At 42.8% G+C, this 144,179-nt stretch overlaps 1 protein-coding gene across 1 annotated transcript; it reads left to right on the forward strand.

Annotated features, from left to right (window-relative positions):
• The first annotated feature begins 10,709 nt into the window (after positions 1–10,709).
• On the forward strand, positions 10,710–121,384 carry PDE6A (phosphodiesterase 6A). The gene is made up of 22 exons (XM_075600942.1): positions 10,710–11,440; positions 50,647–50,799; positions 54,615–54,704; positions 58,768–58,908; positions 65,603–65,677; positions 66,541–66,605; positions 66,826–66,892; positions 67,793–67,840; positions 68,788–68,937; positions 69,327–69,470; positions 70,778–70,843; positions 78,558–78,704; positions 92,604–92,711; positions 93,589–93,698; positions 94,598–94,685; positions 95,317–95,417; positions 103,660–103,767; positions 107,994–108,057; positions 108,745–108,819; positions 119,043–119,126; positions 119,700–119,856; positions 120,706–121,384. Exons 1-22 carry the CDS (start codon positions 10,967–10,969, stop codon positions 120,789–120,791), a joined length of 2,601 nt encoding a protein of 866 aa, XP_075457057.1. The 5' UTR covers positions 10,710–10,966; the 3' UTR covers positions 120,792–121,384.
• The last annotated feature ends 22,795 nt before the right edge of the window (positions 121,385–144,179 follow it).

Raw genomic sequence — 144,179 nt, forward strand, 5'->3', positions numbered from 1 at the left:
TAACTAAGAACTGAACTGGGCTAGGCTGACCCAAGATGAGCACCCTTATTTACAGTACATCCCTTTTCTAGAAGGTTTCCAGAAAATGCCAGAAACCTTCTGCTATTCTGGGGACATCTAGGGTTATAACACAAAGCTGTTACAATCTTGGAAGGTCATCAAATCTTGCAACACTTGTTCTCATAGCAACACTAACTACGTTAAGAAAATATTTTAGCTTCTTAAAGCTGCAGTTCAGTTTTTATTGATCGGCGAAATTTGGCGACATTTTTAGTGATGGCATATGTTTTTAATCTGCTTCTGTCAGTCAGTGGAAGCTCATGAATATTCATGAGTCTCCCAGTGACGTGTGCTCGCTCCCGAACTGCCGCTGTGTGGTGTCCCCCTTCTGCCCCGATCCCTGTGCCTGCCTGCCCGTGCAGGAGATGGAGGGGGTTGCGCTGCCCCCGGGGGGGGGAGCGCGGGAGATGTGTGTCCCTTCTGCCCCGATCACCGTGGCTGCCTCCCGGCCCGTGCGGGAGATGGAGGGGGGTTGCGCTGCCCCGGGGGAGGGGGGAGAAGGGGGGAGCGGGTGATGTGTCCCCTTCTGCCCCGATCACCGTGGCTGCCTCCCTGCCCGCGCGGGAGATGGAGGGGGGTTGCGCGGCTGCCAGGAGGGGGGCGGGGGTTGCAGCAAGGTGGTGTGTGTGTGTGTGTGTGTGTGTGTGTGTGTGTGTGTGTGTGTGTGTGTGTGTGTGTGTGTGTGTGTGTGTGTGTGTGTGTGTGTGTGTGTGTGTGTGTGTGGTGTGTGTGTGTTGTGTGTGTTGTGTGTGTTGTGTGTGTGTGTGTGTGTGTGTGTGTGTGTGTGTGTGTGTGTGTGTGTGTGTGTGTGTGTGTGTGTGTGTGTGTGTGTGTGTGTGTGTGTGTGTGTGTGATATGTAGTGTGTGCGTGTGTGTTATATAAAGTGTGTGTGTGATATATATATATATAGATATAGATATATATATAGTGTGTGTGTGATATATATATATATAGTGTTTGTGTGTGTTATATATAGTGTGTGTGTGTGCACACACACACACACACGTATGTGCGCACCCCAGCGGTCTAACAGAAGTATTCTCTGACTTCCGGTGTCTGCCGCTGCCACAGCGTAACCCCTCCCTACTGCCCTCCTGTCCCGCTCCTGCTCCATTCACATGGTCCTCTGCCGCGCTTCGCTGTAGGATGCCGTCCTTCTCTCCCTCCGCCGCCGGCTGCTGTCCTCTGTCGCTTCCGAGCTTCGCTGCAGGATGCCGTCCTTCTCTCCCACCGCCGCTGGCTGCTGTCCTCTGTCGCTGCCGGCTGCTGACCTTCGCTATATATCCATACATACATATATATACATATATACACACACACACATACATATATATATATATATATATATATATATATATACATACATATATACATACATACATACATACATACATACACACACACACCAGAATATATGAATTCTTCCGTATTTGTTGATACCTTTTTTATTTGGACCAAGAATTTGTGTCATGGGACAAGCTTTCAAGAGTTTTCCTCTCTTCCTCAGGTCAAGCAATACCATAAATATATACACACATATACAAACACACTGTCTGTGCATGTCTATGTATGTGTGCGCATGTTTATGTGTGCGTGTGCGCATGTTTATGTGTACGTGTATATGTGTGCGTGTGCGCATGTATACGTGTGCGTGTGCGCATGTTTGTGCGTGTATATGTGCGTGTGCGCATGTATGTGTGCGTGTGCGCATGTTCATGTGCGCATATGCGTGTGCGCATGTATATGTGTGCGTGTGTGTGCATGTATGTGTGCGCATGTGTATGTGTGCATGTATATGCGTGAGTGTGCATATATATCTATATCATACACACACATACATACATACCTAAGCTCCGCAGGGCCCTGTGCCTGCAAAATGTCTCTGTAAAGTGCTATGTAAAACTAGCAGCGCTATACAAGAACAAGCCATTACTAATTTTAATAACACACACATTGAATTGTACACATTCACATTCACACAAAATTAAATATACATATTGTTTACAGTATGATATATACAGATTTGATTTTAAATGAGTTAATATTTAACATTAACTTCACACGTGCAATGGAATAAGGTTTAATTAATTCATTCTGAGCTACTCTCCTTTTCTGCTGCTGCTGGCTGCTGCTGTTGCTCTGTCAGTTCTGTGGGGAAGATCATGTGATCAGACAATGACTGATACATTTGTGCTCATGCACGTGCATGGCTGTGGAGGGGGCAGGGCTCACTATGGGGTGTGCCAGAGCCTGTTACAGAAAAGGAAGGGGTTGTGCCTTTCTAAAGGGTTGCTATAGAAACAAAAATGCTCGTTGCATTAGAATACATTAAAAATTGTCTTTCAAGGTTGTTTTAAAAAAAAAAAGAAAATGCTACAAGTATTTTCTCACAGTACAGAACTGATTTATTAAAAAAAACACACATGCAGGATATTGACTGAACTGCAGCTTTAAATCCCAAAAGATTCCAAGAGTTACAAGCTACTTTTCTAACCATCAATAAAGGTCCTTCAGGTCAGGTGTTTGTATCACATATTCTAAGTTGGTTAGTCTTATTGTGCCAATGTGTATAGCATATCCTCCAGCTGTACTTGTGTAGCAGGTACTGTACCTCTTTTTTATGTCCTGTACTTATTAAGTTTACCGGTAGCTATTCTACATATTTCTGCCAGTGGCTGCTGAATCTTCAGCTAAAAACACTATCTAGGAGATTGACGATTTATCTGGTTAGGGGAGATTTAATACCACTGTTATTGTGTGTGCATATACAAATAAATTCATAAATACACATATTTTATTAATACAATCAATTGCTTAACAGCTCCTCTATCCCACGTTGACATACTGCAGCAAATAAAGTCTATATAAAAATATAGCGCGAGGTGATGATGCATACAGTACACTATATTTTTATATACCGGTTTTCAAACGGTTCCAGAGTCCATAGCAGCTCGGAGTGAAGGCCACAAAAGGCTGAAATTCAGCTGAACACTTGCACATGGGATCACAGTTTAATAAGTGTTTGTTTGGTTTGCGCTGTTTTGTTTTCATTGGTACAAGAAAATAAAGAGTACCTATTTTCATGTGCCAAATATTGGAGGGCTCGCTACAGTGGCAAATATAAACATACGATAAAAACTGCAGTTATTTTTTGGCGGGCGCCCAATCTCTCCATTTATCGGAGTTTAGTAAATAACATGTTAATCAATACATTGCGTTAATAACTAATTTCCGTTAAATTTAACTCACAAATATTGCGTCAGTAACAATTGTGTTCTTTTATGTTACCACATGTTAGAGAAATATCCGATTATAATAATATAACAGATTGTTTTTAAATAACACATTTGCTGGAGCTGGGTGACTCTAGGCCTGTTTGCCAATTTATTAAATAACGTTTCAGCATACCACTTCTCTGACATTGCATTTTTGCTTAAATCTGAGTCAAATGTAAGAAGCATTCTAATCAAATGTCTCCTATGTGACACAGATCGTTAGCCAGAGGGGCTGGCTGTGCTTTTACATAGGTCAGTTTACTACCCGTGAAATGACATTTCATTCAAATCCAGATTTAAAATATTTTAGACTTTTTCAATCACAAATGGTATTAGGTTAAAAATTGCCACTTTGGTGATATGGTATGATGGGTAAATATAATTGAATGAACAGTCAGGGCAGAATCTTAATTGCTGTCTCATACAGGAAACATGGATAAATATTCTTTCCAAAGTGATATTAACTTCTTGTGGGCCACAGGGACCTGCAACGCATTGCAAACATAAGTGCCATCTACAAAAACTACATTCTAACCTTTGCGATATTTAGACCCCTATTCAATATACTGAAAAGCAAGATAATTCATAATGTGCAATCACCCAAGGGAATGGATGCTGATGCTTAATTAACTTTGCGTTACCGTACTTGTCACTATATTTAATAGATCAGATTGACAGACTATTACATTTTACGCATGGGGTTTCTGACACTTCTGGTGGCATTTTGAGTAAAGGCAAAAACCATAAATGTGTCTATCGCAACTCCATGTCCATAGTGTATAATACGACGCACGTCTTTGCACTGAACTGGGGGAGATGTTTTAGCATGTACAGTATTCAATGTGTTCTTTACCATAGAACATAATAATAAGGCTTACCAAATTGTACATAAACCTCTCTGGAGAGGCAATCAGCTATGGTGTTCTACAGTAGTTAACTGCTGATTGCAAAGGGGTTTAAAGGCAGTAAGTAAGCTGCCAGAGCTGAGATACTATCCCCAACCAGGAAGGATGCCGATTGGTATGGTTCATCAGGGATGCAGGACCTTGGACCCGGCTGGGACCCCCACCCAGCAATTGAACCTCCACACCCTGCTGAGGGAGCAGAGCTGTCCTTTATGAAGGTGTTACAGTTCCAGAGAGATTTCCTGAAGACTCCTGGGATGGATTCCCAGCACCACTGTTAAGGACGTTATATTTTGACATTCTATATGGTTTGTTTAGACTGGAACTAGCCTAGCTAGCCAGTCACTTAGGTAGACTCTGGTATGTCTAGTAAGCCCCCCTAATGTGGAGTAGGCTTTAGTTTTATGATTTGGTTTTGCCTTAATGGAACAGTGTGCCTATATTTTCTACTGTTGAAGTGGATAAATAAACCACATAAGAGTTTGTTAAAGCCTAAAAATGCACTATATGGAATCTTTCTGACCCTCCTGCAAGGCCGTCCTGACATAATGCATAAATATCTGGGATTAGGGTACAAGTTAAGATCCTGCTTCAAACAGCATGTTGGTGACATAATGTGTTAGTTAATGATACACACAAACTAATAAAAATATTAAGAGCCAGCTAACTTTTAATATGTGGGGGCGGGGAGAGAATTACAACATTATTTTAACAGTTTTACATTGAATTAACCTTTTTTTATTTTTGTATAGGGCTAACCACAAGTTTTAAATGCAAGGCCATAGAACATATAAATTAATATAAATGAGAGGCAGCAGCTCCAGCATGGGTCCGTCGCCCCCATAAGAGCTATAGGTGACCTGAACAGGTAATTCCATCAGTCAGCCCCTCTCCAGTGGGGAAAAAACAATGGAGGCTATGTGAGGAGGGGCAGGTAACACCTGGGCTCCCCTCACATTGTCAAGAGACAGGCTTAAGACATCTCCATGAAGCTAGCGACAAAGATTTAGAAATTTCTCTCCCACCCATCCCAAAATTTTGTTATGCATGTCTAACATATGTTGTCTTAAGCAGAAGCAATCTTTTTCTCCTGGTCACAGCAACAGCAGAACTGGCATACCAGCCAGCTCAGTGATGCAATTAATATACAAAGGAAGGTATGGTCAGACCTGGATAGAGTCCCAAGAAGAGTTTGGCAGGCTGGAGCTGCCAACTGTGCGGTTGGACCGGCTCTGTTACCAGATCAACATGTGGGAAAGCTGGGTGCCAGCTATGCAGTTTGGCCTAAGCATTCTGTGTTGGGGCCGGTGGAAGGAGGTTAACGGAAATATGACTGGTGAGGATCCCTCCCATAGTTGTTTCAGAGCGGAGGCGCGGGAAGGAGTGCAGCCAAAGGATGGCTGATGAGGATCTCCCCCATGGCAATAGTTTTATGGGAATTCTCTGAATCTGTATTGCTGGGGATGGCCAGCAGATCATGTGTTAACATATTCTGTATAGGGTTAGAAGAGAACTCACAGCGCTACAATGGTGCAGATTAATTTATTCACACAGCTAAGAGTTAAAAAGGGGAAAAGTTCTCACTCACAAGCTACTGTAGGTGCTATCACCCAGCACATAGTATAGCGTGGTAGATCACACAAGGACCTCTCCTTGTCTGCTGCCTCTGTAGCCTCTGTTTTCCTTCGTCGGTCTCCTATGATTTAACATATCTTGTGTGACCTTTTTCTTCAACGTGACAAATGTGTGGTCTCATTTAAATTCTTGCGAGAAAGATCGGTGTATTAAGCCTTTAATAAAGAAAGGATTATACTTAAATATAGAGATACAAACAGCTTTCCCAAGATTACAAGATGCTACATGCGTTGAAACTTGTACCTTCTAATGCAACCCAGTCCCGTAAATGCAAGGCCAATTCTTGCAAACAGAACTTCAGGGAAATGTTTGCTTTTAGATAAATAAGATCAAGCTTAGACTGAGATCAAAATGATACCAACAGTTCTTCAAAAGGATTGCTCCTACTCATTGCACTACAGCCTGTACCTCAGGAATCAGGGGGTCCCTGGAACTGAAATGAATGTGATTCAGCTCTGGAGACCCTCTGCTTCAGTCCTATGTACTACAAATAATTAAAACAGCGCAATCTGCTGTAAGAGCTGTGTTTGGAAATACAGAGAGGGACAGCTTCTCTCTGCTCTTTGCCCAGCTTTTCCAGATTGGTGGCGGCCCAGTAGGATTAACGCAAGGACCCCTGCTCTGTTAATCCCTTCAGGACAGCCAGCGTACTGGCCTTTTGGGCGTGGGAAAGCTGTGATTGGGCCGCAGTCAGGCTCCATTTAGTTGCAGTTTCCTTGGGCCCAAAACGAACTTAGCATCTCTACCTCATGCGTTTTCAGTACAAAGGAGACAGAGGCCCCACCATGGAGCCATATCCACCATAAGGGCTACAGATGGATGAAGTAGTAAAATAAGCTATCGCCCCCAAATGCCCTGCAAGGAGGAAGTGAGCAAATGGGACTCTTGTTGGGGGAGGGCAGCGACATCAATGTGGGCTACATAAGGGGGGGAGGTAGCAGACCAGCCTCCACCTGACTTATCCAAGGGGGTAAGGATAGGATTAAGTGGACCCCAAGGCATTTTGTACACACTCATTCAGGACTGGGACTTCAATGGCTGCAGCAGAGGAGGGTCCTAAAGCAGTGCAGATAAAGAAATTAGGAGGGGGAGGGGGGAATCCAATGCCTATAGAATGTACATCAAGTCCAGGGAACTGTACAACGTAAATGTATAAGATGCTGCTAACATGCCTTTCTGTCTCTCTACCAGGAAAATCCTCCCAGGAAAAAGGAAGGCAAACAGCAGCACAGCAATAGACGAAGAGAGGCTGATGGTGTGGATAAAAATAGACTTTAATGAAACAACGTGCTGACAGGTCCTCTGACGCGTTTCTGCCCGTGGGGCCTTTGTCAAAGAGTGACCTGTCAGCGAATCAGACCTCCTTAAATAGTGAGTGCAAAACCGGTACACCTGTAGACCAACCCAATCAAGTGGGTAACAGGTTGCCCGGATCACAAAATCACCATTTTGGAGTATACAAGGTTAAAAACAAAAATACAGGAATAGGCATAGTAGATCTTTGATATGTATAAAATAGTACAATATAAATATAAATATAAATATAAATGTAGATATAAATATAGACATACCCTACATACTCTAAACAATGAAATCTAGTAGCCAAATCCTACTTAAAAAACACAATAAAATAAGGTCATGTGCACGCTGGTAGTATAAATCTTTAACATAGTCTAGTTAGATATTGATACACCTTAACATAAGAAAAAAACAAAAAAATGACAGATAAACAATGATGTCACTATCATAATTATATAAAAGGAAACGGGGGATGTAGAAACCAAAAGGGGGGGGGGAGAGGAGAGGGGGAGGGGGGCGGGGAGGGGAGAGGGGGAAGGGGAGGGAAGGAAAAAGGGGGGGGAGGGAGGAGGAGGGGGGGACACGAGGGGAGGGGAGAGGGGGAAGGGGAGGGAAGGAAAGGGGGGGGAAAGGGGGCGGGGAAGGGGAGGGGGCGGGGAAGGGGAGGGGGGCGGGAAGGGAAGAAAGGGGAGGGAGGGGAGGGGGGGGGAAGGAAGGGGGGGGAAAGGAGGGGGTGGAGGTGGGGGGGAGGGGAAGGGGAAAGGAGGAAGGGGGCGGGAAGGGGAGAAAGAGAGGAGAGGGGAGGGGGAGGGAGGGAAAGGGGGTGCAGGACACGGAAAAGGGGAGGGAAGACAAGAAACAGTCCTCATTCATCTAAGAAATGTTTTAATTCCCATTCTATATTTAAACCATGGGGTTGTAGTGTATTGAGGGAAAAAATCCATGACATTCCTTTTTTGTTGAGGTTATTTAACCTATCGCCTCCTCTGATGTGAATAGGAATATGTTCCACTCCATAAAATTTAAAATTCTTTAGACCACCAAGTGGACATTGTGAAAAATGTTTTGCTACAGGATGGAATAAATCCTTTTTATTAATTAATCTCAAATGCTCTGAAATTCTTATATGCAAGGGTCTGATTGTCCTGCCAACGTATTTGATGTTACAACCACAAATGATAACGTAAATGTCTCTCTACCAGGTGAGAGTGTGAGAACACAGGAAGTTTGTCTCTTAGGCTATTCCTTCATATATTGGGCCCAGAACATGGTGAAAGACCTAGAGTGCGGCATTCAAACCGGTTTTGAAAAGTAGATGATGAACCGAGCAATGACTGGGACGCAAAGGTTTGGTCTGGGAGGAATTGCTACCAGCACTGGCTAATGCCCTACCGAGCTATAAATACAAGCCCGATTTGTTATCCTCCTGCATCTGGGCAGGAACGACCTGGCCAATCACAAATCTTTAGAGTTAATCTTCCAAATTCAAGCAGATTGTGCCAGGTTGAGAGTATTATGGAATAACATCTCGCTAATTGCATTCGAGATAATTCCACATTTAACATGGAAGGGGGCAAAAAAGTGGCAGGGATTGAAAAATCTAAAAGAAAGATCAACAAGCCATGGGTGAGTTCATCCTCTCTTGAGGGGGAAAGGTAATGAAGCATCAGGACATGAATCTGAATTAGAGCAACAGGCACAGGAGGGATGGCATGCACCGTCGGACAAGGAATTGGATATATTCATAAACTACTATAAGGAGAGTCCCAGAAGCGTAGAAAAATGCAAGGTCATAGCTAAGGGTGGGCGCATCGGCCGTAGGGTTTCCGAGGTCCCCCTAATGGGTCCTCCGGGTTGCAGAACTGCTGTTCCAGCCAGTTCAGTGATGCAGAGTATGGGCAAAGAGCAGGGCTTCGACTGTTCAGTCAGGCCCTGGCAAAGTCCCAAGAATAGATCAACTGTGCGGTTCTGTCCAAATCAGCATGTGAGAAAGCTGGGTGCCCAAGCTGCCACTGGTGGGGACGTTAGTAAAAGCATCCCTGGGGGGAGGGAGACCAGCATAGGTCTTGTCTAGGATCCCCCCATAGTGATTTTTGAGCGGGGGACAGGGATGTAGTGCAGCCGAGCTATGGCTGGTGAGAATTACCCCCTGGAAAGACCGGTGCATTGAGCCTTTACGCTTGTTATCATTTTACCAGTGCACAACATTCTTGACCTACCTCTTTTCATGTTTGCACTCAGCTGTCAAGCAGGTTTACTAATGCACCTGATCCACAAAGCCTTTGGAAGGTCAGAGTTGTGTGACCCTGTTTGCTGTGAAGCAATGTGTTGCTGTCACTTTTGGTACTAGCCTGATAGCCAACTCTGCCAATGAGACTCTCATAACTTGCTGAACATGTTATATTGTTTCTACTTGCTTTGCAATGCGTTACAAACCTTTCAGGTGCTGGAGGAGTTACTTATTACTTTAAATGTGCTGACCTTCCCCAGTCTCTAATTGAAAACATGCTATAATATTAACCAGTTTTAGGTATGAGTATTTCTAATTAACCCTTTTGTATTATAAGGGGCTTCGTGAATTTGGTTTTAGGAATATTAACCCCTTGAGTGCCAGAGGGGCCAGCACAATGCACTCGAGGGGTTAACAAAATCATGCTCTTATTAAAAGGGATTGACTCCCATTGCCACTACCAATGTCCTTTCACCCCCACTGAACTTTAATAAAGAATCCCATACTATGGAGGAGGCCTCTTCTATTTATTATTAGCATCGGTTGAAAGATATGGTAGAACTGTCAAAGGGGCCCACTATACGATCAATTTTCTCTATAAAAGAATGAGAGGAATATATAGCTATACTCAGTAGCATTATCAGGCACATCATTTAAAATGACACTGCATGATGCTGCTTTATAAATTATATCATTTTCTGTAGCACATCTCAGCTGCTAATCCCTGCAGGAGTCAACACATTGAAAAACAGTGCATTGGCTACCCCATCAGCAACTATAGAGTTAATAATATGCGGACACAGAGGCCCGGACTCGAGAGACAATAAGGTACCAAAGGTATAGCACACGCATAAACCCTTTACTGACATAAAGGTCTGTTACACAAATACGATAACAAGCAAAAAGTAATGCTTATTATCTCCTTGTAACGCAAGAACTAGTGGCAGTGCAGGGCTGCTGATAACTACACAGAAAGAGACTGTTGCTGCACAGAAATCATTTTAAATGGTATTTACAGATAAAAAAAAAGTTGGTGTAGGAGCCCACATCAGCAGCAAACAATGTATCATGAGAATAGGAAACCTGGTAATGATAACTCATTTCAGTTATCTATTTTCCTTTTACAAATGTGATGTTGTCTTCCTTTGCTCTTCTTTAATCTGTCATCTGAAGTGGCCTCAGTAATGTTGGCATTGGCAATGGTCTGCAGCCCTTAACGCGATTGGTTAGTGGATTACCGGGTTGTCATGTGACCATTTAAAATGATCAGGGTAATCCTCATTTCACCTTCACTATTAGTGGAATAATGCTAGCCTTGCTAAGAATCATCTTACACGTATTCTCCCAAATCAGGCTTACAGCTCAGAGCAAGACGATGGCATGAGCCCGAGATCTCCTTCTGTCCCGTGAAGGAGAAACGCCCAGGGGATACTTGGATTTTTCTGTATTTATAACATCTTATATTTGTTGTTATTGTTTCAAATCTGTATCAATTGGATTCAGGGGCTATCCTGGGAAGGTGCAGTCTGATTTCACCTAGTTTGCAGGTACTGGTCTCACCATGAGCGCGGTGACAGAGGAGGCAGTGGAGAAGTTTCTGGACTCCAACCCTACCTTTGCAAAGGAGTACTACGACCTTAAATTCAGACCCGGGATAATAAGCGATCTACTCAGCTCCCAAAAGACCAATGTGGATTTCTCCAATTTTCACCCCCTGAGCAGTGTGGAGGAAAGCGAGATCGTTTTTGACCTCATTAGGGGCTTCCAGGAGAACCTCCAGTGTGAAAGATGTGTATTCAATGTGCTCAAGAGGATATCCTTCATCATTCAGGCAGACAAAATGAGTCTGTTCATGTACCGCATGAGGAATGGCACTGCTGAGCTTGCCACCAGGCTCTTTAATGTTAACAACGATGCCACCTTGGATGACTGCTTAGTGGTGCCAGACTCTGAGATTGTTTTTCCATTGGATACTGGAGTGCTGGGGTTTGTGGCGCAGTCCAAAAAAATAGTGAATGTCGGAGATGTGACACAGGTGAGTCAAACTATGGAAAATATCATGGAAAGCAAAAATTCCGTGGCCAATTGTCACATTATAAAGACAAAATGTGTTTAAAGCTCTGAATAAGGATTCTAAATCCACATATAAATGAATGTTGATTTTATTGTTTTCTTGCTTCAAATAGACTGCCCACCATAAGCAGTAATAATCATGTGCATCAATTCAAACAGGGCATGAACTGTACACACCAATCTCTAATCCGGGATTAAAATCCTTCTTTTCAAAAGCAATAGCAACTCCAGAAGATAAACTGCCATGCAGGGTGTTTTGTGCATCATTTACAGAAACCCAAGCCTTGCTGTGCCTCATCTGCTTCTTTGTGTATAGTATCATATCCATGTTCCCTCAGAGCTAGATGTATTGTGTTTAAATCCTGGATATGGTAAAATGTCGTTCTGAATAGTTTGAAACCCCGGCGGCGCTGAATATTTTAGCACATACTGTACTCAACATTATGAGGATAATCCCATGTAAGCTTATAGTGTTAAATGATGCCTTGCAGATGATGATCCCAGAAAGATTATAGGGGCAGAGGAGATGTCCAGAAAGGAAATGTTTGTTAAATAAGGCCTACTATAAAATGTCATATTTTAGATTTAAGATTGCAATCACATACACCAAGCCCTACTATAAACTACTGTATATGACTGTGTATAACAATACAAAAGTTATTTACTGTGTAATGCTGACAGTATATACAATGTTGCATATAGAGTAGTACAATTCATTCCTATACTTTCCTGAGGTTTCTATTCAACACGTTGTGACACGGTCTTATAATGTAAGGGTAGATTTTTAGCTCCTTTTGTTTGACTTCCATTCGATGCATTTGAATGGACCTTCAATCTTCCCGGACAAGGTAACTTCACAGTGTATTCAACAGGGGCCACAGGTAGATAAAATAGGGAAACCAAGATCAGATGGTCCTACCGCTTCCACCATTCCTTTGCCACTATGTCATTTCGTCTCCTAATAATGTCGATAAGGGCAAAGGGGCATTTACTTTTGCCTGATTTTTTGGTGTTGTTGATTTAATAAATGCAGCAGTTCCTCACCTTCACAGCAATGGAATTATCCCTTGTGATCCACAGTACGGGTGAAGATTCTGCCCTCCAGGGCAAGCAATATGGCTGCCTATTTGGAAGTGGAGCAGCTTCGGAAATAGTTTCTGTAGCAATCCAAGAAAGCTTAATAACATTACAAATCATTTAAAAGGGCATAAAGAGCGGAACATTTTTTTTTCCGATGCAGTATTATCTTATACTACACAACTGATTTATTTTTAGAAAACACGTAGGATTTTTTTTAATGAAATGCTGCTTTAATGTATCTTTAAATTTCCATCACATTCGAACCTAGAATATTCTGTGTAACAAATCCTTGTATTCCCCCAAACCTCATGAACTTTCTGGTGACACCACAGGCCTTCCTAACAACATGTTTTCTTTCCATTTCAATACGTTGTTCGTTAAAAAGGTGCATTTCCAAGGGCAATGACTTTGACTTCAATAGTTTACAACCATTGGTGAACTGATCATGAATGGCTTTGCTACAGTGATGTTAATGTGCAAGAATATTGCAATCTGAAACACTGTATCCTACACCTACAGTACCTAAAGTCCATACAGGTCCTATACATAATACCTATTCTTTACAGGACAGCAGTTGACACACATCCATTATGCAAAATAAAATAAATAAGAAAATTGTTTAGAAAAATGAATGAATAATTAGATACATTGATCAAGAAGCAGGGGAGTGAACAATAGTTCTGGTTTAATACCTGCCTTGTGTGAAATTGAGAAGCCAATATTGCTCTGCAATCTTATCATAACATTAGCTTGGAATCTCATAAGCGCATGAATGATATGTTGGTAAACACAGACTTCATCTGTTCTGTATCCGCTTTTCTCATATTGTCCAAGGCTTGCTTCAAAAACATTAGACATGGTGGAATAATGAAGATTCATTATTGAATTGGCATCTGATATGCTGTCACCCACGGCGAAGCAAAGCAATGTCATCTACCTCACTTGCATGCATTTATAAGCAGTGGATGAGAAGCCATGGGAATATAGTGGGACTGCATTTAAATGCAGAAGGGTACAGCTCTATTGAAGAAGTGAGCAACCTTCGGAAAAGTTTTATGGTATATTAATATTATTTGCACTGAAATGGAGAAGTTGTTTCTACAGTATATCCCATATTTTTGAATAAAGAGAAGTAGTAGTCTAGGTTTGTAAAAACAAAAAAAATTGTGATTCTCTGCACATCTTTGTGCTACACTGAGACCATTATATCTAGCAGTAATACAGTTTGTGAAGAGCATGTCTTGTGGTAGCAACTTTCATAGCGATACCTGTCTATTAAGAAGAAACTGACTCTCATTGCCTGGCTCAGGTCTATTCCAGTCATTCCTCCCAATTTATTTCTAGTTACTCTACTGAGCTTTTCTGTGCTATAGGAGGCCATGATGTCCTCAAGCATTCCCTGGGTGAACCTCTTGTCTTAATCTCTCAAGTGTGGGGTACTAATTTCCAGAGAGGGCCTGAGCAAAAATGTATTAGTGTCTAAATTTATCAAAATGATACTGATGGGAGTGATTGCTTGAAGCAATGATGTGGGAATGCATGCTTAAAAATATCATATTAATGTCCAAGATTAATGAGATTTAATGAGACAAGATTTTTGTTGGCAACTTGGTCAACAATATCAACATGATGCACTTTAATATACCACATGTACACAAGAGGGCATCATTCTGAGCTGAATTCACTTTGGTACAGGTCACTAGGCGCTACAGTATCTCTACGATTATTTTGAAGGGTCTACTAAGAGAGAACCCTCTAAGCTCAATATCTCAACTGAGTGACATATGTTCTAAAGATTAATAAATACTAGTCTATAACCAAATTCACTCTGAACACTCCGATATATGTAGATTTACACTTATTGTGCTGTACCTGTGCTGGTCAAATGAGTTTTCTGTAAGGACGACTATAGTAAGTCCTATTTAAGGTGTCCATACAGAGTCCTGTCCATGGAAAAACAACACTTTGTATGAACTGGGAAATTTTAATTCATCGACCAATGATGACATGGAATGCATTGCTACAGCATGGCTTCATTTACATCTTATTCAATAACACACCGTTGTTCCCATATGGCTCCAGGCACTTCTGAATCATATAAATAAACCTTGCTGCATCTACAGCAGCAGCTCAGTGAGTAAAGACACTGAGTGGCACTGAGAGTTTGAAGCAGGAGAACCTCGTTCAATTCCCGATGTCAGCTCCTTGTGACCTTGGGCAAGTCACTTTATCTCCCTGTGCCTCAAGCATCAAGAAACATAGATTGTAAGCACTACGAGGCAGGGACTGTGTCTGCAAAATATTTGTAAAGTGCTACGTAAAACTAGCAGCAATATACAAGGTCAAAGAATTATTATTATTATTACACAATACATTATTGGCAACATTATTAAGTCCAATTGATGGAGTGGTATCCTATTCATGTTCTTCCAGTATAATGACATACTTAATAAATAGTGGCAAAACCCTGCCTCAAATGGAGTTGTCTGACCATGTGACCTGGTACAGTGTGTGAAGTCTCAAACCACCAGAGTTACTAAAGATAACCACCAGAGTTACTAAAGATAATGCATGTAATTTAGCCACCTCTTTTATAAACTCATTGGCATAGTTATTCTGCCTCATTTCAAAGCCATACCACTCTATCTTGCCAATGACAAACTACTACATTGTATTAAGAAGTTCTGTATAACCCCAATAAAGGAGAAAATCAGTTCCTTCTGGGTTTAAAGGTTAAAGGCCATATTTCAGTGTTGCTCCAAAAGACACCATTCAGCACTGCTTACTATTATACGTTAACCGGGAAGGTATTAAAGTACCATGCTTATTTGTAAAAAAAAATCTTGATATTAATAGTCGGTAATGCCCAGAAATGAAGGCAACTTGCCCATCAGGTGCAGCAATCAATAATGCCCTCCTGACCTGCCGGATTACCAATTCTCCAGCTCAGGGGGCTGCCAGACCCACTGGGTCTCCCCCTCCCCTTTCACTGGGACGGCTGCATCGGTTTCACCTCCGGCAGCCAAACGCCTTCTCACTGTCCATCGGGGATACTTAAATATAGCACCCTACAGCTCATTCAAATGAATGGGCTGTGAGGTGTCTTCTACAGTAGCATGAAAGGTGCCTTAGAAAGTAACACCGTTTAGTAAATATGACCCAGTCAACTGAACGATTAGGTGCCTTGTGGCGCACCGCTTTGTAGTAAAATCTTGGTAACAGCATTTTTTTCTTAAATCTAGATTAGTATACTGTAAGTATTATTATTTTTTCAGCTCAGCTTCCAATGATAGTAAGTACTGTGATCTAAAGCTTTTAAGGAATTTCAGTGGATGTATAAAGTCTTTACGTTCCTCATCACCCAGCCCTGTAACATCTTCTATGACATATTTTTATGTTAAATAAGTTAATTGAACATAGGTGATTTTACTTTGTGAATAACATTTTATTAAATGATAATAAATATACAGTTACACCATTAAAGAATATATACTCTACAATATCCATGGAGGATACACACGGGCATATTACTGTGTCCTATTCCTGTTACAAAAACAATTAAAATTTGCCCATTTGCCCACCACTTTAAAAACATTTTAAAGGATGGGAATCAGTGTCCCGAAGCAGAACGCGCTATTTTCAGCTGCAGAGACCCCCTTTCCCCCAGTTACCAAGATACTTATCGGTAAAGTTGCTGGTATGATTTTGTTTTTCAATCCCTCGCATCACGCGGGCCAACACGAAGCCATAACAGGTGGCCTGCAATGGCACTTCCTATTGGCCCTTGTGATGTGGGAGATGTAAACCACCATTGCTTTTCCCCTTGGAGGGGACTGACCTCCGATATCTTTGCCAGTAAGTATCTCAGTAATTGTGGCGTCCTGATATGGGGTAAAAAAAAAAAAACCAGGCAGAATTGCTGCTTTTAACTTCAACAATTGAGAAACATTAACAGAACAACCTTTAACATATTTAGCATTACATTATTTGGTTATTAATTATGAATATCAATTTTGTTGCGTGCGTTGTACATTAAATCCATCAATCCACCATAGGTTTCACTATTCACTTTACTGTTAGGTGGGGTTACTAATTATAAAGGCTTATGTTATTATTATTAATATGTTTTATTAGTGGGGTGACAACTTATTCCGCAGTGCAGTGCAATGCGGGAGGGCAATAAGAAACAAAAATAGTACAAATAAAGTAAGTTGACACAATATGAGACAACAGGAATGGAGAACACTGTCTTGAACAACGTAGAATCTTAAAAAAGGGGGTGTTATAACACGAGGAATAGGGAGGTTGCTCAACATGGGTTATAATTTACAGTGCAATGGCATGGGCTGCAGAAAACATCAGCCAAATGGCAGCAAACAGCCCTCAGCTGCTGCCTTGTGCAGGTCCGTGGTACGGAGAGAGAGTCCCTTAGGTGGAATGAGGTGCAGGTGGCTTGGAGTCCCACTCTGGCAGCACAGAGCATTAAACGTTTGTAGCTGGGAAATCCAAGCAGAGGGGAAGGTAATAATTTACATGCTGCTAAGCTGGTCCTGTGCAGAAGTTTGGAGACCCTCTCAGGACTGCTGCCTTGTACAGGTCCATGATGTGTTAAGGAGAGTGAGGCCCTTAGGTGGCAATGTATGAGGTGGTTTGTTTACAGTTATTTAGTGAATGTGGATTTAATACAAAATCTAGTTCAATGCGTTTCTAATCATATAAGATTTGAAATCATGTCATCTGCTTACTATCACTAACATAGTATTTAATTTGCAGCCAAGCCACTTCAAACTTTAGGCAAACTACCTCATTTGTACCGTAGCACTCACCACTAGGTGATTTGCCACTTTTCGCCGCAAGTAACCTCCTCTTAAGAGTTCCATTACATTTTGTTTAGCAGAGGCCCAATCAAATGCTGAAACTGCAGTCCGCTTAATAAATACTTACACCGATCTGTATTTAACAGAACAAGAAGTGCAGTCATTTCAGTTACCCAGAATTCTATGCAATCATTTCACTAATCCCAGCACATGCTTATGAGGGTTTCAGTGGAGGGTCATGCGCTGCATATTGATGCCGACATACTGTATAGTATTCCATGTAGAAAGTCTCAAGGTACAAATTGCCTCATTCATGAAACCAAGGTGGTTTAGTAAAGGGGGTCATAAAATAATATGTGTTATCATCCTAGTGATTTAGACAATTCCCATATTGCATCCCTATGGCAACTTGGGTAGAACATTATTAGTTTGTCTTCTCTTCATTTGCATGCTCCATACTTTACAAACAGGTCCCACAAAAAAATCTCATGACAAGAATGCCATTTATATTTTCTTTTGTTAGTGTACTCTTTACCACTAACATTGTATCTCTCAATTGTAGGTTAAATGTATTGCGTTTTTTTTTTTTTTTTTTGCTATCACTCATATTATACCATGGCCTTCCAAACATACAGTACAGAAAAGTATTATCTAAGTATTTTGTTGCATGATCACAATATCGCTTTCCCACCCATATTGGCATAGTTCAGATAAAACTGCCCAGCATGCAGCAACAGCAATTCCAAGCCCAACAAAGCAGCCGCTGCTTTGAGCAGTTCTATGAGCAAGTAATACAAAGGTCACTGACTTTAAAGGGAACCAGGAAATGTGTAATTTGAGATACAGTTGAACACTTTTAGGAAACCAGTTGTCGTGTCATATACGTTATAGTCTGTAAATGTGGTAAACGTTCTCCTATTACCCAGGTGTCATATCCAATTTATTCCTAATTCCCAGATCCCACTGTTGTTCCCAGGCCTAATAAAATCTGTCCCAGATAAAATAGTTCAGCTATTGTAAATTTCTCTTCTCAATCTGAGACAGGACTTTCCAAAAGCAGAGATCTCGCTCAAAAGAAGAAAGCTAAACCAGCCGGTTTAAGTAAGCAAAATAATATTTTCCCTACAGAGGGAAATTACTTTACAGTAGCTCTATGTTTAACTTTAGCGAGAATCTCATTAAATAATTTCCCCCTCATACTGCACCTGTAATCAACAATTGAATGCATTAATCCAGAACATTTCAACAACTTCCTTGGTAACAATTGTTCCCTAATCCCTTCCTCTTGATACTTGTTAAAATACAAATGATTAGCAAAAGCCTCAGCAAGCAGCATCCTGATCCGAATATTTGTTTTTTTCCTTTACATTATTTTAAGACACGTAAAGAATTTGATGAGATAATGTTATGCAGTTATTATTCGAGTTTCATATTTATATTTTCAATGGTCCCTTCACTCAGAATAATAAACTTAAGGTTTATAGTGACAGCATAATTCATTTACACAAAACAAAAACAAAAAAAGAAACTGTGGTCTATACATTTGCTTGTACAGAACATGTAATATTTTAAAATACAGTACTTACAGTATATCCATCTGTTTTTTTTTTTGTTTTTTTTATTGTGTAAATCACCTATATTTAACCCATTAAATATGCCACTGGCTCTAATATACCTTGGTCCTAGAAATAACTGCACTTTCCACAATGTATATAAAGAAAAAGTCGTTTTTATATATGGATACATCTTTTGATTACAAAACAAGAACAACCTACCTAATGTTTAATCATAATAAAGTATCATTTCAAAACTGCTCCCTCTTCTTATCCTTCATAATTGACAGTATTAAGCTCATTCTCACTCATAATTTTTTTAGTTTTAATCACTATTATTATTTGCAGATATGTGGCACGGCGATGGGACCAGGTTCGCATCGATTTATGCCAATTTATTTATGGGTGTATGGGAGGAAGTCCAGATAATAGAGAGGAGTGCTGCACACCTCAAAAGAAAAAAATGATACAATTTCCGGTGCTCCAAAATAAGAACGACAGCCTGCAGTCAGTCCTGGGTACATGGAAGAAGGAACAGAGGGCATAACGGATTTGTATGGGAGGAAGAACATAGTTGGCCAACTGTCCCCTCAGTGCAAACCTGGTGCTATAGCATCGCTATATTGATTAAAGAAATACTGTGAAAAAGCGCTAAAGTGTCTACAAATAGTTATGTGTTTAAACAGTGATAAACTCTTACATAAGAAATAGGCTGCCTGGTACCCACTGCCCTGTACAGACAGAATCAGACAAAGACACAATGCATACAGATAAGGCCCTATTGATGCACTCAAAGTCTGAGGGGTAGGTCACCCTAATAAAAAAGCAACAACACAGGAATAATCTGAACCAAACCTATAAATGGTATAAAGTGAATGCTTTATTAAGGTAAGTAAAAAATGAGAACTCCTATCCCTCTCTTGAAGAAGCTATCGCGAAACGTGCGTCAGAGGACGTGATGATGTCACACGTCACACTTTCCAGCATGGACGCCTGCAGCTTCTAGCAGACCTCACCGTGCCTACGTCAGAGTTCTCTTCAGCTGGCAACTCCACGAGGCATCTCTACAGGTTGACCGGCAGGATCGTGTACCCAGGGCCAGCACAGATAAGTTTACAGGGCCATCTTTCCCTCTTTTCTGTCCTCCAACCCCCCCCCTCTCCCCCCGTGTGCTGTAGGGGTATGTTATTGAGGGTCAGAGCTAGTAGGTTACACGATCCTGCAGTATTGTTCTCTCCTCACAGGGTTTACTTATATTGGTGTGGAGGGTACCCCTTTCCCTCATCTCTATCCCTATGTGTAGTTAGTAACTAGCAGGGACAGGTTTTGTGGGGCTCACACCATCATTGTTTTATCGGTCATTGCATGTCAGCTGTATCAATATTTATGTGTGCCAATAATGATTACCACTGCTACTGTTGTACCTTCCATCATATCACTGGTGAATGGTTCACAGGGAGATAGAGCTCACCCACATTTAATTGCCTCTAGTGGATGTATATACTATATACAGTGCTCCAGTGACGTCATCCATTTCAGTTAGCCTTCACTGCCTCATACCACAGGCATTGACTGTGGGCTATCTGATACTTATAGTGCTTATGTGTAGTTTTCCAATTGTTTTGGATTAACTATTTGGTTACTTACCCCACTAGCACATACTGTATTTAGTTCATTCTGTTCACCATTTATTCTGGTACCATTTTTTACTTACCTTAATAAAGCATTCACTTTATACCATTTATAGGTTTGGTTCAGATTATTCCTGTGTTGTTGCTTTTTTATTAGGGTGACCTACCCCTCAGACTTTGAGTGCATCAATAGGGCCTTATCTGTATGCATTGTGTCTTTGCATCATACAGTGTCCTCTGTATTTTGATTAGTCTCCTTGCCCTATTGCACCAGTCTGATTAAGTGACCCTAGCGGTCACACTAGGTTGAGCGAGTGCAACCCCTCTTTTGTTCTCCAGAATCAGACAAACAACAAAAAAACCTGGCGCCAAATAATGTCCAATGATGATAGGTTCTGGGATCTTCAGTGGATAAGCACCACGGCTTACAAATCATGAAACGAGAAAAACAGAGAAGGAACCAAACATAGCGTAACACTGCTGGGTAACGTCAGCCTACACTAAAGACAAACAAACACTTAGTGACTGACTATAAAAGAATTGAATAAAAATAATGAACTATGTCATAAAAACAAGGACCACAGAACTGACAATGGAGGACAGCTGATCATCCGGAGATGGTAAAATCGTGTAATCAAATGTAAGTAAGGTTTTGATTTTACTATCTCCGGATGATCAGCTCTCCTCCATTGTCAGTTCTGTGGTCCTTGTTTTTATGACATAGTTCATTATTTTTATTAAATTCTTTTATAGTCAGTCACTAAGTGTTTGTTTGTCTTTAGTGTAGGCTGACGTTACCCAGCAGTGTTACGCTATGTTTTGTTCCTTCTCTGTTTTTCTCGTTTCATGATTTGTGAGCCATGGTGCTTATCCACTGAAGATCCCAGAACCTATCATCATTGGACATTATTTGGCGCCAGGTTTTTTTTTTGTTGTTGGTTGATAGCTACATTGATGACATTCTGTTTATTTGGAAAGGTTGTTTAGAGGTTTGAATTTATTTATTTCTTATATCAATCACAATAATTATAATTTGAAATTCAACTGTAAAATAAGTTCGGACAGAATGGAGTTCTTAGATTTAGAGTTATGTACTGTACACAATCAAACTCATATCAAGACATATTATAAGGAGGTACAAGCAAAGCATTACTTATTGGCCAGCAGTCACCATAATCCAGTGTGGATTAAAAACATGCCTAAGGGTCAGTTCGTCCATTTAAAATGTAATAACACAAACAATGAGAATTACATCACTTAAGCAATGGACTTAAAGTCAACATTTTTGGACAGATAATATAAAGGTGAACTCTTGGATGAGGGTATAGCACAAGTGCAACAGATGGACAGAAAGGATTTACTAACATACAAAAAGAAAGAGGCCAACATTACAGAACATGTACCATTCATCGCTCAATATAATCATATGGCACCGGTAATACGCAACACTTTTACAAAACACTGGCCAATACACAAAAAAGATAGTGAAATGGCCAAAATTCTTCCTGAAATACCAAGGATCATTTTCACGAAAGCAATTTAAAAACGAAGCTATCTCCCAGTTGTCCAGTGACACAAAGCAGTCACAATAGACCTTCTACCTAAAAAGGTTACAGCTGTTGCACTCAGTGCACTGCTTGCAGATATAGCACTAGTAGATCACGTTTCCAATCGAATGTCACGTCCTTTCAATACAAAATATCTATGAACTGTCACAGTTCATATGTCATTTATTTGTTAGAGTGCCCCTGTGGTCTGCAGTATGTGGGGATGACCACCCGGCCCATAAAAGATGGCTATACGAACATGTATATAACATAAAAAGAGGCCTTGGTACTCATAACGTGTCCCATCATAATCAAAACCCACAAGGACTTAAATGTTTAGCAATAGAAGCCCCGGTATACAATTGGAGAGGGGGTGACAGAACTAAGCAGTTGGCCAAAAGAGAACTTTATTCAATATATGAGCTCAAAACGCTGGCCCCTCAGGGATTGAATGTTGATTTTAGCATGTGTTTTTCTGACAGAATGATGGTATTCACAATACCATTAACTGGTTACAATACATTTGATTTGTAGCTGGTTATTCCCTGTCTGGCTTTATGCACACCTTCTCTCTAGTAGCAGTTCCTGGTCACTTAGTTTTTTTTTTTTTCGTTTCAGTACAATTTTGAAGTTGTGTTTTTATTTTTATATATTTATGGCAAATTGTTTTTGCACCCATCACATTATTATTACTTTCAGCAGTTTGACATATGTTATATTGACAGAATTGATTTATTAGCAGTGTATTAATATGGGTAAGTTTAATTGCAGGGTTATGATCCACTAGCCCCATCTGTAATGGATCAGTTAATAGATTAAATATGTAAGTTTAAATAATCATTAGGTGTGAGGAGACACAGAAATCTTCTAATTAATTAACAACATGATCAGTATCAATATACAATTGCTATCAGGAAAAAAGTTTTTTCTTTGAAGATTTCTGTAAGAACAATATTGTAATCTTCTAATCTAAAAACATTGTGTGGCAAGGCGATGGGTTTATTATTCACTATCCATTTTGTGACAATTTTGAAGTATATAAGGCATTTACTCCCTGAACTAGTGTCCTACATTTGTAAAGTTTTTGTCATCAGCATAGGCTGAGTGTACATCTGTGAGAAAGATGGTATTATCAAAATACATGAAAACACAGAGTGATTTATAATGGATATAAAACAATGAGCTAAACTTGAATAGGCATATGGAATTTTCTATGTAGATATCAGTATTTTGACATATTATATGAAGAATGGTGTAAATTACAGAAAATTGATAATGTAAACAATTTTCTAGATATTGTGGATCAATATCTTTGATTCATCATGTTCTTTTTGAATAAGAAGTTGTTATATGTATCTTTTTCTTATATTAATCAAATTTGAACAGTCAGAGGTTTAGGAAATACAGGGAATTTAGGCTAATATGGGCACTGATTTTTAATTGATTCACATGATTTCCCCAACGGACAAATTGATGGGACTATTTATAAGAGATAATGGACTCAACTCTCATACAGCATACCCCTAACGAAGCAAAGCAATTCGTGAAACGCGTAGGGTGTAGTTACCACATCCCCACGCCATTGCAAATCACTGTGCATAGGAGTGCACAGCATCCTCTGGAGGACGTCTTGAATTGACTGAGTCACAATCTGAACCGGCTCCTTCCATCTGCTCTCGCGAGAGCACAAGCATAATTCCAGGCAGCCAGTCATTCAGACACCGGTAGGAGGGAAGAGAAGCTGAGCCACCAATCCGGCGGTCATAGGAGAACCTGTGCGCACCAGCGGGTCTGAATAAGGCCGGGGCCATAGAGGCTTGATCAGAGCGGAGGCGCGCTGACGCTGAGGCTCGCCTGCTGAAGTCTGCGCGATTGCATGGACTTGCAGGCGAGCCAGCGTGCGCGAAGGGAGCCGGGGGGAGGTGGTTGGAGGCGGGGCAGTGACGTCGCTGGGCCAATCGCCCGCGACGCACTGACGTCAACGTCACGGCGCCGACGTCACGGCGCAGTGACGTTGACGCTGCTTCAGGCTGATTGGATGTTTTCAGCCGACAGCGCGCTGAAAAACAGCTTGGCTGTCGGCTGAAAATTCCAAAGCCTGCGGACGCTCGCGTGAGCCCCCTCTCAAGGCATCCTCATTGAGGATGCAGGGGCGGAGCGTCCGCACGGCTCAGCGCGGCCTGTCCTTCTATGGACTCGGCCTAAGATGCACCCAGGACTCCAGAGGCTCTCGCCAGGGAAGCGAGGCAGCTACTTCCTATAAAGACCATTATTCAATGCGCAAGACCTACTTATCTCCTGTAAGTAGGACTCCAAATTTTCCTGGCATATGGAGTGGATTCAATTGTGAATGTTCTACATGTGATTGTTTTTAATGTTTATTAAATGCACCTTTTTTTTATCTCACTTTCTTGAGTATTTCCTACCTGTGAGGAATTCACCATTCTTTAACCATTAGGTTTAATATTGACTTTTACATACAATATCCCACTATATTTGGTATGCTCTTTTCTTTTCATATGCCTAGTTCAACCTTAATCCCTTCATCAGCAATGGAGTGATTCGACATTTTAAAAGGACGTTGTTTACGGTTGTATTAATTAGATATACTGTTTAACATTTTTCGGAGTATCCAATGATGTTTTTATATTTGCATCCATTTGTGCAAGCACTTTATTATTCACACTAGGTGCCGCACGGTATCTTTTCCTTCACTATTCACATCTGACCAGGGTGGTCAGATTCACTGATTGGCAGCCACATGAGCATACTCTAACATTTAAGTTTAAGGGGCCTATGCAGTAAGCGTTCATTTAGAATAAGCAGATACACCGTGTAACAACCTAAAGGAGCAACCCCACAGAGTGGGCAAACATTTATTTTATTATATAATAATAATAATAATAATGTTTTTAAGCCAATGTAGTCGACTTACTTGTAAAGATTCAATCACTTTACACCTAAAGTAGTTTCTTTCAGTTCAATATAATTATAATCTTATCTTGTGATCTTATTGTACTGAAGGTTTATGGTGACAGCATAATACAGAACATGTAACAGTTTTACCACAACATAGATTAGATAAAGATCACAAAAATACCCCAAATCATTTAGTTTCCATAGAGACATCCACATTTTGAAAAAATATTTTCAAATACTTACAGTATACTGTCTGTTTTTTTTTAGTTTTTTTTTTATTGTGTAAATCACCTATATTTAACCCATTAAACGTGCCACTGGCTTTAATATATCTTGGTCCTAGAAGTGACTGCACTTTCCGCAATGTATATAAAGAAAAAGTAATTTTTATATATGGATACATATTTTGATTACAAACTAAGAACAACCTACTTAATGTTTAATCATAATAAAGTATCATTTCAAAACAGCTCCCTCTTTTTGGCAACATGGCTCCATCGTACAGTACAGATGCAGCTGCCATTATTTTTTAGAACTCACTGCGCCGTTTTCGTGTGCGCTGCTGTACTCCACGTGGCAGAACGCGGCCAATCGCCCCAGGCACACGTGTTTATCGCGGTTGCTTTGTTTGAATTTCATGGATTGTGTGCAATTATATGCAATGAAATGAATGAATTGCAATGTGTACAGTACTGTGCTACTGTGTCAATTTCAGGTGTTTTTAAGCCAGAACACTAAAATGCCATTTTCTGCACTCGCGTCTAAAGGCGGTACGGTTGGAAGTAATCCCGCGCCATCACATGGGTATTCCGAGGTATACACCGCGTGATTTGTTAAAATGACTGCGGTACTGTACGATGGAGCCATGTTACAAAAAAGCCGCATAGAGTACAGCAGCACACACGAAAACGGCACTGTGATTTGTTAAAAGAATGGCCGCTGCATCTGTACATTGCACTGAAAAGCATAAAAATACATTTTGTGACATTTCCTAACATGTTCAGTCAATCGAAACTCCAATCAATATGGCTGTGCTGCAGACTAGCATTAAGTAGGAATAAAAGAATGAACTGCATGATAGAAAGGGAAGATATCTTCTTCCAGCATAACCTCCCACAATATCACAGCAGCAGCACAGTACAGAGATATTGAAAAGCATGAAACTACCATACAATGCAGTGCTGGTGGTGACTTAACCTCTGCTGCCAAATGCCTTGCAGGCCACACTGGCAATGAGGAAATTAAAGTGAAGAAATGAACCAACAAGTATATATGATATCAACATTGCATGCCACTAAGTCTGTGTTACATATGTCTCATTCCAAATCAACCACTCAATGGATATTTTGTGATTTCAGGAATACCTTTGTGGCAGCACAGCGCAAAATAAATCTATATAGAAGCGTATTTTACCCACTGAAAGACTGGTTACACCTTGTACCACTGTGGTATTCATTACAAAGGGGCTTCATTAAGGGGCCTTGTTTGCCACTGCAAAAAGTGAAACAACTGCTGGACTCAAGTTTACTGTAATAGGTACAATAACCAGGATAGTTTGGCATACAACTAACATACAGCAGACTCGTACAAGTGCAACAGCATATACAGCATAAACCAAAGAAACGTGTTCCCCATGAAATACCAACAATCACCCCTTGTGCCATGACACTCCCCCAACTACAACAAACCTTAACCAGACAACAGCAAAACGAGTGCAATCTGTTGGCCATAATAAAGTACTTTAACAAGGGCATACATTAAACATAGCTACTCTATATTCCTAATCTAAACTATGGCTCTTTTGCTTTACACCACTTTCCAGCACCGAACTACAATCTTTTTCTGACATTCGAATTCGCTGCGAATATGGCACTTCTTCGCAGCCGTGGATATCCACGGCTTGGGTTTAAAAAGTGATGCGTGCCAACCTTCGTGTGTATGCAATACCAATGGCTGGCACTGTACATTCGTTTGGAGATGTTGTGACATTCGATTCACCCAGCAGACCCTGAAATATGGGTTTTGCTCTCTCTCCATATTCCCGGGTCTGAAACTTCTGGGCGAATCGAATGTCACAGTATTTGTGCAAAGGGAAAATGATGGCAGTTTCAGGATCATTTTTCTGAATTTTTAACGTCCAAACGCCCGCCACATAAAAAACTGTGAATAAAGTGTCCAAATGTTGATACATCCGCCCATCTCTAGTAAAGATTACTCATTAAGAGTATTCCTCCCCAACGTGAGATGATCAATAAACTTAATTCATGGATACCTTGCAGCAATCCTGGGATCTGCCTCTTTTTTCAAAACAAATATATTTTCACCAAATGCTTTGTGTCCAAATCCTTTTTGTAAAGTACTAACAATGTAGTTCAGACTAATCCCATAATCCTGCTTTAATTAGATCAGTCCTAGGTTAACCTACATGTGCAATTTAACCTGGGAATACATTTTAACACATTTACAACCAATTATAGCAAAACATTAAGGTTTCAATTTGTAATATTTTCCAATCCTGTCTCACTTCTAACAGTTTTTAGCAATAGTAATTCTACAATTGTTCAAATACAGCATATGTATTTGTTTGTTTGCTTATGTATGTATGCATGGCTCACTAGAAGTTATACTGCAGGTATATTGGGTTCTCTGTAGCAAGTCAAAAGGGAAACATCTGGAGCAATTATACACCTCAGAATTGAACCAAAGAAAATAATAATGATTTCAATATGTTTCCATTAATACAGGGGTGTCCAATTCCAGTCCTAAAGGGCCACCAACAGCCCAGGTTTTCAGGATATCCCTGCTTCAGCACAAGTGGTGCAGTCTTCGACTCAGCAACTGATTAAGTCACCTGTGGTGAAGCAGGGATATCTGAAAACCTGACCTTTTGGTTGCACTTGAGGACTGGAGACCAGTCTTGAAGACACCACTGCTTTAATACATATGGTGCAGATATTTTGCCTCAGAATTGCACCACTTTTGCGCTGATACACAGACCCCCGATTTATAAAGCAGCAAAATCACTATTACCATTAGGAGGTTATAGCAGCCACTTTTTTCCCCATCCCCAAAATGGAAAAAAATGCAGGCGTATGTCTGAGGAGATCTATAGGATTACAAGGTTTGCTAAAAAGAGACATTGCAAAGAATATTATGAGTTTTCCCATTACTAGGACGGATACTGGTAATTATTTTACACAGTCAGATCACAATACAGCTCTGATACTGTATGATGTGACTCAAAAATACTGTAAGCTATCCAAAGTACAGTTCAACTCCCATAGTCCGCTATCATACAGTCCAGAACTCCGATAGTCCAGCATCTGATGGCTCACTCTTTCGCACTCACTCGCTTTGCATTCTGGTCTGCCTGAAACTTTGAGAACTCCCGGGCCCCTCACTCCGGCATCGGGCTGAGTACGTGCCTGTTGAACATCAAATTGTAGCGGGGTCAGCGCCCGGTGCCCAATAGACAAGCTATTTCATCAGGAAAGTACATGGTGGTGGTTGTAGTCTGCAGTTGTAGTCCGACCATCATATTTGTAGTTTTTCTAGAGTGGCAAAACTGGCACAGAATTTTTTTAAATACCTGGAGAACAGGGGGAGGGGTAACCCTGTATCATGCATCAGATGAGCACAGCTGGGACATCCGAGTACCCTGTATGAGCACAGCCGGGAAATTTGCGCTGCATCGGCTTTCGGGTTCAATCCCCGTCACAGACAGTTTCACCCGGAGTGGTAAAAGATATTATTTTAGTCCGCCCAATAATCCGGCACCACTCAAGTCCCAATGGTGCCGGACTATCGGAATTGCACTGTAATACTTTTGCATTCAATTTTTCGAGAGCAGATGTGGTCAACTCCAGTCCTCAAGGGCCTCCAACAGCTCAGGTTTTCAGGATATCCCTACTTCAGCACATTAGACTCAGTCATTGACTGAGCCATGTTTGCTTAAGCAGGTATATCCTGAAAACCTGACCTGTTGTGGCCCTTGAGTACTGGAGTTGGTCACTCCTGCTCTAGATAATACAAGATCTTTTCTGTGGCCATCTTGTACAACCACTTGCAAGAAATATTCTGGGTAGGTTATAAAATTAACCTGTGCCCATTCCTTTAGTATACTATGTCTAGGGGGCCTATTCTAGTAGCTTCGATAACTTTGGTGCTCTCTCGAACGACGTGGCAAGTTTCCACCAAACGGGTTGTCATTTGTGTTATCACGGTATTCAGAAAGAATTTGAAACCCTCTCAAACCGTGAGGCAGGAAAATGCCAAAACCGTTTGGCATAGCAGCAAAGTCATCTCATCTTTTTCTAAGTTCTCCCCCGTACGATATGACCGCAGAGCTGCACAGAGAGAGATGCCTCTCCCTGCACAGCCCTCACAGGCGATCCCACTGTTTTTATTGCATTTTTTATACTTGTGTGCGGGAGCAGGGGGTCTCCGGAGCAGAACCGCATTGATTTCACGTATGGGATGCCGGTATCCCCGTGCATTGTTTAAATATCCCGTGTCACGTAACTGGGAGATTTAAATGCATATGAGATTATGGCACCCCATACCGGGGCATGTATCTCGGGAAGCAGGGGGTCCCCAGACCTGAAATAATTGCGGTTCTGCTCCAGAGACCCCTTGCTCACGCACACTAGTATTCAAATTTGAATAAAAACAGCTTCATTACCTTATTAGCTAGCTGCTAAGGCAATTATGGGGTTAAACCTGAATAGCTTGTTTATTGGGGGCAGGGGAGGTGGAGGAAGGGGGTAGTTGCCCAAGAGTGGGTGGTTAGGCCTGCCGGGAAGGTTTGGGGAGTGGTTACCCCTTCACTATCATAGCGATGGGAACCACCCACCTTTGGGGCAACTAACCCCTTCACCCAATCCCTCTACCCCCACTAAACATTAAAAAAACACAAAAACCCTACTACATATCTCCTCTACCCCCAACAACCTCCCTGCCCCCTCCCCACCCCCCCAACACATACAGTACAGTAATGGGCAAAATTACTATTATCCAGATCTGGATAATAGCTCTTTGCCCATTCGAAATAAAACATTATCCAGACAGCATAGAGTAAATAAAACTTATATTTACCCCTGCCAGGATGAAGGCCGTCCTCATCACCATCCTCAATGTCCATGCCCTCCAAGGGCAGCAACAGTACAATCAAAAAACAAACTAATGGCCCTGAACCCTTTAATCACCTTAGCGATTAGTAACCGCTATAATAACCAAGGGGTTAAGCCCCTCCCCCCCTACCCAACCAGACGGCACCAAACAACAACAGTACCAAAAAAAATGCAACAATAAAAGCTACCCAAGCACCTTGTAAGAGATGTGTGCAGAGGTACATATAATAGAGACCGATTTGGGTGAAATTATATCTTGGCTTTATTGAGCCTGTTCCTTTATCCAGGCAAAATATACAAAACAAAATGTAAATAAAACCTATCCCTTTGTAAGGGCTAACTTACTTCCCCAGACCCTATCTGCAGGACTGGAGGGATATTCCCATTACCAGCCTATAACCCCAAAGTCTCAGGAGGTACCTTAAGCTGGTGACCCTCCAAGTCAGTCTCTGGCAGGTTCCTGGGTCCTCTGTGTCCAGGAAATATAGGTGTCTGGATGTCTTCATCTCAGCACAGCCTTTGTACTCAAGACAGTGTCTGTGTGCAGCCTTCTCTGTTCTCCTTTTGTCAGCCCAAATGTGAGAAAAGGAATCTTTTCACTATATCTCACATGAGGATTTTTACAGAGCTCTCATTAGTCCAGCTGGAGACTAGTTAATTGAGTGGCTGCAATTAACTATCTCTCTGCTGAATTCTCAGAGCTCTGTAGCTGCTTTATTTAAACAGGGATAAGTCCCTGTTACACACCTAAATACCAGAACAATAAAAGAAATCAAACCTCTAAACAACACAACATTAAAAGAAATCAAACATCTAAACAACCCAAAATTTAAAGAAATCAAACCTCTAAAAACATAACATTACAAGAAATCAAACCTCTAAGCAACATAACATTAAAAGAAAGCAAACGTCTAAAAAAGGGTGACGAAGTCCATAGTCCCAAGCCATTGCAATCTAAACGAGCACAGGAGTGCTCAGTCTCCACTTGGACAGCATCCAACTTACTGCAGGGAAACCTGAACCGGCTTTTTTCCATCACCCGGAACTCCACCAAGCCGGTCAATAGGACACCGGTAGGACAGAGAGAAGACAGAACTACCAATCTGGTGCAAGAGAAGACCCCAGGCGCACCAGCTGGTCTGGATAAGATGTACTGGGGACTCCAGGAGCATCAGCCGGAGAAGAAAGGCAGCCGCCTCCAACATAAGTTTGTGATCTATGAGCAATACCTACCTCCTGTAAGTAGGTTTTTAATTTTTGCCAGGCGTGAGGAGTGGATTCTATCGCAATGTTCTATATGTGACTATTTTTAATGTTTATTAAATGTACTTTTGTTCATCTTACTTTCTTGCTTTATTCCTACTTCTGAGGATTTCATTATTAGTTTATTATTTGTCTAACTACTGTATTATTTTTACAAACAGTATTACACTATGTTTGGCATGTTTTTCTCTTCACATGTGCTGATTCACCTGATCTAATCAACAAAATTGGAGCGACTGAACACTTCTATTAAAGACATTCTTCATGGTTGTATTACTTGGAGTTATTGTATGTATATTTGTCTAATGTTTTTTCTATTTCTAGTTTTGGGTTGCATTGGCAATATTCACTTTCATAATAAGTGAAAGGTCACATTGAATAATAGTTAGCATTAGGCGCCGCACAGTATCTTTTTTCTAACCTCTAAAAAACACAACATTAAAATAAATCAAACCTCTAAACAAAACATTAAAAGAAATCAAACCCCTAAACAATACAACATTAAAAGAAATCAAACACCAAAACAATCCAAAAATGAAATAAAAACAAGCCCTACAAATACATAACAATTAACTCAAAACAATAAACAGAAATACAAAACATAACAATGAATTAAAAACAACCATTAGCTAAGAAATGCATTGCCTGTCACTGTATTTATCTATACCCTAAAGGGGCACAGATAAATACATGGCAGTCAATGGGCAAGCAAAGAAATTTGACATTAAAAAATATAATTAAAAAACCTGAAAAACAAAAATGACATACATTCAATGTTTTTCTTACCTTTAGATGTCTTCACCCTCCGATTTCCGGTGTATCTAGAAACTCACCATCTGCGACACAATGATCTTCATCTTCAGGTAAATCCGGTTCTTCAATCTTCTTCTTTTCTTCAATCTTCTTTACATGTAGTCCATTGTAATCCACCAACGGATGTTGTCTCGTTGTCTTCTTAAAATAAAATTAGACAGAACAGAACTTATTTAAGGCCGGTGCATCACATTTTAGGGTCAGATGGTACAGCTCCAATCCGACTGGATGGTGTACCATGACAGGCTTTTTTTTCTCAAGGATGAGACATCATCTCCAAGGGAGGTACGTCACATCCTTAAACTAAAATGGCTGCCATAACATAGTACTACAGCCAATCGGATTGGGGAAAATCTGATTGGTTGAAGTACCATGTTACATTCTTTTTTAAAGGATGTGACATCATCTTTAAGAGTGATGTCACAAACTTAAAAAAAAAAAAAGGCTTCCATCACATAGTACAAGAACCAATGGGATTGTGAAATATACCACGTGGTACACTCACAATCTCATTGGTTCCTGTACCATGCGATGGCTGCCTTTTTTTAAAAGGATGTGACATCACCCTTAAAGATGATATCACATCCTTTAAAAAAATGGAACATGTCACATGGTACTTCAACCAATTGGATATGGGACAATACAATTAGCTGTAGTACCATGTGATTGCAGCCATTTTGGTTTAAGGATGTGATGTACCTCCCTTGGAGATGATGTCACAGCCTTAAAAAAAATAAATAAAAGCCTGTCAGATGGTACAGCATCCAATCGGATTGGAGCTGTACCATCTGACCCTAAAATGTGATGTCACAGGCCTTATATAAGGCCTGTTCCATCTCATTTTATCTTAAAAAGACGATGAGACCACATCCGTTGGTGGATTACAATGGAGTACAAGTAAAGAAGATTGAAAGAAGAAAATGGAAGAACCGGACTTACCTGAAGAAAGTTTCATTGCGTTGCGGATGGTGAGCTTCCAGATACACCGGGAATCGGAGGGTGAAGATATCTAGAGTATTTATCTGTGCCCCTTTAGGGTATAGATAAATACAGTGAGAAGCAATGCATTTTTTGGCAAATGGCTATTTTTAATTAATCGTTATGTTTTGTATTTCTGTTTATTGTTTTGAGTTAATTGTTATGTATTTAAAGGGCTTGTTTTTATTTAATTTTTGGGTTGTTTAGGTGTTTGATTTATTTTAATGTTGTGTTGTTTCGAGGTTTAATTTATTTTATTGTTCTGGTGTTTAGGTGCTTGGGTATTTTTTATTGTTGTGTCTTTTTGGTGCAGTTGTTTTATGTGGGTTGGTCATTGACTGTTATAGTGGCTAATCATGCCCAGAAAAAAATCGAGTTTGAGCTTTTTTGAAGCTCCCATGCAATGTGTTTGGTCAGGAGCCAGAAATCGTGAAAACAAATGCCTTCCCCATACGATTTGACCAACTCATCGAGGCTTTCTGAATAGCTGGGGATGATTCTCCGGGAAGCGCAGGAATATGTGGAAGCAAAAAAATATATAGATAGTGCAATATTGATGTTATAGATTCGGAGTAAATTGGCTGATCTATTGTAAATGTACTCACAAATGTGAGAGGGTTAAAGGCACGTAAAGGTATCTTTCAATAATATGGATATCACACGGTGGTCAGGAAATCAGTCTTAGCCCCATACAAACTCCAAGAGACCTTAAAGAAGAAGACTGGACATAGTGCAGACTGTATACAAAGGATTTATAAAAGGTAAGTGGAAGGTATTACACTCACATGATTTCAAAAGTTTAAAAGCATTTCGATCACACGTAGTGGATCCCAGCAGCTGGATAGATGGTGTCTCTGGTTCCCCTCCTTCTGTGGCATGCGTGTCACGGGTTGCGTTCCAACTGCACAGGAAGTGATGTCATCCGCTTCCAGGGGTTCCGGCCAATGGTAAAGACGTCACTCTACGCGTTTCACCTCTTCGGTTTCATCAGGAGTGACATTTTGATGGGTATTGGAGACATATATACTCCTAACTTAGTTTCCATTGGTGAATGGCGAACTAGATTTTAATTGGGTTTCGGTTGTACTGAGTGGGTACACATGGGGTTATAATGGGACATATAATTAATCCCTCTACATCGTACATATGCAGAGGTCAAAAAAGTTTATTAGTTAGTAGATGCAATCAATAGATATGAAAAATTAAAAAATGCTAATACATGGATATTAAAAATGTTATATAAACAATATAAAATGATATAAATATAAGAACAGGTATATAAGCAGTGTGTAAACATTTTAATTCAAAGTTGGGGAACTAGCATATTGTTAAGCTCATTTAATTCATAGAGATGAGAAATGGAATCTAATGTGGAGACAAAAAACAGGGCATGAGTATATAAACAGTTATGCATTATAGAAAAGGTTTCAAATCAAATTCCAAATTCAGACCAGCAGGAGACATAGTTTTTAATTCGAACATCCAATATGATTCTCTTTTTATCAGGGATGTGTGTCTATTACCCCCTCTCCAGTGTGGCATTACCTGTTCGATGGCTTTAAATGTTAACCCTTTCGGATCTGAATTGTGTGATATTAAAAAATGATTTGAAACACTGTGTGTGGTCAATTTTCTTTTTATATTTCCAATATGTTCCAATATACGGGTTTTTAAAGGTCTTATAGTTTTCCCAATATATTGTAGACCACACCCACATTCAAGTAAGTAGATTACAAAATTAGACTTACAGTTTAGATGTTGTTTTATTTTGTATGTTTTTTGGGTGGTATTAGAATGAAAACTATCTATATTCTTAGAGCTATATTTGCAGGCAGTACAATATTTACAATTGAAAAACCCTTTCGGGGGATCCAACCAAGAGGGATTGCTGTTTGCACCAACATTTCTCAGTGCACTTGGTGCTACCATATTTTTAACATTAGGTGCTTTTCTATATACCATTTGAACCTTATCGGGTAGAAGAGTTCCTATGATGGGGTCATTTTTTAGAATAGGCCAATGGGAGTTTAGTATTTTATTAATTTTATGTGCATCCCTATTGTATTGTGTAACAAAGGGTACTTTGATAGAATCACTAGTTGTGCCCTTTACTTTAGGGATCAACATAGATTCTCTTGGTGTGCATCTAGTTTTAGCCAAAGCTTTTTGGATGACATCATGTTTATACTTGCGCTCCACAAACTTTCTGGACAACATATTCGATTGCTCCTCAAAAACATTGTTATCAGTGCAATTACGTTTCAGTCTGCAATATTGGCCATATGAGATGTTATTGATCCATTTATTTAAATGATAGCTTGACTGTAGGATGTAGTTGTTGGCATCCACATCTTTAAAGAAATTTTTAGTTTTAATAACATTATTTTCCAAATATATAGTAAGGTCCAGGAAGTTTATGGTTGTTTTGCTAATGGTGGAAGTGAATCTAAGATTAAATTCATTGTTGTTAAGGTACAGGAGGAATGTATCTAAGTCCTCCAATGTACCCTTCTACACAAAAATAATATCATCAATAAATCTCCGCCAGGTTACCAAATTTGCGTCCAGACCTGCCTAAGACCATATATATAGATCTTCCCAAAGGGCCATTAGTAGGTTCGCATAACTGGGCGCGAATTTGGTCCCCATGGCGGTTCCACATAATTGCAGAAAAAACTCATCACAAAACCAAAAGAAATTCTTATTCAGAACAAATTGAATACATTTAATAAGGAACTCTATCTGTGTCTCTGGAATTCTCCCTTCTTTCTCCAGAAACATCTGGACGGCCCTGCACCCATCAATGTGTCTTATAGATGTATACAATGCTGTTACATCTGTGGTGACCAATACATAATTCTCCTGCCATTGGATGTCCCTAAGGAACATAATTACGTCGCTAGTGTCTTTGATATATGATTTTTGTTGTTTTACAATATCCTGTAGATAGCTGTCAATAAATTCAGACAGATTGGCAGTTAGTGACCCAATGCCGGAGATTATTGGTCTTCCCGGTGGGTGTGTAAGGTTCTTGTGTATTTTTGGTAGAAAATAGAAGACGGGGAATACTGGGTCCTCAACATTTAGGAACTGGAACTCATGTTCCTCCAGTATTCCCCGTCTTCTTCCATCCTCCAGCAGAGACTGCAGTTCTGTTTTGTATAAATTAGTGGGGTTAGATTTTAGTTTTAGATAGGTTGTTGTATCTCCCAAAAAAATTTTGGACTCTAGCATATAATAGCTATGGTCCATGATTACAACACCCCCTCCCTTATCTGCAGGTTTTATTACAATTGTTTTGTCTGCTGTGAGTTCATCAAGAGCCGTTCTCTCCTCCCTTGTTAGGTTATTGTATTGCCTGTCTTTTTTATTATTAACTAAAGTTTCTAGGTCTTTTGTAACTAACTGGAAAAACACCTCTAAATGATTCCCCTTGGCAAATTTGGGGAAAAACTGTGATTTGGGTTTAAATTTGGAATGTATATATTCAGAGGTGCTAGAATCTGAAACTTTTGAGTTATCTGTCCAGTTTCTGATTTCTACATCTTTATTAGCAAAAAATCTTTTTAATGTAAGTGATCTCAGAAACTTATGTGTGTCAACATAAAGACCAAATTTATTTGGTCCAATAGTGGGAGCAAAAATGAGTCCCTTACTGATAACTTTATTCTGGCATTCTGTGAAAGTTTTATTACTTAAATTAAAAATTTTTTTAGTTGTATTTAATGTAGTTTTCTTGTCTTTCCGTAGTCTTCCCCCTCGTCTCCCTCTGACATGCGTCTTTTGTTTCTTTGAGTAAGGCCTGGTTTTTGAGTTGTCAGGGGGTGAAATGGATTCCTGGTCTCCCAAGAACTCATACACCCCCTGGGCTCCAAAAAAGAGGAAGAGGGTTTCTCTAATTGTTGCCCCTGTTTTAAATTTTCCTTCCCTGATGTCTCAATGATATCTTTAATTTCAAGGTGTTTAGTTTTTTCTTTAACTTTACCTCCATTTGGAGGATTCTTTATTGTTTCACTTTTCTTTGCTAATACCTGTGGTAAAAAACCAGCATGGTTCTTAGGATAGTTATCAGCAAATCTCCCTCTGTATGAAGTATCCATAGTGGACGTTGATACAGGGATTTCCCCCGAGGGATCAGGGCTTGTTTGAGATTTTTTTCCATTTTTGGAACCTTTGTTCCATGTTCTCTCAATGCCTTTGGCATAGTCATCCTGATCCCTTCTAAATTTTTGTAATTTAATCTCGATAACTTCCTTTTTCATCGAGGCTTTCTGAATAGCTACCTAGCAAAATGTTATGATAGCTGCTCAAAATCCTTGATGAGTTGTTTTTCAGAGCTACTAGCATAGGCCCCTCTGCAAAACAGAAGGGGCAATGGACACCCCCGGATATAATTTACACAATTTATATGTATAAATCTAGGATAATATGTTCTTTTTACGTATACTACTATAATACTACTGTAATTGTTGGTGCTGGAATATTTTTGAACTTATTAAAAACAGAATTCATTATAAGCTTTATTAATTCAAAATCAAAATTCGAACAACATCCTATTTGCATAGCTTAACATCATGTTATTGTAGCGTAACATTGCTTTATCTTTAAAAAATGTGACGTTATACTAGTCTGAGCTTTAGTCTTATTCAGACTCCAAAAGAGATTTTGTGCTGAAGTGGAAAGAGAGAGAAGAATAGATATAAAAAATGCCAGGAAATAACATTATGCTATTTCAATTATACCTAACTGTGGTGTTACACCCATCCTTGCACTGCAAAAGCCATATTCCAGTGTCTGGATATGAGTAACTCCAAGTTTAGGTATGACGTAAACATTAAGTCTCTGCATTAACCTAAAGGGACATTTGTGGATATGCAATGATATGATAACACGATTTGACATGTAATTATGTCTAATGTCCATCTTAGTTAATGCCACTCTCTTTACACTCCACACGCTGGAATTCCCTGCTGCAATCATCAGATTCCCGTCATTTTAAAAGCTCTCTGAAAAGTTACCTCTTTAAGGGAGCCTAAAATGCGTTGGAGCCGATCAGGAATCGTATAACGCATGGAAACTCTCATTCAAGTCAAAGGGAATTTCTGTGCGTTAGTGCACAATGGGGTAGATCTACAGAAGTCCTTTAACTGGTTAACGAGACGTTAAGTGCTATCCGGGATCTTCAAAGCTCCGTAACTAGGCAACAAGTACCTTCTTAAAGTAATGGCGGCCTACCGTTAACTCTAACGGATTTTAGTACTAATGGTATGCTAAAGACGTGTGGACCACCTCAACGCATATCCTCATCAGCCCATTAAAATTAACACAGGAATTAAAATGTTTGGATCATGGTTATACCTGGTGTTAGGTGCTGGAAGCACTAGGAAGCCAGCTACAGTAGCAGAAAATTATTTGGCCTTGTCCAGGGTTCTACAATAGGCCACTTTGGCTTTCTATATTGCCTTAGCAATATTACTTCACGGGAATAATAGACACAACTAAATACTATGAAACATCATGGAAATTGGATAAAAGTAAACATTAGGAAAAAAAGAGTCCCTGCCCCCAAAAAGCTTACACTCTAAGTGGCAGGTAGGGAGAACTTGCAGAGACAGTAGAGGGTGTTGTGGTAACTATTACTGGAAAGGTACTTACCCTGCACTGCTGTTGTTCATTTTGAATCAGTTTCTTTCCGGTTATATTGAGGATTCCCAACCGCCACCAATATAGCCGCACTCTTCTTTCAGAAGATACTTAGATCATTTATTACAAATCGTCGAGACAAAAAGTAGTCCGACGTTTCGTGGACCAATGTTAATCCTTTTTTGGGTGCTGAGGAAGGCTAAACATTGGTCCCCAAAACATCATGCTACTTTTGTCTCACCAATTTGCAATAAATGATCTAAGGATCTTCTGAAAGAAGAGTGCGGCTATTTTTCTCCTTTGTTTCTATTGAAACTAGTACTGGGGCAAGTTCTTTTGAGCTTTATAGACCTGATCGTGGTATAAGTTGAAAAAAGACATGTCCTTTGTCATGATTAGTGTTGATCAGGCCACCAGGGATCATACAAGTACTAGATAGAGGTGACCAGCGCTTTCAAAAACAGAATCCTTTTCATAAGATATAAATCTTCGCTTGGACCATTCACTATATAGGATATAAATACAGCATCCCTGGCAGGGGATAGGGGACTAGTACCTAGTGCTTTCTAGCACACATGTATAGTACAAATAATGTCCCTACTAAAGCTGATAAGTATATAAATCCACAAGGGTAACTCACTGTTAGGTTCCCAGGTCCTCTGTGTTGTCCAATTGCGGTTCGAAACAGCGTGCAAATCCACCAAGAGCAATCAGGAGAAAAAAATGGAGAAGGGCAGTGCACTGCCAAAAAGACAGGAGGAGGCTCACAGTAAAATTAATCCTTTCATCTTGATCTGGATACAACATAACCCCTAAAGAGCTCAAAAAACACACATCTACGGGTTTCGGGCCATGTGCCCTTTATCAAGATGTATATTAGTGCATTAGACACCCAGTGTCTAAATACAGTCCCTGTTCGCGCCAAACCCGTGACGTCACGACCCGCTATCCAATCGGCTTACTGCTCCTTCGTGCAGAAGCTCTGATTGGTTATGCTGCGTGTCACAATAACAAAGCTTTATTGATATTGAACATGTCATTCCGAACCTGCTAAGAGGCTTACAATGGGCAGCAAATTATGCTATTAGTTAAGCCCAAGCGTAACAAGCCCAACTTTATTGACAAACACATGAACACCGTGTATTATGGCTGTGACCTCAGTGTTTGGTATGAAAACAATAAAACCATCATAACTATACCAAAAGAAATTACAATAAATACATAACAAAAATAAAAATTGTACAAAAATAATAATAAAGCACTTACAAATCAAAACTTCAGTAAAATATAATACACCCCTAGACAAATAACTTAACCACCTAAATCAAATATATGTACTACCCAGTCTGTCCTAAACTGGAGAGGATAGCCTGAATAAATTCTACATACATGAGATTAAAGGTGATAAATCTGCAATACACACATAATCCTATAATTTTATTAAAACAAAAAATAATATCTCCATGAGGAAGAGGAAAAGGAAAAGACAAGGGAAAAGGCAAAGAAAGGGGGGGAAGGAGGTGAAGGGGGTTTAAAAGAGTGAGAGAGAGGGGGAAGCGCTGAATGAAGACAGAGATCCGTCCTGTCCCACGCCGTCGCCATCAGCGATGGCATCCGCCTCCACATGGGGTGGTATCCAGCTGGAGGGTCCCACCATAATAGTCTCTCTCTGTGGGGTGATCTGGTCCCAAACCACCAGATGCCAGGTCGCCGCTGCGTCCTGCCTGTGTCCCTCACGCTTGGTACTACAGGGCCAGTGTATCTATCTACTGGGCTTGTTCCTGCAGCAGTCACAAGCTCAAAGAGGGAGTCAAGGCATAGCTGGGGCCCAGGTGGGTCTCTGGCCTAGTGCAGGGGTCACAGACACCCTGCACACTCACCCTTCCGTGTCCTAGCTCCGACTGACTCGTGGTACAGGTAGCACATTGTAAGTAGCAAGAAAACTGAAGTTTAAAAGGACGTTCAAAAGGAGTGAGCAAGTGGACAACACCTACTGGCCCTGATTTCTAGATTAGATCTACGCTGGAAAGAAGGATATTATCTACTCCAGACTGCACATCTCTGCAGTTTACTATTGCTGTGATGCCACCTCTGCTATTTATATTTGCTATGACCTCACTTCTTTTCAAATTATGCACTTCTATCTACCAGCCTCATTATGTCTCTAACTTTATTCATATATCTCCATCTCTCCTTCCTTCACCACTTCTCTGTTCACATGAACTACTTTCTTACCTGAGCCCTCTGACACTACACAGCTATATCCCCTGCACTAAATCACACCCTTACAAATCATCCTCACGCATTCTCTTTCTATCCATGCTTCTCCTCCTTGCTTCTGGGGATATCTCTCCCAATCCTGGTACTGCCTTATTTCTACATGCTCTTGTCCTCGCCTGCCAAATGCAAATTCTACTCCTGGTGTCAACCCTTCCCACCTCATACCCATCCCCTGCCACACTCCCTCCTCTCTCCCTTTCTCCTGTGCCCTTTGGAATGCTCGCTCCCTTTCTAACAAGTTCCTCTCTGTGCATGACTTCTTTCTCTCTCACTCTCTGCTCCTATTTGCTATAACTGAGACCTGGCTCACTCAGTCTGACTCTGCTCTGGAAGCTGCCCTTTCTTATGGTGGCCTTTCTTTCTCCCACACTCTGCGTCCTGATGGCAGGGGTGGAGGCGTGGGGCTACTCTCTCTGCCATTACCGTACCCTTCCAATTCTTCCCTCTCTTGCTTTTCCCTCCTTTGAGGCTCACACTGTCAAGATCTTCTCTTCTCTCCCTGTAAACATGGCATCCATCTATCGCCCACCTACCTCTACTCATCCCCCGTCTGCCTTTCTCTCTCACTTTGAATCCTGGCTCTCTTTCTTTCCTCAGGCTCTCCTGTTCTTCTCCTTGGGATATCAACTGCCACATTGATGACCGCTCTCTACCTTGGGCTTCCCGCTTTCTCTATCCAACCTCTTCTTTTGGCCTTCAACAGTGGACTGCAGCCAGCACCCACAAGGCCTAGGCCACTACCTAGACCTGGTTTTCACTCAAATCTTTTCTCTCTCCGATTTCTCAATTTCCCCCTTTCCTCTCTCTGACGTCCCCTCATCTCATTCTCTCGCTTCTCCCCTTCTTCACCTCCATCTACCCCTCGGTTCTGCAGAAACCTGTGCTCTATTAACCTACCAGCCTTTGATTCAACTTTACGCTCCTCCCTTTCCTCTCTCAGCTCTGCTACAGACCCTGACAACCTGGTCAGGAACTACAACTCTGCCTTATTCTGCTCTCTTGATCTACATGCACCACTTTCTCTCTGCCGTCTTCACCTTTCTAACCCCAGACCCTGACTAAATTTCCACACACGCATGCTGCATTCCTCAACTCGCTCCTCTGAACGCCTCTGGAGGAAATCTCACACTCTCGCAGACTTCCTTCACTACAAATTTATGCTGTCCTGTTTCAACTCTGCCCGCTCTCAAGCTAAACAAATCTACTTTTCTTAATTAATCAACATGACAAGTCTAACCCATGCCGACTCTTCTCTGTCTTTGACACTCTACTCAAACCACCCTCAGCTGCCTCTTCTTTTTTTATCCATCTCACCTAAGGACTTTGCTGAATATTTTATGGAAAAGGTGGTATCCATACGTCAGAACATTCTCTCTTGTCCTCCCATCCAACACCGCTTCCTAACTCTCCTCCTGCCTTCCTTGACTCTTTTTTCACTGTCTCAGAGGAGGATGTGTCACTGTTGATCTCCTCTTCTCCCTCTACCACTTGCCCTCTTGACCCCATTCCCTCCCATCTCCTAAAACCTCTTGCTCCTTCTATAATCCATGCGCTCACACACATTTTTAACTCCTCCCTCTACTCTGGTACAGTTCCATCCTCCTTCAAGAATGCAAAAGTTATACCATAACTCAAAAACAGCAAGCTTGACCCTACCTGTCTTTCTAACTATCGACCGGTCTCCCTCCTGCCTTTTGCCTTTAAACTCCTTGAACGTCTTGTATTCTTTCACTTGCTCCACTTTCTCAACACCCATTCTCTCCTAGACCCTCTACATTCTGGCTTCCACACTGCTCACTCGACTGAAACTAAACTAAATGTAAGGAATCCACTCCTGGCTTTGATTATAGCTTTTGCAGACTTCTGCAGTTGCAAAAGCTTCCTCTGGCAATCATTGGCACATGTGCTTCTTCTCATTGCAGCTTCTGCCCTGTGCTCCATCATTGGAGGAATGCTCACACACCCTCCTCCTGTGATTGGATCTCCGTCCTTTATACCCTGGGCGTTGGCACTGAAACAGTGCCGAGCATAATTTCCTACCCTGGACGTTACTGTGTCTGCCACTAGCCACCCTGGCTTGTATCCTGTGTATTATCCTTTCTGGTTCTTGTCCCTGTTTCCTGAGGCCGCCTGCTAGTTCCATGCAGGGGCCCGTTCCTGACTTCTCTGCTGAAGCGTTGTTTCCAGAGGCCGCCTGCTAGTTCCATGCAGGGGTCCGTTCCTGAGTTCACTGCTGAAGCGTTGGTTTCCCGACGCTGCCCTGCAGTGTTCTTCGGCCAGCCTGCTGTCTCCTCCTGCTGAGACCGGCGTCATGGGCCGAGACCGCTCCTCACGAAGAGGCCACGCCCGCGCTCACGCTCCTAAGCTGAAGCGGGGAACTCCTGACTACCTGTTGCCGAACTCCTGCTTGAATAACGATGATGCTGCCTTCTCCAATCCTGACCCTGCTACGTACGACTACGAAATGCGCACTCCGGATCAGTCTGCACGGACTAAGGTCGGTGATTCTATAACCCCACCTCAGCCCCGCGGTCCGGTCCCGGTTTGTGGCGAGCACAATCGTAACAGTATTCTCGGCCCCACAAAACCGGACCGCGCCGTGGCGGGGGTTGGTAAAATTTTTTACTGTACCTATGTCCCAGGATGCGGACCAGTCCCTGTTTGGAAGACTATACAGAGGCGGCACATTTTATTTGAGTGCGGCTAGCTCCGCAAGCCTGGGGATGCCCCGGCATGCTAGCCGCACTCCCTCGGCGGATGACGCGTGGTCACGCGTCATTGGTTGCCTGCGCCCCCTGCACGCGCGTCCAGGGCTCCCCGAGGGAACCCTGGTGTCCCGCGATGTGGGGGACGGCGGCAGGGGGTTCCGGGGGACCCGGAGGACCCGGCGAGCGGAGGGAGAAAGCCCCGATCGCAGGGCGCTCCTCCGCGGCTTCGGCGCGCGCCAGGCACATCCCGGCGCGCGCCTGGTTACTGCTGCGGCCGAGACCGGGCAAATGCTCAAATAAACTCGGCCGCAGCAGTACCTGTTTGAGAGACTGCCTCCGCCTGAGAGTGAGTTCTTATATAAAGGTTTAACCCCTCTGGAAAGACTGATTCGTAAAGAACTCCTTACTAGATCTCAGCAATTTAAAGAGGATAGAAAGACTCAACAGGCCCTGTCCTCCCAGATGCACCTTGCTAATTCCACCGCAGATCGAAAGACTCTAGATCAGATTCTAGATGCCGCCCGTGTGTTATACCAAGATTTTGACCTAATCTTAAGTGGGCGGGACCCTTTTCTCGCTGCCTACGCACTTTCTAATCACAATTTCTATGCTGCCAGTCCTGTTACTAAACCTGTGGGGTTACCACCCTCTCCTAAGAAAGGCCAAACCATCTCCCTGTCACTCCCCGCTAAGGAAGAACCTGACACGGTCCCTAGTCCTGAGTTAACCTCCCTGGGTTCTGTCCCCGAGGTTCTTTCTGTCTTAACCCCTGCTAGACAGGCCTATGAGTCCCTCACTGTAAATCCCTGCATCCCCCAGGTCAGTGTGTCTTCCCTAGCACCAGAAAATGCATCCTGTTTGCCCTCTCGTTCTAAACCAGAATTTCTGAGTTCTGTTCCCGAGGTTATTTCTGTTTTAACCCCTGCTAGTCTGCTCTGTGAGGTCCCCATTGTTAACCCTTGTATCCCGCAGACTAAGCTGAGGTCTCTAGGGCAAGAAGCTGAAAACCCTATGTCCCCACTCTCTGAGATTAGTGTATCTTTTCCTGATTCACAGCTACAGCCTAACTTTACCCTTGAGGTTTTTCCTATGTTAACCCCTGCAGGTCAGCCCTGTGAACCTCCCTTGGTAAATCCCTGTAGTCCACCAGTCAAGGGCAACTCCTTAGTTTCAGAGGATGAATCCCTTATGTCCCCTGACTCAGCTAAAATTCTCGGGGCTATGCCCCCTGAACTTTCGGCAATAATACTGGCTCCAGTTAAAAGTATTCTGGAACCATTTGTTTCCCTAAGCCTGTTCGCAGAATCCCCACTCCTAGGTATGTCGCTTACCCAGTCTGTCACTCAGAGAGCTGAAATCCCTGCTTCTGAGCATAGATCCCTTTCCGTGGAATCTGTAGTTGTTTCTAATGTCCCAGACACTTTTTCCCAAATACCCACTTCAGAGACCAGCACAGTTGTGGTTGCCCCCCTTGTACTGTCTGTGTTCTCCTCTTCTCTAATCCTAGGGTTAAAAGCGAACAGTACATATTATGACCCTTTCCAAGTGACCCCTTCTGAGATCAGCGTATCTGCTGTGACTCCCTTAGTACAATTACAGTTAGGGCCCTCCTTTTTGAAGGATCAGGTTTTCAAATTTCAAACTCCCTTTTCCCCTGATTTTGTGAACCTGCAGTCTCTTCTCACTGTAGTTAAAGGTTATCCAGCAGCCGCTGAGTTAAGCTCTGCCGCTGCTAAAACTTCTGTTGTGGAAGCAACCTTCCCTAGTTCACCTCCTGTCCTTGACTCTAAGTCTGTCTCCTTGGGACTGGTGACAGCAATTAGCGTCCCTTCTACGGTCCCTCAGGCTATCACTTCAGAGATCAGCTTATCTGTCCCTGATCCCTTTCTACGCTCTGAGTCTCCCCTTATGGCTTCTAGGGTCTCCCCAGCACTCCCTGTGTTAACCCTTGGCTTCTCTCTGACTTCTGAGCTAGAGCCTGTCTGCCTGCTCTCCATCTCTGCGGTAGTCTGTGAGATGACTATCACCTTTACTAAGATTCCTGTTTTGCAAGATATTTCTCCTATTAAGTCTGTGATACCTGCAATTCCTTTAATTGGTTCTAAAACCCCTGTCACTGAGTCTCCTATGGAGTCTGATGCTCTCACTAGGGATTCTCAGGGACCCAATTCAGAAACAAGCACAATGTTCTCTGATCTTATTACAGCAGCTAGTTCAGTTCTTGCTGGTTTCCAATCACCCACTTCAGTGACAAGCAAGATGTCCTTTGTTTCTATTGAAAAGTCTACCCCAGTTTCTTTCATGGATCATGCCACAGCCTCCGGAATGATTAAAGATGACTTTAAGTCTGGGATACCCACTCCTTCTATAATACTGTTTCACGCTGATTCGCCCACAGTATTCGGGGTATCCAATACTGACTGTATGTCTACTACCACGAACTCAGGGGTATCGCATTTGGAACTTTCAGTAATACCCGCTGTGTCTCTTTTTTCAAAAGACCCCGTCTTTAAAATGGACTTATATTTCCCTGTGTCTCCCACAATACTTGGGGTACTTACTATTGACTGTCCTGTTACAAAACTTGGGTTACCTCTCAGGAAGGTGCCTGGAGCTACCGATGTTAAGAACCCTATGTTTAAAGCAGTAATATCTCGCATTCCTTCTCCCACAGTATCAGGCGAGACCTGGGTACCTTGGACCTCCACTCCTAAGCCAAGCTCTAGTTCTCTGTTTTCCTTCTCTGTGTTGGAGGTACCCAGTGTTAACCCCAAGACTTCTATTCCTAAGCCGGTTGCACCGCTTACCTGGATTCCTGCTTTCTCGGATAAGATTTGTTTTCTCACCTTTCAAACAGAGTCTTTAATTGCAGGTTTCTGTGCGGTGTCTGAAGTGTCCTTTCTGGATTGCATGTCTTCATTCTCTAGGACGAAGATACTCATGCTGGTCCTATTTGCTTTGCCTGAGGCGTCCATCCCTGTTCTTGATAGCCCCACTATGGGTTTGGACGTGCTATCCCCTACTGTCTCCATAATGCTTACTATGCCCTTCGCCAGGGCCATAACTTCGGATTTCATTCCCCCAAAATTTCTGAGGCCAAAGGAGGCGGATCCTGCAACTGCATGTACCACAACCAACAATTACGTAAACACTACTACCAGCTCTCTCGAATTGCTTGGGATTACAAGCCTGGTTCATATCAAGACTACGGCTCCAATATCTTGCAGTGAACCCGCCCGCCCAATACCCTCGCTAACCACCGCCCTGAATTCCTTGAGAGCTACAGATTCTTGCAACTTCTTTCATGCTGTTTCCACCAAAGCCATTGTCTGCACCGAATTCCCCAATGTCATTTTTGTCCGACAATCAGTGTCCTGTGTTCCGTATTCTTGGACTATTACTATGCACCGGACACCTGGCTGCTGCCCTTCTGATGTCCCTATTCCGGAGTCCCCTGGTCCCATTGCCCATGTACCAAAAACCGCAGTACCACCATTGTCCTTTGCGGCACTCGCCAATGTACACCTGGATTTTGGACCTAAATCTCACCTGAGACACTTCAGGAACAACTCGATGTCTCCCAGACCTATGAATGGTCCTGTCCACCCAGGCTTCTCACCCAGTGGTGGGGGTACTGTAAGGAATCCCAACAAACTATGGGCTTTCAACGCCACCTCTCGCCTAAGGAGGTTTAGAAACAACTCCATGTCCCCCAAATCTGTGATGGATCCTGTTCGTCCGGAGTTCTCACCTGAAGGGGGGGTACTGTAAGGAATCCACTCCTGGCTTTGATTATAGCTTTTGCAGACTTCTGCAGTTGCAAAAGCTTCCTCTGGCAATCATTGGCACATGTGCTGCTTCTCATTGCAGCTTCTGCCCTGTGCTCCATCATTGGAGGAATGCTCACACACCCTCCTCCTGTGATTGGATCTCCGTTCTTTATACCCTGGGCGTTGGCACTGAAACAGTGCCGAGCATAATTTCCTACCCTGGACGTTACTGTGTCTGCCACTAGCCACCCTGGCTTGTATCCTGTGTATTATCCTTTCTGGTTCTTGTCCCTGTTTCCTGAGGCCGCCTGCTAGTTCCATGCAGGGGCCCGTTCCTGACTTCTCTGCTGAAGCGTTGTTTCCTGAGGCCGCCTGCTAGTTCCATGCAGGGGTCCGTTCCTGAGTTCACTGCTGAAGCGTTGGTTTCCCGACGCTGCCCTGCGGTGTACTTCGGCCAGCCTGCTGTCTCCTCCTGCTGAGACCGGCGTCATGGGCCGAGGCCGCTCCTCACGAAGAGGCCACTCCCGCGCTCACGCTCCTAAGCTGAAGCGGGGAACTCCTGACTACCTGTTGCCGAACTCCTGCTTGAATAACGACGATGCTGCCTTCTCCAATCCTGACCCTGCTACGTACGACTACGAAATGCGCACTCCGGATCAGTCTGCGCGGACTAAGGTCGGTGATTCTATAACCCCACCTCAGCCCCGCGGTCCGGTCCCGGTTTGTGGCGAGCACAATCGTAACACTAAAATAACTAATGACCTCCATGCTGGCAAAGACAGAGGTCATTACACTCTCCTCATATTACTCAACCTCTCTGCAGCATTTGACACTGTGGAACACCCTCTTCTCCTTCAGATTCTCCATACTCTTGGTATTCGTAACATAGCTCTATACAGGATCTCCTCTTACCTCTCCCATCATACTTTCAGTGTCTCTTCTGCTAACACCTCCTCCTCCTCTATTGATCTCTCTGTGGTGGGTACCCCAGTGCTCTGTCCTTGGATCTCTTCTCTTTTCTCTGTACACACTTTCTCTAGGCCACCTAACCACATATCGGGTTTAAATATCACCTCTATGCTGACGACACACAAATCTACTTTTCAGCCCCTGACCTTACACCTGCTGTACAAACCAAAGTTTCTGAATGTCTCTCTGCGATATCATCCTGGGTGGCTCTCCGTCGCCTTAAACTTAATATGGCAAAAACAGAGCACCTCATACTTCCTCCCAAACCTGGCCCTACTACCTCCTTCCACATTACTGTTGGAAGTACGATCATTCACCCAGTAGCCTAAGCACTCTGTCTAGGGGTCACACTCGACTCCTCACTCACATTTTCCTCTCACATTCAAAACGTTTCTAAAACCTGTCACTTTTTCCGCCGCAATATTACAAAGATACGCCATTTCCTCTGTTGCTCGCCTGCTAAAACTCTGACTCAGTCCCTCATTCTCTCCCATCTTGATTACTGTAACTTCCTGCTGTCTGGCCTTCCTGCCTCACCTGTCTCCCCTACAATCTATCCTAAACGCTGCTGCCAGAATCACTGTACTCTTTCCTAAATCTGTCTCAGCGTCTCCCCTGCTGAAATCTTTCTCCTGGCTTCCGATCAAATCCCACATCTCGCTCTCAATCTTCCTCCTCACTTTTAAAGCTTTACACTCTTCTGCTCCTCCTTACATCGCAGCCCTAATTTCTTGCTATGCACCATCCCGACTCTTGCGTTCTTCTCAAGGATACTTCTCTCTACCCCCTTTGTATCTAACGCCCTCTCCCGCCTTAAACTTTTCTTACTGACTGCCCAGCACCTCTGGAATGCCCTTCCCCTTAATACCCGACTAGCACCCTCTCTATCCACCTTTAAGACCCACCTTAAGACACACTTGCTTAAAGAAGCATATGCGTAGCACCGTGGCTAATACTATACGCATGATACATTAAGCTTTGCCACCTGCAGACGCACTTAACAGAATGCCCTCCCACTTTCTCGGTACGTTCTTCCTACCTACCAATTGCAAGCTCCTCAGAGCAGGGACTCCTCTTCTTAAATGTTACTTTTTTGTCTGAAGCACTTATTCCCATGACCTGTTATTTATATTTGTTATTTATATGATTGTCGCGTATTACTACTGTGAAGCATTATGTACCTTAATGGTACTATATAAATAAAGGCATACAATACAATACAGGCGCGCCAAATGTATCAATCCTAGTAGCAGGGGATTGCTGCAGCCCTATTGGCTGTGTGCCTGCACCTGACTAGGAGCCCTTGGGGCTGCTGAGGGTTGTAGTTTCCCATGCAGTGTCCTTGATTTAATGGCCACCGCTGTGTGATGCTGTGCATGTGCGGGGTGTGCAAGATGGCCGTCGCAACTCTGAAGTCCTATCCGCATGTGCGAGCCGTATTGCGCATGCACGAAGAGTTGCAAGATGGCCGCTGCCTGTGCTGAGGAGCTCCGGCGATGCGCTTGCCTCCCCAATGGCCCACACGACCCCCACAGCTACCGGCGCTCACCGGGTGCCCCCGCACCCCTCCACAGCTCTATCGGAGGTAAGGGGCCATAAAGGAGAAGCCCAAAGGGGGACCTGGCCACATAATATTTCCAGTATTGTGTCAACATGAGATTTTGTCCTGTCCTGTTTTTCCAAGTTTCCTCTGACCATAAAAATGCAGGATTGTTGTTAAACAGAATTTGCATAAATAAGAAAATAGACTGGATTGAAATATCATGAGGACAGGGAGTCAGGTTTTCAAAACTGATGAGTAAATAAGTAAATAACAAATATAGTAACAATAAAATGTTTATTTGCAAAGAGCTAACAGTGTAAGCAAAGCTGTTCATTAAAGGCACAGGCCCCCATTCTAAGTGATTGTCGGTGCCTGTAGAATGTCGTGATAATGTGACTTGCTCAACATCACAACCAACTTGTATTTGGATCAAGTTCACCCACTTCAACAAGCCTATTCTTTACCCTTATGACAAACAGAAAATTGTATTTCTTACTCATGCATTTGTTTGTTTTTTATATTTAGGATTCACATTTCTGCGGTTTCGTAGATAATCTTACAGAATACAAGACAAAGAGCATTTTGGCTGCCCCTGTGATGAATGGGAAGGATATAGTGGCTGTAATAATGGCTGTCAATAAATGTGATGGCTCCAATTTCACAAAACAAGATGAAGAGGTAAGTAGTGTCATGACCTGTTACACAAAGAGAATGTTACTGCTCATTCATTACAGCACATTGCATGGGAGCTTCAATGTCCATTCATCATTTGCTCAATAATAAGTAATTACTTAATGGAGATTTACAAACATGGTGCAATGCACTACTTGGAAAGAAAGGGATCATAGCTCCCTAAATACAGTAGTGTACTTGATTGTAGAAGTGCACAATCCTTTAAACCATGACACATGAAGAAAGTCTGCAACTCATTGTTCTGCAATATGTGGCTACAAGAAGTAGAATAGACTTGTAGCCCGCACTTGGTTGGTTACTATTAGGTTAAAAGGTTAACTGGTATAGGATCATCAGGTTTCATCCCTCCTATTTTATGTCAATACCATGGATAGTAAATCGGTATAAATAGCCATTCCTTTAGTTTAGTAGTTCTAAGCAGAGTTAGTTCTAAGGTTCTCATGTATGTCCTGGCAATAGTTTAGGCATAACTGGTCTGCAGCTAGCTATTTTGAAGTTTAGTAACGTGCCCTTTCCAAACTAAGCACCTTTAAAAAGGAATGGGAAGTGTATGTATATATATATAGCCACAGAACGGTATAATCTATTTATTTTTTGATTATATATATATATATGTGTATATATATATATATATACAGGATGTATGCAACATATTCTCAAAGAGCTCCTAGTAATACAGGACCATCCAACATGGAAGGTTCGAATGCAATGCAGAATCCAAAGATTACTGTACTTCTGGTCACATCCTTTCCTACTGGTAGTAAGATAACAAGTACCTCCTCTGTGTAGACTTCAGAGCTTATAAAGGATTGTTCCCCATATGTAATTTGGATATGGGTTTGATGTCTTCTCATCTATATATATATATTATCTCTCTCTCTCTCTCTCTCTCTCTCTCTCTCTCTCTCTCTCTCTCTCTCTCTCTCTCTCTCTCTCTCTCTCTCTCTCTCTCTCTCTCTCTCTCTCTCTCTCTCTCTCTCTCTCTCTCTCTCTCTCTCTCTCTCTCTCTCTCTCTCTCTCTCTCTCTCTCTCTCTCTCTCTCTCTCTATATATATATATATATATATATATATATATATATATATATATTGATGTGATTCTGAACTGTTTACTAAACACACATCTGTTTCATAAATGTTCCTGGTGCCCATTTCTATTTCTGCTTTCCTACACACCCAGCCTGCAACAACCGGGCACCATTTGTTTGGCCTGAGATATTGAGCATATATTTTATGGGATTACCCGATGCGACCCTAGGAGCCGGGCAAAAGGGGATTACATATGTTATTAGACATTTTTAACGGATTAGACAACACTTGTAACATAGACGCAAAAGAAATTAGCAGGAAGAGCAAATTGTGACAAACGGGAGCTGAGTATTGCCATGATTACACAGTGAGAATGAACACTTGCCTAACAGGTCAAGGTTTTACAATGATTCACAGAGACTCGTTCTGAGCGATTAGTTAATGGCCAAAAAAGAGAATTACCCTGGTGATAGTGTGAAAGAAAGAGACAACTGTCACAAGATGACAGAGAGTATATGCGGGTGGGCAAAGATAGTCACATGGGCAGGCAATATCACATTAGTTATAGTGGCCACAAACAGAGTATTGGGATATCATTTTATACGGCGTGTACAGAGAGAAGCAAAAAGGGAAAAGGAAGACATAGGATAGAAAAAGCTAATAGACTGATAAAGTGTGATTGTGATTTAAATTGGAACTGAACTGTGGTATTCTGTCTTTTCCTTAACAATCCTTGACAGATTATATTGTAGAAACTGTTTATTCCAGCTGGTATTTTACAATATTTTCACTGGCGAAAGTCTGCTGACTGCTCAGCTGTCATGTCCCACGCTCTCTGGATAATGAGAGTCTGTGATCCACCTTTACCCGCTCTCCTCTCTCAGCCGGCACAGAGGAGAGAGAGGAAAGGTGGATTGCAGCCTCCCTGCCGTAAATGTGGAGTGTGTGATAGAGAAAGGTGATGAGTGTGCTATGTGAGAAGAGGGGGTGGTTTTAGAAAAAGGGTGTGTGTGATAAGGGGGTGGGTGTGTTGAGAATAATGGTGAGTATGATGTGTGAGTGTGTAAGAAGGGGGTGAGTGTGGTTAGCGAAAATGGTGTGATGGTGAAGAGGTAGCAAGGCTCACTAATAAAGGGCAAGCCCGTTTGGTTACGCTGATCCATGTTTGGGGTTCAGGAGTGTCAGCTCTTGGACCCAAGTGTTGTAAAAGCATTAACTGTAATTATTCGACAATAAAGAATTTCTGTGTTTTTACCTATCCAGGGATGCCAGCAAGGAGGGATTGCTGTGGTATGAGTTTCAGCGGGGGGGGGGGGGGGTAGGGGTTGCGGAGAAAGTGTTGTCAGGTTGTGTCTATCTAGCCAGGGCCCACAGTTTTTGGTTCCCCTAAAAATGTACACAGGAATCAGGTAGGATGCCTGGATCCATGTAGACACAATATCTCCCCTTGAAAACGCTTGCGCGACTCACCACTAGGGGTTCCTGCTTCAGCACAGCCCAGAAAGGTAAATGGGGCATAGGGATGTGAGGTGTCCCTGAAACAGTCAAGGGGTCCCTAAGTTAATGGGGATACCCAATAAATGCCCAGGTCACCCAGAACTGGTATAGGGGTTTTGGGGGTACTCCATTCATTTACAAGGTTGTGAGGGGACTTTTAAAAGTCCAGTCCTAAGTTTATTGTATAGAGTGTGGGGAATATGGCAAATAAGAAATAATGTGCAGCTTCTTATTCTATGTCCCATAACCAAAAGACTTAGGATATTTTTAAAGTGTATATTTTATGGAACAGTGTGTTTTAAAACTTATCTGTTTGTGCACCGAAATGAGCTGGGACTTTCAGAACCAATGCTTTGACAGGACACTGGGCAACAAAGTGGTGCCAGGTGGTCTGAAAGAACCAAGGTGTCAAGACCATATGGACAGGACGGAAGGATTCAAGTATCCCCATCCTGAGATCAATGAACCCCTTGGTTCATTCAGATTTCCAGGTAGCCCTGTTGTGTCTACCAGCTTGTCTCTGATTGGCTGCAAAGAAATTTCTCACACTTTGGATTGGGCTATAGTATTTTTTGAATGAAAGTCAGAGGTATTATAACCCCTTGCGCCGATGGGATTCCATGCATCTAGCAGAGTCTAGGTTGTTACCCCAATACCAAAGTAAGTGTGTCTTTTTACTGTAGTTTGTGTAACATTGTGTGTTTGCCTTTTCCTGTGAATAAATTTACAATTTATTTCATTAACTTGTTTTGCTCAATGCATCATCCTGGTAAAAAGGTGAAAATGGCTTGGTCTCACATGACAGTGTGGTAAGCGAAAATGGTTGTATGTGGCTCGATAAATAGGGGTGGCTTGAGATTTAAAATCCTCGAGGGGTGCCGGTGCTCACTAAAGGTGGAGAACCACTGTTGTATATGATGGATATAGGACATTTTTTTTGTTAAGCATCCTAACAGAGCTTGAAACTACATAAAGACCAACCGCATTCTTGAAGTATTTAAAAAAATATTCTCTGGTATATTTTTGAAGTCTGGGACAAAAATATCACCACAATTGTTGTTCTAGCTACGCCTTACACATACAGTATATGCTACAGTGTCACAGATGCATTTTTTTGAGCAGCATATCAGGTATGTTTTTCTACAAATAGAAACATAGTTAAAGCATCCTAAAATGATTCTGAATAAGAAAAATGTCCCACGTGTGTTTTAGGTGATATCCTGATTTTAATTCATGCTTCGTTTATGCAAACGTGTTTCTTTTTTGTTTCTTCAGATATTCCTTAAGTACCTCAATTTTGCCAATCTGATACTCAAGGTGCATCACCTGAGCTACCTTCACAACTGTGAAACACGCAAAGGTCAGGTAAGCAACGTGCATCTTATACCTTGCTCTGAATCCTGCGTGGTGAATGCACAACGTAACACTGACCTGCAGTATTCAGCAAGCAGGAAACAAGCATCAGTAATGCAGAATGGGTGCCCCTGTGTATATAAGCAGGCTGCACTAAGACAACAGTCCCTCAAATATTCAGTATTCTTGAATAGGTAAGAAACTTAACACTTTGTTAATTTCTCAAGCAACCTTTGACTTGTTAAAATATTGATCTCCTGAAATGTCATCACTAGCTTCCATATTGATCTATATATCCTCTTATTATTAGCTGATGAAAGAGAGGTTGATATTGATGCAAATAAAAGCTTTAAAAAAATGGAGAATTCAAAATGATTGTTAGTGTATATATATCTTTAAATATTGAAGCAACTTTTTAACACCTTCTGTGCCACAGGAAAGCAGGAAGAGGATTAAAGCAGTAGTCAGAATTAATTTAAATAACCACAACATGAAGGCAGCATATGGGATATTACACTGCAGTTGCTGCTTTTTCAAGATTAATTTGCATTTCATGTTGGAAGGCTAGGGTCACGTTGTCCGTGTTTAAATCTACCACGTTGCAATGCATGCTGGATGACCAACGCATACTAGGTTCCTTATTCTATATTCGCCGAAGCAGCTGTTGAGGACATTTTTGGCTGAAAAATCTCCAAAGACTTGAATAATAATTTTTAGCTTAAAATGGCTGAATGGCCGCTTTGCTGTATATAGAATTACCCCCTAGGAATCATGAAAATTAAGGTTTTCAAGCAACAACAGTAGAATAAAATGTGTTCTTTTTGATGTAGTAAAATAACAAATGTGAAAGTATTCATTTATTATTCCTTATTATATGTTATAATCTTTATACTGTAATTAAAGAGAGGCTGAGGTGTTTGCTTGATTTGAGAACCAGAGTCAGAATTGCGTAATTATTGGAAAACTTATAATTTTATTTTCCGCATTTTGATGCTTTCTTTGGTGACAGCCAAGGGACATCATGTGTTTTTTTAAGGAGATAATCCCCTCAATCCCCTGGGTTAAAGGCCATAAAGTGATAAGAAAGGCGCTCCCACAGTAATAAGGTGATAAGAAATACAAGTGTAAATAATAATAATAAATATCTTCAATACTATTGTGAATAAATTACTGCCTACCAAAGTGATATAACAAAGTATGGCTGTAACTCCATGCTCAGACCCTCTGGTAGGGACTGTCTCCGTTGGTCCCAAAAAGGCTGAAAAGTTCTTCAAATTACAGGGGGAGCATTGGAGACAATCAACGAAAAAGAGAAAATGGGAAAAACATCTAAGTGTTGGTGTTTCAATCAATATGTGATTCTCAGGAGTCTTGGCTCGTATACAGTGCGTACTTACAGTGTGGTAAACGTAATTCGCGACTCCAAAACAGTGGCAATGTATTTGCTTGTATAAATTCAGAAGAGATACACCACGATATGGAAGAAATTGTATAACAAAGCGCAAATCAGTAAGTAATACATTTTCTGTTATAAAAGAATAATAACCGTACTCACACTCTGTACGGTCAATAAAAGCATTTCACATTGGTTAGACATCGTGAGTGACCAATATTCTCACCGCCTCCGATCCCTCAGTGACGCCGATGGTGTAACTGCCTCCTCCGACTCTGAGTGGGAGTTCTCCAGATCTCAGAGCACTCGCAGGCGTCAGAGCCTGAAACCAAAACCGGAAGTGACGTTAGGCCCAACCGGAAGTGATGTCACGGAACCCATGAAGACGTCGGCAAGGACTCTCACAGCCAGGGGAGGCAGTTACCCCATTGGCTTCATGGAGGGAGCGAAGGCGGTGAGAAGATTGGAGTCGTGAATTATATTTATCACACTGTAAATCGGCACTGTATACAAGCTAAGATTCCTGTGAATTTCATATTAATTGAAACACTTAGATCTTTTTCCCATTTTCTCTTTTTCGCTGATTGTCTCCCATGCTCCCCCTGGAATTTGAAGAACATTAAAGGCCATGAAGCCTAATGCCTTAAACCTAGTTAGGGCATCAATGACCAGTTAATGAGGGGATTATAACTATAAAGTCGAGAAATTAATATACAGATGTGTCCAGACTTTCTGTTCTCTGGGCTGCGGATGAAATTTTTTAAATCCATGGCTTGTCTGTGGCCCAGAAAGCAGTATATTTTTGCAGCCAGGGAGGATTAAAGCGGGAGTGCCACAGCGTTAGTCTTGCTGGGACAGACAGTCTAGAAGAGAGAACAGATAAGCAGTTTCTCCCTGTGTCTCCCCGAGCAGCTACCCAAGGCATTCAGCAGTCAGTCCGGTACATACTGTAGGAACATGCATTTGTTTTGTATCAGTCCAGGCTGTCCTTCCCCTTGATGCTGTAGATGACCGAATATGGTCCTATAGTATTCCCTCTCAAGACGTAGAAACCCATATTTGGGTATTTACATCATAAAGGGACAAGACAAACCAGACTGCTCACTGCCTCGGGCAGCTGCTCAGGGAGACTGCTTCTCTGGTCTCTCTGCGCTGATCTTCCAGACAGTCCCACTGCCTGCTGATGGTCCGGGACGATTAATGTTTTACATGTGTATAAAGATTGACAGGACACAGCATTTCCTTGAGGAAAGGTTAACACCCTGAAATGTTGTGCCCTGGTGATCCTTATACACATGCAATAAATGGTCTATAAGATGCTTTTTACTGAAAACTTTCTAAAGTTGCCATCATTGAACATACCCATCCATGATGTGTGCAGAGCTCAGCGATAGATCTCAGACAGAGACGCACTCTTACCTGTCCTAACTTGAATTGCACAATATATCATTTTAGCATATCTGCAAGCCGGTCATGTATGGCACGGAGAAGGCACCCTGTCCCATGCCATGTAAAGTACAAAAGTTATGAGACAGATTCAGTTAATGTATAGTGGTTTTTAATAAAGTGTGAAACTGCAACAGTAGAGATGTACAAGGGTATTAGCCAAAGACACATGTTCATTTTATCTTTTCTGCAGACACCTGCTTTACTGAACTGTAGCATTCAAGCTGCAGTGCAGTCTTTTTTTTAATTTTATTTTTTTACTTCAATAGTTTCATGTGGGCAATCTCTAATTACCTAAAGAACTGTAAAGCTGCAGGTCAATTCGTTCTCCATGTATTGATCGGCGAAATTTGGTGACATAATTAGTGAAGGGATCTGTTTATATTCTGCTTCAGTCCGTCAGTGGAAGCTCATGAATATTCATGAGCACTCCTGCACTGACATGTGCTAGAGGGAGGGCAGGGCTGACAAAGGGTGTGCCAGGGCTTGTGACAGGACATGAAGGGGCAGTGCCTTAGCAAATGGCTGTTAAAATAGAATACAAGAAAATTGGTCTATCAAAGTTGTTTTTTTAAAAACAGAAAATGCTAAAAGTATTTTTTCTCACTACAGAACTCATTTATTTAAAAAAAACACACATGCAGGATATTGACTGAACTGCAGCTTTCAGAGTATCATAGGCAAAGATATTCAGTGCGCCACCAGGCGGACATGCACTAAACTGCAGAAACACAAATAATAATTCCGTCTTACCACAAATGAGGTCCGTGCAGCTCAGTGCGGCGAGGCCGCGGATGAGGTGCGGACAACAATGTGCTCATACCGCACTTTTGCACAGCAGTTAAACATAAATCATGCTTTATCTGTACATCTATTCCTAGACAAGGGATTATAACTATTATAGTTTTTTTTTTAATGATTTACTTTTTAATGTAAACATGTATTTTATTATTAGCAGCTGTTCCTGGTTTTAATTTCTGGGCCATTAATGTCATACATTTCAACCAGACATTTTGGTTTCTGACTGTTCTGAAGCTTGTAATAAAAATGAGCGCATGATAAATAAAGGTGTGAAAAGTAACTACACCCTGAGTGGAAATAGATATGGCAAAGATCAACAGAACGTGTCAGTGAGCCGTAGTAGTTATGTTTAGTATTTTATTAATTTTACTTAGTCTGTTTTGTGACTTTTCCTCCACTAGTGTTAATGTTAATATGCCACTTTCTTTCTCATAGATACTCCTGTGGTCAGCCAACAAGGTTTTTGAAGAGCTTACAGACATTGAGAGACAGTTTCACAAAGCACTCTACACAGTCCGCGCCTTCCTTAACTGTGACAGATACTCTGTGGGTCTTCTGGATATGACAAAAACAAAGGTTGTATTGGCTGTATTAATAATAAAAACAGGTTTTTAACTTTACTCAACAAATGTTAGCTATGGTTTTCAAGTACATTTGGGTAACAATGTTAATTAGATTCTGAAGACAGAAGATTTTTAAAGGTAGGAAACTAATGTGAACCACATTTAATTCCATGTACTTCTTCTGCATATGTGGTGCAGTTAGGACTAGAAGGAAAGGAAAGTGTTGTGTATACAGGCATACCCCGCATTAACGTACACAATGGGACCGGAGCATGTATGTAAAGCGAAAATGTACTTAAAGTGAAGCACTACCTTTTTCCCACTTATCGATGCATGTTCTGTACTGCAATCGTCATATACGTGCAGAACAGATGTAAATAATGCATTTGTAAAAGGCTCTATAGTGTCCCCGCTTGCGCACAGCTTCGGTACAGGTAGGGAGCTGGTATTGCTGTTCAGGACTTGCTGACTGGCGCATGCGCGAGCTGCTGCTTGCCTATTGGGCGATATGTACTTACTCGCGAGTGTACTTAAAGTGAGTGTCCTTAAAGCGGGGTATGCCTGTACTGGTGTATACTAGCAGGGGTGGCTGAATTTGGGGAGTGTGCAGTGGGTTCATTTATTTTCAAAGATTGTAGTAATTAAAAGCCTGTGGGAGAAAAAAAGAAGGAAAAATATTTTTGTTTTCTCCTGCCTGAGCCAGCAGTGGGTGTGATTGGCTGATTGCTAACCTACCACACCTAGTGGGTGCCCATTTTAAACAGAGGTTGCTCACAAATCCTGAACTTGCATGTCCTGATCTGCATGACTGGTTGATTTCAAGTGCTGGTTGTATTAAGTGTGCAGTTAGAAATAGATGCAGTTTGAACAAGGAAGGGGTTAAACAAGGTATAATATATTAAAGTACAGTTTATTGTTAGTACTTATAAACTTCATAGATGCTACAATGAGCAGGGTTGAAAATGCCACTCAATGCACTTGGAGCAGCTGTTCCAAAGAGCATACCGCTGTGAGGTGTGAGCGGGTGGTCTCTTTAGCGTCAGAGATTGCTGATCTGAAGAGGAAACATGCAATATTGAAGGACTTTGACAATCTTGAAAGGGGTTTAGTGCTCACTGAGGAGTTCCTTGCTTTGACTAGTGGGCAGATGGTGGCGCTGTTAGTGAGGAGCAGGTAGGTAGCTGGGTAACAGTTAGAAGGGGAAGCAGAGGCAGGCCAGTTCTGAGCTGACCCATCCCAATAGATTTTTCATGTTGAGTGAAGATATTGGGAGTATCAGGGCAGAATTGGCAATGCTGGGGGAGACTGATTCCTCTAGCAGCCAGGGGAATAGTTCCATTGCACAGATGGGACTCAGGATGTTCAGATACAAAGAAAGATTGTGGTGGTAGGGGACTCCATTATTAGGAAGGTAGATAGGGCAATCTGTTGCCATGACCGAATGAACCGAACAGTTTGTTGCCTCCCAGGCGCTCGGGTTCGGCACATTGTGGATTAGGTAGACAGATTGTTGGAAGGGGGGGAGGGGCTGGGATTGACCCGGCGGTCTTGGTACATGTTGGCACCAACGACAAAGTTAAAGAAAGATGGAGGGTCCTATAAAATGATTTCAGAGATCTAGGCCAAAAGCTTAAGGCAAGGACTGCCAAGGTAGTATTTTCTGAAATACTAGCAGTGCCATGCGCTACCGCAGGGAGACAGTCAGAGATTAGGGAGTTTAATGCATGACTAAGAAAGTGGTGTATGAAGAGGGTTTTGGTTTTTAGAGCACTGGGACTCCTTTTCTGAGAGGTGCCATCTTTATTCTAGGGACGGATTGCACCTCAATGAAGAGGGATCTTCTGTGCTAGGGGGGGGAATGTTAAAAAGGTTGGAGGAGATTTTAAACTAGGATGGAGGGGGGAGGGAATTAAACAGATAAACTAAATAGAATAGATGAGGAAACAAGGGGTTATGGAGGAAGAATGGGGGCAAATGCGAGTTTGACAAGCAGTGAGACACTCATAGTAAATACAGATAATACAAGAAAACATCTAAAGACTAAACCAAGTTGGCGCGGAAAGGAAGGAGAAGATAAGATAATAGTACAGGCTGAAAAAAAACCTTAAATGCATGCATGCTAATGCAAGAAGCCTGACAGATAAAATGGGGCAGCTTGAATTAATAGCTACAAGGGAGCAGTATATAGGCATTACTGAAACATGATGGAATGAAACTCATGACTGGACAGGTAATTTAGGTTTTTTTTCCCTTTTTTGGAAGGATCAAGCAAATAGAAGAGGAGGTGGAGTATGCTTATATGTTGAACCGGATCTAAAACCTTTTATAAGGGAAGATGTTTATGAAGGGAATGATGAAAATGTAGAGACCTTGTGGATAGAAATTAGCAGTGGAGGTAAAAGTATATAGAAAATGTTTGTAGGGATATGCTATAAACCACCAAATCTGTGAGATTGGGGATGCTAAAATACTTTTGCAAATTGAGAAGGCATCAAAACTAGGTCATGTTTGCATAATGGGTGATTTTATTTATCCAGACATAGACTGGGGCAATGAGATTAGCATTATAACAAAAGGAAACAGGTTTTTGGGGGTGCTTAAAGACAATTATATGACCCAAATTATTGAGGAACCAACCAGGAGAGGGGCAATACTCGATTTTGTAATATCAATGTAGAAGTAATAGCACATATTAAAGTCCTGGAACATTTGGGTAACAGTGATCATAACATGGTCTCATTTGAAATAAATGACCAAAAAACAGATTACTTGGGTTCAACAAAGACCTTAAACTTTAGAAAGGCAGATTTGAATAAACTGAGGGCTAATCTACAAGTAATACATTGGGATAATGCTTTTACAGGGAAAATGTAGAAGATAAATGGGCAGTCGTTAAAACATTGTTAGAAAAGCACACTTATCAGTGTATATCCTTGGGTAATAAGTATAAAAGAAATAATTCAAAACCAAGGTGCTACATAAACAGATAGGGGAGGAAATGGACAAGAAGAAGAATGCATTTAGATTCTTTAAGTCAGAAGGGACGGAGACATTGTATCAGAATTATAAGGAATGTAACAAAAATTGCAAAAGGGCAATCAAATTAGAAAAAATGGACAATGAAAAAAGGATTGCAATAGAAAGTAAGGTCAACCGTAAAATGTTCTTTAAGTACCTTAATAACAAAAAAAATGAGAAAAGAAAATATAGGACCCTTTCAGTGTGAGATGGTTAGGCAGATTATTGGAGATAAGGAAAAAGCAGAGGTATTAAACAAATTCTTTGCCTCTGTGTTTACCAGGGAAGAATCAAGTTCAATAGTAATGCCACAGGAGGAAGCCATAACCTCCATATTAATTAACAATTGGTTAACTGAGGAAGAAGTTCATAAGTGACTAGAAAAAATTAAAGTTAATAAGGCACTTGGCCCCGATGGCATACATCCAAGAGTTCTCAAGGAGTTAAGCTCAGTAATAGCCAAAACATTATATTTAATATTTAAGGACTCCATTTCCACAGGCTCAGTACCACAAGATTGGCGTAAAGCAGATGAAGTGCCTATATTTTAAAAGGGAGCTAGATCACAACCGGGGAATTACAGACCTGTAAGCATCTGGATTGAAAACTGGTTGAAGGACAGACAACAGAGGGTTGTCATAAATGTAACTTATTCAGGTTGGTCTAAGGTTATGAGTGGAGTACCTCAGGGATCAATACTGGGACCACTGATTTTTAACATGTTTATTAATGACCTTGAGGTTGGCATCGAGAGCAAAGTCGCCATCTTTGCTGATGATACTAAATTGTGTAAGGAAGTAGAATTAGAGCAGGATGTAATTTCTTTCCAGAAGGACTTGGAGAAACTGGAAACATGGGCAGGTAAATGGCAGATGAGGTTTAATACATATAAATGTAAGGTTATGCATTTGGGAAGCAAGAATAAACAGGCGACTTACACATTAAATGGGGATAAATTGGGGGAATCCTTGATTGAGAAGGATTTAGGAGTGCTTGTAGACAGCAGGCTTAGCAATAGTGCCCAAAGTCATGTAGTAGCTGCAAAGGCAAACAAGATCTTATCTTGCATTACACGGGCAATGGATGAAGGGAAGTAAACATAATTTTGCCCCTTTACAAAGGATTAGAAAAACCACACCTTGAATATGGAGTACAATTTGGGGCACCACTCCTTAGAAAATACATTATGGAACTAGAGAGAGTGCAGAGAAGAGTCACCAAATTAAAAAAAAGGGGGTGGACAATCTAACATGAGGAGAGGCTAGCTAAATTAGATTTATTTAGATTAGAAAAGAGGCATCTAAGAGGGGATATGATAACTATATACAAATATATTCGGGGATAGTACAGGGAGCTTTCAAAAGAACTATACATCCCAAGGGCAGTACAAAGGACTCAGGGGCATCCCTTAAGGTTGGAGGAAAGGAGATTTCAACAGCAACAAAGGAAAGGGTTCGTTACAGAAAGGGCAGTTAAAATGTGGAATTCATTACCCATGGAGACTGTGATGGCAGATACAATAGATTTGTTCAAAAAAAGGTTGGACATCTTTTTAGAAAGGAAAGGTATACAGGGATATACCAAATGAGTAAACATTGGAAAAATATTGACACAGGGAATAATCCGATTTCCAATTCTATGAGTCAGGAAGGAATTTATTTTCCCCTTATGAGACATCATTGACACTGGGGGTTTTTGTTTGCCTTCCTCTGGATCAATAAGTAAGTATAGATATAGGATAAAGTATCTGTTGTCTAAATTTAGCATAGGTTAAACTTGATGGACGTATGTCTTTTTTCAACCTCATTTACTATGTAACTATGTATATAAATTGTGTAGAGGCAGGACTTTTTGTCCTTCTCTAAAAATGTATACCGTTTATTTTCAGAAACTGAAATAGTTTGGAGTTAGAAGTATTAAAATGGTATCCATAAAAACAGCCACCCACTGCTCTGCAACTTCAATAATTGCCCTGATTCAAATCAATGGGGGGGTTTTGTTGGTCACATAACTTTGGACTATATTGAAATACCGCCTTAGGACAAATTGATCTTTACGGTTATTCATTCCATGTAATTTTACCTGCAGGCACGTGTGTGATAACTGGCTGTAAAATTCACCGCTGTGTTTCATTATCAACAAGTATGCTGTGCACTGTATGGTTAAGAGCTGCGGTTTATTGAAACTGTCTCTGAACTGATTGCTTCCAGAGCTCTCTTCCTAGTTGGTTATGGTCTGTAATGGGTGAAGCGCCTATGTAGAGTTGGGAGGTTAATCTCGGGGATGATTCTTTCTGAGATCAAGTGATCTAATAAATTCTCAGTCCTCGAGTACTCTTCAGACACAGAATGTTCTGTGGGTGACTTTATGTAAAACTATCACAGATGATTAGATCACAGGCTCACAAGTCTTTGGGATATATGAAAAAAGTTACATTTTACTACTGAAATGCAGAGATCCTTGGGTAATTGGGTAATTTTTTCATAAATATTTAGTGATTAATGAAGTAGGTTTGAGCTTTTTTTGCACATAAATGTTTGACCCATTTTATTCCATATCAAGGGAGTTCGTTGGGATCAGTTAGCGTTACTTTATCCGAGCCAAAAGCATATTCACCTGGATTCCAAAAAGATCTACAGGTGCACCAACGAGTATTCTAAAACTTGCCTTAAACTTGCCTTGGAAAATCTGGGGCTATCACCAACAAGATCCAGGTACATGCTGGGTACATGCTGCAACATTTCAGTGACATTTCTGAAGAGACTAATGGCCCATCGGATTAACACAGCAGGGGTCCCTGGCAGTCCCATTCAGTTTAAATGGGACTGCCAGGGACCCCAGCTGTTAATCCGATGGGCCATTAGTCTCTTCAGAAATTAACACAACAGGGGTCCCTGGCAGTCCCATTCAGTTTGAATGGGGCTGCCAGGGACCCCCGCTGTTAATCCGATGGGCCATTAGTCTGTCTGCCGAAATGTCACTGAAATATTGCAGCATGTACCCAGCATGTACCCAGCATGTACCCAGCATGCACCTGGGTCTTGTTGGTGATTGCCCCAGATTTGTTTTAGAATACTCGTCGGCACTACAGTATACTGCAGTAAAATTTGGCATTTAAAAAAAGGGATAACAGCAATATTGTTTTAATTACTACCATATTCACTAAGAATTATTTATTCAGAAATGGGTTGAGGTGTGCAGCTCATTTGCATATGTGAAAAATGCATTAACTGTGCGGTGAAGAATGCTAGCAATACAAATAAGTTACAACTCATTAAAATCAAAGTTAATCTGCACCAGTGATACAATTGGGGGTGAGGGGGGAGATATCACCATATGGTTATGTAATAGGATTTCTTACATACCCAATGATGGGAAATGATTTACCCCTTTGATGCCTAAGGCTACCTAACCATTGCATAGGAATACCTTAAGGCACCAAAGGGGTTAACATACAATATAAACACCCTATAGATAAAACACAAAAAGCACAGCATCCATATGTGCAAATATTAAACATTTAGTCGCCCAAGTGGCTAGCTCGTCTTCTGTGGACCATGACCAGCTGTTCACTTGGACTTCTAAAGACTATTCTCATGAGTGTAAAGGGACACATTGAGGTCACTATCTGTTGGTAATGCTTGGCGCATTGATTTGCGGTTATAATAAGTACTTTATTTGTTTTGCAGGAATTTTTTGATCAATGGCCGATCCTAATGGGCGAAGTCCCACCATATTCAGGACCGAAGACTCCTGACGGGAGGGTAAGTACTGTATTTGAGTTTTAGAACGTATTCCTTCTATAACCTAGGGTTTTCACTAGCATACCGTCTTACATACTGTACATATATATATATATATATATATATATATATATATATACGGTCATACATACATACCATCATTCATACATACAATTCAACAATGTTACCTGAACAAACAGATATTCTAAGTATTTGGCATTGGAGGGACATTGTAAATAGGTTAGGAATAGCTAATTTTTCAAAGCAGATGTATTGTGTAAAGTGCTATGACATATATTCACTGGGATTCAATAAATCAATTTTAGGGAATTTGGATGTGCGTTGACCTTGTGTTTTTGCTTTTAGCTTTCTTGGTCACACCTTATCGGCACTCTTGTAAACCATTAAAAAAAATTGCAAGTATTGTTTATACTAGGTGAGTTAACCCTACCACATGGCATAGGACTAAGATCAGAGTTATACAATAAAGGCTTAAATTAAATGTCAAGATGATACAGGTAGTTTAGCAATGGAGTTGCTGCATAAACTGTGTTTATGGAGGTTTAATCATTAGGAGGTAACTATACAGCTTGAATTTAGAAGATAACAGACAATATTTGTTAAGAAATGCTACTCCAAAGGCACCTTCCGGCTCACTCAAGTGAATTGACCATAACGACGCATGTTTACATGTAGTGTTACTTCATATGACACCTTCAATGCCTGAAGACACCTTACAGTCAATGGGCTGCTAGGGGCAATATTTACTAACATGTGCTGGACGGTATCTTATGGGTAAGCACGGCTTAGTAAATATTGCTGTAGCATTTTGTAGAGTGAACTCCTTACCTTTACTAATATCTCTTGGATTTTCCCGTCTCCAGGAAGTCATCTTCTACAAAGTGGTTGACTACATTTTACATGGAAAGGAAGAAATTAAAGTTATAGCGTGAGTAAACCTTTGCATAGTACAATATTCACATTAACATTAGTATCGTATTCAGTAGAAAATTAACTCCTTTACATTGGAGGTGATAGGGTTTTAGTGGTGATCACTCCACACAAGAGAACACATACAATTTGTACGCTTATGTGTATTGTTTTCAAACACGCTGAGTTTCAGCAGAAAGTCCCCATACTTATATTTGCTATGCATTATTTTCTTGCAGGAACCCACCAGGAGATCATTGGTCTCTAATCAGTAAACTGCCCACATATGTTGCCGAAAATGGTCTTGTAAGTACACAAGCGATATCAAACCTACATGCTGACTTTAGATATGTACATAAATAAATATAAATATAGGGTGAGGTACTGTAGGCATAGAGCGTTATGCGTAGGTGAATATTCCAGAACTCTAGGTATGTGCATCCTTAATGACTTTCAGTGCACATTTTTTGTAGATAAAAAGGTGTGGAAACCTTAAGCAAGAAAAGTATTTATCTGTAAACAAGAATAAATGATTCAGCTGTAAAGCTGCAGTCAGCCTGATCACCATTTTCTTTTAAACTAACTTTCATAGACAGAACTGTCGGGGAGGTAAAAATGAAGCTCTCCCCAGAGTCCACCTGCAGTCTAGAGGTTACAATGGCAGCCTCAGAATCTAGAGAAGAAAACCATGTTTTTTTTAAACCACAAACACTCTTTTTTTTTTTTTAATGAGCAGAACATACTCATGACACAAGATACTCAAATGAGCCTTCTAGTGGTGATTGCTGCTTTAAATAACACAATAAGCTAGACAAATAATTACCACCTCCCACTTAAGGTTCCAGCCTGATCCCTAACCATTCCATAATCAATATATGACGTATATTGCTGATCCTTAAAAAAAGTGTCTGTCTGTAGCTCAGAAATAAGGTGCCAGAACGCCATTTCCCTAAGTGCCAACTCAAAGATGACCCTGATGACCTCCGTAGGTGTGTAGTTACCATGGTATTTCAGTGTAAATATTGTAGGTGCTTATTACATTTGTATTTTTAGCTGTTGCATACAGGCATTCATTTAAAACCATAGTTCCAATTACACAGTCCAAAATATTTCTATTAGAAATAGTTTTAATTTCTCCTTTCTTACAGTATTTTGAACATGCTAAATAACAGCTCAAGTCTCATTTATTGTGTATTACTTCTTCAGATCTGCAATCTTATGAACACAGGGGCGGACGACTACTTTGAGTTTCAGGTAAAGCGCTCTAAATATTTAGACATGCTAATTGATCTTTGTTACAAAAAGACTTTGGGTAAGAAAAGCAAAATAAAGAGTCTGTAAAAAAAACCAATATAAATGCCATCAAGAAAATAAACAGAGATGACAAATAGACAATGAGACAAAATTCTGAAAAGAAAATGCTAGTTCCATCCTATTATTAAAGCAGCGATTCAAGCAATATCCTACATGTGTATTTTTTAATAAATCAGTTCTGTACTATGAGAAAATACTTGTAGCATTTAAAATTAAAAAAATGTTTTAAAGACATTTTTAATGTTTCTAATGTAGGGAGCATTTCAAAAGTGACAGCCCCCTTCCCCTTCTGATTGGCTCTAGCTGTTGAGCCCCGCTCTCTCTCTAGCAGTGCACCAATTGTATCTAGTAACTGCCCAGTCAATCATATTCCAAGAACTACATTTCCCATAATCCTGAATTAAATAACCTGGAGCAAGCAATTGATTGCAGGAGAACGGATCCATCTGCAGCTTAGCTAATCACTTGACAGTGTACAGATTGTATTGATGCACATATTGAATGGGAAATATACACAGCATGTTTTTTTTGTTTTTTTAAACGGCAGCTTGAACTGCAGCTTTAAAGGATTGTGGTTTTATATAGAGAGAACATTTAAAATTCAAGAAAATTCCCAAGAATTCAAAAAATTGGTTTCTTTTATAACCTGAAATAAAGAATGACAGTACTTAGTAGATAGTTAAAAGCACGTTTTACACTTTTTTTTATAGAGCTTTAACTAGAAAATACCGCAATATACACAGTAGAAAAAGGCATATATGTCAAAAAGGCATTCATTGTACTAAATTATGTACCCATAACTCCAAGAACATAAAAGGTATTAAATCTACATATGACTTTGCCAACCAGAAGTCAGATTTTATTAATTTTATCTCGCTTTTACACAGAAAGGTCCGGTGGATGACTCAGGTTGGATGATTAAAAATGTCCTTTCCATGCCAATTGTCAACAAGAAAGAAGAGATTGTTGGGGTCGCTACATTCTACAACAGAAAGGATGGGAAACCTTTTGATGAAATGGATGAGGTTTTAACTGAAGTATGTGCACCCATGCACGCCTATGGAACCCAACCACAAGGGCTGCAATGTAGATAATAGATAGTACACAATGATAGAATAATATGGCACTGATGAGCATAATTGTTGTTAGTTTTAGAATAAGAAGAGTACATACATTGTTGAGCAATATGTTATTGACCTCTGCAAATATTTTAACATGTATTTAATTAAATATCTATTGTTGGACTTTGATTACAGTGGGTATAACAGACACAAAAGTGTCCTGATGATGCTATCTTGCTGATTTCCAGTCTACTTATACTGTATGCACATTGATATCATTAGAACTCAAGACGTGGCAATTAAAAATGGAGAGTAGCACAGCTCAGTCACAGTTAGTCACTGTCTGTATTGTGTCCATTCTCCAGTCTCTGACACAGTTCCTCGGCTGGTCCGTCCTGAATACCGATACCTATGACAAAATGAATAAACTTGAGAACAGAAAAGATATTTACCAGGACATGGTGAACTATCATGTGAAATGTTCAAATGAGGAACTGCAGATAATCCTGGTAAGGAACCATTCTTTGCTTCTGCCTTTGTGTCTACATGTATCAATCATGTATCAATCTGCTTACTGTATGTGTTAGGGGAATATTTTAACAAAATAACTATTTGCTAATGTGCCATATTTAATATTCAGCATAGTGAGAAATATGGTAATGAACAGTTAACTATGCATGCACTAACTTCTATTTAAGTAAATTGAAGCTCATACAGTTATTTGTGTGTTATCCCACCATATTGAATAGCGGCATCTATGAGATACATGTACTAAAGCCATATACTGCACAAATGTTGCCAATAAATGCTAGGAAAACTCTTTATTTCAAGTTATATTTGGATATATTTTGTATTCTAAGGAAACATTGTTACATATGTATTTCCCCTACGAGCTCTGCTTGAAGACAGTTCCATGCATTCAATACTTTTAGTTGATCGTAAGTGCTCACATGTGGTAAACACTGTTTGCTTTGTTGAGCAGGTCATATAGTACAAATTGCAGATACGTTTTCACAGTTTTGAACATTGCAGGGAACTAGGACATGAGCGGCTGTAGAGCTGTTTATGAATCTCCTAGCATGTATTATTATACCAGTGGGGCAGAAACTTTTTTCCCTGCGCCCCCCCTGCCGGTGGTTCCCCTCTCTCCGCCCCCCCCCCCCCCACCCCCGCCCCCCACCACCGCTTACCTCGGCTCCGGCGGCATGACATCACGTTGCCATAGCAACGTGATGTCACATGACCTTACAGCGTCATTTGACTACGCGTTGCCATGGCGACGCGTCTAAGAAGCTGCCGGAGCAAAGGTAAGTGAGGTTTACAGAGGCCCTGCAGCTCCTCTGGCACTTTATTTAAGTGCCTTCAGGAAGCACGCGGGGCCTCTGTAAACCCCGTGCCCACCACAGTCAGTCTTGCAGCTCCCCTGGGGGTCGCGCCCCCCACTTTGCGCATCGCTGTATTATACCATTTTGTATTATATGAAGGAAATTGCTAAATGTTGTTGTGAGAACAGTTCATAGGTTTGTTCTTTGACTTTCCTCTACTTGCTGCCTGCTGTCCTGGGAATAATTTCTGCCATGCTAGATAGCACAGACAGAGTCAGCAATGCGTGCCACATCTTTACAACTGAGCCCTACTGTACCAAGATCATGTCATAACAAGAGAGGGAATCCACAAATGATCAACACAGCTGCCTGTCCAATAACTGTCTGAACCTCTGCGTTAGTAATGGTATCTATTCCCCTTACAATAAATACAAGCTTTCATTGTCAATTCATTCATTGAATGCTGACACTGAACTATGTTCAATTTCCAGAAAACAAGGGAAATATATGACAGGCAGCCAGACGAGTGTGAAGAAGAGGAATTATATGAAATACTGGTAAGTCAAATGTTACATCACACTACCTGTTGGTGCTTAATTGTTTTTGGACAACAATAGTTTGGTTAATCTTATAAGGTACATGTGAAAAAATATTACAATCACCCTGCAATTACATCAATTTGCCAGAAGATCTATAATAATCACATACGTTGAATAATTTGGCTTAACAGTAGCCATACAAAACTGTGTAGCTGTAGGTTAGATTGAAGATCCATATTAGAAGATTAAATATATTCCAACCAGGCATTAACGCAATGCTTAGTTAGTTGTTAGGTCTGGCAGCAAATGACACTTAACCATTTACTAAAAATTATAGTTTTGGTGACTATACTTATTAAAAATATTAGTCATATCTTATATTCTTATATTAGCTGTTTAGCATGTTGGATGGATAGATAGATAGATAGATAGATAGATAGATAGATAGATAGATAGATAGATAGATAGATAGATAGATAGATAGATAGATAGATAGAACTCACAGGAAACTTGATGCCTGATGAAGAAATGATAGATTGTTAATCAATCAATAGTGACTATTGTGACATGAAGCTGATTTTCTGTATATATGTATATATGTATATGTGTGTGTATATATATATAGTGCAGAATAAATGAGTTCTTCAGTATTCGGTGATACTTTTTTTATTGGACTAACAATATATGTCACAGGACAAGCTTTCGAGAGTTATACCTCTCAAAGCTTGTCCTATGACATATATTGTTAGTCCAATAAAAAAGGTATCACCGAATACTGAAGAACTAATTTATTCTGCACTATCGCAACTGGACTAACACGGCTATTTTCTGCTTTATATATATATATATATATATATATATATATATATGCAAATATAACTGTATGCTCATCTGCATGTCTTAGGCAGGTCTGCAACCCCGCCTTTCCCCATCATCACCCAGCATACAGCACTTCCACTGCAGCAAGGGATTCTGGGAAGTGACATGCAAATGAGCACACAGAGTCACTTTTTGCCTCAATAACCATTTTTAACATGGTTCCCTATAGGCTTAAGCTTGCTGCATGGTCACAGCTTTGAGCACAGCCAGGGTTAAGGTGCATACCCAGAAAACCACCCACAGACAGCTGTTTCGACCTTGATGGGTCTCATCAGTGTGGGGTTGATTTTACTGGGAATGCAAGAGAGGCTATGGGATAGGCTAAACCATAATACTGAGTTAAGTTATGGTGAGTAAAAAAAGTGACAAAAACCCTCCACAGGAAAGCAAATATGCAAATATAACTGTATGCTCATCTGCATGTCTTAGGCAGGTCTGCAACCCCACCTTTCCCCATCATCACCCAGCATACAGCACTTCCACTGCAGCAAGGGATTCTGGGAAATGACATGCAAATGAGCACACAGTGTCACTTTTTGCCTCAATAACCATTTTTAACATGGTTCCCTATAGGCTTAAGCTTGCTGCATGGTCACAGCTTTGAGCACAGCCAGGGTTAAGGTGCATACCCAGAAAACCACCCACAGACAGCTGTTTCGACCTTGATGGGTCTCATCAGTGTGGGGTTGATTTTACTGGGAATGCAAGAGAGGCTATGGGATAGGCTAAACCATAATACTGAGTTAAGTTATGGTGAGTAAAAAAAGTGACAAAAACCCTCCACAGGAAAGCAAATATGCAAATATAACTGTATGCTCATCTGCATGTCTTAGGCAGGTCTGCAACCCCACCTTTCCCCATCATCACCCAGCATACAGCACTTCCACTGCAGCAAGGGATTCTGGGAAATGACATGCAAATGAGCACACAGTGTCACTTTTTGCCTCAATAACCATTTTTAACATGGTTCCCTATAGGCTTAAGCTTGCTGCATGGTCACAGCTTTGAGCACAGCCAGGGTTAAGGTGCATACCCAGAAAACCACCCACAGACAGCTGTTTCGACCTTGATGGGTCTCATCAGTGTGGGGTTGATTTTACTGGGAATGCAAGAGAGGCTATGGGATAGGCTAAACCATAATACTGAGTTAAGTTATGGTGAGTAAAAAAAGTGACAAAAACCCTCCACAGGAAAGCAAATATGCAAATATAACTGTATGCTCATCTGCATGTCTTAGGCAGGTCTGCAACCCCGCCTTTCCCCATTATCACCCCGCACACAGCACTTCCACTGCAGCAAGGGATTCTGGGAAATGACATGCAAATGAGCACACAGTGCCACTTTTTGCTTCAAAAACCATTTTTAACATGGTTCCCTATAGGCTTAAGCTTGCTGCATGGTCACAGCTTTGAGCACAGCCAGGGTTAAGGTGGATACCCAGAAAACCACCCACAGACAGCTGTTTTGACCTTAATGGGTCTTATCAGTGTGGGGTTGATTAACTGGCTATGCAAAGAAGCTAAAGGATTGGGCTTGATAATACTGAGTTAAGTTATGGTGAGTAAAAAAATTGACAAAAACCCTCCACAGCAAAGCAAATATGCAAATGTAAATACAACTGTATGCTCATCTGCATGTCATAGGCAGGTCTGCAACCCCGCCTTTCCCCATTATCACCCAGCACACAGCACTTCCACTGCAGCAAGGGATTCTGGGAAATGACATGCAAATGAGCACACAGTGCCACTTTTTGCTTCAAAAACCATTTTTAACATGGTTTCCTATATATATATATATACAATAAACCAATAAATATAAATATCTTACAAGTGTGAATTGGGAACTGAGTCCCGACGGGGTGCTACTAAAGTCCACTGTAGGTGGTGTGTAATTGTAATCCTCTTGACTCAATCAATCAAATTTGAAGGACGGACTATGAAATGTCCCAGCTGTGGGAACCTTTCTGTTTTGTTGTTGTATCGTGGCTTTATGCCTGAATAAATTAGTCTAATTTTTAACCCGCCTCCAGTCCGAATTCTTGCAGTGCTTGTTCCCGTTTTTTTCGTCTTCACTATATATCTTACAAGAAGTGATTTCCAGAAGTAATGAATATAATTTACTACTCATTTTAGGATTTGTAGATTAAGAAAGAGCATTTGATTCTGTCTTCACTTCTGTGGTTCAGAATGTATTAAGAAGACAAAGTATTGAAGAAGCGTACAGTACATTGATATTCTAAAGAGCTTTTACGAGAATCCCACATCGACCATTAGATTATATGAAGTTTACAAGCAAGAAAAGAATCAGTGAGGCAGGGAGACACCATGTCACCAAAGCTTTTCCTAGCAATACTTCTAGAATTGTTCAAAACAATAGATTGGGAAGAATAAGGAATCAAAATCAATGGTGAATACTTGAGTCATCTACAATTTGCAGCTGACATTGTTATTCGTGCCATAAGTCTAGAAGACCTCAAGCAACAAATCAGAAAACTCGACAAAGCAAGTAAGAACGTGATGTTCAACAAAAATTTCAACTCTGCAAATATCTAAATACATGGTATAGCACTACAAGGAGTTGAAGACTATGTCTACCTTGACTGGCAAGCAACAATCAATGGGAACCTTTTGAATTAAACCAACAGGAGAATAAAAATGGGATTATGCGCATTTGGAAGAAACATGACAATCTTTCGTGGGGACCTTTCATGGTGCCTGAAGAGGAACATTTTCAAAGAGTGTACTCGGCCGTGCTCGCGTATGGGTATGAAACTTTGACCCTAAATGCGAGATAAAGAAAAAAGAAAAAGAGGAACTGAGAGCACAACAAAAAGTGTGGAACTGGAGGCAAATGGAAAAAATAACAAAAACTTTATTAAAACATGCCTATTTAAAAAGAGAAACCTCTAACGCATTTCTCGCCAAGGGCTCTTTATCAAAGATAAAGCTCCCTTGGCGAGAAAAGCGTTAGAGTTTTCTCTTTATAAATAGGCATGTTTTAATAAAGCTTTTGTTATTTTTTTCATTGGCCTCCAGTTCCACACTTTTTGCTGTGCTCTCAGTTCCTCTTTTTCTTTATCCTGCTCACTTACCTGTGGATGCACGCTGCTGCTACCGGATGTCTTCGACTCACCAGCGGTTGATTCTGTGAGTACCCCAATCAATGAACTGAATGCTGCTTTATTGTCCGTCACTAGGGGATTTAGTCTGGCATTGCGGGGGTCTGCTGGTTCCCGTCGGGGGACCTCATGATCGCCGTGGTCAACTTTTCCCTAATTTATGTGATTGCTTATGGGCAATTATGAGTTACAGCTACAGCTCTTCGCTTTATACTCAGGACTCCGGTATACTAAGGGTTAATGTGGATGCCTCCACGTGATACACGCTTGTCTACCGGGCTAGTAGCACCGTACACTGAGGTTCATTCCTCTCACTGCTATTAACCCTAAATGCGAAGATAATTCAGACGCTTCAGACAACTCAAAGAAGTATGGAGATATGTATGCTGGGTATTACCCGAAGACACAGTAAAACGTATGAATGGGGTTGAAACCAAACAAAAGTCTCTGTCATCATCACAAGGGTTAAGAAATTAAAATGGCAGTAGGTAAGATATATCACAGGAAGAAATTACCATCGCTGAACAAAGATGGTATTCAACTAGATTCCAAGTAAAATGTAAAGACCAACATGATGACAAAGTTAAATGGGAGGATGAAATCAGAAAGTTGGTTGGAGCAACATGGAGAAGAGAGGCTTGCAACTGCAGTACCTGGAAGATTCTTGGGGAGGCCCTTATACAGCAGTGAATTGACAAGGGCTGAAGATGATGATGACGATGATGTAGTATGAAAGCTTGAACAATATACCCTGGCTAAAGTGTGAAAGGTACTTGCCAACATGCAAATTAGGCCGGCTTGGCAAGTAAGGCCTCAACCCCCACATATGGAACACCAAAAAGCAATGGCCCTCATTCTCCGGAGGCTGGAATGTCCGTGGGCTTGACAGCATTCAGGAAGAAGACATGATGGCAGAGGGCGCTAAGATTCCCTGGAGGTTAAACAAAAGCTGTAATGCAAACCTAAACTTGGCCACCTACAACTGCCAGAATCTCTGCAGTGAATCAGCACTGCAAGAACTGGAAGACAAACTTGAAGAAATTAAATGGGATATGGTTAGCCTTTGTGTAGTTAGAAGACAAGATGAAGGCTTTATTGAGCTCAAAAGTGGACACCAATTCAATTACAAAGGTACATATAAAGGAAGAATCAGTTGAGTAGGCTTCCTTGTTAACATGAGATGGACAAACACAATGCAGTATGAAAGCTCATCAGAAAGAGCAGACAGAATTGTCAGAAACAGAATTTGAAATCAACCAACTTAACCAGAAAAGTATTTGTTCCCTTAAGAACGTTATGAGAGATTTCAATGCAAAGATTGGTGCCCATCAGAAAGACGAAGCATCAGTTGGAAAGTATGTTACAGTAACAGGAATGAACGTGGGGACAGATTGGTAGAATTTGCCGAATGTAAAAACTCCTACATCATGAATTCATTCTTCAAGAAGAATCTAAATAGAAAATGGACATGAAATGTACAGAATTGAATCGAAAATGAAATTGACTATATCCTAACTAACAAGAAACACGTGATTGAAGACTGCACAGTCCTTAACCGTTTGACACAAAGAGTGATTACTTCGCTGCAGATTACATCTGCATACTGATTAAAAAGAAGACAAAAACAATTAAAATCAATAACCTCATTAATAACAGCAGAGAATTTCAACTAGAACTGAAAAATCGTTTCAGCGTGCTCAAAATGCACAGGTACACTAAAGCAAACGATTATGAAGAACTTATAAAGATTGTAGGTGAAAGCACAGAAAAAACTGGAGGAATCGCTAACAAAAAATAGGAAATGAAAATATCAGATGAGACAAAACAAGATTACAAGAAAGGAAGCAATCCCAAGACAAGTGTAGCCCAGTGCCCCTGGCTTTGTGTTTCCTTGTCCTAGCATTGTAAGTCCTGGTAAGGAGCAGGTAGTGTTAGGGTTAAGTCTCTCTCACATGGTCCAGCATGGAAGTTCCCTCAGTAAGGAGTTAATATGTTGCGGTTTCCAGGTGCAGGATGGAAACCATTGGAGCATGTGCCAAGGGTGTTGGGCTCACTGGAGGATTGCAGCCCAGTTATCGGGGCTTAGGTGTGGGACCTCCCCTGGTATAAAAGTTGGCTCCCTGTCAAATTCAGTGTGTTCCAGTTTAGCCTGCTCCTTAAGGAGTGGGTAATGTTTCTACCTTACCCCATCAGGTGGTAAGGAGGTTGAGACTATCCCAGGGGCCTCAAGCTCCTGGGGGCCTAGTCAAGGGGAATGATCAAGATGCAACCTGCGAGGGAAGAGTCCTATGAATAATGCTGTGTGATAAGTACCCTTCATGAGAAGGAAGGATCATAACTAGCCTACCAATAAATGGTTGAACTGTTTCCTTGCCTGGAGTGTGAATTACTATAAGGTGCCTTTAGGGATGCAATCCTGCCTCTGGCAGAGCCCTGCAGGACGGAGGCGCTGCAGCAACGAACCGAAAGCCTGTCCGGTTGCCTACTCCCTCTATCATCTGCGGAGATTCAGACCGCCTGAGAGCCTATAGGTGAGCTACACAGCCCCACAGTAACATCATGTAACTACAAATCTCCCTTGTGGGGGGATAGGGGTGTTATGCAAGAATAAGAATTGAATATGCAAGACAATCCACAAAAGTATAACTGAAGATGTAAGAAAATGTAGCTGTGATATGGTGAAGAAGACTATTGACGATAACAAATGCTTAAAGAAGACAAAGCAGTGACTTATGGAGGCGAAGAAGCAAATCATTGCACTCAAACAAGACAATGGATCAACACTGAAAGACTGTGCACTTATCATAAAGAGATCAAAACAATATATACAGGGAGCAGTCAGCACTCAATAAAGTAAAAAAAGAAGAACAAGGCTAAGCTTGTGGTGCAACGGGAACAGGGGAGGGCCCTCATAAACAGATGTTGCGGACCTCTACATAAAATTGTATATGAACACAGATAATACAGGGCATAATCCAACAAGTGAGGACGAGTGAGAAGACACCATCAATGATGTACCATATGTCGTTCCAGAAGAAGTGGCAAAAGTAATAAAATCCATAAAGAATAGAAAGGTTCCCAGGGAAGATGGAATTACAACTGAAATCTTGAAAGAAGCGGGGAAAGAAGTAGAAAAACTAAGATGGGAGGATGAAATTAAAAATCGTGTTGGAGTAACATGGAGAAGAGAGGTTTGCAACCACAGTACCTGGAAGATCATTTGGGAGGCCTTCATCCAGCAGTACCCAACAAAGGCTGAAGATGATGATATACTGTATATTATTCATGATTAAAATAAAACAAATCAAATTATGAATTGCAAAGTTTTGAAAGAGCATTTTGTGTTTACAACATACACACTTAAAGCACATACTTTTAACGCATAACAAAGGATAAGTAACCCCTCCTTAAAACTGCTTCTGTTTGACAGTCACATATTTTATGTCTAAATCATACACCATAAAATGATTGAAGTCTCTTGGAGGAGAAATTTAGAGGGCTAAGTTATTGCTCTATTGTTATTGGTGAGAATAGGAGACTGACCTGTTTTAGACACCATGTTATGGAAAATTCCAAGATAACTACTTTTTAAAAGCAGTGTTGTAGGTTTTGTACAATTAGACAGCTGCCTGCAGAAAGAACTATGTGTTCACAGGAAGTACAATTCTAATCAGGTAGACTCATTTTAATTAAACCTACTAAGCAAACCTATTCATCTCTCTATTATGTTTGCAGCAAGAAGAGCTCCCAGATCCAGAGACAGCTGGGATTTATGAATTTCACTTCAGTGACTTACCTGTGACAGAGCTTTTCTTGGTGAAATGTGCTATTCAGATGTACTATGAGCTAGAAGTGGTGGACAAATTCCATATACCGCAAGAGGTATGAGAGTGTCCAACATAGTGTTACTGCATAAATAAACCTCTTCAATCCTCAAGAAATAAGCAGATGTGGTCTGTGCTTTGCAGGCTGCTCCAGAACTGAAAAGCTAAAGGTAGGAGAAGGAGGAGGAAGGTACTCAACTCAGAAAACTGAACTCTTAGCCTCCAATAATATACTGTGTCTTAGACTTTTATTAGTTATAATGTATGTATGTACTGTATGTATATCTTTATTTATATAGTACTTTACAAAAGAGACAGTAAAATACAGGGAATTATAATACAATAAGTGCAACAAACAAAATCAGACAATAGGAAAGGAAATGAGCAATACTTAGCCATAATGGTTGGTAGAAGCGACTGTGTGTTTGGGACAGTAGCGACGAGTCTAGGCTATTGAAAATGCTTCATTTAAGAGGTGAGTTTTAAGGTTTGACTTAAAGGTGGGCAGATAAGGCGCTTGGCGTATACTGAGTGTGAGCAAGTTACAGTGAGGGAAAAGTGTTTAAGGCGAGAGAGCAGTAGAGGTGAAAGGGGTGGAAAGGAGACAGTTTTGGGTAGAGTGCAGGAGATGAGCATAACAAGAGATCAAAGTTGATATGTAGGAAGGAGTGGAGAGGCTTGAGGCTAAGGAGGAGAACTTTGTAGGTGATTCGAAAATTAATGGAAAGTCAGGAGAGGGATTTAAGGAGGAGATGAACAGATACTGTTTTGGGAGAAAGTGAAATTATTCTAGCAGCAGAATTTTGGATAGATTGCAAAGGAGAAAGTTGTGAGGCAGGGAGGCCTGTTAGCAGAATATTGCAATAATCCAGACGGGAAAAGATGCATGCATTAAAGCTTTAGCACTAGATTGACAGAGGAAGCAGCGGATCTTTGCAATTTTACAGAGGAGGAAGCAATACATTTTAGCCATGTCGTGAATGTGAATGGAGAAGGAGAGGGAGGAGTGAAATGATACGTCTAGGCAACGTACTTTGGTGACAAAATGTATAGTTGTACCATTTACTGCAGGCCTGCACAACATATGGCTCGCGGGCCGCATGCGGCCGCCGGGGCACCCCGTGCAGCCCGCGACGGCCCCCCTGCCCTGGTAAGGAAAGAAGGCGCGCGCAGCCACATGCTGTACGCAGCGGGGCGCAAACTGGGGGGCGCAGGCTGCGTGCGGGGAAGCCTGGGGGCGGGCAGAGCTGTGCACGAGCGGCCAGAAGCTCACAAGCTCTGTGCTGCTGCTCCCTGTGTGATCTCTGCCTGCAGTGGGGGCGGGGCCTTCCCTGCACACACACAGCCCCTCCCCTTCCTGTCCCAGTACTCAGCCACACATGGGGGACTGCAGCAGGCTTATAGTGAAAGTAAGTGAGCAGGCTTAAGAGAGTGAGAGAGTGGGGGAGGCGAAGAGTGTGTCATATTGAGGGGAGGGGGAGAGAGTGTCATATTGAGGGGAGGGGAAGAGTGTCATATTGAGGGGAGGGGGAGAGTGTGTCATATTGAGGGGAGGGGAGAGTGTGTCATATTGAGGGGAGGGGGAGAGTGTGTCATATTGAGGGGAGGGGGAGAGAGTGTCATATTGAGGGGAGGGGAAGAGTGTCATATTGAGCGGAGGGGATAGAGTGTCATATTGAGGGGAGGGGGAGAAAGTGTCATATTGAGGGGAGGGGGAAAGAGTGTCATATTGAGAGGAGGGGGAGAGAGTCATATTGAGGGGAGGGGGAAAGAGTGTCATTTGAGGGGAGGGGGAGAGTGTCATTTAGGGGAAGGGGAGAGTGTCATATTAAGGGGAGGGGGAGAGAGTGTCATATTGAGGGGAGAGGGAGAGTGTGTCATATTGAGGGGAGGGGGAGAGTGTGTCATATTGAGGGGAAGGGGAGAGAGTGTCATATTGAGGGGAAGGGGAGAGTGTCATATTAAGGGGAGGGGAAGAGAGGGTCATATTGAGAGGAGGGGGAGAGAGTGTCATTTAGGGGAAGGGGAGAGTGTCATATTGAGGGGAGGTAGAGAGAGAGTCAAATTGAGAGGCGGGGGAGAGAGTGTCATTTAGGGGAGGGGGAGAGTGTGTCATATTGAGGGAAGAGAGACACAGGGGGCTGCTGACATGGGATGCTGACTTGGGGGGGATGCTGACATGGGATGCTGGCTTGGGGAGGATGCTGACTTGGGGGGGGGCTGCTGACATGGAATGGGCTGGGGGGGATGTGGAGGGGGTATTGTGTGTTTGATGTGGAGGGAGTTATTGTGTGTTTGATGTGGAGGGGGGTATTGTGTGGGTAAGGGGGAGAGATGGGGGTATGAGAGATACATGGGGAGTATCATAAAGGTTGATAGTGAGGGGTTCTGGGGGAGATATGAGGAGGATGATGATGAGAGGTGCTGGAGGAGAGATGATGATGATGATGGTGATGATGATGATTTTACCCGTGCAGCCCAAATTTGTTTTCCTTGGAGCAGTTCAGCCCTTCTCACTTTACGAGTTGGGCAGGCCTGATTTACTGGGATGACAAAAGGGAATATCAGGCAGGTTTTGGGGGCAATACAGATGCAGTGGCTGTTGTTCGAACATTTTACGTGTTGTATCCTTTTGCTTACCGGGTCATGGTGCGGGATTTCTCAAAATATTCTCACGTTAAGACGCAAGATTACTAGTCTTTTGATCGAGTGCAGAAAATAGCATTGACTGCAATACCATCGAGAAACTGAAGAGCAATCCAAACTTCCAGTGACAAAGGCACTTCAGCATTGGACTGGACTGGATAAGGGGGCAGATGTACTGATTAATGTAGTAAAGTCCCCAGATGGACCAATGATCCCTGAAGGGTAAGGTGTATGGTTGAAAAACCCCACCAAACCCTCATTGGGATGGTTCCTGGACTCACAATAAGCACTCGCAAATTTTAAGAAAAGTACTCACATAGATCCCTTAATCCTGCGGTCCTGGCAGGCGTGCAGCCCAGTGTAGAGGTGCTGGTCTGGAGAAACAAAAAGAGATACTGGCGCACAGCCAAGAGTGGGTCCTTGATAAAGTGTTTGTGTAACACGAAATGCGTAGGAGGGTGTGTGTCTCCACTTTTTTAGATGGATCAATAAAGCATAATTTTTAATTCAACCTGTTTGGGACCCACTCTTGGCTGTGCACCAGTATCTCTTTTTGTTTCCCGAGAAACTGAAGTGGGCGATCGCGAGTTGTTGTCTTAAAAATCTAATTGCAATTCAACCTGTCTTTTATTGCCATACAGTTCTTCAAGGATGTGTAATTATAATTTGAAGATTAACGTTATGAGTTCATACAGTATACAGGGGAAAGAAGTCCTTTCTGAAGCTCCTTAGCCAAAAATACAACGTCACCTCTTCTGCTGAATGTAAAATGTTTTCCGCGAATGAGTGTTTCTCAAATTGGAACCTTGTTGAATCACATATGCATGTCATCACATTTCTGCGTATGCGTGTATGGGAAATTGGAAACTTGTTGAAACATATATGCGTGTCATCACATTTATGCGCATGCGTGTATGGCAAACTGGAAACTTGTTGAAACGCATACTGTATGCGTGTCATCACATTTCTGCGCATGCGTGTTCTGATGTTCCTAATTAAATTACTGTACAGTACGATACAGTGCATTTCCTCACAGTCGCTAGATACTGTATCTGCTAGACAGTAGTACAGTACTACTGCTGTTAGTGTATCTAAATAGTAGCAAACACTTTAATTTTCTAGCATTATACTGTATTTTGTACATACTGTATTCTGTACAGTATACAGCATCAATGATTTTTTTTATATATATAAATGCCTTTAGAACTTTAGGTATAGTACTACTGTAAGTGTCTAGACAGTAAAAACATGAACACACAAAAAAGTATATTTAAAGAATGATCATTTTTATTTGGACAGGATAATAAAGGGAAAAATTATAATAGAACAATACAACGTCGCCTCTTCTTCAAAATGTACAATCTTGTCTTTTCCTTCTTCGAATGTCTGGTGCTTTTTGGACATCTAGGTCTGTAAAGAAAGAGACAATATTCTATATTATCAATTGCACCGTACATTATGGTTAAAAAATGCCTACATCTTCTCTCACGTTTTCTGCATGATCTACTGTACGAGTCATTGATTAATTGTAATTGGCTACTCATACAGGACTTATTCAATCAGTGTGTATTAGTGCTGCTACAGTATACCGAGTGTCAGACTTTCAAATTAGTATTGCCACAACAATGTTACATTTTAGTGGGAAAATTGTTTCTGTGTATCCTCGGCTAAAGGGCTAAAAGGAGCTAAAAGAACCATGACACCAGTACAGACCATAATTATTCAGAACTGTATCTTCTGCTTTTTTGGGGGGGGGGGGAGGAGACAAAGCATGCATGGCTTCGGGTACAGCACTTTACATTAGGACTAGCGGTTTACATTAGGTTTTGGGGGTAAGGGACTTGGCATTCATGGATTGGAGCACTGTGCCTTACCTGGCAGTATTGCCGGGAGAGTTTCCTGCACCAATGAGGGTTTTTCCTGCGCGTTCTCTTTGCCCAGCTCCAGACATAAAAATAGAAAATAAACATTAAACAATGAAATAATTTTAAACAACTATCTTTTTTTTTTAGATTAAAAACATTGGCAGCGCATCTATATTTTTATATAAATTTATAACTAGTAGTCGTCAAACAGGTTGGGATTTCCAAGGAAGGGCCCTTGTATGCCTCAAAAGGGCATTGATGCTCTCTGAGGTTTTCACAAGTTGATTGTTAAAATTAAAATAGCGCTTCACTTCTTCCATAATTGTTCTCCTTAAATTTGCACGAAGACCCATCTTGTGTTTATTGCCTTCATAATTTAAATTTTTGGTCCACTCGCTGTACATCTCAAAACTGACGTGGCGTTTAAAGATGAACTGTGCATTTTTCTGAGGTAGACCACCACATCTGATCTTGTATTTCTCACGGACGCTCAGGTGCAGGTCTCTCAGCATGATGTCTGGGACCAGTACAATCCTGGGTGCTGGAGCAGGTGTGCTTCAGGCTGTGGGAGGGGGTTGATGGTCTGGGAGGATGCTTTAATCCTGTCGTGGCCTTACTGGGGTTGTCATTGCCTTCAACAGAAGAGTATGTGTGATCAGCTAAAAACCATGCACCTATCCATATTCTCCATGCGCTCCAAAAGATGATCCATCTTGGCCTCCATTTTGCCCCTGCATTGCTTTATGGAGTGGTCAGTCATTTCGATACCACTAAAAACATCCAACATGCGGGCGACAGAGCTGGATCTTGTGCAAAGAGTGCTGGTGTCACCCAAATTGACATCAGCGTGGCTGGGTGCTGGAGGAAGTGAGCAGGGGACTTCAGAACGAACATTGGCATGGCTGAGTGCTGGCGGTGGTGAGATGGGTACTCCGGGACGAACATTAGCGTTGCTGGTTGATGACAGTGAAAAGTCCAGGAAGTCGAATTCGACTTTGTTGGGTGCAAGGGCACTTCTGGGGCCCGGCCAATGAACTTGATCATGGTCGAATTCGGCCATTTTCTTCTTCACGTAGAAAGGGCCAGGTTTCTTTGCCTTGGGAGCCTTCGGAACCTTTTATTTAGGCACCTTTGGCTTGGAAACAGCTTTAGACTTTCGCTTTTCTCGTGGTCGGCACAGCAGAAGAAAGCAGGTTCCTGTGTCCGTAGAATCGGGGTTGATCCATGGATGCAGATGGAAAAATGCACAATACAGTATCTGTACAAGAGCTCATTCAGATAGAGATCAGCGTGTGGGAGGCTATGTAATTTGTGTCACCTTTTTATGCACTGTGTCCCTATTTGAATTGTTTGGCGGGCATGGACACGAGCTGCAGGTGTTAAAAGTGGGCGTACTGTATACTAAACCTGTCGAGAGGTCCATTACATTATAAATACACCATCACTTCTGTTGATTCAATGCACATTGAATATACATCGAATATACATTGCTCTGTGCTTGATTTATTTTCTAAAGCAGCGATGCAGAGGAAAAGGATTTCAAAGGATCTCAGCATGAGAATGCAGGAAATGAACAAGAAAGGACATGGAATTTTACAGATCCAACGCTGGTTAGGTACTTCGGGCCTCGTTTTAGCAAAAAGCACTGTCAGCTATCATGCCCATGGTAAGGCAAAAAGTGTAAAGCGGTGTCCCCCAGTCACAACAGAGTAAGTATGTTTGTTTTCATTCTGTAATTACTGTATTACAGTACTTGTATAAGCTTGTTGCATATCCAAATGTATTTTTTTGTTTACTGGTTTTCTTTGCAATTAGATTCGAGCCTAAAAATTACTGGACTACATTTAGATGAAAATATTAAAGGGGTTTATTCTCCTGCTGATTTTATGACTCTAAAAGCGTCTTGCATATTAAAATGCATATTTATGTTTAGTTATTTTTGGGCCTAAGAAATTGTTCTAGTTTCCTTTAAACTGTAGGACAGCAAAGCGTCTGGTGAACAAAATCAGCGAGGATAATGATTAGCGCTGTGCAAAAGCAGTCAAGACTATTCTAGAGCAGCGGTGCGCAAAGTGGGGGGCGGCTTGCTATGGCAACGTGACATCATGCCACCAGAGTGAGGAACCGCCGGCAGGGGGGCGCAGGGAAAAAAGTTTGTGCCCCCCTGTTCTAGAGAATAGTCACAATATCACAGCATCTGAGACCAGCATCAGATTCATGAGACGCCAATTGGGATGGAATTATGGACGTATAAAGTAAGTGTCTTACTGTAATAATGTACAGAATATTGCAATAGTTTGCAGAGTGACACAACAGGGTTGATACTGTATTGTAATTACTGTGCAGTAATTAGGACAGTACAGCTAAAGTGTTGTACAGTACTGTACTTTAGGTAACAGTGTGGTTTGCCTGTACAGTCCCTGTAAAATTCTTCCTTATCATTACAGAGTGTATCCTATGATAAGGGACACCAACAAGATAAAAAGAGTGGACCAAGCACGGGCATGGATCGAAAGTGGTGAGACTTTTCAGGATGTCATCTTTTCTGATGGGACAACTGTAGCTCTTGAGAGATTTGCCACTTTTGCATTCCGCAAAAAAGGGCGGCTATCTCTGAAGCCACGGCACAAGCACCCACTGAAGATGCATGTGTGGGGTGCGATCTCTAGACATGGACCAGGATGCATAATCATCTTTGAGGGTAAAATAATGCACAAAGTCACATGCTGTAGCCTTATGCACTGTATTCTGTATGTATTCTGTACCCTAATGTTCATCTTTTTCATAGGATTTTTTTCTTGTTCCAGGAATCATGGATAAAGTATTTTTTCAAGAGAAAATTGTCACGCGTATTGCTCAATACATTAGCCATGATTTCCCATCTGTTGGTCACCGTTTTTTCCAGGACAATGACCCTAAACATACTGCCTCTATGCCTATATTCTTGCCAGCGGGATCAACTGGTTAAGATGCCACCAGAGTAAGTGTTCCAGTGTACTGTAACTGTTTCTCATTGTTTTAAACAGTTTTTATCTGATCAACTAATTCGTCATTTTTTTCCCCCTCTCATTTCAGATCACCAGATTTGAACCTGATAGAATTGTTCTGGCATGCGATGAAGGATCATATAAGAAAGGTTGTTAAACCGTCCAACAAAGAGGAATTAAGATTAAGAATACAGGTAAGTATGGTACTGATAATAACCTGTTTCAATGTTAGCCTTATATTAAAGGTACTGTAATTGAACCTTAACCATTTTATATCTGTGCTTACTCTCCACATTCTACAGTATATATTATATACAGTACGTGTATTATTTGTATTAAACATGTGTATTACCTATTATTTCTAATAATTAATTATAGTTTACAGGTACGTTAGTTATAGTTTATTCGTTTTGTGTGCCTGTCAATAGTGTTACACAGTCAAGGCAATTACCTAATCCTGCAGCCATTTTTTTTCTTTCACAGGCGATGAAGCACTACAGGAAGGGGAGGGAAAGCCCATGTTTATTTTACTGTGTGCATAATAACAGTCAATAGTTTGTCCTAATCCCCCCCTCTATCAATGACAAAAGAAATCAGGCTCGTTTACTCCGAGTGATATGACTCAGCTAAACCCCGTGGCCGGGGGAGGCATGGAGATCAACTATTGTACTGTAGAATGCCCTTTTCCTTGGCTTTGGGAGGGTGAGGGTTTGGGGAAAGGTGCAATGAAGTTAAGACGTCAATGGCTAAAGCTGTGATGAGCGCGCAGCAGGAATACAGTAGAATGAAAATCATTTGAACTGTTTTAAAATGTAATAAAAGTTACAACTCCCTTGAGAACTTGTTTCTGTGTGTGATATTTCCATAAACAGTATGAAAAGCAGACCAAGCCTACTCAAATTTGAAGGTTTTGAATACTATTCACACTCCTTTAAAAAAAAAAGTGTATGCCACCTCCTAAAGAAATAAAAAGGAAGTGATGTAATGAATGTAAAAATTGATAAAATATTAAAAAATGCATCACATTATGTTTTCTTAAAATCACTCATTTATTTAGCCCTTGTCGAGAAATAAATAAAAAAAGATATGCCTTTTTTTCTGACTTGCAATTAACATTGGCAGTGAAGTGATTCTTGAGAAATCACAATGCAGGACTTTATTTATTTAGTATTAATATTTATTTTTGTGGTTTCTTATCTGAATTAATTACACGTGCAAAGTCTAATTACTGTATTCTGCAAAATGCAGCATCATTGATAAAAGAAAACAGTAACATACAGTAGTGTTTTCCATTAACCAGGAAGTGGAATACTGTAAAAGCAAAAAACATCTCGTTGTGAAATTTTATTACAGGCTATGACATTTGCAGTAATTGAATCAATCACATACTGTACAGTACTACAGTGCATACTGTAGTGTGTTTTCAAAAATATTAGCGTAGCAAAGTTTTAAAGCGTGAAGCTGGAATTACTGGCGGACTGTATAAAAGTAAAAAAGGCGACGTTTTAAAAAAGCGAAATTAGAGTTCCATCAAACTCATCCATCATCCTTATCTGTTGCTGCTCGATTTCAAAGTTTCTTTTCTGGGGGAAAAATTATGCTATTATTATTTCCGGTACTGCGCATGCGTCAACTTGCGCTATATGATGCATGTCTACAAGCATACTGTACACTACTGTAGTGTCATTGGGAATTAAAGCTAATACTGTAAAGTGTAGCACTGTTTAGTACAGTACATTATATTTACCTTCATTATAAACTTTGCCTACTGGGTGGGATGAGCCAATGTCAGAGGTGTATTGTGCGTAGAAGCTGGGGTCACTCATGTTGTCTGCATTATTGTTGACAGGTGACTGCTGGTAGTCAGACAGGGCCAGGTAACAATGATTGTAATCAGGCGGGGTCAGGTAGAAATGATAGTGAACCCACCTGATTACAAGGTTTTCAGTGACAGTCGGCCAGCTATTGCAATCGTATTGGCAAGCCGGGGTGTATTGTGCATAGAAGCTGGGGTCACTCATGTCATCTGCATTATAGTTGACAGTTGACTGCTGGAGCCGGTAGTCAGACGGGTCAGGTAGCAATCATTGTTGACAGGTGGGGTCAGGTAGCAAGGATTGTAATCAGGCGGGTTCTCTAGGGTTTCAGTGATGTCAGTGACGATCTGCCCATTATTGCAATTGTATTGGCAAGCCAGGGTTGGTACATTGCAGGGACGGGAAATACGAATCTTAAATGGGTTAAACCCGACCTTTCTCCTTTTAAAGTTGCCATCAGCAAACATACCAGCAAAACCTGGGAGCACAGACCAATAACCCCTGCTATCACCCTTAGGAGGGGCAGTGCAAAAAAACAATCCTCATTAGTTAATGTTTGCCTTATCAAATGTTTCCACCCATGATGGTTAGGTGAAAATTTGAAAAAAATCGTAGTTCTCAATGATATGATGATATATCTCTGCTAAAGTCGCCTTCTTATCTGTTACAGCATTAATTGCAGAAAATATTAGATATGGGTAACTGACATTCGGTTTTGAATACTTGGCATAATGTTGAGTGTACAGGTTCGGTCTATTCAGCAATTGTGCGGGCATAGCAATTGTATTAACAATTGAATGAACGCGTGATATAGTCACAAGAACATTCACAGAAGTACATTTAGGGTGCACATCACAATAATCATTTTTAATTTTCTTAAATAGCTATAGTGAAAAACCAAGGCAGGAGGCTTATTCAGCGATTAACGCAATATAGTTTCGGTACCTAGCGATCTTTGTGTATTCACTTTCAATAGCGCTGTTGTTTGGGATCAATAACATCAGCTCAACATGTTTTAATAATATTTTATTTTTATTTTTTATTTTTCACTTTTTCACCTTGGTTTTTCACTATAGCTATTTAAGAAAATTAAAAATGATTATTGTGATGTGCACCCTAAATGTACTTCTGTGAATGTTCTTGTGACTATATCACGCGTTCATTCATTTGTTAATACTATTAACTCCTGTACATAGGTAGCACTCATTTTGTGTTATTAATTAACACTCGACAATTATAATTATTGATAACGTTTATTTAAGAGTGAGCGGTGTGAAATACTCTGTGTTGGGCATAGCAATTGAGAATAATGTACCCAACATTGTGTTTAGATACTGAAATTATGAAACCGCCTAAATTTGACCACGGTCATTTTACAATGGATCACTGTGGTGGACTCTCTTTTTATCTGTTTTTTTAAACACCTGCAAATTGACACATACAGTACAGTAACTGTGCTATGCACTAGATAGTGCAAAGGGGATTCATTTTGTCACCTGGCAGATACGCGAAGAACTGCACCCAAACAAACCAGAATGCAGGTAATTCAAAGAAATCAACAATGCTAAACACAGGTGTGATTGGTCGCGTTAGCTCTAGCATTCACCGAGAATAATGAGTGAATCACGCATGGAATACAGCAGACTTTACGAAAACGGCTCAGGGAAATGTTCAAATAATGTCCGCTGCATCTGTATGAGGAACTCAATTTAAGACATAATACGTTTAAGTGGAGGCAACAAAAGACTGGATTGCAGGTGTGAAGGTGGGGTAGATATATATATCTGCGTATTATCTGCATAGAGGTGATACCTAAGCACAAATGAGTTGATGAGATCACCAAGTAATAGTGTGTAGAAGGAGAAAAGGAGAGGTTCCAGATTAGAATCCTGAGGTACACCAACAGACAGATCAACAGGAGATGAAGACATGTTAGCAAGAGAGACTGAAAATGTGCGAGGAGAGAGGTATGATGAGAATCCGTATTGAGCTTTGTTGTGGATTTCAAGAGAGTTTAGAATATGAAGGAGAAGAGAGTGATCAACAGTATCGAAGGCAGCAGAGAGACCGAGTAGGATCATTAGGGGGAAATGGCCATGGAATTTGGTTTTATGTAGATCATATGTAACTTTAGTAAGCACCGTCTCTGTTGAGAAAGCTATACAAAAGTCAGATTTGTCAGCAGAAAATAAGTCAAAAGTGGAAGGAGGAATATAGGTAGCAGCAGAGAGGAAGGAAAGTAAAGAAAGGAATTTCATTGTGGATAGCATCCCTCTTGCCTTAAAAGTATTTGGCAAAGGCTTGAGGAAAAGTGAGGGAAAGATAGGAAGTGGGAGGAGAAGGTCAGAGGAGGGATTCAAATACAGAGAAAAGACAGTATGGATAGGATTTGTGAGTGTTGGTGAGAGGGAAAGTAGTGTTGTTTGACCTTAGAAAGAGCACAGTTAAAACAGGACCGGAGACATTTATAGTGCAGAAAATTATCATTAGTGTGAGATTTCCTCCACAGTCATTGAGAGGAGCAAGTGGAAGTGCAAAGGAAGCGAGTTTGAGAATTTAGCCAAGGCTGTGGGTTAGAGAGGGTGTGCTGGAGCTGAGAAGGGGCATATAGATTAAGAGAGGAGAGGATAGCGTTGTAATAGGTGACAAGATTGCCAGGTTATAGGAAGGAGAGAGAGAAGAGAGGTTAGCGTTCAAGGTAGATGCCATAGCAGAGAAATCAAGAGCAAAGGTCTCGAGAATAGTGATTAGAACTGCTAGAATGGTTGAGAGTGGTCGTGAATGATAGGAGGTGATGGTCAGAGAGCGGAATGGGGAGATAGAGAATTCAGAAGGGAACAGTTTTTTTTTTTGTAAAGACAAAGTCTAAATAGTGACCTTGTGGGTGCTGGAATTGGTCTATTTGTGCAGGCCAAAGGAGGAGGTTAAAGAGAGAAGGTGAGATGCCCAAGAGACTGAGGGATCATCAATATATATTTATAAAATGTTTTACCAGGAAGTTATACATTGAGAGTTACCTCTCATTTTAAAGTATGTCCTGGGCATAAAGTTAAGATGACAAATAATACATGGTTACAAATACATTTAGATAAGTGAACAGGGTATACATTATATACAAGACATAGCATGCACAGTTAGAGATAATATATATTATAGGCGTATGTAACAGTTACAGACCAGATTAAAATGTGAGACTGCTTTAGTTTTGAAATAACTTTTTGTTTTGGGGTGCACGGTAAGAGAAGGAGGAGTGGCCAGATACTTTGTTGAGCCTTGGGACCATGAACAGTCTTTTGGAGTCAGATCTCAGATGATAAGTGTTACATGTGGTAGGGGTGAGGAGCTTGTTCAGATAGACGGGTAGCTTGCCCAGAAATTATTTGAAGGCAAGACAGGAAAGATGAACTTTGCACCTAGACTCAAGTGATGACCAATCTAGTTCTTTGAGCCTTTCGCAGTAATGTGTGTTGTAGTTACATTGGAGTACAAAACGGCATATTGAATTGTAGAGGGTGTCAAGTTTGCTAAGGCGGGTTTGGGGTCCCCATTGTCAATAATTGACATTAGCATCTGCTGTGCGATACACTTTCTGACCAGCAGACTTAGGGAGGATTTGTTCCTGTAAAGTACACCTAGTTTGGAATAGGTTTTGGATGTCAGGGTATCAATGTGCATCCCGAATGTTAAATGGGAGTCAAACCATATGCCCAAATATTTAAAACTAGTAACCGGAGTTAGGGTGGTTTTTAGCGTTGGTTCTGATCTGGAGATCAGTCATTGGAAGCTTTAGAAATGTTGCCTTGGTCCCATTGTTACAGTCTTGTCAGTGTTTAAAAACAGTTTGTTTTGAGAAATCCAATTTTCAAGTCTAAAAAAGTCAGATTGAAGTATGTGATCAAGGTCAGAGAGGCAATGGCTGTGTGCATATAAGATTGTGCAATATGACAGTTGCTGTCCCCCAGTAAAAGGTTAGGAGGGTTAGAGGAGAAAAAGAAGGAAAGATTCAAAGTAGAGAGGAAGTGGTGATAGATGATGTAGATGTAGGGGGTTTGAAGATGACTGCCACGTGAAGAGATGAGGGTAGACAAACTTGACAGCATGAATCTCAAAGGAAAAGAAAGAAACAGATGAAGGCATAGTGCAGAGCTGATATTGGCAACAGGAGGAGAGTAGGAAACCTAACCCTTGTGATCTGTAAGAGAAAGAGAGGCCACCATAGGAGACAGCAGCCTTCACAGCAGAGTCATGTTGTGAGAGCCAGGTTTCTATTAGAGCAAAGAGGTGAAGAGAATGAGAGCAGAAGAGGTCATCTGCAACGTTGTTAGTCAGGGAACGGAAATTCCAGAGGGTACAGGAGAAGGGAAGAGAGAAGGAAGGGAAACAAGGAATGTGTATTAAGTTACATGGGTGAACACCCTTAACAGGGGGAGGGGGAAACAGGAAGGCGGGGGTGAGAGCAGGTCCAAGATTAGGAGAGATATCCCCAGCAGCAAGGATGAATAGAGAGAGAAAAGAGGTGAGATGAGGATTTCTGGGGATGATTGTTATTGAGGTGTGCAGAAGAAGCTGGGCTAGAATTTTATTTAAAAATGTAATATTTGAAACAATAATTTCTCATTTGCTAATTCTTATATGTGTACAGGTATTAGTGCGTTTTCTATACTCCGTAAGCAAAGGATACCGAAACATTACTTACCACAACTGGCGCCATGGCTTCAATGTAGGACAGACCATGTTCACTCTGCTCATGGTAAGAAAACAATGGGCAGGTTTATTACTAAATAGAAAAAATAATTATTTGTATGTTATGTGTCAGTTCATCTTTTAAAAGCTCCATTGTTGAAAAACAAGCACGTAAACAGCTTTGTGTTTCCCTCCAAATATTGTAGCACAATCCTTGCTGCGGATAAAGATATATGCAAACAAAAAGACAACGACTAAGGCCTCGTTCAGGGTGCCAGCTACAGGACTCGGAGGGAGGGCGGGAGGGAGGCAGTGCTGCAGTTTGCTTGGCGATCTGTGTTTATCCCCCAGCAGACTTATCAGCGTTGGGGAGGGGGCGGGGTTACACACAGCAGGGTAAAAGTATCCAAGTTGCAGTCATGAAATCATTCTGAAGAATGATTTAATTGGCTGCCTAGGTCCCTGTGACGCTGCTGCAGCTCCAAAAAACGAAATTTTCGTTTATTGAAACTGTAGTCAGCTTCAACTCCTGGCTTCGGAGACAGGGCGGTTGCTACCCTGACAACCAGTATTCAAATTGAATACTTTGTTTCTCACGGCAGCACGCACGGCAGCACGCCCTCCCTCCGAAGCCAGCACCCTGAACGAGGCCTAAAGCACTACAAAACATTTATAACTCTTTTTAAACTGACCTCCAGACTAGTCCCACCTATCAGCCTAATCAGACTAAGACTAACCCCTACACCCTTTGGAGGGGACACTCAGAATAAGGTCATGCTGTCCATTCGTTATATAGTTCAGGGCTGGGTTTCTATGCCTTAGCTCTGGGAAGTACAGTATCTGTAGGTTCTGACTGTGCATACTAATTTAAAGGGTCTCACAGCCCTGAATAAATCCCTCTTTGTGCACTTTAATTCAGAATTGGGTATACCTTGTTATTTCAGACAGGAAACCTGAAACGGTATTACACAGATCTGGAGGCCATGGCTATGGTGACTGCAGCCTTTTGTCATGATATTGACCACAGAGGCACCAATAACCTGTACCAGATGAAGTAAGTGTTTTTTCATACGTTATGAATTCACATGCTAAGATGCTAAAGGTTAAGCTCGAGTTTAAATAATGCCTTTTTTGTCAATTTATACCAAACTTTTTTAGGTGATTTTACACGTGTGGGTTTTTTGTAGCAGAAAATGGCTGCTGCTGCTTCTTGTCATACCGTGTAATGATTTTGCTGACATAATATCTGATGTGTCATATAACATTTAATGAGAGATGTAGAAAGCTGTTTTGAATGTTTTTTCCCCTTACTGTATATATATTTGTTTCCAGTGGTATTGACACAAACGTTTAGAAGGATTGTACCTTTTTTTTAAATTGTTCAGCCTGATGAAGCGATAGATAACCACCCAGTCCTGTGGATTCAGTATATTCCATAAGAAACCACTCAGTGCTGGAAGACTCATTCAAGTGAACAAGCTCCTGTACCAGATGGTCTCTTATGGAATAGCACCACTTAGATATTATGGGCCAAAGTACTATATGTAGCATAGAACTCCGTTCTAATCAGGTAGCTAAAACACCAATTCATTTTTTATAGATATTAAAATGTATTTGACTTTAATATATAACCACCACCCCCGCCACCCCATAGTACTTTCTGTGCCGTTTTTAATATTTAAATGCATTTTCACAAATAGGTTTTATAGCAATAGAACAATTGATTCCTTGGCAAATGGCCAACAAAATTTATTCAATAAAACTGTTTTAAAGAGGACGTTGATCCTGTAATATGTACAGTAAATACAAATACCACTTGTGGTACATTTGCATGTCTAAGACAGGTCTGCAACCCTGTCCTTCCCCATTATCTCTTAGCATCCTGTAATGTGGAATCTGTTCTGTTTGGGAGGCTTCCCTATTAATAATGTTACTTTCCTTTTATCCACGCAGGTCAGGACACCCACTAGCAAAACTCCATGGCTCATCTATCCTAGAAAGGCATCACTTGGAATTTGGCAAAACATTGCTCAAAGATGAGGTACACACCGTCTCTGTGCTCAACGATTAACCTTTAATAGGGCAGCAATAGTTGTACAGAGACATAATCCTACAACTAAAAGTGAACAAGCTGCACTGTATTATAAAAAGTATCTATATAAATCCTACACAATTATCCACCAAAGATCCCTCTGTGGTAAAGATAAAAGTACTGGCATGCAGTATAATTGTATTTGTATACAGTACTTCTCTTTCCCTTACTTCCCATCCAGTGTTTTCTAAACTACACGCAGTAATACCCAATAGCAGAATTGCTCCCGACAGTAGGGGTTTCACCAATGAAGTTTAGAGGGGGGTGTGTGAAACATTAGATGCAATGGGTGGTAGGTTGCATAAGCTCTTCACTTATTGACAGAAGTACAGTTCTCCGAGAAAAAGTATCTTTGGGAGCTCAAAGCGTGGAAGCAAACTAAATATTTTTTTTTAGTGCAACTAATTCGTCTCAATATGACTGTGCCAACATGGGCTGCTGCTTCAACTTCCTATAGAAGTGACCAATTTACATGTAGTCTTGTGTCTGAATGATGAATTTATTTTTCTATTGCAGTTTGCAATCTGTTCTTACAATATTTATAATGTGCCATACTGACACTACTTGGTCTTTTTTCCAGTCAATAAACATCTACCAGAATCTCAACAGAAGGCAGTATGACCATGCAATCCATATGATGGATATTGCAATCATCGCAACAGATTTAGCTCTGTACTTCAAGTAAGTCCTTCGTCTGTAATTATTTGTAATAATCAATCTACTGTAACTCTGACTTCTGCAGTAATCATTTTTCTGTATTTTGTACCGTTTTCCTGTACGCAGTCCAATGTTTCATTTCCCCATCCCAATGCATTTAATAAATCTCCTTAAGTGTTACCAGCCTTTTCTCCACAGTATAAATGATTCATGTAACTAATAACACTGTTCAGAACAGCCGCCTTAAATGATAACGTCTTTCCTTGTTTATTACAGCTTCTTATTGTTGCAAACCCAATCTATATTTTGAAAAATAGCTTTTGTGATAATGTTGCCACGGATGAGAAGTTTGCGGGTTAGAAATCGAAACTTCGCACATGTTGAAGTTCGGTCAGAGGTTTGAGTAGAAATTCAGTACAAACCTTTGAATCCGAGCAAAATTCAAGTCAAAACCCGAGATTCCTCCTCATATTCATTGTTTCAGGTTTTTCTGGGGACAATATACCAAAAGAAAAAGAACTCAGTTAGATGTAGCACTCTGTTATCGCTAGTGATGTGTGGAAATATTAAAATGATCTTTATTCAGATTAAACTATTAAAATAAATGGTGCATAGAAGAAGGTAAATATAAAAATATATATATAACTTGTTATATACCGCTCACCACATAATCATGTAAATCATAAGGGGTGTAATAACAGTCGGTGCAAAAGGGATAATGATAACAAACAGACACATACAAGGAGACAGAAATTCTCCAACAAAGATCCCAGTTAGCTGCACAACTGCAACCTTATGTAATCACAATCCCACTTGTGCTAATCAGTGGATATCGCATGACTATAACAACCGCAGGGGAAGATGGGGATCCTAACAGACTATTGACGTGATATAGTAATGCAGATAATATAATCCCATCTTCTCCATTACTCCTCTGTGGGGATTTTATATATTTTAAACTTTTGAGTGTATTAATGATTTGTGTAATAAAACTTTTTTGTTTTCTCGTCGCTTACAGTTCCCTGGCAAGGGATCTGATCACTTGGCATTAGGGGCATCTGTTTATTAACTAGGTAATGAGTGCAAATAGTGGGGTGCTTTGAACCCATTCTTTTGAGTTCTCTCTGTTATACATATATTGTTTACCTCCCTTGCACCTACCCTTTGACAATTAGGATAAATAAGATATAGGTGAGCAGTTATATTACCTTCTTTGACTAGGGGGGAGTTTGACTAATTTTCTATACTAACTTTAGCAACGTGATACTGCCATCCTGAGTGACCGATACTAGGGGTCCAATCAATGGTAGCGTCTCGCTATTACTGGCACAGTTCCAGCCATTTGACACATTGTGTCATGATTTATTTTTATATTTACCTTCTTTTATTTTAATAGTTTAATCTGAATAAAGATCATTTTAATATTTCCACATATCACTAGCGATAACAGAGTGCTACATCTAACTGAGTTCTTTTTCTTTTGGTATATTGTCACTACAATTCTCAGTCCAGCACCTTATCCACATTACTTAGTACTTACCTTCCAGCTGAGCAGAGGTTCATTCACCTTCCCCATCCCTCCCCCTTTCTCTCCCACGGTATATTTTCTGGGGACAATTTTGATTTTGCGAATTAAAAACTTTTGGACGTTTGCGATAAAGCTCGTCCAAATTTATTAAATAAATTCCTGTTGATTTTTTCAATATCTTTTTGCAGATCCCAAACCAGTGAAGTTCTGGCAAAACTAAAGCCAAAACACATTTTTTTAGAACCAAAGTTAAACTGCCAGTGTATTTTTCTGCCTAATAATTCAGTGGTCTTACCGTGGTCAGGGGTCTTTTCACCAGCAACAAAGGAAAGGGATCTTTACAGTAAGGGCAGTTAAAATGTGGAATTCATTACCCATGGAGACTGTGATGGCAGATACAATGGATTTCTTAAAAAAAAAAAAAGGTTGTACATCTTTTTAGATGGGAAAGGTATACAGGGATATACCAAATAAGTATACATGGGAAGAATGTTGATCCAGGGAATAATCCGATTGCCAATTCTTGGAGTCAGGAAGGAATTTATTTTTCCCCTTAATGGGTTTTTTGTTTGCCTTCATCTGGATCAATAGGTAAGTATAGATATAGGATAAAGTATCTGTTGTCTAAATTTAGAATAGGTTGAACTTGATGGACGTACGTCTTTTTTGAACCTCATCTACTATGTAACTACAAATTATAACGAGAAATAATGAAATAAAAAAACACATTTAAAAGTCCTTTGTCAGAAAGCATATTTGAAGGGTTTGCAACTTTATATTATGAGAGTTGCCAAAGTGAATATTCATATTCATATTAAAATCGGGATATACTGTATGTGTGCTTGCATCATTTTATTCATATGGGGCCAACAGTGTACGTAACACTTTCCAAAATGACAACACAGCGCTAACCATGGGGGAAAGAGCAGCGACTAAATGACAACATAAGACAATGGGAGACCCTGTCCGGAAGAGCTTGCAATCTAAGTTGTATATTAGACTTACAGACAATGTACGAGTAAAAGTGCATTTACTGGAAGTGCGTGAAAAGGAGGTTAAATGCATCTGGAGTCCGTAGTGTGGGCATGTAAAAGTTAACGAGATGCTTTTACGAGGTGAATTTTCAGCTGTGCTTTAAAAACAGAAAGAGAAGGTGTTAGACCAGTGAGCTGAGACATGAGTGAAAAGGGATTAAGATGTGAGAGGGCTGCAGAGTTATTGTAGAAGGTGTAAAGATGAGGCATCCTTGGGCCGAGCGTAAGAGGCGGGTAGAGTGGGCGAGGGATTGAAGTTGGGATATATGGAGGTGCAAAGGGTTGTAGAGCCTTAAAGCTGCAGACCAAGCAATCGCCTACATGTGTGGTTTTTTTTTCATAAATCAAGTCTGTACTATGAGAACATACTTGTAGCATTTTTTTAAACAATTCTGAATGACATTTTTTATGTATTATAATGCAACAAGCATTTTTTAGCCACCATTTACAGCCACATCCCCTTACTCTTCTGAAACAGGCTCTATCACACCCCTTTGAGCCCTTCCCTCTCTCTAGCAGAGCACCAATTGTATCTAGTGACTGCCTGGTCACATGATCTTCCCAACATAACTTTGCTTCTTTGGTCCTCTACTGCTGCACTGACAGCCATTTAGTGAACCCCCAAGCCGAGTCTTCGTTGTTCGATCAGCAACTTGGCTAATTACTTATCGTTGTGTGAATTGTATTGATGCACATATTAAAGGTAAAATAAATAAAAAATGGCAGCTTGGACTGCTGCTTTAAAGGAAAGGAGATTATTAAGAAGCTAGCAGAGAGATTTCGCAGATGCAAATCTAGGAAAGCAGAAGTTAATTTGACAAGCAAAATTTTGAATAGATTGTGATGGAGGGAGGTGGTCCCTACAAGTGGCGAGCCAGAAAGAATAATTTTTGGGCCGTGTTTAGCCCACTCCTGCCCTGGGCAATGTACTTGTGAGATGGGGTGGATATTAGTTTTATTACCTGCAATGGAGAAAGAAAGAGTACAAAGAATAACACTTATTTGGGGGGTCTGAGGCTGAACCATTGTTGCAGTTGCATGGTGGTAGATCGCAGCAATATTGTATTTTCACTTAAATCTTGCAAATTTAATGATTGTTGCTTTTCACAGAATGGTAACTGTACTCAAATCTTCTTATTTCCTTCACTTTGTGGAGGAATAGTTAATTCTCCTTTCCCAGTATATACTATAGCTTCCGAGTTTCTGTCCATTACTTTACTGGATATTCACCATAAATCATTGCTATTATCCTATTACTTTCTTCCAATTGATAGAGAGCGCTCTGTTAACTCCAGACGTCGGCCACAGGTGCTCCACAAAAAGATAATATTGAGTGATACTGCCAGGAGAAATACCTTCTGCAATAGACACAAACTGTGGACTTGTGCAAAAGGTGAATAATTATTTCAATGTTATATTTGATGTTTCGGCCCCCACGGGACTTTATCAAGAACAATCAAACAGGAACGTCAAATACTTACAAAATTAATTTTCACCTTTTGACAAGTCCTCTGGTTGTGCCTATTTTGGGAGGAATTTTTCAGAGTATTCTCACTCGCTTTCTTTCTTTAGGACAGGTTTGTAACATACTAAGAAACTAGACAAGAAAAAGTAACCTAGTATGGGTACTCGTCCATCACCTGGATGATTAATGAATGATTTAAAATATAAACTTTAATTAGTATCCAGATAAAATAACGAGTATTAAAACGGTAATTAAATGCATTGGTGATCCTGATGTTTGAACACTATAATAAATATTCAGGATCATATATAAGTAACTAAGATAGGATATAATACATATATACCCTATTAGTAACATTATAACACTGTTGTTATTAGCAGTGGTATGTTTGCAAATATTTTCATTAAGATGGAGAACATAGAAAAAACAAGTGCTCAAATTCACATGCAGTGCAACTTCAATAAAGACTTTTTATTGTAGTCAATACATAAAAATGGTGACATATCTACTATATATTTCTCAAAGTGTCCTATGTGTCGTTGCCTGTCTGTCTGTATGTATGTGTCTCCCTGTGTCCCTAGAGGAAATCGCATTGGACCTTTGGCCAGTCACTCCGCCTCAGGCCAATGAGATTGCTCCCTTGGCCCGCCCGCCCCCGCACACCTCTCATTGGCCTGAGGCGGAGTGACGGGCTAAAGGACACACACACACACACACACACCACCTCCCGCCCAGGTAAGTTACTAAACCGCCGCCTTCCCTGTGCCTCCAACCCCTGTGCCTCCCGCTGCCTCCAACCCCTGTGCCTCCCCTCCCAGCGCCTCTGCCCCTCCTTCCCGCATTGCCTCCAAGCTCACACCCCGGCCGCTGCAGTCAGCGGGGGAGTGGCCGCACGGGACACAGCGGGGGAACAGCCACACCACACAGGCCGCCGTGGGACACGACACACAGGCCGCCGCGGGACACGACACACAGGCCGCCGCGGGACACGACACACAGGCCGCCGCGGGACACGACACACAGGCCGCCGCGGGACACGACACACAGGCCTCCTCTTCTCCCCCCCCACCACCACCCTCTTCTCCCCCCCCCACCCCCCCCTCTTCTCCCCCCCCTCTTCTCCCCCCCCCCTCTTCTCCCCCCCCACCACCCCCCCTCTTCTCCCCCCCACCACCCCCCCTTCCCCCCCACCACCCCCCCTTTCCATACCCCCTTTCCCCCCCCCACCCCCCCTTTCCCCTCCCCACCCCCCCTTTCCCCCCCACCACCCCCCCTTTCCCCCCACCACCACCCCTCTTCTCCCCCCACCACCCCCCCTCTTCTCCCCCCCCCACCACCCCCCCTCTTCTCCCCCCCCCCACCACCCCCCCTCTTCTCCCCCCCCACCACCCCCCCTCTTCTCCCCCCCCACCACCCCCCCTCTTCTCCCCCCCACCACCCCCCCTTTCCATACCCCCTTTCCCCCCCCACCCCCCCTTTCCCCCCACCACCACCCCTCTTCTCCCCCCACCACCCCCCCTCTTCTCCCCCCCCCCACCACCCCCCCTCTTCTCCCCCCCCACCCCCCCCCTTCTTCTCCCCCCCTCATCACCCCCCTTTTTTCCCCCACCACCCCCCATCTTCTCCCCCACCACCCCCCTCTTCTCCCCCCACCACCACCCCCCTCTTCTCCCCCCCACCACCCCCCTCTTCTACCCCCCCCACCACCCCCCTCTTCTCACCCCCCCCACCACCCCCCTCTTCTCTCTCCCCCCTTTCCCCCCCAAACACCCCCCTTTCCCCCCCACCACCCCCCCTTTCTACAACCCCTCTTCTACGCCCCCTCTTCTCCCCCCCTTCTCCCCCCCCACCACCCCCCCTCTTCTCCCCCCCCCACCACCCCCCCTCTTCTCCCCCCCACCACCCCCCTTTCCCCCCCACCACTCCCCCTTTCCCCCCCACCCCCCTCCTTTCCCCCCCCACCACCCCCCTTTCCCCCCCCACCCCCCTTTTCCCCCCACCCCACCCCACCTTTCCCCCCCACCACCCCCCTTTTCCCCCCTCCCACCATCCCCCTTTTCCCCCCTCCCACCACCCCCCCTCTTCCCCCCTCCCACCCCCCCTCCCACCCCCCCTTTTCCCCCCTCCCACCACCTCCACCCTCTTCTCCCTCCCCACCCCCCCCTCTTCTCCCCCCCCCCACCACCCCCCTCTTATCCCCCCCACCACCCCCCTTCTTCTCCCCCCCCCCACCACTCCCCCTCTTCTCCCCCCCCCCCCACCAACCCCCTCTTCTCCACCCCCACCACCCCCCTCTTCCCCCCCCCCCCACCATCCCCCCTCTTCTCCCCCCCCACAATCCCCCCTCTTCTCCCCCCCCCCACCACACAGGCCTCCTCTTCTCCCCCCCCACCACCACCCTTTTCCCCCCACCCCACCTTTCCCCCCCACCACCCCCCTTTTCCCCCCTCCCACCACCCCCCTTTTTTCCCCCTCCCACCACCCCCCCTCTTCCCCCATCCCACCACCCCCCTTATTCCCCCCCACCACCCCCCTCTTCCCCCCTCCCACCCCCCCTTTTCCCCCCTCCCACCACCACCACCCTCTTCTCCCTCCCCACCCCCCTCTTCTCCCCCCCCACCCCTCTTCTCCCCCCCCACCACCTCCCCCACCACCCCCCTCTTCTCCCCCTCCACCACCCCCCCTCTTCTCCCCCCCCCCACCACCCCCCTCTTCTCCCCCCCACCACCCCCCTCTTCTCCCCCCCCACCCCCCTCTTCTCCCCCCCACCCCCCTCTTCTCCCCCCCCACCACCCCCCCTACATGTACATTGTACTACTGTTCGTTCCACTCCCCCCTCCCCCCTACATGTACATTGTACTGCTGTTTGTCCCCCCCCTCCCCCCTACATGTACATTGTACTGCTATTTGTCCCCCCTCCCCCTTACATGTACATTGTACTGCTGTTTGTCCCCCCTCCCCCCTACATGTACATTGTACTGCTGGTTGTCCCCCCCGCCCTCCCCCTACATGTACATTGTACTGCTGTTTGTGTGTCCCCCTCCCCCTACATGTACATTGTACTGCTGTTTGTCATCCCCCCTCCCCCTTACATGTACATTGTACTGCTGTTTGTCCCCCCCCCCTCCCCCCTACATGTACATTGTACTGCTGTTTGTCCCCCCCCCTCCCCCCTACATGTACATTGTACTGCTGTTTGTCCCCCCCCCTCCCCCTTACATGTACATTGTACTGCTGTTTGTGTCCCCCCCCCCCCCCTACATGTACATTGTACTGCTGTTTGCTTACAAACAATTTTTGGACAACAACTACATCAGATCATTTCACGCAATTACATCCCGGGCAACGCCGGGTCTCTCAGCTAGTATAATAAATAGTCATACAATACTATATGAAGCATAAGGTGCTACTCCAGAAAAAAAGGACTTGTTGAAAGTCAGAAAAGGATATGGAACCAGGATTTCAGAGTGCAGAATACCCTCCAATGTGTATGTAAAAATAAAAAGAACAAATGGTACAACACTGTAGGAAGCAATCAATGTTGAGTGGGAAAGAATTGTAATACCACTTGCATTCTGGTGGGTTAAACCAAGCAGTATGATTGGAGAGACTCAGGTGCTGCTGTTACTGATCAGAAGTCTTGCCGATACCTACCCGCCTCTTACGGTGATGTCATCCGGACGCGGCACGTCCTTGTCTGAACACAGGAGGTTTCAGCGTCGGAACCTGAGGACATTGCTCCAGCATCTCGTCACAGATCTTGATGTCTAAATTGTGAATACAAACTAACTATACTGTGAGTTGGTACTTTCATTCTGTTGTTCATTTTCATTTATAAACATTGTTGTACTATATTCTGTTTTTCTGTCTTAAACTTACTGTATATATATCGGAGGATTCAGTGGAAGACTGTACTTACCTACACAGCAACACCTGAGTCTCTCCAATCATACTGCTTGGTTTAACCCACCAGAATGTGAATGATATTACAATTCTTTCCCACTCAACATTGATTGTTTCCTACAGTGTTGCACTATTTGTTCTTTTTATTCTTTACATACACATTGGGGGATATTCTGCGCTCTGAAATCCCTGTTCCATATATTACGATTAGGGCAGAAATAGGGCACTGCTTGACATGTGATTGACCAATACCTCTGAGCTATGTATCTGTTTACTAATAATACATTATCTGAACTAATAAACAGACCCTAATTCAGCATTGTTCCTTTCATGCAGGAAGAGGGCGATGTTTCAGAAGATAGTAGACCAGTCCAAAACATATGAGACTGAAAAAGAATGGACCGATTATATGATATTGGAACAGACCCGTAAAGAAATAATCATGTAAGTTACATAAGTGCAAACCTTTCAACTTCTCCACCATGACAACACACTATTGTGCAAAATCATAACCGGAGGTTGGATTTAACATTGTTTTATTCCAATTGTGCTGTAGGGCAAAAAAATGGTTATTAATAACAGTATGCCATTTCCGCTTGAATATAAGGTCAACACTGAAATGATTTATGTACCATATTTAATCTTTGATAAATAACCCCTAGTAGATTTCGTCTCATCCACTTCTTATGGTGCATTCTAATTCTAGTTAAGGCACTAACCTGACAAACTAAAATGATACATTTGTGCACGACCATACTCTGATTTGTAAGCAGGACAAATATATAAGTTAGAGGACCTCTGTTGATAACAACTGGCAGGTCCTGGTTCCCGATCTACTACCAGTTCAAGATGATAATGGAACGCATAATATAAGCAAAAATGGATAATGAAAAAAGGATTGCAATAGAAAGTAAGGTCAACCCTAAAAAGTTCTTTAAGTACCTTAATAACAAAAAAATGAGAAAAGAAAATATAAGACCCTTTCAGTGTGAGATGGGTAGGCAGATTATTGGAGATAAGGAAAAAGCAGAGGTATTAAACAAATTCTTTGCCTCTGTGTTTACCAGGGAAGAATCAAGTTCAATAGTAGCGCCACAGGAGGAAGCCACAACCTCCATATTAATGACCAATTGGTTAACTGAGGAAGAAGTTCATAAGCGACTTGGAAAAATTAAAATAAATAAGGCACCTGGCCCCGATGGCATACATCCAAGAGTTCTCAAGGAGTTAAGCTCAGTAATAGCAAAACCATTATATTTAATATTCAAGGACTCCATTTCCACAGGCTCAGTACCACAAGATTGGCGTAATATTCAGGATTGGGATAATATTCAGGAATACCTAATGGAAAACAAAATTATTAGTAATAGTCAGCATGGATTTATGAAGGATAGATCTTGCCAAACTAACCTTATTTGTTTCTTTGAGGAGGTAAGTAGGAATTTAGACCAGGGTAATGCAGTTGATATGGTCTACTTAGATTTTGCAAAGGCTTTTGATACGGTTTCACACAAGAGGTTGGTGTACAAAATAAAGAAAATTGGACTCAGTAATAATATATGCACCTGGATTGAAAACTGGTTAAAGGACAGACAACAGAGGGTTGTCATAAATGGAACGTTTTCAGGTTGGGCTAAAGTCGTGAGTGGAGTACCTCAAGGATCGGTACTGGGACCCCTGCTTTTTAACTTGTTTATTAATGACCTTGAGGTTGGGATCGAGAGCAAAGTCTCCATTTTTGCTGATGATACTAAATTGTGTAAGGTAATAGAATCAGAGCAGGATGTAATTTCTCTTCAGAAGGACTTGGAGAGATTGGAAACGTGGGCAGGTAAATGGCAAATGAGGTTTAATACAGATAAATGTAAGGTTATGCATTTGGGATGCAAGAATAAAAAGGCGACTTACAAATTAAATGGAGATATATTGGGGGAATCCTTGATGGAGAAGGATTTAGGAGTGCTTGTAGACAGCAGGCTTAGCAATAGTGCCCAATGTCATGCGGTAGCTGCAAAGGCAAACAAGATCTTATCTTGCATCAAACGGGCAATGGATGAAGGGAAGTAAACATAATTATGCCCCTTTACAAAGCATTAGTAAGACCACACCTTGAATATGGAGTACAATTTTGGGCACCAATCCTAAGAAAAGACATTATGGAACTAGAGAGAGTGCAGAGAAGAGCCACCAAATTAATAAAGGGGATGGACATTCTAACTTATGAGGAGAGGCTAGCTAAATTAGATTTTTTTACATTAGAAAAGAGGCGTCTAAGAGGGGATATGATAACTATATACAAATATATTCAGGGACAATACAAGGAGCTTTCAAAAGAACTATTCATCCCACGGGCAGTATAAAGGACTCGGGGCCATCCCTTAAGGTTGGAGGAAAGGAAATTTCACCAGCAACAAAGGAAAGGGTTCTTTACAGTAAGGGCAGTTAAAATGTGGAATTCATTACCCATGGAGACTGTGATGGCAGATACAATAGATTTGTTCAAAAAAAGGTTGGACATCTTTTTAGATGGGAAAGGTATACAGGGATATACCAAATAAGTATACATGGGAAGGATGTTGATCCAGGGAATAATCCGATTGCCAATTCGTGGAGTCAGGAAGGAATTAATTTTTCCCCTAAATGGGGTTTTTTGTTTGCCTTCCTCTGGATCAATAAGTATAGATATAGGATAAAGTATCTGTTGTCTAAATATAGCATAGGTTGAACTTGATGGATGGAAGTCTTTTTTCAACCTCATCTACTATGTAACTATGTAACTATGTAAGTGTTGCCATGGCTGGTTCTGGCTGTCCTCCTACTACTCCCCCCCCCCCCCCACTCACACACCTATGGCAGGCTATCGTCTTGGGTTTTCCCCATTCTCAGGCAGCCACCCTGAGTGACTGGGGTGGAGGTGGAACTTGGTCTGTTTGCAGCCAATCCGGGTGCAGATCTTGTGCCCGCCCCTTCTGTGCTAGAGCGGAAGCCATTTCAAATTATAGTCAGTCGGAGTCTCTCCCTCTTGAGATAGAGACGTGACTGCAGTTAGAGATCTGCAGATTGCAAAGCCTCAATTCTAATAGAAGGTCAGGTACTATCCAGAGGTTTGGCCTGTATCTGCAGAGCATGTATCCGCTGTACTAAGATCTACAGTGGATGCTAATAATGGGGATCCTGTTTTATATACCCCTACCTGAGTCTACAGTCTATTGGGTAGGGGTATGTTTGAGGACTTTCACAGTGGGGACTGTCTCCAACCACGCTGGAGCCTGCTGTGAATGGAGGCGCTAGCTCATGAGAACACAGCCTGATGACATCCCAAAAACTTGTCCTGTTTCCCCATACCAACGAGGGCCCTCAGCATCTCCTGGAACCTAGTAGTAGGTTGTTCGCACGAGTGTGCGAACGTAGCAGAGAGCCTCTCCCCAGAGGGAGAAGGCTGAGGCCTTGCCCCAGCAGGGGGTAAGGATTCTATGAAGAGAGATATAGTCAAGGCCTAAAGTCTGGGTACTGCATTCAGGGACTGTGACCTGTATATACCATCATGCATGTACCAATAAACCCAGTTATACCCAATCTGGTGTTATGATTTAACTGTTCACTAAGAAGAAGTGTTCCCGAGGTTCATCCTGGATGCCTCAGGATCCTCTTAGACTGGAGGTGCTGTCACTGAAAGAGCCAATGTGAGCTTGTCCTGATGTCCTCCCCACACCACCGTGGAGATCTCCAGCCTCCTGTTTACCAGCCAGGTATGCACCAACACCACAGAATACATCAGTAGCGAAGCCATCTTACATAGGGTGGGGGAAAGGATGCTACATTATTTTTTAAATCATTTCACAAAATGTTTCCCCCACCCAATCTCACATAGGACCTCTCTCTGGGAAACTCGCTCTGGTTACATGATATAGTGTGGTGCAAACCTGCTGGTAATAGGGGGCCCTGGGTCTCCAACACGGGATATAGGGGAATGACACGACAGGCTTCTGGGGTCTTGCCCAAATAGTACTCACAGGTGCAGCGTCTCCATCTCGTGCAGCCCCCAGGTGTATGGGGAGAAGTCTCTGCAGAATAATCTCTTCCCCCTCCTCCCAATAGACTTCACTTTCAGGCAGGAGGTATAATAAAACAAAGTGTCCTTTATTGGTCCCTCTGTATTCAGCAGCACAGTTGATAGTAGCTTGTAGGGTGTCCACCCTCAGGATGTCCCTGGACTCACTCCCAGCCAAAGGGCACAGAGAGCAGTCCCAGCTCTTCCCTTATCCCCTGGTGGGATAAGAGGAAATGGTTTCCCTCTGCTCCCCTAAGGGAGGGCCTCAAACTGCCAGATCCCTGACAGCTTGGTCTCTCACGGTCGAGGCAGACTGGCTAAATACAGGAAGTGCAGTGTCTTAAGTACAAGTCCAGAAGGAACCAACCCTGTGCCTCTGATTGGACGCAAGGCCTGATTACACTACCTTCCCTGAATCAATGCACTGCTATGAGTGGGGAAACCCCATAATTACTCCTGGCAAGACCTACCCTTACTAGGCCTTACTGCCAGGAGGAGCAGACCTATCGCTCAAAAAACAATCAGGGCTACACCAATAAGAAAATAATGTCATGATTTATTCATTTTGCAGAATATGCATTATTGAACTGTAAATCCACTGTGATCTTGTTTTTTCTAGGGCGATGATGATGACAGCGTGTGATCTGTCAGCCATTGCCAAGCCCTGGGAGGTTCAGAGCAAGGTACAGGATGGTAGTAATATAGATGTATGTCATGTATTTGAAAAGAAAGCAAAGAACAGAAAACAAGATCAATTAATGATATCATTACGCTGCTTAGGCTGCATCCCCACTAGCGCTGAGCGGTTACTAACATATATATATATATATGTAAGTCCTCGCTCACCAGTGCTCGGCGCATATGTAAACAAAAAAATCTAACTTTCCAGCGTGCTCAATGCCCCTCCTCCCCCCCTCCGCGCGCCCGTAAATGACATGACACCCGGCGCTCATGCTTGGAGCGCTCTCAGCCTTACAGTTGCTAAGAAACTATTTTAGGTTGTATTATTTGCCCTGCTCGTCAGTAGTTGGATAAGAGTTGGGATTGTCTAATAATGTCAGTCCTAGGAATCCACAATGCAATGTGTAACTGTTAGAAGCACAGAAGCCCCCACAATGCATCAAATGAAATATATCCACAAGCATTAGGGGTAACATGAGATGTTATTCAGATCAATACATTTATTACACAACACAGTAGAATTGGATCCCAAAACCTCATTCTTGTCACCTCAGATCTTTTACCATCTGACACACATTATTTGCAGCGTAGCATATATTTTTTTCATCTTTGAGGTTTTGACTTAATTGTATTTTTCTGAATGAAGAGTTATATGAAACCAGCCAGTGTTTTTGAATTACTGTTGTCAGGTGGCTCTCTTGGTTGCTGCTGAGTTCTGGGAGCAAGGTGACCTGGAAAGAACTGTATTGCAGCAAAACCCTATCGTAAGTACACCTTATCTGCAGAAAACATGGGTGTCATGTATGTTCAATATCCACAATGTCATATTACTATCAAGCCTGCGCTATTGGATATAAGTGTAACACCCCTACCCGCCCCCCCCCGCCCCCCTTCCCCCCGACATGAGGGATAGGTTGCACATGTAAAAATGAGGGGTAGATACAGTCTCTGTGGTTTTAACAGGGTTTATACCTGCAAGAAGGGTATACTGTAGGTGCTCAGCGGTTTACCTTTTGCATCTCAGGGTGGATGGTGGATTCGTGCCAGCTTGTGTAAGGAAGTTGGTGAACAGCAGAGGGCGCCAGGAACTTTTAACTTGTGTTTATTATATCAGCAGCTTAGTTGTTACAATACAGGACAGGTTTTCAATATTCAGACATAGGGGGCTATGCACTAAGCTCCGAGCTATCGCGCAGGCCTGAAAAAAATTAGTACGTCCGATAAAAAATGAAGCCGGTGACGCGATTCACTAAGGCCCTCAGCCCATTTTTTATCGGACGTGCCCAAAACTGGCTTATCGTGTGTGCAATGTATTTCCCCCTGCTAGCGTTCTTAACATTTACGTGCTGATAGAAAAAAAAAAACGCTTGTAACATTTGCATGGAGATTTGCTATCTCCATGCAAGACTGTTACAGGCGATTGTACACGAAATAAATACATTTTAATTATAGTGTAGATGTGCAGGGGGTCTCCGGAGCTGAACAGCATTGGTTTCAGGTCCGAGGACCACCTACTTCAGGAGATACAGGCCCCGTTATGGGGTGCCGGTATGCCCTGCAGAATTTCAATGTCCCGGTCACGTGGTGCGGACGCTTGAAAGTGCAGGGGATACCGGCACCCCATAACGGGGCCTGTATCTCCTGAAGTAGGGGGTCCTCGGACCTGAAACCAACGCGGCTCAGCTCCGGAGACCCCCTGCACATCTACACTATAATTAAAATTTTATAAAAAAAAAAAGAATTAACAAACATAAATACACGACCCCCCGCCCCCCTCTCCCCACCCCCCTAACACATACAATACAATAAAGTGCAAAATTACTATTATCCAGATATGGATAATAGATTTTTTGCCCATTATGAAACACTGCATTAGTATACCTAAATAAAGTCAATAAAAACAGCAGCCAGCTAATCTAGTGATTACAAGCAGTAACAACATCAACAAATATTTAATTAAACCATTAACCAATTACACCAATTAATTCCTAAACCAACTCAAAATGAATAGTAACACTAACCTATCAAACCAATTAATTACAACAACATTAATAAATGTTAACATTAAAAGACAAAGAAATACATTCAAACAATCTCAGAAAGGACCATAAAACACATTAGCTAACATAATACAACATTAACTACAAGCGAACACCAATCGCAAACATTTTATTACATTAAGCATGAAAACAAAAACCAATTACATCCACATAAGAAACTGACATAAAAATATCAACAGCAATAGCAAGCCACAAATGCCCCCCAAATATTGTAATAATAATGTACAGTATTCATCTGTACCCTAAAGTGGTACAAATTAATATATTATCAGTCAATATGCCTGCCCCAAAAAATCAAAAATCACATCCAAAGAATAAACCTGTAAAAAGAGACATTTACAAACATTGAATATATTATTTACCATTAGAAGCGGTGGCCCTCCGACTCCCGGGGTAACAGGAAGCTCACGTACCTTGAAGGCCTCCAACAGCATCCGATGACATCCGCCATAAGGATCCGGCTCAGGTACCCCAATCTTCTTTTTTCTTTCTTTACTCACCTTCTTCTATCTTCATCTGTAACCATTTCTTCATCTTCTCTATCTTCTATCTTCATCTGTCAATCCAAAATACCCCATGTTAAATCCCAAGCGATGTTGTCCCGTCGTCTTCTTGGGCTCAAATGAGGCGTCACGGCCTTAAATATGGCTAGTAACGTCACATTTAGCCTCAAAATGGTTGTCAGCCACCTGATTGGCTGTTAAAACCATATTCCGACTTTAATTTTTTTTTTTTTATGACGTCACTTAAAGGGAATGATGCCAGCCAATCAGAATGGCTGTGCTTCATTTGCCTTTAAGATGACGTCACGAGATCCAAGATGGCTGGTGTCACATGGTATTTCAGCCAATCAGAGTGTGGAATTGGTTCCCACGATCTGATTGGCTGAAATACCATGTGACGCCGGCTTCGTGACGTCATCTTAAAGGCAAATGAAGCACAGCCATTCTGATTGGCTGGCATCATTAGCTTTAAGTGACGTCATGTAAAAAAATAAATAAATAAAGTCGAAATATGGTTTTAACAGCCAATGAGGTGGCTGATAACCATTTTGAGGCTAAATGTGACGTTACTAGCCATATTTAAGGCTGTGACGCCTCATTTGAGCCCAAGAAGACGACGGGACAACATCGCTTGGGATTTAACATGGGGTATTTTGGATTGACAGATAAAGATAGAAGATAAAGAAGATGAAGAAATGGTTACAGATGAAGATAGAAGAAGGTGAGTAAAGAAAGAAAAAAGAAGATTGGGGTACCTGAGTCGGATCTTCATGGCGCATGGCATCGGATGCTGTTGGAGGCCTTCAAGCTACGTGAGCTTCCTGTTACCCCGGGAGTCGGAGGGCCACCGCTTCTAATGGTAAGATATTCAATGTTTGTAAATGTCTCTTTTTACAGGTTTATTCTTTGGATGTGATTTTTGATTTTTTGGGGCAGGCATATTGACTGAGAATATATTAAACTGTACCACTTTAGGGTACAGATGAATACTGTACATTATTATTACAATATTTGGGGGGCATTTGTGGCTTGCTATTGCTGTTGATATTTTTATGTCAGTTTCTTATGTGGATGTAATTGGTTTTTGATTTCATGCTTAATGTAATAAAATGTTTGCGATTGGTGTTCGCTTACAGTTAATGTTGTATTATGTTAGCTAATGTGTTTTATGGTTCTTTCTGAGATTGTTTGAATGTATTTCTTTGTCTTTTAATGTTAACATTTATTAATGTTGTTGTAATTAATTGGTTTGATTGGTTAGTGTTACTATTCATTTTGAGTTGGTTTAGGAATTAATTGGTGTAATTGGTTAATGGTTTAATTAAATATTTGTTGATGTTGTTACTGCTTGTAATCACTAGATTAGCTGGCTGCTGTTTTTATTGACTTTATTTAGGTATACTAATGCAGTGTTTCATAATGGGCAAAAAATCTATTATCCATATCTGGATAATAGTAATTTTGCACTTTATTGTATTGTATGTGTTAGGGGGGTGTATTTAGTTAGAAATATTGTTTAGTATTTTTGTTGGAACAACATTGGTACCGCAGGCCCGCGGGTACCCCGTGACGGCCGCGGGGACCCCGGGACGGCCACGGGGTCAGCCGGGGACGCCCGCGTGACCCCCGGCCTCCTCGGGGACCCCTGCGGGGTCAGCCGGGGACACCCGCCGGCCTGTTGTATTTGTTTTGCGCCTGCAAAAAGGTAAACAAAGAATTTTTTCTAAGTCCAGCTTTTTTTATCACCTGCCTTTAGCTGGTGAGCTTTATTCAGCGCAACTTTAACGTACGATCAGTTTGCGTTGCTTAGTGAATCCCGCAGAAGGGCAGGATTCAACGCAAACAGCTGATCGTACGAGCAAAGTTGGACTTTGAAAAAATTCCAAGAAAAAGCCAGTTTTAGAGCGTAAAGTGCCTCTTTGCGCAGCTTAGTGCATAGCGCTCGGCGGAACTTAACGTTCTAAGAGCACTTTGCGCTCTTAAAACGACTTATCACTGCTTAGTGCATAGCCCCCATAGTGCTCAATCTGTCTCTCCCATTGCAAAGCAGTACATCTCACATCCCTACAATGTAAGGGAGTCAGTCCACCCCAGGTCCCTACATCACCCTGAAAAAGACACTGCTCCTTGCAGCAAGGTAGATGCTTCCCTGTACCTTTCTAAGGGCCTCCTAACAATGGGATACTGTCCCTATACTACAAATAATAAAGTGGGTTGCTTGCTGCTTCCCTGCTTTACAGGCTGGGAGAGCCTGAAGACCTACCTGATGTTAATTGGAGTCTGTGTCTTCCCTGGTCTTATGGGGATCCTCCCTGGGGTCAGGTCCTCCCTGGGGTAGGATGACAGTCCCGGTTTCAGGTCCGTCCCGGAAATGTCCCGGTTTTTGTCCCTGGTCCTGGTATTGCGGGGCAGCAGCGGTGAGGAGAATGCGCCGGCCGGTAAGTATTTTCTATGTGTGTGTATGAATGAATGCATGCTGCCGGGGGGATTGAATGAAGGAGAATGCCGGGACTTAGAATGCCGGCTGGCCCGCAGGGGATTGGTCGCAGGCATGTCAGAGAAAGTCGGGGCGGGGCTTCCGCTTTGTGCAGAGCACAAGTGAGTGTGTCTGCGCGATGAGTGTCCCCCTTCTGTCCCGGGTCTCAACCAGGGGGGGTAATAGGAGGTGGTAGCGGGGGTGTGCCTGCCTTTGTACCACCTACCTTGAACCACCTTGTACCTTTGCCCCCCGGCGCTCCCACCTTTGCCCCCCGGCGTTTCCACTGTTGCCCCCCGGAGCTCCCACCTTTGCCCCCTGGCGCTCCCACCTTTGCCCCCAACGCTCTCACCTTTGCCTCTCCTGGTGCTCACTTCCCTCCGTCCCCTTGGTGTGGGAGATGGGCTCGGGGCGGGCAGTGGTGGCTGCGTGGTCGCTGGCGGGCGGTGCAGGGGCTGGTGGGCGGTGCAGGGGGAGGCGGGGTGTATCAGTGTGTGTGTATCAGTGTGTACGTATCAGTGTATCAGTGTGTGTGTACCAGTGTGTGTGTATCAGTGTGTGTGTGTGTATCAGTGTGTGTGTGTCAAATAGATAAAGGGGAAGGGCAGTGGGAACAGCGCTAATTCAATTGATATAAAAAATTAGTGACAATTAAACAACTAACATAATAGGAATACACACTCAAATATTGGAGTGGAGGCAGCCAGGAAAAAAATAGGTCACACAAACCAATAGACACAGTAAAAACACATAAACCGGCGCCTCAAAGAAATAAAAATAATAGTCTGACCGAATATAGTCCAATAAAGCTGGGATGAGTTCCAAGGAAGTATCTTCAATGTAGTCTCAAACAAACAAACATAAAAGACGACAACATAGAAGAAAAAAAGAGAAAAAGATCATAGTGTAACTAAAAACAAAAGATCACTGATAAGGTATGCAAGAAATGATAGCAGTTTAATACAATGAATAAAAATAAATATAAAAACAACAAACACTTGATTGTTGGGCAAGAAACACTTCTAAAGCAATGGCATCCAGTGGGGCTAAAATTAAAACCCTACTTACAGCAAGGCTGATAAACGTGAGCCTGTAGCACAATGTCACTTTTCACTCTGAAGCCTGGGAGAGAGATGGCACAGCTCTACCTCTGGAAGCTCCAAACCGCTGGGAAGCACCGCTCTTGAGGCTCCACACCGCCGAAAAACACCACTGTCAACACACCCACAAGTCAGCACATGAGCAGGAAGCAAAACAGGCAACAGCCTGAACTTAGTGCTGCCGGGGGACTCACTGAAGCAAACCACGCGGCGAGAGGTCTCGCGATGTCAGTGACGTCACCACTATAGGCAGGGACAGGGGAAGAACACACGCGAGTGCCAGGGAGCTCTCAGAGCCAAGGCTAGGGACGGAAAGGTATAAAGGCTACCAGGGGAGAACGCCAAATGTCTCTGCCAGAAGAAGGTGTGTGTGTGTGTATCAGTATGTGTGTGTATCAGTGTGTGTGTGTGTATCAGTGTGCGTGTATCAGAGTGTGTGTGTATCAGAGTGTGTGTGTGTGTGTATCAATCAGTGTGTGTGTTTATCAATCAGTGTGTGTGTATCACAGTGTGTGTGTGTATCAATCATTGTGTGTGTATGTGTGTATCAATCAGTGTGTGTGTGTGTGTGTGTGTGTGTGTGTGTATCAATCAGTTTGTGTGTGTATCAATCAGTTTGTGTGTGTGTGTATCAGTGTGTATGTGTGTGTGTGTCAGTGTGTGTATCAGTGTGTGTGTATCCGTGTGTGTGGGTGTGTGTATCAGTGGGTGGGTGTCTCCCTAACCCTCTCTGTCTCCCTCACCCTCTCTGTCTCCCTCACACTCTTCCTCCCTGTCTCCCTCACCTCCCTGTATCCCTCACCCTCTCCCTCCCTGTCTCCCTCCCGGTCTCCCTCACCCTCTCTGTCTCCCTCACCCTTCCTGTCTCCCTCTCCCTCCCTGTCTCCCTCTCCCTCCCTGTCTCCCTCACCCTCTCTGTCTCCCTCACCCTCCCTGTCTCCCTCTCTTTCTCCCTGTCTCCCTCTCTTTCTCCCTCACCCTCTCTGGCTCCCTCGCCCTCTCTGGCTCCCTCACCCTCTCTGTCTCCCTCACCTCTCTGTTTCCCTCACCCTCTCTGTCTCCCTCACCCTCTCTGTCTCCCTCACCCTCTCTGTCTCCCTCACCCTCTCTGTCTCCCTCACCCTCTCTATCTCCCTCACCTTCTCTGTCTCCCTCTCTCTGTCTCCCTCTCTCATTCTCCCTCTCTCTGTCTCCCTCTCTCTGTCTCCCTCTCCTTCCCTCCCTCTCCTTCCCTCCCTCTCCCTCCCTGTCTCTCTCCCTCCCTCTCCCTCTTTGTTTCCGTCTCCCTCTATGTCTCCCTCTCTCTCTCTGTCTCCCTCTCTATCTCCCTCTTCCTGTCTCCCTCTCCCTGCCTCCCTCTCTCATTCTCCCTCTCTCTGTCTCCCCCTCCCCATCTCCCTCTCCTTCCCTCCCTCTCCCTCCGTCTCTCTCCCTCTGTCTCTCTCCCTCCCTGTCTGTCTCCCTCCCTGTCCCTCTCCCCCTCTCTGTTTCCGTCTCCCTCTCCCTCGCTGTCTCCCTCTCCCTCTCTGTTTCCGTCTCCCTCTATGTCTCCCTCTCTGTCTCCCACTCTGTCTCCCTCACCCTCCCTGTCTCTCTCACCCTCTATGTCTTATCTTAACTGCCTTATACCTACACCGAAGTAACCTACCCTGCTTTCTTCCAGATCTGACTCAAGTTTCATGCAAGAGACATCGGAAGACAGGTAGGGAACACCTCCCCTCCAGTATAGTACCTTGAGGGACTGCGGATCAGGTAAGATCCCAGGCGGGATTGCTGCTTTAGAAATTGTGAAGAGGGGGCATCCTGACACTGGTTAATGGGTTCAGAATCATTCACATCTGGCTTTTTTTGTTGTTCGATTAGTGAGGTCATCCGACACACACACGTAAACACACACGTACACACAAACGTAACTATGTAACAAGGACTAATGGTAGTAAAGAATAAGTGTACTACAATAAATAAACTGTTATGTAAAAAAAAAAATGTGTCCCGGTTTTTCATTTTCAAAATCTGGTCACTCTACCCTGGGGGGTCTGGAGGTCTGAATATAAAATGATGCTCACCTTTTATACCCAGGGCGTGGCCAATACTCTGCCCCAGTATCTGGGCAGATTAATTGTTGCAACAGGACCACCTAGGTCAGGTGACCCTTCCAGCAACTTCTAGAACTAGCGCAAGGCCAAACATGTGCCTTCAAAGTGCATCATTATAATAACATAATTGTGACTAACTCACATGTCAGCCTTCTGAGGATTTAACCCCGGCACTGCCTGCAGCTACCAGGACTGACATGCAGGGTAAAGGGAAATTCCTAGCAGGGTGCTGCATAAGCATAAGTCAGTAACATTGCAGCGTAATTACATCGACCTTAAACAAGCAGCATGTGTTCTATATTCCCTGATTATGACCTCTCAAGACAGTATGATGCAGATGTAAATCTCTTATATGCAATATATTGAAAATGTATATTCTGTCTCAATGAATTGGAAATAAGATTTGAGGTTAGAACAAAAAAAAAGAAAAGAAAGCAGCATGGATTCATATGTTGGTATCGAGTTTTCTATGCTTTAGGGCCTCCAGAGAGTGGAAAACATAGCAGGCTAAACTTACAGCAGTAAACACAGGTAAGTCATTTCCAGGTGAAAGCAGTTATTTTAGCATGGATTTGCATCTTGCCGTATTCATTAAGACTTTATTGCATGTTCAAAATGTAGTTTGTTACACGATTTGGTTCTGGCTATACAATTCCATGTGGCAAACACATTGTGGATGCAAATGAGGAAAACCCCACAAAATGACATATTAATGGTCTATGCATTAAGAGGCACGTTTGCTGGTGGACCAGAAATCTCTCCAAAGCAACATGAGGCTTTTTCTGAAGAAGAGAGAGAATGATTCAAATGATTGAAATTAGCATTTTCCCCAAGTATCTAGGGTGTGTTCAAAGGTATTTTCTACTATATATTGTTCTCTCTCTCTCTGGGAAATGGAATGTCAAACCGGGCAATTTTTATGCATATTGGGTTAGATCCACAGAGCTCTGTTAAATCTGCACTACTAACGTGATGTTACCTAAATGTCCATTAGTGTTCCAAAGTTTAACGGGTATCCACAAAGCTGATTATATGCAAACACAACGGCTGGTAATGATCTAACAAGCATAAGTTAAACACCATGTGCAGCTAGCACTGACTTGTGTTAGCTTCAAATAACATGATGTTAAACCGCTCTTACCTAAAGGTGGTGTTACTGCCATGCAGACCCTGAATAGGTGTTTATTAAAGTAAGAAAAGAGAAGACAGGAGAGGGAAAGAACCCTGCAAATAATAATATGATAGGTCAATCATATCCAACTGTGGTCTTACACTTATCCAGACCCTGTAAAATACCTACAGTATACCTGTAAAGTACCTACCTTTAGCTATAACCTAACTAACGTAATGTTAAATCCCTGCATTCACTATAACAGAGCTCTGTGGAAATGCAATGTTACAGGGAACCACTCTTATGCATAACATTAGTACTTATGTCGGTTATAGTAACGCAAGGGCTCGATACGGCTGAAAACAGCACTTAATGCATCATCATTGAGCTTTGAATATCACATTAGCACTTAACGAGACGTTAACATCTTGTTAAGTCATTAACGGAGCTCAGTAGATCTAGCCCATTGTGAGTAATATTTTTATATTGTCAAATTAAATGCCATTTTTTTATTAAAGGGCCCTATAGCATCATGGGTTGTTACCAGAAGGGATTGATCTCAGAGATCTATAGGGGGTTAGAGTCAACATCGGAGAACCCAAGCCACGCATACATGCAAAAATGGTGTGTAGACCTCAACCTACAACTAGATATAGATTATTAGAAGGACGTCTGGGAGGCAGCATCCAAGACCTCAATTTGCACAATCACAAAAGAAAATATCTGCAAAATTCTATTCCAGTGGTACCTAACCCAGACTAGACTGAGCCAGATCTTCCCCGGCACGCCAGATCTGTGCTGGAGGGGATGTGGTCAAAGAGGAGACATGGCACACATTTGGTGGTCATGCCCAGAGATCCAGGGGTTCTGGTCTAAGATCCAGAAACTATTCTGTGAAACCTCAGGGTTGGAAATTCCCCTGGACCCTCTGACCTTTCTGTTGGGAAAACAAGTTGAAGGCCTTCACGCTCCCCTAACTAAACTTATCTCAGTCATCCTAACGGCTGCAAGGTGCTCTATCGCAGCTGCTTGGAAGCAGGTAAAAGCACCCTCAAAAAATACAGTCACTAAAAGAATTACCATGGTTATGATCATGGAAAAACTTACGGCCATGCTCACACAGAAAATCCCCCAGTTCTACAACACCTGGGGGCCATGGCTAGCCCGCAGAGACCCAACTTTCCCATAAATAAGCACCAGATCCAGTTGATCCCTTCAGCAGGAGAAGGATGGAAAGGAGTCAACCAAGCCACATCCCCCCCCCCGATCCCTTCCCGCCCCCCCCCCCCCCCGTTTGTCTACCACACTATCCTTCTCCCCCGCCCCTGTAACAACAAAAAATGAAAATGCTTTATTGGTTTCAATGATTGTATTCTATATATTATGTGCATATGAACGCAATGTATCTGTATATGTTCCCTGTTTGTTTCCAATAAAGGAAAAAGATTGGGGGTGAAAAAAGGCCCTATAGCAGGGTAATGCCACAACCATGCAGCACTCAGACAAGCTAATCCATTCTTTGGCATTTTAAGTATACTAATAAGAAGTAAACATTACTTTGCACACAAAAAGTTAACATTATGTGACAGATGTTTTTTTTTTTTTTTAATGAGATCTCACTTTTATTCTTTGTTTTTATAGCCAATGATGGACAGGAACAAGGCAGAGGAGCTTCCAAAGCTTCAGTGTGGTTTCATCGATTTTGTGTGCACATTTGTATATAAGGTAAGTTTCACATTTCTTAGTAACAAAGCAATGATTAAAGAACAATACAATACCAGAACAAGCAATGGAAACACAAGCCTGCAGAGTACATCACCTGAAAGCAAACAGTAAAAAGCACAGGCATTATCTATATTTACCTCTGCCATGGGTAGAGTACTTTCTCATTACTTTGGTCATTAAAAAGCAAATGGATAAAAACTAATTAAGGTGTGCTTAATCTATAGTGATATCAAACAAGAATCCACACTTTCATGGACTCGATGTGGCTTATTCATTGAGCTATATAATAATGCCGCTCGGGGCAGTATCACACAAACACTCCCGTTGACTTCATTCTGTATTGTGCTATGACTAATAAAACAAAACAAAAAAAAATAAAAATATATATATATATATATATATATATATATATATATATATATTAATCCTGGGCTTGGAAACATTGTCATTATCTGATTACCATTGTGTTAATAATAACCCTACATGTGCAGAATAAAAAAAGCCCATACAAAATCAGGTCATACTATCTATTATCATTCAAACATCTAGAAAGGTGTCATTTGTCTCTTTTAGGAGTTCTCACGATTCCATCCAGAGATCCAGCCGATGTATGACGGGATCCTCAATAACAAGAAGGAATGGAAAGCTCTGGCCGATGAGTATGATGCGAAAATGAAAGCGCTAGAGGAAGAGAAGCAAAAGAAGGAGGGAATACAAGCACCAAAACCAGGTCAGAAAAGAAGGAACACCTTTTTACAGAGCTATCATTATCCAGATGTTAGACAAGTGAAAAGTGTTATTATTTAATGCAGCATTAATGAATCCCTGTTTCTTGCTCTGCTTCTCCCACTTTAATGCAGTCTTGTTAATTATTCAAATGAAAAAACTATTGCACATATGTGAAGTCAAGATAATATTGTTTAAGATTGATTAAGACTAGAGACGGAGGAATCCACCCAAATCCGGTTTCCAGATCTTCTCGCATTCTCCCCCCCAAAATCGGTTTCGCGGAGTAAAATCCGCAGACGGATTTGGGAGGTTCTAATCCGCACGGATTCATCAAAATCCGCCATTGGATACAACCGGTGGACGGATTAGTAAAATCCTACCCACGGATTCAGCAAACCTTTTTTTGGATTCTTAAGAATATGCCAACGAATTGCTGAATCCATGGATTTGATTCTACAAATCCGTCCACGGGATGCGGGATCCGCGGAGTGTATTGGTAATAATAATAATAATAATAAAAAAATCCGCAAAACGCGAATCGCCCTTTTTGAGATTGATCCGTGGAAATCAGCAGATCAGAGGAACCGGCCGATCCGCTGCGGATCCATATCCGCCAAAAGCATTAGCCCATCTCTAATAAAGACATTCCAACCTATTTAGCAGCATTAATCCAAGTTCATGAATATCATTATTGCACATGCCTTTGGAATGCACTATTGCCTGTAAAGCAAGAAAAGAGAAAAACAGACAATACGGCCGCCCCTTCCCAATGACAATACAGCTGTCCATTGTTATTTATGGTCTTAAAATCATGAATCAAATAAAAATGTCCTTTTTATCCTTTTTGCAGGTCCGGTAGTTACAGGAAAAGAAAACGGTGGAAATATACCAGTAGCTGGACAAGCACCTCAGTCAAACAGCTGTTCTATCTTATAAGACTGTACATATTTTCTTTTTCTGTTATTTTTTTATTTCCATTTTGTTTCCGGTTAGGTTATGTGGTGCAATTAATTGATCGTAAACTAACCAAGTGCTGTGATCCTCTAAAATGAAACCATTTTTGCATTCAGAGTTAAAAGAGGGGGGGGAAAAAGACAATTGTTACCACTCTAAAATCTATAAATATTTATTTTATGATTACCATAAAAAAAACAGATTACTGTACATGTTACACTTCAATATTGTATTGCATTTGCTCACTGGCTGAAATAAAAAATGAAGCTGCAAACAGAGCACTGGACGAGACCGAAAAATATCCTTTTCGTTTGAATCCGAGCATTTCACTCTTTTTTAAGAAGATAGTCTGTTCAAGAAGTGAGAAAGGAATACCGTAGACGTTTGCTTTAGCTTGTAATGATGTTATGTACAGGTTTCCTTTCTTCAGCTCAGCCCAAAGATGATTTATTCATTCGTCGTTGCCATTGTGCATATTGAGCAACGTAGTGACCAATTGTGGTTATATTAGAGCTCTAGGCAACTGTAGTGCTAAATGACTCTTTTAAAAAATAAAACAGTTTATTCAACATGAATGCAATTATATTCTTATAGTTTGTTATAGAAAGCTACCTAAAAGCAGAATAATGAAGCCAGAAAGACGATAAGAACAAATATAACTAATGATATACTGTAGCAACTAAGTGTCTGCTCTTGCGGTTTACCATGTAACGAGAAGAATGAAGGGGCATCCTGCAAGTGAAAAACACATTGTTTCCATAACTATTTGAGGGTGTTAGATAGAATATGCTATTAATATGCAGATATGCTTTTAATCTGAATACGTCCTAGGGAGCCCAAACACCATTAGCAAGTCTGGGTGTTGATTAAGAATTGCATTGCAAAAAGGTAGTGCTTGCTGCATGTACACACGCAAACCCTTCAGTAAGCCCTCAATTTCTTGCTGACATTAAAAAAAAGGATTTTGTTGTAGTGATCTCGATTTCAGTTTCAATCTTTTCTCTATAAATGTTTTCCAAATTGTGGAATAATATTTAATTTGCAACGAATATGCTAATTTGTATGTTGAATCCACCTCCATTGCTGAGGTTACAGTTCCCTTGTAGTTAAAAATACAAATGATTCCATTGAGCCTGAAATATATATAAATAAATATATAAATATATATTGCTTGTAAAAAAAATGTATAGGAAGCTGCACAATTAGTGTAATACCTACTGCATGCAAGTAATCTCTGTGTTAGACACACACAATGAAACATGCAGAAAGGGAGCACTGTACATGGCATTGTATTGGTTCTGTTTGCTAAATGTATGTTATATTATCTTATACTATATTAGTGAAAGCACTGTATGTTTGCCGGCCTGCCTGCCTGCTGGATGTCCGGTGTCCCTAGCGGCAATCTCATTGGTCCCTTGGCCCGCCCGCCCCCGCACACCTCTCATTGGCCTCACACACTCACACCACCCCCTTGGCCCGCCCCCCACACCTCTCATTGGCCTGAGGCGGAGTGACGGGCCAAAGGTCCAAAAAAATAAATAACACACACACACACACACACACACACACACACACACACACACACACACACACACACACACACACACACCTCTCTCCCCTCTCCAAATCACCTTTTCCCCCTCCCCAGCGGCATCACCTCTTCCCCCTCCCCAGCGGCATCACCTCTTCCCCCTCCCCAGCGGCATCACCTCTTCCCCCTCCCCAGCGGCATCACCTCTTCCCCCTCCCCAGCGGCATCACCTCTTCCCCCTCCCCAGCGGCATCACCTCTCCCCGCTCCAAATCACCTCTCCCCGCTCCAAATCACCTCTCCCCGCTCCAAATCACCTCTCCCCGCTCCAAATCACCTCTCCCCCCTCCCCGCTCCAAATCACCTCGCTTCCCGCAGCTGCCACGCGGCGCGTAAGATGGCGGACCCCCTTCCTCCCTCGCGGCGCCGAGTCAGACGGTGGCGGCGCCCGGAAGTACAGGTAGGTGTCGCTCCCCACCTCCGGCGCCAAACGGAACTGAGAAAGGGCGCATCAACTGAGGTGTGTGTGTGTGTGTGTGTGTGTGTGTGTGTGTCACTGTCCACTGCCCCCCCCTCCTATCCACTGCCCCCCCTCCTATCCACTGCCCCCCCCTCCTGTCCACTGCCCCCCCCTCCTGTCCACTGCGTCCCCCCTCCTGTCCACTGCGTCCCCCCTCCTGTCCCCCCTCCTGTCCACTGCCCCCCCTCCTGTCCACTGCCCCCCCCTCCTGTCCACTGCCCCCCCTCCTGTCCACTGCCCCCCCCTCCTGTCCACTGCCCCCCCCTCCTGTCCACTGCCCCCTCCCTCCTGTCCACTGCCCCCCCCTCCTGTCCACTGGCCCCCCCCCTCCTGTCCACTGCCCCCCCCCTCCTGTCCACTGCCCCCCCCTCCTGTCCACTGCAGGAAATGCATGGGGAGGAATCCATGCCTTTGAGGCGCCCCCCCCCTCCCTTTGACGCCCCCCCCCCTCCCTTTGACGCCCCCCCCCCTCCCTTTGACGCCCCCCCTCTCCCTTTGACGCCCCCCCCTCTCCCTTTGACGCCCCCCCCTCTCCCTTTGACGCCCCCCCCCCTCCCTTTGACGCCCCTCCCCCTCCCTTTGACGCCCCTCCCCCTCCCTTTGACGCCCCCCCTCCCTTTGACGCCCCCCCCTCCCTTTGACGCCCCCCCCTCCCTTTGACGCCCCCCCCTCCCTTTGACGCCCCCCCTCCCTTTGACGCCCCCCCTCCCTTTGACGCCCCCCCCCTCCCTTTGACGCCCCCCCTCCCTTTGACGCCCCCCCCCTCCCTTTGACGCCCCCCCCTCCCTTTGACGCCCCCCCCCTCCCTTTGACGCCCCCCCCTCCCTTTGACGCCCCCCCCCTCCCTTTGACGCCCCCCCCCTCCCTTTGACGCCCCCCCCTCCCTTTGACGCCCCCCCCCTCCCTTTGACGCCCCCCCCCCTCCCTTTGATGCCCCCCCCCTCCCTTTGACGCCCCCCCCCCCTCCCTTTGACGCCCCCCCCCCTCCCTTTGACGCCCCCCCCCTCCCTTTGACGCCCCCCCCCTCCCTTTGACGCCCCCCCTGCCTTTGACGCCCCGCGCGCACACACTGACTGACTGCCGCACGCACGCACACACTGACTGACGCGCACACAAAGCCTGACTGACGCACGCACACACTGACTGAGGCACACACTGACTGTGTGTGCGTCAGTCAGTCTGTGTTTGTGTTTCTGCCTCAGACTCACTGACGCGCGAGCAAACACACAGTGACTGACGCACACACGCTACATGAAGCTGTAAAGGAGGGAGGGAGGGGGGGACTGGATTGATGTGAATGGGGGACAAACAGAGAGAGGGGGGAGGAGAGAGAGGAACGGGAACATTACATCCCGGGCAACGCCGGGTCTCTCAGCTAGTGTATAATAAGAAGGGAGGAGCGGCTCAGTGAGTAAAGCCACTGACTGTAAACTAGGACACTGCTTTGAATCAGAGGAACCCGGCTCAATTCCTGTTGTTAGCTCCTTGTGATCTTGGACAAGTCACTGTATCGCCTCTGCCTGTGTCTTTAACAATTCTATGTACTGCGCACCATACTGTAATTGTGAAGTGCTTTGAGTCCCATTTGGAGAAAAGTGCTATAGGAAATGGTTAAGTAAGCTATAATATATAAAGGGAAAACAACAATCTTGAGCAGAAGACACAATACTAACAGTGAGCAGCATGGAAGGACAGGGTGGCAGAAAGATTCTTAGGATTCGGTCTCTAGGTTAGTAATCAAGCACACATTTTTATGCATGCACAGTATCATGAGCAAAGTAACACACATCTTTAAAACGTATTAGGAACATATTGTAGGTTAAACTACTTGTTGGTGCAATAAAAGGTATCAAACCACCTACTCCCTCCTTTTTACTACAGGGAATATAGATGGTAATTTAAAGATGGCTGGGTAGATGCAGAATGGGGACCACAGAGATATACTGTAATTGATACAAAACATCTACAGCAGATTCCTGGTATTATTTTGCAACTATTTTGTTTTGAAATATTTAAAGCAGCAGTGTAATCAACTTAGATAAATGGCCAAGTGTGTAGCACTATAAAATATCAATCGGAAACATGGCAGTTGAAGAAAAATGTATTGCATGTCCTGGGCCCCACTGGCAATAGGAATATTGCCTCAGCATCCATAAACCAACTGGTAATGTTATTGGTAAATGGTAATTGTACACCAGTTCCATTGGTGGTTGGGCAGAGGGCTTCTGCAGTCTTGTATTTAAGTGACTGTCTGCAAACCCACTCTCAGACTGGCACAGTTATCTAAAAGTGACAGAATAGGTGGCACTGTTGCCTTATAGGACTCCTCAAATGTTCGCAATGTGTTAAGGATCACAACATTATGTTTACTCCTTTACTATAGTGCCACAGACGTTAGCTATATACATACAATCAAGTCATCCTGGATAGTTTTGAAAACATTGTGGGCGACACATAGCCATTTCCTGGGAGTAATGCCCAATGCAATCGGTGAGCTGTCTTGACTTATTGTATGTTTTATAATACTTTATTGCAGCCAATTTTACAATGTTCTGTTTTGTTTTTGTAATGCAGATTAAAAACTATATCGGGGGGGAATTGTCATCTTATTTCTTTACTAATACAGATAATGTAATCTTACAAGACAGATATAGCATCTTTGGCCCAGATGCACTAAGCTCTATTAGTTAACATTAACCTAAATGAACGTCACATTAATAGTAACGTTTATCCACTTATGGCCAGGTCCCCGCTGCCTGCTGCAGTGCCCGCTATGGCGTGCGCTGCAGGGACAAGAGCCACCCCTCGAAGGGGCCGGGCCCGCTAACTACCTTGCCCGCCGCGTTGCGTGACCACATTTCTCTGAAGACAAGAAATCTGTGCTCACATCTCGCGACAGAGCGCTGGCCATGCCCCCTTGCGGTTCAGCCAATCAGGGCGAACCTGCCAGGTGATGTCATGGTCGCGCCCCCCGTCTTTCCCCCTGCTGCAGCTCACCGCAGACCAGGGATCTCAGCTGCATGCGCCACCAGCCTGGCAGGCGCTCTTGCAGTGCCGACACCGGGGCCTCAGCCTAAGAGAACAATGTACAGTCAACCCAATTTTACTTACAATTTAAGTAGCATAGCATACGTTTTGAATGGTGATAATGATATGCAAGAGAGGCGTTTACCACAGCAACGCATACCCACTAAAATCTGTTAAGGTTAACGCATTTAGTTAACAATGCGTTTAAGTCACACCTAAACTTTGCATTATTCACTTCCAAGGAGGGGCTAAGGATCAGGACAAGGACCCATTAACTTATATACCTTTCAAAAACCTCCTCTATGCAACACATGGAGAGATACAGTACCTTGGAACACACCTGAGATACCTGCGACACGTGCTAATTTAAATCATTTGAATATACTTTGTATATTCAGAGCAGCACATTTCCAATTGATCTCTGGTGTGTTCACAGGGATCAGAGTGTGTTTAGAGATATGCAAGTCAATGGATACTCTACTAAAATAAAAGCGTTTTCATCCTTCTCTCTCCTCCGCCTACTCATTCTCAGCACCACCACCAGCAGCATCCTGTTTCTGGGTCTGAATGTTAGTAAGGTTAACACTTAACATCACGTTATTGGCTAATGCAATGTTGAGCTACATACAGTAGAGGTGATTTTAAGCCTATGCTAATGAGATATACAATATCTATTATTTGTGCATATAATTAGCTTTGTGGATACAGGGAAAATTGCATTCATTACTGATTAGATAACGTCCCATTATGGGCCCTGATTTAACAGTGCTTAGTGTATCTGTCCCTTTGTATATTACTGTATATACAATAGTTATACAATACCTTTCAAAGCCTCATAATTGTATGCAAAGCAAGGGGCCAGAGATCCAATCTAATTTGTTCCATCAGGGGTAGATTAGTCCACATTGTCCTGCACAGTCAACATATAAGTGATTAATATGTTTTAAGCAATAATAAAACACACATCTCAAACAATTATATATGATAATAGTACACAGTAATGTCAAAGGAATCTGTACAATGTTTTAGTTACATTGTATATAAAACTGTAATATTGCTTGATAAGGCTGTGTGATTTAAAAATATATTGTAATCTGGTAACTTGTTTTTCAAAAGAATAAAATAATTGTTGACAAAAGAAGGACTTGATCTCATTTTTAAGAGTGCATCTAAGAAGGAGTCTGGTATGTTGTGCTTCTGATACTCAATGCAAAACACAAAGGGAGCCCAGAGATACTTCCAATATGACAAAAATACACAGTGAAATATATATATCTCTTAAAAAGGGTAATTTAGTTTAACCCTTTAGCATTATAAGCCCGCGAGACACTTCAAGGCATTATAAGCCTGCGAGACACTTCAAGGCATGACCATGATATCGCAGGTCCTAACACTAACTGGTTAAAATTCTTATTTACCTGTATAATTACAGGAAGAATGATTTGCATTGGATCTGTCACAAACAGCTGCCTGAAAAGACCTGTACATATGGAAAGTGGGGAGGGGCCACTAACCTCCAAAACAGCTGAGACCAGCTGGACAAAGTTAATAAAAACACAGATACCCAGTAAGCTCACGAGCTTACTAGATATCTGTGTGATACACAATGTCCAAGCGAAGCGCTGTAGCTATTTATTTATAAAATGTCTTACCAGGAAGTAATACATTGAGAGTTATCTCTTGTTTTGAAGTATGTCCTGGGCACAGAGTTATGGTGACAAATACATAGTTACATTAAGTGAACAGGGTTATACATTATATACAGCAAGGCCCCGCTTCTCGGTGCCCCTCTTTTCGGCGATCCGCTGATATGGCAGCACTGAGAAGGGGGCTGCTATGTCTGCGCATGCGCAGACTGGGGAAGTCAGAGGTCGCGCATGCGCAGAATGGGCTGTTGCCGCTGGCATGCATGTGCAGAACGTAGGTTGCGCGCACCGAACCAAGGTCGCGCATGCGCAGAAGGGGGGAAATTGCCGGTATGCGCATGTTAAAAATCGCCAGTTCCGTTTCCGCTGATTTTCACTATACGGCGGGCCCTTAGAACAGAACTCGCCGTATACCCGGGCCCTCCTGTACAAGACATTGCATGAACAGTTAAAGATAATATACATTATAGGAGTATGTAAAAGTTACACACCAGATTAAAATGTGAGACAGCTTTAGTTTTGAAAGAATTTAGCCTGTGGCGGCTTTGAGATTATTTTGTAGATTGTTCCAGTTGTGGAGTCCACGGTAAGAGAAGGAAGAGTGGCCGGATACTTAGTTGAACCGTAGGACCGCGAACAAACATTTGGAGTCAGATCACCTCGTTTGGAGTCAGATCTCAGGTGATAAGTGTTGCGTGTGGTAGGGGTGAGGATCTTGTTCAGATAGGCGGGTAGCTTGCCCAGAAAGTATTTAAAGGCAAGACAGGAAAGATAAACTTTGTGCCTAGACTCAATTGATGACCAATCTAGTTCTTTGAGCATTTCGCAATGATGTGTGTTGTAGTTACATTTGAGGACAAAGCGGCATAATGAATTGTAGAGGGTGTCTTGTTTGCTACGGGAAGTTCTGGGTGCTGTACCATATACTATGTCCCCATAGTCTATAATTGGCATCAGCATCTGTGATGCGCTTTCTGACCAGCGGGTTTAGGGAGGATCTGTTCCTATAACGTACACCTAGTTTGGCATAGGTTTTGGATTCCAGGGTATCAATGTGCAACCCAAATGTTAAATGGGAGTCATACCATATGCCCAGATATTCAAAACTAGTAACAAGGGCTCGGATGATATTAGAGCTAAGCTTCCCTCCTCAATCCTCCTTTATACGCGGCAACAAGACCATTTTTGTATAACAACAAAAAATGAGAGGAAGTTTTGCAGCAACCACTGGTGGTAAATGTTTTTGACCTTGCAAACGTCAGCAATGCCACAGAGAAAGCCGAGAGCAGAAAAAGCTGAGAGCAACAATATGGCACATGAAGCCACATCAGCCAAGGACAGAGCTAGCCCAACAGCAACCTCTCATGAGGAGATGGTAAGCAACCTCGTGAAGAACGTTGTTGCGAAACGCGTAGAGGTCACTCTACACATTTGCTGATTGGCTGGGGCAGAGACCAGGAAGCTCGCGCTGTGGTATCATCTCTGCAACTGGTGTGGTCCGGACACTTGGCATCAGTGGGCGGTTCCAGCTCGCGCTTCTCTGGTGAGTGCCACTTGGCATCAGCGGTCTGCCCGGCATTAGTGCTTACACTTCCTGGCACTATTCAGCCTTCAGGGTGGCATTCTGTGTGACCATTTGGTCTTTTATATGTTAGTATCTGTATTGTGTTTTGTGCTAGTATAGTGCATGTGTACACTGGTGTTTTATAGCTGGCTTTGTACCGCTTGTCTTGCGTGTGTGTGTGTGTGTGGTCTATGGTAGACCCCCTTTTTTATTACTAATAAATACTCTTGATTCTTTAATTGTTTTATTCTTGGGGATACACACCTTTTACAAGTCCTTAAATATAGCTTGTCATGGAACAAGAATCATATTTCTGTTTGAACCCCCTTCTGCTTGTCAGCTCTTTAAGTTCAGCTGCATGTATTTGTTCCTCACACACACACTGTGCCTGTGTGATGTATCACTATGTTGCCTTTTCCTTCCAGTCTGTCAGTACTCTGGTTGCCCTGGCAACATCTCCAGTCCTCCTAGGTATTGGACTTTACCATTCCCCCCTGTCCCTGCTGACAGTTGGTTTAGCCTGCCCCTATTCCTGTGTCACAAACAGGACCCTCTTTCTTTTACTTCCTGACTCTGGCTGAGTGAGTATGTTTCATGTTACGCTCCTCTGGCAAGGCCCAATCCTTTTTTTTACCTGCCCTTAACTACAAAGCATCCACAGAGAAACACTTTCCCAACACAACATCACATCTACAAGTGCCTGTATTTACTGCTGCTTTCCTAATAAAGTGAAGAAAATATAACAGGACTTGGTGTGCTTTGGAAAGAGGGCTAAGTTAAAGCTAACTAGAGCTATTCATACATCAAACGTGACCCTGGTTCCAGCTGTTCAGTAACCTCCAGTGCGCTTTGTGTGTATCCGTTTTTTGTTTTTTTTTACAACAGGAATGGATGTTATTTTCCCTGAGTCAGTGTAGTATCCTCAAAGCTAATTTTGTAAAGGCAACATCTGAAGCACATTGGCATAGGCTTAACATCGCGTAATTGTAGCATACTATAATCTTCCAATAATGCGACTTATACTACGTTGTGGCGTTATTCCTATCCAGATCCAGAAATAGGTCTTCAGCTCAAGTTGAGAAAAGGAGTAGAAATTTGCGAAACTGTCCAAAATTCAGTAGCAATTTTCTTGTGTTCTTCACTCAAATTCGATTCCTTGTTAAAGGTTTTGCCAAGCATCCTAGGGCTAATAATGTTGCCAAATTAGTAAGCTACAGTTAAATGTAGCCAGCCAGTGAGCAAAACGGCAGCATTTAAGTTTTGCAGAACCAGAAAGCGTACTGTATGCAACATTTTTGCATTATTTGGGGTAATGTAACCTGCTGCATTTGCTTCTAAGGCCGCGCTTATAGTGCCGTCGTTGGCGACGGCGACACAGCGGGTGACGTCACCCGTCGCCACCGGCAAAAGTTATGTTTCGCCTGGCGGCGGTCGCAGGATTCCGGCAATTTGATTTGTTCAAGGGCCGTCACGTCACGCGACGGCCCTTGAAAAATCACATTTTGCCGGCTTCAGATTTTCGCGACGGTGGCGTCGCTTGTCACCGTCGCATGCACTATAAGCGCACGCGGCGGCAATGTATTTGTTTTCGGCCGACGTCGCATCGCTGGCACAATAAGCGCGGCCTAAAGCTTTGTCCCCGCTGGTGCTGAGCGTGCTCATGCTTGGAGAGCACTGCAAGCATGAGCGTGGGTGTCCTTTAAATTTTCGCACGCGCTCGCGGGGGCCAATGCAGGGGAAGCTGTGCGCTTGTAAGTCTGAATTTTTTTTAATGTAAGCGCAGAGTGCCGGTGAGCGTGTGTGCCCGCGCATACGCGGGCGTGCATCGCGTGAGCAGGGACTTGCATTTATATATATATATATATATATATATATATTGTGACAAACGGCTTACTCCGGGGCTCCGTCGTTTGTCCGGGACTGTTTAGAACACGGTCTTTTAGGGTAGGTTAAATGATGAGGCGTCACGTACTGTTCCTTTAAACAGGCTATGCCTGGTTTATTCAGTCCCAGGCACTGAGACTGCCACAGTGCATACAACAGAAAACAGATCAAAACAAAAGCTGCTCACCTGAGCGATAACTTAACTTAGATATCCCTGACTCAGGGTTGGAAGTGGCTTTTCCACTTCCAACATCAAAACACGGTACTTTTGCAGTCTTACACAAATGAACAGAAAGATTGAACCTGTTTGGGGAAGAGGCTTCTCCCCTCTGTAGTTCAGCAGCCTTCCAGCCTCCTGGCTCTTGTGGGGAGACCAGAGCAAACAGGAAATCAGTCTTTCATACCTGATTCCTAATTAGCATGACAGGTGACAGAAATCAGGCAGCAGACAAACTCTGGTCTGGATCTCTCATCCCTCAGTTCCAGCGCTTGCCAAACTGTGGGATGGAGTGTATGTATTATAAGGCTGCACTCCCAGGCCAAACAGGATAGAAACTGTCTAGTATCCTGGGAGCCCTATATACGGAATTTATTACCATCCCCTGGTTTCTGTCACATATCCTCCCCCCCAGCTCAGACCTCGAGGGATGAGCGACCATGGATATTAGGGAGTGTATCCTTGACAACCCGTCAGCATTGCCATGTTTGTGCCCTGACCTGTGTTCCACAGAAAATTTAAAGGGTTGTAGGCTTAGGAACCACCTGGTCACTCTAGCATTCTTTTCCCTGTTTTGACACATCCAGGTAAGGGGTGCATGATCTGTGACCAACCGGAATTTTCTCCCCAACAGGTAGTATTTGAGCGTCTCTACAGCCCACTTTATTGCGAGACACTCTTTCTCTACTATGGAGTAATTTTTCTCCTGGGGATTTAGTTTCCTACTTAAATAAAGGATGGGGTGCTCCTCACCTTGAGACTCCTGGGAGAGTACCGCCCCCAGCCCTACCTCAGATGCGTCGGTTTGGACTACGAACTCTTTGGAGAAGTCAGGTGTGACCAACACTGGTTGGGCACAGAGAGCTTCTTTCAGGCTTCTAAAGGCCTGTTCGGTTTCGGGGGACCACTTTACCATTAGCGGTCCTCTTGCTTTTGTGAGGTCAGTTAGTGGGGTTGCCTTAGTTGCAAAATTGGGAATAAACCTTCTATAGTACCCAATTAACCCCAAAAAGGTCCTTACTTGTTTTTTTGTAACTGGCCTTGGCCAATTTTGTATCGCCTCCACTTTGAGTGTTTGGGGTTTGAGTAAACCTCTGCCAATAGAATATCCCAGATACTTGGCCTCCTCCAGACCAATAGTGCATTTAGCGGGGTTAGCAGTTAGTCCAGCAGACCGGACTGCGTCAAGCACAGCTTGGACCTTTGGAAGGTGGGATTGCCAATCTTCACTATGGATTACCACATCATCCAGGTAGGCGGCAGCATACCGAGCATGTGGTTTTAAAATTTTATCCATCATTCTTTGGAATGTGGCGGGAGCTCCATGTAAGCCAAAAGGCAACACCTTATACTGAAAGAGGCCGTCTGGGGTTGAGAAGGCTGTCTTTTCTTTTGCCCTTTCTGTGAGGGGAACCTGCCAGTACCCTTTTGTTAGGTCTAGGGTTGTGAGATATCGGGCTTTGCCCAGTCTCTCTACAAGTTCATCTACCCTGGGCATAGGATAAGTATCAAATTTTGACACCGCGTTTAGTTTCCGGTAGTCATTACAAAACCTTGTTGTACCATCTGGCTTTGGGACTAAGACTATAGGGCTGTTCCACCCACTTTGGGATTCCTCAATTACACCTAGTTTTAGCATTTTTTTAACCTCTAAACTTATAGCCTTTCTTTTGGCCTCTGGGATTCGGTACGGTTTAAGGTTAACTCGGACCCCCGGTTCAGAGACTAGGTCATGTTCAATTACGCTAGTTCTACCTGGCCGTATAGAGAAGATTTCTTTGTTTCTTTTCACTAAATTCTGAACCTCTCGTTTCTGATGAACAGACAGGGTTTCAGCTATGCTAACCTCTGGGTCAGTTTCTTGATTCTCTGACGGACCTGGGGGTACTAGGGTTAACAAGACTTCTCTATCTTTCCAGGGCTTGAGTAGGTTTATATGGTAAATTTGCTCAGGTTTCCTCCTACCTGGCTGTCTTACCTTATAATTTACTTCTCCCACTCTTTCCAAGACCTCATATGGCCCATGCCATTTAGCAAGGAATTTACTCTCCACGGTGGGAACCAGAACTAGTACCCTATCACCTGGAGAAAAAATTCTGACCCTAGCACCCTTATTATATGTATTCCTCTGTGCTTCTTGAGCTTTCTCCATGTGTTCCCTCACTATGGGTAGGACTGCAGCAATGCGGTCCTGCATCTGGGCAACATGCTCTATTACACTTCTGTAAGGGGTAACCTCGTGTTCCCAAGTCTCTTTGGCTATATCCAGTAAGCCCCTTGGGTGTCGGCCATACAATAGTTCAAACGGGGAGAAGCCTGTGGATGATTGGGGAACTTCCCTAATGGCAAATAACAGGTACGGTAACAAACAATCCCAGTTTTTCCCATCTTTATCAACCGCCCGCCGTAACATGCTCTTTAAGGTTTTATTGAACCTTTCCACTAAACCATCTGTTTGTGGATGATAGACTGAGGTTCTGAGATGCTTGATTTTTAGGAGTTTACATAGCTCTTTCGTTACTTGGGACATAAATGGTGTTCCCTGGTCAGATAGAATCTCTTTAGGAATCCCGACCCGGGAAAACAGAACTACTAACTCTTTTGCTATGTTTTTAGCTGAGGTGCTACGTAGGGGAACTGCCTCCGGATATCGGGTGGCATAATCTAATATTACCAATATATGCTGATGTCCCCTAGCAGACTTTATTAGGGGTCCTACTAGATCCATAGCAATCCGGTCAAATGGTACCTCTATTATGGGAAGGGGTACCAATGGGCTGCGGTACGCCTTGAACGGGGCGGTGATCTGACATTCTGGGCATGAGGAACAATAATTCGTAATTTCTGCCAGAACCCCAGGCCAATAGAAGCTTCGGAGAACCTTTTCTTTTGTCTTTTCCACCCCTAGGTGTCCCCCCAATGGATGACTATGTGCGAGGTGTAATACTACGTTACGGAATGTCCGTGGTACCAACAATTGTTTAGTTGTAACTGATTTCCTTTTATCAACCCGATATACTAGGTCGTTCTCTACCTCGAAGTAGGGGTAAGCAAGTGACCTATCTGGTTGGCCAGGAGTACTATTCTGGTCCCGTATATTTCCCCTTGCTACCGCTAATGTGGGGTCCTCCCACTGGGCCTTCTTAAAACTCCCAGGACTGACCTCTAGGTCAGCGAGGGTCTTATCCGGTTCTGGGGTGGTAAGTGTCTGCTCAACATCTTGATTTGGGGTATTCCCTACCAAAGTAGTGATGGGGAAGGGAATTTTACAGCACTCCTCCTTTTCCCCCTTCTTATTTGGGCCCTCGTCAACCTCCATTTCTGAAAAAGGGAAAGGATTTGTTTCTTCTAATACTTCGTTATGGTCCGCTATTGAACTCTGGGCGCTATTCTGAGCGGGGGACCACATTTTTAGAAAATGGGGAAAGTCGGTCCCTATTAACACATCATGTGCCAGTTTGGGTACAATACCCACCTTGAAATCTAAAGAACCAAACTCTGTTTCAAAAAAAACATCAACAGTGGAATATTCATGATTATCCCCATGTATACAACAAATTGCCACTCTTTGTGAACTGTTTCCCTGTTTCTTCTTAATGGGCAAGAGGTATTCGGACACTAGTGTGACCATGCTCCCAGAGTCAAGAAGTGCCCGAACCCTCTTACCATTAACCTTTACAAATGCCCACAGATGGTTATTCAAGGGGTCCTCTGGGCTAGGGCCCATACATTGGGACAACAGCGAATAAGGTTCCACGCTGTTGCATTGCATGGGCTCATCATTTAGTGGGCAGATTTTTGCTGTGTGGCCCCTCTCATGACAATTTACACATTTAGGTACATAGTCTGTGTCCCACTTAGAGCCTTTTCCCGGCTCCCCATGTTGGCTATTGCCCTTAGTGTGCGAACCACTGTTGCTGGTGCTGCGTGAAGGTGGTCGCCGCTCTTCAGCGCCCCTTAACCCCGGTACCCTTTTACCGTCTCTGGAAGAGTCCTGGAACCTCGGGTAGTGGGGTTGCTCCACGACTGTGGGTTGCGGGTGCTCTTCTGCTGCATTGTACCTTTCTACGAGGGCCACAAGCTCATCCGCATTGTGGGGGTCACTCCGACTGACCCAACGGCGTAAGGCAGAGGGAAGTTTCCTCAAGAACTGGTCCATGACCAACCGTTCCACGATGTGGCTGGCTGAGTTGATCTCGGGTTGTAGCCACTTCCGGGCGAGGTGGATTAGGTCATACATCTGGCTTCGGGTGGCTTTATCCATCGTGAAGGACCATGCGTGAAACCTTTGGGCGCGAACAGCCGTGGTTACGCCGAGGCGGGCGAGGATCTCGAACTTCAATTTTGCATAGACGTTAGCTTCGGCCGGCTCTAGATCAAAGTAAGCCTTCTGGGGTTCGCCGCTTAGGAAGGGTGCGATTAGACCAGCCCACTCAGCTTCTGGCCATCCCTCTCTCTGTGCCGTGCGTTCAAACGTGAGAAGATAGGCTTCCACATCATCCGAGGGTCCCATCTTCTGAAGGTAGTGGCTTGCCCTGGTCATTTTCGGAACTGGGGCTGCCGCTGCCAGTGGAAGGTTACTGATAGTCCCCCTCAGGATCTCGAGTTCCTGCTGAAAGCCCTGAGCGAACCGCTGTTGCTCCTCTCTCAGCAAGCGGTTTGTCTCTTGCTGGTTTGCATTCGCGTTTTGCAGGGCTTCATTCGTCTGTTGCTGGTTTGCATTCGCCTGTTGCTGGTTGGCATTCGCCTGTTGCTGGTTGGCATTAATCTCTTGCTGGGCTATTAGCAGCTGTTGCTGGGCTGCATTCGTCCGCTGCTGGTTTGCATTAGTTTCTTGCTGGGCTATTAACAGCTGTTGCTGGGTTTCATTTGCGTCTTTCTGGGCAGCGACATTGCGTACCAGCGCACCCACCACGTCTTCCATCTTGTTTGCAGAGGATGAAAAAAACTTTTTTTTTTTTTTTTTTTTTTTCCAAAGTTCTTCAACCCGCAGACCCCCTAGTGCTTTGCCCGCATTCTCCACCATATGTGACAAACGGCTTACTCCGGGGCTCCGTCGTTTGTCCGGGACTGTTTAGAACACGGTCTTTTAGGGTAGGTTAAATGATGAGGCGTCACGTACTGTTCCTTTAAACAGGCTATGCCTGGTTTATTCAGTCCCAGGCACTGAGACTGCCACAGTGCATACAACAGAAAACAGATCAAAACAAAAGCTGCTCACCTGAGCGATAACTTAACTTAGATATCCCTGACTCAGGGTTGGAAGTGGCTTTTCCACTTCCAACATCAAAACACGGTACTTTTGCAGTCTTACACAAATGAACAGAAAGATTGAACCTGTTTGGGGAAGAGGCTTCTCCCCTCTGTAGTTCAGCAGCCTTCCAGCCTCCTGGCTCTTGTGGGGAGACCAGAGCAAACAGGAAATCAGTCTTTCATACCTGATTCCTAATTAGCATGACAGGTGACAGAAATCAGGCAGCAGACAAACTCTGGTCTGGATCTCTCATCCCTCAGTTCCAGCGCTTGCCAAACTGTGGGATGGAGTGTATGTATTATAAGGCTGCACTCCCAGGCCAAACAGGATAGAAACTGTCTAGTATCCTGGGAGCCCTATATACGGAATTTATTACCATCCCCTGGTTTCTGTCACAATATATATATATATATATATGCAAGTCACCTCGCCAAGCACCACCCGCTCAGCGAGCTCAGCGCTAGCGGGGACGCAGCCTAAGTCTTGAGTGCTGGCGTGTGTAGAAGCAGCAGGGGGGGCGAGAGGAGAGATAGAGATTGGGACTGTTTAATGGCGTGATTGTATCAAGATTAGCTGTGTGAGTGTTGTATATTGAGTGTTAGCATGTGATATTATTTGTATTAAGTGTGTGTATAAATGCGTGAGTATATTAAGTGTTGGTTGTTATTGCGCATTGTGACAGAAACCAGGGGATGGTAATAAATTCCATATATAGGGCTCCCAGGATACTGAACAGTTTCTGTCCTGTTTAGGCTGAACAGGGCAGCCTCATAATACATGCACTCCATCCCACAGTTTTGCAAGTGCTGGAACTGAGGGATGAGGGATCCAGACCAGAGTTTGTTTGCTGCCTGATTTCTGTCACCTGTCCTGCTTATTAGAAATCAGGTACTTAAGTCCGATTTCCTGTTTCCCCTCCCCCAAGAGCCTGGAGACAGGAAGGCTGCTGGAAGCAGAGAGGGAAAAGCCTCTCCCCAAACAGGTTAAAACATTCTGTTCTTTTTGTATGAAACTGCGAAGTTACTTATTTTGTTGTTGGAAGTGGAAAAGCCACTTCCACCCTGAGTTAGGGAAAATCTAAGTTAAGTTATCGCTCAGGTGAGCAGCTTTTTGTTTTGATGTGTTTCTGTTGTATGCACTGTGGCAGTCTCAGTACCTGGGACTGAATAAACCAGGCATAGCCTGCTCAAAGGAACAGCACTTGACGCCTCGTCATTTAACCTACCCTAAAAGACCGTGTTCTAACAGTTCCGGACAGGCGGCGGAGCCCCGGAGTAAGCCGTTTGTCACATATGGTGGAGAGCGCGGGAAGAACACTAAAAGGTCTGCGGGTTAAAGAACTTTAAAAAAAAAAAAAAAAAAAGTTTTTTTTCTCTCTCCAAATAAGATGGAAGACGTGGTGAGTGCGCTGGTACGCAATGTCGCTGTCCAGAAAGACGCAAATGAAACCCAGCAGCAGCTGTTAATAAACCAGCAACAGACGAATGCAGCCCTGCAAGAGGCAAATGCAGCTCTGCAAAGCGCGAATGCAACCCACCAACAGCTGCTAATAGCCCAGCAAGAGATTAATGCAAACCAGCAACAGGCGAATGCAAACCAGCAAGAGACAAACCGCTTGCTGAGAGAGGAGCAACAACGGTTCGCCCAGGGCTTACAGCAGGAACTCGAGATCCTGAGAGAGACTATCATTAAGACTCCACTGGTAGAGGCAGCCCCAGTCCCGAAAATGACCAGGGCAAGCCACTACCTCCAGCAGATGGGGCCCTCGGATGATGTTGAAACCTATCTTCTCACGTTTGAACGCACGGCATAGAGAGAGGTAATGGCCAGAAGCTGAGTGGGCCAGTCTAATCGCACCCGTCTTAAGCGGCGAACCCCAGAAGGCTTACTTTGATCTAGAGCCAGCCGAAGCTAACGTCTACGCAAAATTGAAGTTCGAGATCCTCGCCCGCCTCGGCGTAACCACGGCTGTTCATGCCCAAAGGTTCCACGCATGGTCCTTCATGTTGGATAAAGCCACCCGAAGCCAGATGTATGACCTCCTCCACCTCGCTCGGAAGTGGCTACAACCCGAGATCAACTCAGCAAGCCACATCGTATGACGGTTGGTCATGGACCAGTTCTTGAGGAAACTTCCCTCTGCCCTACGCTGTTGGGTCAGTCAGAGTGACCCCCACAATGCAGACGAGCTGGTGGCCCTCGTAGAAAGGTACAATGCAGCAGAAGAGCACCCGCAACCCATAGTCATGGAGCATCCCCACTACCCAAGGTTCCAGGACTCTTCCAGAGACGGTAAACGGGTACCAGGGTTAAGGGGGGCTGAAGAGCGATGACCGCCTTCACACAGCACCAGCAACAGTGGCTCGCACACTAAGGGCCACAGCCAACATGGGGAGCCGAAAAAGGGCTCTAAGTGGGACACAGACTATGTACCTAAATGTGTAAATTGTTATGAGAGGGGCCACACCGCGAAAGTCTGCCCACTAAATGCTGAACCAATGCAATGCAACAGCGTTGAACCTTATTCACTGTGGTCCCAATGTATGGGCCCTAGCCCAGAAGGACCCCTTGAATAACCATCTGTGGGCATTTGTAAAGGTAAATGGTAAGAGGGTTCGGGCACTTCTTGACTCTGGGAGTATGGTCACACTAGTGTCCGAATACCTGTTGCCCATTGAGAAAAAACAGGTAAACAGTTCACAAAGAGTGGCAATTTGTTGTATACATGGGGATAATCACGAATATTCCACTGTTGATGTTCTTATTGAAACAGAGTTTGGTTCTTTAGATTTCAAAGTGGGTATAGTACCCAAACTGGCACATGATGTGTTAATAGGGACCGACTTTCCCCATTTTCTAAAAATGTGGTCCTCCTCTCAGAATAGCGCCCAGAGTTCAATAGCGGACCATAATGAAATAACAGAAGAAACAAATCCTTTCCCTTTTTCAGAAATAGAGGTTGACGAGGGCCCAAATAAGAAGGGGAAAAAAGGTGGAGTGCTGTAAAATTCCCTTCCCCATGGCTACCTTGGTAGGGAATACCCCAAATCAAGATGTTGAACAGGCACTTACCACCCCAGAACAGGGTAAGACCCTCGCTGACCTAGAGGTCAGTCCTGGGAGTTTTAAGAAGGCCCAGTGGGAAGACCCCACATTAGCGGTAGCAAGGAGGAATATACAGGACCAGAATAGTACTCCTGGCCAACTAGATAGGTCACTTGCCTACCCCTACTTCGAGGTAGAGAACGACCTAGTATATCGGGTTGATAAAAGGAAATCAATTACAACTAAACAATTGTTGGTACCACGGACATTCCGTAATGTAGTATTACACCTCGCACAGTCACCCATTGGGGGGACACCTAGGGGTGGAAAAGACAAAAGAAAAGGTTCTCCGAAGCTTCTATTGGCCTGGGGTTCTGGCAGAAATTACAAATTATTGCTCCTCATGCCCAGAATGTCAGATCCCCGCCCCGTTCAAAGCGTACCGTAGCCCATTGGTACCCCTTCCCATAATAGATGTGCCATTTGACCGGATTGCTATGGATCTAGTAGGACCCCTAATAAAGTCCGCTAGGGGACATCAGCATATATTGGTAATATTAGATTATTCCACCCGATATCCGGAGGCAGTTCCCCTACGTAGCACCTCTGCTAAAAACATAGCAAAAGAGTTAATAGTTCTGTTTTCCCGGGTCGGAATTCCTAAAGAGATCTTATCTGACATGGGAACACCATTTATGTCCCAAGTAACAAAAGAGTTATGTAAACTCCTAAAAATCAAGCATCTCAGAACCTCAGTCTATCATCCACAAACAGATGGTTTAGTGGAACGGTTCAATAAAACCTTAAAGAGCATGTTACGCCAGGCGGTTGATAAGGATGGGAAAAACTGGGATTGTTTGTTACCATACCTGTTATTTGCCATTAGGGAAGTTCCCCAATCATCCACAGGCTTCTTCCCATTTGAACTATTGTATGGCCGACACCCAAGGGGCTTACTGGATATAGCCAGAGACTTGGGAACACGAGGTTACCCCTTACAGATGTGTAATAGAGCATGTTGCCCAGATGCAGGACCGCATAGCTGCAGTCCTACCTATAGTGAGGAAACACATGGAAAAAGCTCAAGCACAGAGGAATACGTATAATAAGGGTGCTAGGGTCAGAATTTTTTTTCCAGGCGATAGGGTGCTAGTTCTGGTTCCCACCGTAGAGAGTAAATTCCTTGCTAAGTGGCATGGGCCATATGAGGTCTTGGAAAGAGTGGGAGAAGTAAATTATAAGGTGAGACAGCCAGGTAAGAGGAAACCTGAGCAAATTTACCATATAAACCTACTTAAGCCCTGGAAAGATAGAGAGGTCTTGTTAACCCTCGTACCCCCAGGTCAGTCAGAGAATCGAGAAACTGACCCAGAGGTTAGCATAGCTGAAACCCTGTCCGTTCATCAGAAACGAGAGGTCCAGAATTTTGTGAGAAGAAACAAAGAAGTCTTCTCTACACAGCCAGGTAGAACTAGCGTAATTGAACATGACCTAGTCTCTGAACCGGGGGTCCGAGTTAACCTTAAACCGTACCGAATCCCAGAGGCCAAAAGAGAGGCTATAAGTTTAGAGGTTAAAAAAATGCTAAAACTAGGCGTAATTGAGGAATCCCAAAGTGGGTGGAACAGCCCTATAGTTTTAGTCCCAAAGCCAGATGGTACAACAAGGTTTTGTAATGACTACCGGAAACTAAACGCGGTGTCAAAATTTGATACTTATCCTATGCCCAGGGTGGATGAACTTGTAGAGAGACTGGGCAAAGCCCGATATCTCACAACCCTAGACCTAACAACAGGGTACTGGCAGGTTCCCTTCACAGAAAGGGCAAAAGAAAAGACAGCCTTCTCAACCCCAGACGGCCTCTTTCAGTATAGTGTGCTAACTTTAGGCTTACATGGAGCTCCCGCCACATTCCAAAGAATGATGGATAAAATTTTAAAGCCACATGCTCGGTATGCTGCCGCCTACCTGGATGATGTGGTAATCTATAGTGAAGATTGGCAATCCCACCTTCCAAAGGTCCAAGCTGTGCTCGACGCAGTTCGGTCTGCTGGACTAACTGCTAACCCCGCTAAATGCACTATTGGTTTGGAGGAGGCCAAGTATCTGGGGTATTCTATTGGCAGAGGTTTACTCAAACCCCAAAGTAAGGACCTTTTTGGGATTAATTGGGTACTATAGGTTTATTCCCAATTTTGCAACTAAGGCAACCCCACTAACCGACCTCACAAAAGCAAGAGGACCGCTAATGGTAAAGTGGTCCCCCGAAACCGAACAGGCCTTTAGAAGTCTGAAAGAAGTTCTCTGTGCCCAACCAGTGTTGGTCACACCTGATTTCTCCAGAGTTCGTAGTCCAAACCGACGCATCTGAGGTAGGGCTGGGGGCGGTACTCTCCCAGGAGTCTCAAGTTGAGGAGCACCCCATCCTTTATTTAAGTAGAAAACTAAATCCCCAGGAGAAAAATTACTCCATTGTCGAGAAAGAGTGTCTCGCAATAAAGTGGGCTGTAGAGACGCTCAAATACTATCTGTTGGGGAGAAAATTCCGGTTGGTCACAGATCATGCACCCCTTACCTGGATGTGTCAAAACAGAGAGAAGAATGCTAGAGTGACCAGGTGGTTCCTAAGCCTACAACCCTTTAAATTTTCTGTGGAACACAGGTCAGGGCACAAACATGGCAATGCCGACGGGTTGTCAAGGATGCATTCCCTAATATCCATGGTCGCTCATCCCTTGGAGTCTGAGCTGGGGGGGAAGATATGTGACAGAAACCAGGGGATGGTAATAAATTCCATATATAGGGCTCCCAGGGTACTGAACAGTTTCTGTCCTGTTTAGGCTGAACAGGGCAGCCTCATAATACATGCACTCCATCCCACAGTTTGGCAAGTGCTGGAACTGAGGGATGAGGGATCCAGACCAGTTTGTTTGCTGCCTGATTTCTGTCACCTGTCCTGCTTATTAGAAATCAGGTACTTAAGACCGATTTCCTGTTTCCTCTCCCCCAAGAGCCTGGAGACAGGAAGGCTGCTGGAAGCAGAGAGGGGAAAAGCCTCTCCCCAAACAGGTTAAAACATTCTGTTCTTTTTGTCCGAAACTGCAAAGTTACTTATTTTGTTGTTGGAAGTGGAAAAGCCACTTCCACCCTGAGTTAGGGAAAATCTAAGTTAAGTTATCGCTCAGGTGAGCAGCTTTTTGTTTTGATGTGTTTCTGTTGTATGCACTGTGGCAGTCTCAGTACCTGGGACTGAATAAACCAGGCATAGCATGTTTAAAGGAACAGCAAGTGACGCCTCGTCATTTAACCTACCCTAAAAGACCGTGTTCTAACAGTCCCGAACAGGCGGCGGAGCCCCGGAGTAAGCCGTTTGTCACAGCATGTAAGAAGTGAATGTAATTGTTAGTGACAGAATGAGCGGGAGAAGAAAAAAGGGGGGAAATGATTTATTAGTTTGTTGTTTCTTGTTAATGTAATGTAAAAAACAATTTTTTTTTATTTTATTTCATTTTATCAATTAAAAAATGCTATTTAATTTTCTCTCTGTTTGTAATTTAGTTCCTTTTTTAATATTGGTTGTTATTTTCTTTATTTTTTGTTGCCAAGGAAGAGTGTAAGGGGATGATAGAAATAGGAGGTCTACGAGGCAGGCGGACTGTAGTAAAGGGGTCTGGGGCACAGCCGAAACCTTGATTCAAATCCATAATTCCTGGGAGACCCAAACATCCAGCAACAGCAACACACTTTACCACTACTTTCACTAAGCCCAGCACCAAGCGCCATTAGTTTTATGAATGTTAGTTTAGAGGAAGGAGGCACTGCAAACACTGGTGGAAGGTTACCTCAACCTCATTATTGTTTGAGTCAGTGTCTTTGTGGCAACCACCAACAGATTCAGACTTCTGGACTGAGTGAGGCACCACATGTTGCATTCTTGAGGATGAGGAAGCCCCAGTGAGGGCAGCTGATGAGGAGGGACAAAGTCAGGTCACTCTGAGGGAAGTAGTGTTGCTGTTTCTCATGGCTCTGGTGGTGGTGATGATGACAAGTAGGATGATCATGTGAGGCTTGAGGACAGAGTCCAGAGGGTAACCCCTTCCACCACCTGTAAGAAAAGTGCCCCATCATCCGGGCTGTGGACATATTTTAGTCTGCCACCCCATGGAACTGTGCATGGTTCAAGAATGGTCCACTGCACTATATGTAGTGCTGCCTTTCATGGGGGGAAGGGACCCACCATTCTGCACAGCTACCTGCATTGCCATAATAGGGAGACCTAGAAAAGCCACAACCAGTAATCTTCCTCTAGATAGGCCACAGTCAGTCACATCTCCACCACCTAGAAGAGCCACCACCACTAGAACTGGGAGGAGCCTAGGGTCACTCAGATAGTTGTCCTCCTGAGCAAGTGCCATTTTCACATTCCCATCATCACCACTTCTACTACCACCATCAAGGCAGGGTCAGAGAGTAAGAACAAAGGAAGGCCCAGAGAGTGAGTGAGTGACCATTAAAGCCTTACCTCTTGGAATTATTTAACGTAGAGTGCCTATTCTGTAACAAAAAGTCAGTGGGAGTAAGAGCGTATCTGAGGAATGAGACACCATACTGGAAGACCACATTCTGAGGTGTTATGCCAGGGTATAAGTGACACAGACAAATGTAAAAGAGAGACAGAAGGCG

This window comes from Ascaphus truei, chromosome 5 (genome assembly GCF_040206685.1).
Source record: "Ascaphus truei isolate aAscTru1 chromosome 5, aAscTru1.hap1, whole genome shotgun sequence".
Lineage (NCBI taxonomy): Eukaryota > Metazoa > Chordata > Amphibia > Anura > Ascaphidae > Ascaphus > Ascaphus truei.

Bases quoted from the DNA above. Each gene is read 5' to 3' on its own strand.
- PDE6A (XM_075600942.1), top strand. From the start codon at position 10,967: ATGAGCGCGGTGACAGAGGAGGCAGTGGAGAAGTTTCTGGACTCCAAC. The intron at 50,800-54,614 runs GTAAGTAGTGTC...TTGTTTCTTCAG, and splicing joins TCACAAAACAAGATGAAGAG to ATATTCCTTAAGTACCTCAA. The intron at 58,909-65,602 runs GTTGTATTGGCT...TTTGTTTTGCAG, and splicing joins TGGATATGACAAAAACAAAG to GAATTTTTTGATCAATGGCC.